Source organism: Pelophylax lessonae (genome assembly GCF_965119305.1).
Source record: "Pelophylax lessonae genome assembly, chromosome: 4".
NCBI classification, from domain to species: domain Eukaryota; kingdom Metazoa; phylum Chordata; class Amphibia; order Anura; family Ranidae; genus Pelophylax; species Pelophylax lessonae.
The window spans coordinates 461,461,262-461,593,355 of record NC_138771.1 but is presented as its reverse complement, the minus strand read 5'-3'; the positions used below and the strand labels follow the sequence as shown (position 1 = coordinate 461,593,355).

The following is a 132,094-nucleotide window of genomic DNA, read 5'->3' as shown; positions in this document are numbered from 1 at the left end:
AGGTAAGGAAAAGATGGGGAAGAGATAGCAGGTATAAAAAATAAAATAAAAAATGCGCTATAAACAAAAAAAGAGCGTAATTTTTGCAAAAATAACAATATTTTTCACTTTTTTTTATATGAAATTCCCCCCCAAAAAATTGTAAAAATCAAAATTTTTTAACTTTTTCGGTCAAATTGTTTTACGCTACATATGTTTGGTAAGAAAAATCGCAAAAAGCGTATTTTGATTGGTTTGTGCAAAAGTTATCGCGTTTACTAACAAAGGGAAAGATTTTTGTCATTTTTGGTGTTTTTTTAACGAGTAATGGCGGCGATCTGCGATTTTTTTTGTGGTACTGCGACATTGCGGCGGACAGATCGGACCCTTGACTGACATTTTTGACACTTTTGGGGGTACCAGTGACATTACTGCAGTAATCAGTGCTATATATATGCACTGTTACTGCAAAAATGACACTGGCAGGGAAGGGGTTAACTTTATTGGACAGGGAGGGGTTAAGTGTGTCCTAGGGGCGTGTTTCTAACTGTGCAGGGACTTGGCTATTGGTGTAAAAGCAAAGATCAACGGTTCTACATAGTAGAACTGTCAGATCTTCATTTTTACACCAGGGAGAATGACGGGCGGCTTGTTTACATAAGCCGCTCTGCCTTTCTCCCTTCACAGGAGCGATCGTAGTGTGACCGGCGGACATCGAGTCCGCCGGACACACGCACTGACTTGTCTGTGAACGAGCCGCGGCGGGCGCGCGCCCGCCCGCAATAGGTTTTGCAAGTCAGTGACAGGCGAGTGACGTATCGATACGTCACTCTGCCTGGCCGGGGCTGACCGCCGCAGTATATAGTCGTGCGGCGGTCGGCAACCGGTTAAAAGTTAGGGGTGGTGTAAAATAAACTTCAAGTGCAATAATATACATTATAATAGTTACAAGAACATATAAAATGAAATGTAACAATCTAAAAAAAAAAAATTCCAAGTGCCATAATGGCGTGAACCTACCAACGAAACATTGTTGCACTTGAAGTTAATTTGTATTGCAAATACACTATATTACCAAAAGAATTGGGACGCCTGCCTTTACACGCACATTAATTTTAATGGAATCCCAGTCTTAGTCCTTAGGGTTCAATATTGAGTTTTCCCACCCCTTGCAGCCTCCTGGGAAGGCTGTCCACAACACAAGGTTTCAGAGTGTGTCTAAGGTAATGTTTGACCATTCTTCCAGAAGCATATTTGTAAGATCAGGCACTGTGAACGAGAAGGCCTGGCTCACAGTCTCCGCTCTAATTTATCCCTTGACTTGAGACTCAGAAAGAACTGAAGCTAGAGGCAACCAGGCAGCTACTATTTTCAGAAGGTCGGCAATGGAAGCCTAAAGAATTTTGTCATTGCAGATTTCTCTTTACCTTACAGCAGGGGTGGGGAACCTTTTTTCTGCCAAAGGCCATTTGGGTATTTATAAAATTATTCGGGGGCCTTACAAAATTATCAACTTAAAAATGTGCCTGTTATATTTGGTCAAACATTTAATTAACTCACCCCTAATGTGATGGCGTCAACTGCTTCTCTTTGGTGAGGTGTGTGATGTTAGCTGGTATTGATGATGTTGCTACTTGCATCTGCTTTTCTATAACTCATGCATTTCGTGGTTCTGTACCCACTTCGTCAGGAGTAAGATGCAATAAAGATATAATAGAAAAATATTAGAAAAAATTCCCTATGCCACAGGGGATGGCAATAGCTCCCTAAAAATTAGGTAAAGAAACAAAAATATTTAGGATAAAATATTTACCTACAGGTCAGCTCAAAAAAGCAACCAGCTCCAGAGAGAAGAATGGGGGCGTCAAGCATATGTCTCATTGAGTTATATGGATGCCTAGATATCATGCTTTTTAATGCCATATCAGATGCCAAAAACACTATGTACCATCAAATATATATTATGTGCGATGCAGGAATGAATTCCCTCACATGTCAGTTCTTGACTTACCTACCTGTTTTAATTGTAATCTGACCTATGTTAAATTATTTTGTATGCCTTGAAATGTATAATCATTATTATTGTTTATTTTTTGTATATTCATTTATCATGAATTTAAGTAAACCTTTTCTACTGGTGTATAATCCAGTTGTTACAATGGGAGGCCAATAATGGTCCATTTTATTAAAATATTAAAATGTTTATTTCATATAATCAAGGATCAGTTTGCCTCATTTAAAGTCCCGCAAACCTATGTAAAGTATTTTTTGTACAATTTTGGGATGGAGGCTTGTTTTTCCAATATGTGGGTGTGTTGCAGAACATAATATTCTCGAATTCAGCTGTTAATCACTCTTCTCCTTCCAAGCTCCCTTCCCCCCTGTCAGCTTGTTCCCCTTCCAGGCCAGGTCACTTGAGTCTTCCTTGTTGGTCACTTTCACTTCATCCATCCGCAGCAAGAGATCGTCTCTTTACCTTCCCTGCACAATAGTAAGTCAGCACCGATTCTTCTGCTCCTCTCTACTGTTCACATTAACCCTTCACCTTCTTCTTACAGCTGTCCCCTTCATAAATCTGTACTGCATGTCCTGCAGTCTCTGCTCTCAGCTCTAGGCATTCCAAGCAGCCATTTAGCTGACCCTGTCTTGTCCCAAAATGCAGCATTAGCTCTTCATTAACACATATTCTTACTACCCAGACCCCCCTGCCCCCACCGTCTATTCACTCTCTTATCCCTAATAACCTGTGCACTGTGGTTTGGTCATAGTGTAATTGTATGTGCGTTTTACCTGGGTTTTAGGTGCACTTCTATTGAATTTCTATTACAAAGTGCGTTTTCATGAAAGCGCATCAAACACCTGCATGCTGCATCTTTGATGCGATTTCAGAAAATGCACTGTGCAATAGAATTCAATAGAAATGCACCTAAAATTCAGGTAAAACGCACATACAATCACACTGTGACCAAACCGCAGTGCACCAGTGTGAGCCCACTATAAGGCTATTCTTCACACCTTTGCATGTCAGTCACAAAATTGTGGCTTTCCTGACACACACACAGAAACACACTGTCCATTAGTAGACGTGCGACAGTGCCATTAATTGTTAATGGCACCCCAAACATCTGCTAACACATGCATTTTCACATGCACCAAACCACATGGTGTCTCAAAAGTGAAACATCAGGGGTCTGTTTAGATATTTTTTGATATTTCATCAAAGCCCCCCAATAGGGCAGTTATAAATATAAAAAGTATATATATATATACTGTGCATATAAATTCTCAAAACTATATAAATAATGTAAAACATTTCGAAAAATAATTAAGGGCTTGTTCACACGTGTTTTGGTCTTTGAAAAAGCAACCAGCATTTAGATTGCTCTTCAGAGAGCATTTGACAGGAGGTGAGGAGCCGTTGTATCGCCTCCTTACTGCCTGCAACAAACCTTACACCATTATTAGCCCTATCTAAGGGTGGGGGTGGGCCCAGCTTGACATGTTCGTCCTGGGCACTGAATGACCTTGTCCCGGCACTAGGGATGCATCGATCCGACTTTTCTAGTCCCGATAACGATGCCTGGCTTTGTTTATCTGTCGATACCGATACTGATCTGGAAGTATTGTTTTGTTATAACAATTGTGCATTCGAAATCTAAAATATTATGGAACTCAAAATTAAAAAGAATAAAATGTAGCCACAACAAAAAAAACAAAAAACAAACAGTTTATTGCTTGAACATACAATAGCAATCAAACAGTAAACAAGTGCAAAATCCTGCAAACAGAAATGCAACATACAACATAGCAGCTGAACCTGAGAAATTCTCAGTGAGAATAAACCAAAAATTTGATCACACACATGCAAATAGCATGTAAATTGAAAACATGTAGTCCTGTGTCACACCGCCATCACCATTAGATGGTGGCCTGTGACATTGACACTGGACTAGCTGTTTACATTACAAATGCAATTTCTTTGTGTGATCAAGTTGAATGGTAACTTAATCAGCAATGGCAAATTCTCTCTCATAAAGACAAGCATTTCTGCTCTCTCTGCTGTAAATCTATTTCTCTTCTCACCCACAATGCTGGACAGAAACGGTGCTGATGAACACTCTCTCACTTCCTACACTAGTGCAGGGGGCACAGAGGTATTTTGTGACAGTGGCAGCAAGACAAGGTAATCTGTATTTGTTGGCTCCCCAAAACTGGTATGGGTTGTCTGAGGCAGCAATGGTTTTCTCTAAAAAATATCCATGCAGTTGGACTTCAGGACTCGAGTTGCTTGCTGCACTGGGATCTAGTTCAAACTCCTCCACAATGTGGTCAAACTCTTGCATAAAGCTGCTCGGTGCTGCTGCTGCTTCCACCCGAGGAACCTTTTCTTGTGGTTCTGTGGCCTGTGATGCTCCAGCTCTGCTGCTCCTCAAGTCTGCCTCTAGTTCCCCTGTCAGTGCATCTTTTGCACGCTTTGCAGATTGTGCACCTGAAAAGTATCTGAAACAGAAATAAAACAGGTTAGGCTAAATATGAAACACTTAATGACTTGATGACACTAAAAAACCTGAGGCTGATTAAAGTTATATTTATATATATATATATATATATATATATATATATATATATATATATATATACTGTATTCATACTGTATATACAGTGCCTTGCGAAAGTATTCGGCCCCCTTGAACTTTGCGACCTTTTGCCACATTTCAGGCTTCAAACATAACGATATAAAACTGTAATTTTTAGTGAAGAATCAACAACAAGTGGGACACAATCATGAAGTGCAATGAAATGTATTGGATATTTCAAACTTTGTTAACAAATAAAAAACTGAAAAATTGGGCGTGCAAAATTATTCAGCCCCTTTACTTTCAGTGCAGCAAACTCTCTCCAGAAGTTCAGTGAGGATCTCTGAATGATCCAATGTTGACCTAAACAACTAATGATGATAAATAGAATCCACCTGTGTGTAATCAAGTCTCCGTATAAATGCACCTACACTGTGATAGTCTCAGAGGTCCGTTTAAAGCGCAGAGAGCATCATGAAGAACAAGGAACACACCAGGCAGGTCCGAGATACTGTTGTGGAGAAGTTTAAAGCCGGATTTGGATACCAAAAGATTTCCCAAGCTTTAAACATCCCAAGGAGTACTGTGCAAGCAATAATATTGAAATGGAAGGAGTATCAGACCACTGCAAATCTACGAAGACCTGGCCGCCCCTCTAAACTTTCAGCTCATACAAGGAGAAGACTGATCAGAGATGCAGCCAAGAGGCCCATGATCACTCAGGATGAACTGCAGAGATCTACAGCTGAGGTGGGAGACTCTGTCCATAGGACAACAATCAGTCGTATACTGCACAAATCTGGCCTTTATGGAAGAGTGGCAAGAAGAAAGACATTTCTTAAATATATCCATAAAAAGTGTCATTTAAAGTTTGCCACAAGCCACCTGGGAGACACACCAAACATGTGGAAGAAGGTGCTCTGGTCAGATGAAACCAAAATCAAACTTTTTGGCAACAATGCAAAACGTTATGTTTGGCGTAAAAGCAACACAGCTCATCACCCTGAACACACCATCCCCACTGTCAAACATGGTGGTGACAGCATCATGGTTTGGGCCTGCTTTTCTTCAGCAGGGACAGGGAAGATGGTTAAAATTGATGGGAAGATGGATGGAGCCAAATACAGGACCATTCTGGAAGAAAACCTGATGGAGTCTGCAAAAGACCTGAGACCAGGGCCTTATTAAGAGCATCATGGGCTTGGTGCTGAGGATTTTGAAGGGCCTTAAGGGCCGTGCCTTGGCATGCACCCAGAGGAGGAAGGGTGCAGCCATGCATGCCTAATTCAACATGGGATGCTGTCTCTGAAGCCCATAAACACATCCATGCATCGGCAACTGTCCCTTCTTGTCCGGCCTTCGTGCTGTGTGGGGAGGTTCTGAGGGAGCTGCCTGGGGAAGCGAGCATAGAAGCCAGACTTCTGTGTTTACAAGTGACAGAAGAGCGGTAACAGTGAATATGGCCAACCCGGGGCCTATATTAAGGTAGGGGTCTGGAGCTGCAGCTCCAATAGCCCCTATGTTAATCTGGCCCTGCCTGAGACTGGGACGGAGATTTGTCTTCCAACAAGACAATGATCCAAAACATAAAGCAAAATCTACAATGGAATGGCTCACAAATAAACCTATCCAGATGTTAGAATGGCCAAGTCAAAGTCCAGACCTGAATCCAATCGAGAATCTGTGGAAAGAACTGAAAACTGCTGTTCACAAACGCTCTCCATCCAACCTCACACTGAGCTCGAGCTGTTTTGCAAGGAGGAATGGGCAAAAATTTCAGTCTCTCGATGTGCAAAACTGATAGAGACATACCCCAAGCGACTTACAGCTGTAATCGCAGCAAAAGTTGGCACTACAAAGTATTAACTTAAGGGGGCTGAATAATTTTGCACGCCCAATTTTTCAGTTTTTTAAAAAAGTTTGAAATATCCAATAAATTTCGTTCCACTTCATGATTATGTCCCACTTGTTGTTGATTCTTCACAAAAAATTACAGTTTTATATCTTTATGTTTGAAGCCTGAAATGTGGCAAAAGGTCGAAAAGTTCAAGGGGGCAGAATACTTTCGCAAGGCACTGTATATATATATATATATATATATATATATATATATATATACACACAGTATACACAGTATATGAATGAATTTGTATAATAATAAAGATGATGAATATAGATGAATGACAATGACATTAATTATTAGGTCTATTATTATAGATAGATTTATTTATTCTCCTCTCCACAATAACAGTGTCTTCGACTGTATTTGATAAGATGCAATGCAGTGTTAATTTAAACATTTAGAATTTTTTTTTTTTTTTTGTTCCAAAAAGTAGAATTTCTAACACTTGATGGGCTAATGTAATAATTAGTTAGGTTAGGTTACGCAATCTTACCTGTCTTTATATCTCGGGACCAGCAGGGTGGCAAGTGCATATAGGGGTTCATCTTCCACAGTGTCGGACTCTAAGCGTTTGTTGACAGCTTGAAGCAGGATTGTTTTCATTGTTTTGATACCAGTATCCACATTGCTTTTTTAGCAAAGATCCGTTTGAGGACGGTGACAGTTGGAATGACGTCAGCGGTGGAGGCAGTCAATGAGCTTACTTTCCTTGTTAGCTCTTCAAATGGTGCTAAAACAATGCTCGTTTTTTCTAGCAAAGCCCACTGGTTAGTGATCAGTGTACTGGGCAGGTCATCATGGTCAGCAATGTAAGCACAGAGGACTCGCTTCTGTTCCAGAAGACTCTGTATCATCAAGTACGTAGAATTCCACCTTGTTTTGATGTCTTGTTGCAGGCGTTTAGGTTGCATTTGCATGTGGAGCTGGATATCTTGCAGCCTTGAATATGCAGGTTGAGAATGTTTAAAATGCCCCACAATTTGTCTACCGATTGCAATGGCATCACTCACACTCCGTTGTGACAGTAGCCCCTCATTGACTACAAGCTGTGAGCAAAGCAGCCTAAGCTCCGTTCACCCATTTGGCCATGTCCTTTTTCATGTTGCTTGCATTGTCTTGGAGTATGACATGCACTTTATTCAAAGGAATGTGCCACTTGTCAAGTATAGCCTTAATTGTAGCCGAATTGGTATCGCTGGTGTGTGAAGTTTGTGAACCATGAAAGTTTTTAGCTTGAAGCATTGCACCGTGTAGTGTACAGCTCGTGTCCAACCAGTGGACTGTTACACTTAAAAGCGACATTGGACACACATCAGAGCTCCATGTATCTGTAGTAAAGCTCATAGCCTTTATATCTTTAATCTCTTCTGAGACATGTTCACAAACTTTTTTTGTACAGTTCTGGCAGTGCAGTCTCTGAAAAATACTTGCGTGATGGAAGAGATTACCTCGGCTCTTATGGGCCATACACACTATAAGATTTTCTGAAGACTTTTTCCTTTAGACTTACCAAAACCATATAATATGAGGTCAAACCTAAACACTTTCAATTTGTATGCAATCTGGCAGGCCCTTGTACTACATAGAAAAGGTAAATCTGAAGGAAATCTAACCACAAAAGTTGGACAGTGTGTATCCAGCTTTAGTGTTCCAGTAGGCGACGGAAGCCCTCATCTTCAACAACTGACATTGGTTGACCATGTAAAACAGTGAATTCCAAAACTTTCTGTGTTATTGCTGATGCTTTCATACTTTCCATCGGAAACTTTTTGTGTCGTTGAAATACATCCTGCAACGTTTCTTGCTGCTGGGCTGTATTGTCCGCTCCTTTTTTGTTTTGTTGAGCTCCAGGAATTCAGCGTGCTCCTTAGCGTGGTGTTTCTGGATGTGCTTGATTAACCACTTGCCGACTGCCTAACGCCGATCTACGTCGGCAGTCAGCCCCTCACAGGCAAAGTGACGTAGGGCTACGTCACTAGCTTGTGAGGGTCTAGGGAGCGAGCGCGCGCCCCCGGAGGCGCTCTCCCGCTCCCGCGTGGTCACGGACCCCCCCGCGCGTGTGACCGGCGGACCCGATGTCCGCCGGCCACTCTGCGATCGGCGGGGGAGAGGGAGAAAGTCAGGTGGCTTGTGTAAACAAGCCACCTGTCATTCTCCTCGGTGTAAAAACACTGATCACACGGATCTACTATGTAGATCCGTTGATCAGTGTCCTTACAGCTCAAGCCACAGCCAATCACAGTAGAAAGCACCCCCCTAGGGACACACACAGCCCCTCCCTCCCAAATAAAGTTAACCCCTTCACTACCAGTGTATTTTTACAGTAACAGTGCATATATATAGCACTGATTACTGTAGAAATGTCACTGGTAACCCCAAAAGTGTCAAAAATGTCAGTCAAGGGTCCGATCTGTCCGCCGCAATGTCGCAGTACCGCAAAAAAAATCGCAGATCGCCGCCATTACGCGTTAAAAAAAAAAACAACAAAAATGACAAAAATCTTTCCCTTTGTTAGTAAACGCGATAACTTTTGCACAAACCAATCAAAATACGCTTTTTGCGATTTTTTTTTACCAAACATAGGTAGCATAAAACAAATTGGCCGAAAATGTTAAAACATTTAGATTTTTACATTTTTTTGGGGGGGGGAATTTCATATAAAAAAATGTGAGAAATATTGCTATTTTTGCAAAATTGACGCTCTTTTTTTGTTTATAGCGCGTGATCAAAAAATCGCACAGGTGATCAAATACCACCAAAAGAAAGCTCTGTTTGTGGGAAAAAAAGGACGCCAAATTTGTTTAGGTACAGCGTCGCACGACCGCGCAATTGTCCGTTAAAGTCACGCAGTGCCGAATCGCAAAATACCCCCTGGTCAGGAAGGGGGTAAAATCTTCCGCGGCTTAAGTGGTTAAATTGGTAGTATTGAACTTTGCAGTTGTACCACCTCCCCTCAAAACATTTACTTTGCAAACAGCTGTGGAACTAGTTGGCGTGGCGAGCTTGTAATATCTCCACACTGCCGACTCTTTGGCGCACTCCATACCCGACACACACGTGAGGCTGATTAATGATGTAGGTTCTGCTGCAATGAAACCCGGGTTGGTCCGTGGATCTGTTAATTTTACTGATCCCAGATCCAGCTATTTTGCCAGTATCGCGGCCGATATCCGATCCTAATATCGGATCGGTGCATCCCTACCCGGCACTGCTGACAGGGTTCCTCTAGAGCAGCTTTTCTGAAGCTTTTAACCCCAGGGAAACCCTTGAAATATACACTATAATGTCAAAAGTATTGGGACACCTGCCTTTACATGCATATAACTTTAATGGCATCCCAGTCTTAGTCTGTAGGGTTCAGTATTGAGTAAGCCCACCATTTGCAGCTATAACAACTTCAACTCTTCTGGGAAAGCTGTCCACAAGGTTTAGGAGTGTGTCTATGGGAATGTTTGACCATTCTTCCAGAAGTGCTTTTGTGAGGTGAGGCACTGATGTTGGACGAGAAGGCCTGGCTTGCAGCCTCCTCTCTAATTCATCCCAAAGGTGTTCTATCGGGTTGAGGTAAGGTCAGGGTGGATAAGCGAGTTTGGGGGTGGAGGAACTTGACTGGCCTGCACAAAGTCCTGACCTCAACCCGACAGAACACCTTTGAGATGAATTAGAGTGGAGACTGTGAGCCAGGCCTTCTCATCCACATCAGTGTAACCCTCTGGGATTATTGGGGACTGCACTTGAGGTTCCCAATAATTTTCAGGTTGACGACTTCTGCTGTATTCTATCAAAATTGAAAAACTGTTTAGGCTATAAATGCACTTTATACAAGTTTCAAGTTCTGCTCAAACTTACTCTAGTCTACTAGCTGCTTGATAAAAGTGACAGGCACCATGTTAATTTAGTTGTGTGTTTAAAACCTAAAAATTGGAGAGAAGGCTGCTTTAAAAAGCTACAAAAAGCTAACAAGGGCTTAGTGAAAGCTTTGAAAAGGCTTTGCATACACTGCTCTAAGTCCCAGTTCACACTGGTGCGATGCGGGAAACCCTGCGATTTAGTGCCGGTTCCTGCTTCACACCTGAATCGCACACTGGTTCACACTGACATTTGCGAACCACTGCTGGTGCCAATGTAAAATTAATGACATCCCCAGATCAGTTCGCAGATCGCAGTGCCAACTGTGAAATTGTTCAGAAATCAGATCACATAGGTGTGAACATCCATGCGATCCAATTCCAGTGCGGACCAAAAAAGGGTCCTGCACCCTTTTATTGTGAATGTGATGCGACTTCAGCCATACAGTTTGTATGACTGAATTTGCATCACACAGACATCGCATGTGATCTGCATAGCAATGCAGTGCGAATTCCATGCGATGCCTGTGCTCGCACAAGAGTGAACCCAGCCTTATACAAGTTGAGGTCTGTACAGTATATGCAAGATCCAGGATGTATTTGCTAACTGCTAAGAACTGCTAAAAAATCCCTATCTGGCTTTTATTTCCCAACACAAATTTATGTCTTGCAGCCCTAATGTTCAGAATACAGTAGGAGGTGACAGTTGCGCAATCATCTTTTTCTCTCTAATATAAAAGACTTGCCTTCCCTCCCTCTACTGTGATTCAACCCAAGACAGGAAAGCTGGCAGGTTGCAGAATCTTGAAAATTCCTTTCACGTACCTAACACGCAGGTAATGGCAATTTATTGGTCTCTATTCTATTCTTTATAGAAAAGCTGAATCTCATTGCATGCTTACATTTTTAGGGTTTTCTCACTCTACATTAGTGTTTCTTAAACTATGGATCAGGACCCAAATTATTTGTGATGGGTCGGCAGTGCGGCACATGACTGTGTAGTAAACTACAGATAGTTTATGCAAGCATTAAATAGGAGGTATGTTCATATTCCGCCATATGAGATTTACCTATAAGCAATCTCTGGAATTCATAAAGAGTTTTGTAGACAGATTCATGTAACTGTCAGTAAAGTGTATATGAATCGGTTTCAGAATAGCCTCAGACAGAATTTGGTCTGGAACTTAATACCATTACTATTTGCCACCAAATGATGGTCCAATTTGGATACACTAAAGCTGGATACACACTATAGAATTGTCTTTAGATTTTTTCCTTTAGATTTGCCAAACCATATAATATGAGGTCAAACCTAAACTCTTTCAATGTGTATGCAATCGGGCAAGCCCATGCACTATATAGTTAAAGGAAATCAAACAACAAAAGTTGTATAGTGTGTATCCAGCTTAAGTAATTTCAGTGATATTTACAGTTTTACTAACACATGGCAAAGCTGCAAAACTGGTTTCAGGCATTAAGATTCGTATTACCTTTGACATTATGAGGTTAATCATTAATTATCTTGGACAGCATTAGATTAAATACACCATTGAATGTTAGGATTGTTTATAGTTGCGGCAAAAAAAAAAAAAAAAATCTTGGTCTCAATGGTTACCTACTCGTTAGAAGAGAGGAAGGGCTACACTAGTTCCACACCACAGGACCTACTAACATTGGTGCCAGAACTTTGCAGGCATTATCACAAAAAAGATCAATTCCACTGCTTGAAGGACCCTAGCAATCTCAAGAGCAGCCTTTCTCGGCCAGGCTTCCTCCTGAGGTTGCAAAGGGTTACCTGAGCAATGGGCAATGGCGAACTGATATCCCACCTATGATTACAATCAATTCTACACTAACCATCAATAGTAGGGAATACTATAAATTTTATTGTCTGCATATGTTTTCTGTTATTATGATTGATTTCTGATATTATTGATTTCATTTTAAATCCTGACTCCAGGCAACATACCAAATTTATTGGCATTTAACACGCACTTTTTCTCTCTGAAAATAGAGAGCAAATCATGTGTGCGTGTTATACGCTGATATTTTACCTGAGCTGCCTCAGAGGGAAAGGGGGGGTCGAGTGGAATACACAGAGCGGCAATCTCCTGTTTACTCGGCGGCCACTGTAATACGAAGTCCCAGCTACTATGATATACGTCACACGTCCCAGCATTGGATCAGTGTTCTGTCTATCATAGGAGCCGGTCTTCGTATTACAGTGGCCACCGAGTAACCAGGAGATCCCCCCTCTGTAATCTGGCATCACTGCATTGATGGGCACTGATCAGGCTGCATTGATGGGCAATGGTGAGGGTGCAGGTGGGCACTGACCAGGCTGCAATAGTGAGGATGCAGATGGGCACTGATCAGGCTGCATTGATGGACAATGGTGAGGCTGCAGATGGGCACTGACCAGGCTGCAATGGTGAGGCTGCAGATGGGCACTGAACAGGCTGCAATAGAGAGGCTGTAGAGTGGCACTGACCAGGCTGCATTGATGGGCAATGGTGAGGGTGCAGGTGGGCACTCACCAAGCTGCAATGATGAGGCTGCAGATGGGCACTGATCAAGCTGCATTGATGGGCAATGGTGAGGATGCAGATGGGCACTAACCAGGCTGCAATGGTGAGGCTGCAGATGGGCACTGATCAAGCTGCATTGATGGGCAATGGTGAAAGTGCTGATGGGAACTGACCAGGCTGCAATGGTGAGGCTGCAGATGGGCACTGATCAAGCTGCATTGATGGGCAATGGTGAGGTTGCATTGACGGGTAATGGTTAGGATTTTTTTCCTGAAACTTGCCTCTTAAAATTAAGGTGCGTGTTTTACAATTGTGCGTGTTATACGCCGATAAATACAGTATTTAAGTCGAAGGGAACTATAAAGGAAGGCGATCTTCCACTCCTCCCCTCTGCTAGACCAGTCTCTGCAGCACCTTCACCTCCACACTCCAGCAGTCTAGGATCCTGGCATCATCAAGACCACAGGAAGGCTGTCCACAAGGTTTAGGAGTGTGTCTATGGGAATGTTTGACCATTCTTCTAGAGGCACATTTGTGAGGTCAGGCACTGATGTGGACGAGAAGGTCTGGCTCGCAGTCTCCCCTCTAATTCATGCCAAATGTGTTCTATTGGGTTGAGGTCAGGATTCTGTGCATGCCAGTCAAGTTCCTCCACCCCAAACTCGCTCATTCATGTCTTTATGGATCCTGCTTTGTGCACTGGTGCACAGTCATGTTGGAATAGGAAGGGGCCATCCCCAAACTGTTCCCCCAATATTTGAAAATGTCCAAAATGTCTTAGTACGTTGACGCCTTAAGAGTTCACTTCGCTGGAACTAAAGGGCCAAGCCCAACCCCTGAAAAAAAAAAAAAAAAACACACCATAATCCCCCTCCACCAAATGATTTTGACCAGTGCAAAAAGTAAGGTCCAAAAAGACATGTTAAAGTGTAAAAAATTCTGCGCTGTGTGTCAAAAATAAAAAAAAAAGTAACAAAGGCAGCTAACACGTAAATAGTAAACAAACTTACATTACAAATCATTTAAAGAGTGTAGTTTCCAAAAACCAAAAAACATAAGTAATCAATTAAAAACAAGTGAAAACGAGATCACATAGACATAAATGTGATGTCTACTGACTGCAAAGATTAGTCCAGAATAATATCAATGAAACTAGTCCATTTAGATTAGAAGCATTCTTTAACTGAAGCCACCATTTCAGTGAGAAAGATGTATAGCTGTGGTGTCTAGGGTTGAGCGGACACCTAGATGTCCGTGTTCGACGGGTTCGGCCGAACTTTAAAAAAAAGTCCGGGTCCGTGTCCCGGACTTTTACCGAACTTTTCCCGGACACCGAACCCCATTGAAGTCAATGGGGACCCGAACTTTAAGGCACTAAAATGGCTCTAAAACACCAAAGGAAAGGGCTAGAGTGCTGCAAATGGCAGCAAAACGTAATTAAGAGCATGGCAAGTGCTCTGCAAACAAATGTGGATAGGGAAATAACTTAAAACAACAAAAAAAAACAGAAAAATAAAACAATGTTCTTCTTCATCTCTGAAGGACGAGGCCCATATGGAGTAGGAGGGAGGTTGAGGTGGTGGTGGATGTGGCGGTGACATAGGCGTGCGCACAGGGTGTGCTGGGTGTGCCTGGGCACACCCTAATCACCTAGGGCACATAGCATTGCCAGTGAGGAGATGGGAAAGATCTCCCTGGGACCTGCTCTGCTCTATTTCTCCTTGCCTACAGGTACATGGCCCCGATACATTACTCTCCCTGCTGGCAAACACATGCATGTGTATTTCAACTTTGGGGTGCACACCTTAATGCAATAGGCTGCGCACACCTATGGGCGGTGTAGGTGGAAGCGGCGGTGGAGGAGGACCAGGGCCGGATTAACAGCATCATGGGCTTGGTGCTGAGGATTTTGAAGGGCCTTAAGGGCCGTGCCTTGCCATGCACCCAGAGGAGGAAGGGTGCAGCCATGCATGCCTAATTCAACATGGGATGCTGTCTCTGAAGCCCATAAACACATCCATGCATCGCCAACTGTCCCTCCTTGTCCGGCCTTCACGCTGTGTGGGGAGGTTCTGAGGGTGCTGCCTGGGGAAGCGAGCATAGAAGCCAGACTTCTGTGTTTACAAGTGACAGAAGAGCGGTAACAGTGAATATGGCCAACCCGGGGCCTATATAAAAGGTAGGGGCCTGGAGCTGCAGCTCCAATAGCCCCTACGTTAATCTGGCCCTGAGGAGGAGGACGAGGTAGCCAACGCTGCTTCTTTTCAAAAATTTTAAATGAGGGTACACCCCAAAAGAGTGAGAAAGAGCAAAAATGGAACAATGGGTGGGTAAGGTCGGTATCCATTGCTATTCTGCATAAGGTACGGAAAAGTCCCGTGGGATCCATGCCTGGTTCATTTTAATGAACGTGAGCTTGTCCACATTGTCTCTGGACAGGCGGCTGCGCTTGTCTGTTATAACGCCCCCAGCCGTGCTAAATACCCGTTCAGATAATACACTGGCTGCAGGGCACGCCAGCACCTCCAAGGCGTAAAGGGCAAGCTCAGGCCATGTGCCCAATTTGGAGACCCAGAAGTTGAAGGGGGCAGACCCGTCATTCACTACATGTAGGCGTGTGCACACATATTGCTCCACCATGTTGGTAAAATGCTGCCTCCTGCTAAGACGTTCCATCTGAGCTGCTGGTGCTGCTGTTTGTTGTGGCGTGCTGACAAAGCTTTTCCACATTTCGGCCATGCTAACCCTGCCTTCTGAGGTGCTGGCGGTGCCCTGGTTGCGTTGGCGACCTCCTCCTCCTCCTCCTCTGCCTTGTGCTTCCACTGTGGCCCCGCTGTCAGATGGGAATGCCAGCAGCATGGCGTCTACCAGCGTGCGCTTGTACTCGCGCATCTTGCGATCGCGCTCCAGTGAGTGAATTAAGGACGGTACGTTGTCCTTGTAACGGGGATCCAGCAGCGTGGCCACCCAGTAATCAGCACAAGTTAGAATGTGGGCAACTCGGCGGTCGTTGTGGAGACACTGCAGCATGTAATCGCTCATGTGTGCCAGGCTGCCCAGAGGCAACGAAAGGCTGTCCTCTGTGGGAGGTGTATGGTCCGTGTCCTCTGTATCCCCCCAGCCACGCACCAGTGATGGCCATGAGCTGGCCTGGGTGCCACCCTGCTGTGAACATGGTTCCATCTCCTCCTCCAGCTCCTCCTCCTCCTCATCCTCCTCATCCTCCAGAACTGTGCCCCTGCTGGACAATTGCGTCCCTGGCGTTTGCGTGTGCAGGAACCCACCCTCGGAGCCCCTTGCGAATGACTGCCCTGAAAGCCTTGGAAATGTTACCTCTTCATCCTCCTCCTCCTCCTCATCCTGTGCCACATCCTCTTCCATCATCGCCCGAATTGTTTTTTCAAGGAGGCATAGAAGTGGGATAGTTAAGCTGAGAACGGCGTCATTGCCACTGGCCATGTTGGTGGAGTACTCAAAACAGCGCAACAAGGCACACAGGTCTCGCATGGAGGCCCAGTTATTGGTGGTGAAGTGGTGCTGTTCCGCAGAGCGACTCACGCGTGCGTGCTGCAGCTGAAACTCCACTATGGCCTGCTGCTGCTCGCACAGTCTTTCCAGCATGTGCAAGGTGGAGTTCCACCTTGTGGGCACGTCACATATGAGGCGGTGAGCGGGAAGGCCGAAGTTACGCTGCAGCGCTGCCAGGCGAGCAGCAGCAGGGTGAGAACGCCGAAAGTGCGCACAAACGGCCCGCACTTTCTGCAGCAGCTCTGACATATCGGGGTAGTTTTTAAGGAACCTCTGCACCACCAAATTCAGCACATGCGCCAGGCAAGGGATGTGCGTCAAACCGGTTAGGCCCAGAGCTGCTATGAGATTTCGCCCGTTATCGCACACCACCAGGCCGGGCTTGAGGCTCGCTGGCAGCAACCACTCATTTGTCTGCTGTTCCATGCTCCTCCACAACTCCTGCGCGGTGTGTGGTTTGTCCCCCAAACAGGCAAGTTGTAAAACTGCCTGCTGTCGTTTACCCCTGGCCGTGCTGAAGTTGGTGGTGAAGGTGTTACGCTGTCCGGATGAGGAGGCGGTAGAGGATGAGGAAGCGGAGTAGGAGGAGTTAGGAACAGGAGACAAACTGAAGCGCCCTGCAATCCTCGGTGGTGGAAGGACATGCGCCAAATTGCTATCCGCCTCAGGCCCATCCGCCACTGCATTTACCCAGTGTGCCGTTAGGGAGATATAACGCCCCTGACCGTGCTTACTGGTCCACGTATCCGTAGTTAGGTGGACCTTGGCACAGATGGCGTTGCGCAGTGCACACCTGATATTTTCCCCCACTTGGTTGTGCAGGGAAGGGATGGCTTGCCTGGAAAAGTAGTGGCGGCTGGGCACGACGTACTGTGGGACAGCCACCGACATAAGGTTTTTAAAACTGTGCGTCTCCACCAGACGGAATGACAGCATTTCAAAGGCCAATAATTTTGAAATGCTGGCATTCAGGGCCAGGGATCGCGGGTGGGTAGGGGGGTACTTCCTCTTCCTCTCAAGTGTTTGGGAGATGGAAAGCTGAACGCTTCCACGGAACATTGTGGAGATGGTTGTTGGTGACCCAGGTGGTGGTGTTGCTGACAGATCGTCTGTTTGCGGGGTGGCAGGTGCCGGTATCACTACAGATGTGGCTGGAGCGGCCGAGACTGCAGCAGAAGAGGAAGCAGGATGAGCCAGAGACGTTTCTTGGTTTTGAAGGTGTGTACTCCACTGCAGCTCGTGCTTTGCACTTAGATGCCTGATCATGCAGGTTGTGCTCAGGTTGAGAAGGTTTATGCCTCGCTTCAAGCTCTGATTGCACAGGGTGCAAACCACTCGTGTCCTGTCATCAGCACATTTTCTAAAGAACTTCCACGCTAGAGAACTCCTTTGAGCTGACTTTGGTGCGCTCGTTCCCTTGCTGCGTTGGGCAGTAGCGGGCGTAGTGTCTAGGGCACGGCCGCTCCGCTTCTGCACCCTGCTCCCTCTTCTGCTGTGCTGGTGGCTCTGTGCGACCACCGCCTCTTCCTCCAAACTACTCAGGTCACCTGCATGACGTTCATTCCATGTGGGGTCGAGGACCTCATCGTCCTCCACATCATCTTCCACCCAGTCTTCACCCCTGCCCTCCTTGTCGGTCTCCACAATGCTGAACGCCGCAGCAGTTGGCACCTGCGTTTCGTCATCATCGGAGACGTGCTGCGATGATCCTTGCATGTACTCATCTTGAGAAATAAGTGGTTGGGCATCGCTGCACTCAATCTCTTCCACTTCTGGGGCAGGGCTAGGTGGATGGCCCTGGGAAACCCTGCTGACAGAGTCCTCAAAAAGAATAAGAGACTGCTGTATGGCTTGGGGCTCAGACTGCTGGCCTGATTTGCAAGGGGGTGAGGTGAAAGACGGTTGGACATTGGCTGCAGGTGCCAACTCTGACCTTTCTGCAGTAGACTGGGTGGGAGACAATGTGAAGGAACTGGAGGCACTGTCAGCAGCAAACCAATCTACTATCGCCTCAACTTGTTCTGGCCTCATCACTTCTAGGGGCGTTTGATGCCCTACCAAATACTGATGCAGGTTCTGTCGCCTACTCACACTTGAGGAAGGTGTTTCACTTGTGCGTGTAGCTGGCACAGATCGACCACGTCCTCTCCTTGCAACAGGAGCTCTACCAGCAGCACCACGACCCAGGCCACGGCCCTTATTTGACGGTCTCCTCATATTTCTGTAATTTAAGATCTTGCCCTAGAAAGGTTTTTATTGAATAGCGGAATAGGAAATATGATCCAAAAAAGTGTATGTATCTCGCACGTACAAAACCACACTAGGCCCCAATTACTATTGTTTCTACCCCTAAAAGGATGGATGAGGAGTAGGAGGAGTATGGAACAGACAGCACCCTCAAATCTTCAGAAGTATGAGATGAACCCCAAAAACTTGGAAAGGTGGATCTCACACGTACCGACACAGACTATCCCGCAATTCAATTGATCCTCAAAGGTTTTTATTGAATAGCGGAATAGGAAATATGATCAAAAAAAGTGTATGTATCTCGCACGTACACAACCACACTAGGCCCCAATTACTATTGTTTGTACCCCTAAAAGGATGGATGAGGAGTAGGAGGAGGAGTATGGAACAGGCAGCACCCTCAAATCTTCAGAAGTATGAGATGAACCCCAAAAACTTGGAAAGGTGGATCTCACACGTACCGACACAGACTATCCCGCAATTCAATTGATCCTCAAAGGTTTTTATTGAATAGCGGAATAGGAAATATGATCAAAAAAAGTGTATGTATCTCGCACGTACACAACCACACTAGGCCCCAATTACTATTGTTTGTACCCCTAAAAGGATGGTTGAGCAGTAGGAGCAGGAGTATGGAACAGGCAGCACCCTCAAATCTTCAGAAGTATGAGATGAACCCCAACAACTTGGAAAGGTGGATCTCACACGTACCGACACAGACTATCTCGCAATTGAATTGATCCCCAAAGGTTTTAATTGAATAGCGGAATAGAAAATATGATCAAAAAGAAAGTGTATGTATCTCGCACGTACACCACCACACTAGGCCCCAACTACTATTGTTTGTACCCCTAAAAGGATGGTTGAGCAGTAGGAGGAGGAGTATGGAACAGGCAGCACCCTCAAATCTTCAGAAGTATGAGATGAACCCCAAAAACTTGGAAAGGTGGATCTCTCTCACACGTACCAACACAGACTATCCCCCAATTTAACTGATCCCCAAAGGTTTTTGATTAAATAGCGGAATAGAAAATATGATCCAAAAAAAGTGTATGTATATCACACGTACACAACCACACTAGGCCCCAATTACTATTGTTTGTACCCCTAAAAGGCTAGATGAGGAGTAGGGGGGGTATGGAACAGGCAGCACCCTCAAACCTTCAGAAGTATGAGATGAACCCCAACAACTTGGAAAGGTGGATCTCTCTCACACGTACCAACACAGACTATCCCCCAATTTAACTGATCCCCAAAGGTTTTTGATTAAATAGCGGAATAGAAAATATGATCCAAAAAAAGTGTATGTATATCACACGTACACAACCACACTAGGCCCCAATTACTATTGTTTGTACCCCTAAAAGGCTAGATGAGGAGTAGGGGGAGTATGGAACAGGCAGCACCCTCAAACCTTCAGAAGTATGAGATGAACCCCAACAACTTGGAAAGGTGGATCTCTCTCACACGTACCAACACAGACTATCCCCCAATTTAACTGATCCCCAAAGGTTTTTGATTAAATAGCGGAATAGAAAATATGATCCAAAAAAAGTGTATGTATATCACACGTACACAACCACACTAGGCCCCAATTACTATTGTTTGTACCCCTAAAAGGCTAGATGAGGAGTAGGGGGAGTATGAAACAGGCAGCACCCTCAAACCTTCAGAAGTATGAGATGAACCCCAACAACTTGGAAAGGTGGATCTCTCTCACACGTACCAACACAGACTATCCCCCAATTTAACTGATCCCCAAAGGTTTTTGATTAAATAGCGGAATAGAAAATATGATCCAAAAAAAGTGTATGTATATCACACGTACACAACCACACTAGGCCCCAATTACTATTGTTTGTACCCCTAAAAGGCTAGATGAGGAGTAGGGGGGGTATGGAACAGGCAGCACCCTCAAACCTTCAGAAGTATGAGATGAACCCCAACAACTTGGAAAGGTGGATCTCTCTCACACGTACCAACACAGACTATCCCCCAATTTAACTGATCCCCAAAGGTTTTTGATTAAATAGCGGAATAGAAAATATGATCCAAAAAAAGTGTATGTATATCACACGTACACAACCACACTAGGCCCCAATTACTATTGTTTGTACCCCTAAAAGGCTAGATGAGGAGTAGGGGGGGTATGGAACAGGCAGCACCCTCAAACCTTCAGAAGTATGAGATGAACCCCAACAACTTGGAAAGGTGGATCTCTCTCACACGTACCAACACAGACTATCCCCCAATTTAACTGATCCCCAAAGGTTTTTGATTAAATAGCGGAATAGAAAATATGATCCAAAAAAAGTGTATGTATATCACACGTACACAACCACACTAGGCCCCAATTACTATTGTTTGTACCCCTAAAAGGCTAGATGAGGAGTAGGGGGAGTATGGAACAGGCAGCACCCTCAAACCTTCAGAAGTATGAGATGAACCCCAACAACTTGGAAAGGTGGATCTCTCTCACACGTACCAACACAGACTATCCCCCAATTTAACTGATCCCCAAAGGTTTTTGATTAAATAGCGGAATAGAAAATATGATCCAAAAAAAGTGTATGTATATCACACGTACACAACCACACTGGGCCCCAATTACTATTGTTTGTACCCCTAAAAGGCTAGATGAGGAGTAGGGGGAGTATGGAACAGGCAGCACCCTCAAACCTTCAGAAGTATGAGATGAACCCCAACAACTTGGAAAGGTGGATCTCTCTCACACGTACCAACACAGACTATCCCCCAATTTAACTGATCCCCAAAGGTTTTTGATTAAATAGCGGAATAGAAAATATGATCCAAAAAAAGTGTATGTATATCACACGTACACAACCACACTAGGCCCCAATTACTATTGTTTGTACCCCTAAAAGGCTAGATGAGGAGTAGGGGGGGTATGGAACAGGCAGCACCCTCAAACCTTCAGAAGTATGAGATGAACCCCAACAACTTGGAAAGGTGGATCTCTCTCACACGTACCAACACAGACTATCCCCCAATTTAACTGATCCCCAAAGGTTTTTGATTAAATAGCGGAATAGAAAATATGATCCAAAAAAAGTGTATGTATATCACACGTACACAACCACACTAGGCCCCAATTACTATTGTTTGTACCCCTAAAAGGCTAGGAGTAGGGGGAGTATGGAACAGGCAGCACCCTCAAACCTTCAGAAGTATGAGATGAACCCCAACAACTTGGAAAGGTGGATCTCTCTCACACGTACCAACACAGACTATCCCCCAATTTAACTGATCCCCAAAGGTTTTTGATTAAATAGCGGAATAGAAAATATGATCCAAAAAAAGTGTATGTATATCACACGTACACAACCACACTAGGCCCCAATTACTATTGTTTGTACCCCTAAAAGGCTAGATGAGGAGTAGGGGGAGTATGGAACAGGCAGCACCCTCAAACCTTCAGAAGTATGAGATGAACCCCAACAACTTGGAAAGGTGGATCTCTCTCACACGTACCAACACAGACTATCCCCCAATTTAACTGATCCCCAAAGGTTTTTGATTAAATAGCGGAATAGAAAATATGATCCAAAAAAAGTGTATGTATATCACACGTACACAACCACACTAGGCCCCAATTACTATTGTTTGTACCCCTAAAAGGCTAGATGAGGAGTAGGGGGGGTATGGAACAGGCAGCATCCTCAAACCTTCAGAAGTATGAGATGAACCCCAACAACTTGGAAAGGTGGATCTCTCTCACACGTACCAACACAGACTATCCCCCAATTTAACTGATCCCCAAAGGTTTTTGATTAAATAGCGGAATAGAAAATATGATCCAAAAAAAGTGTATGTATATCACACGTACACAACCACACTAGGCCCCAATTACTATTGTTTGTACCCCTAAAAGGCTAGATGAGGAGTAGGGGGGGTATGGAACAGGCAGCACCCTCAAACCTTCAGAAGTATGAGATGAACCCCAAAAACTTGGAAAGGTGGATCTCTCTCACACGTACCAACACAGACTATCCCCCAATTTAACTGATCCCCAAAGGTTTTTGATTAAATAGCGGAATAGAAAATATGATCCAAAAAAAGTGTATGTATATCACACGTACACAACCACACTAGGCCCCAATTACTATTGTTTGTACCCCTAAAAGGCTAGGAGTAGGGGGAGTATGGAACAGGCAGCACCCTCAAACCTTCAGAAGTATGAGATGAACCCCAACAACTTGGAAAGGTGGATCTCTCTCACACGTACCAACACAGACTATCCCCCAATTTAACTGATCCCCAAAGGTTTTTGATTAAATAGCGGAATAGAAAATATGATCCAAAAAAAGTGTATGTATATCACACGTACACAACCACACTGGGCCCCAATTACTATTGTTTGTACCCCTAAAAGGCTAGATGAGGAGTAGGGGGAGTATGGAACAGGCAGCACCCTCAAACCTTCAGAAGTATGAGATGAACCCCAACAACTTGGAAAGGTGGATCTCTCTCACACGTACCAACACAGACTATCCCCCAATTTAACTGATCCCCAAAGGTTTTTGATTAAATAGCGGAATAGAAAATATGATCCAAAAAAAGTGTATGTATATCACACGTACACAACCACACTAGGCCCCAATTACTATTGTTTGTACCCCTAAAAGGCTAGATGAGGAGTAGGGGGGGTATGGAACAGGCAGCACCCTCAAACCTTCAGAAGTATGAGATGAACCCCAACAACTTGGAAAGGTGGATCTCTCTCACACGTACCAACACAGACTATCCCCCAATTTAACTGATCCCCAAAGGTTTTTGATTAAATAGCGGAATAGAAAATATGATCCAAAAAAAGTGTATGTATATCACACGTACACAACCACACTGGGCCCCAATTACTATTGTTTGTACCCCTAAAAGGCTAGGAGTAGGGGGAGTATGGAACAGGCAGCACCCTCAAACCTTCAGAAGTATGAGATGAACCCCAACAACTTGGAAAGGTGGATCTCTCTCACACGTACCAACACAGACTATCCCCCAATTTAACTGATCCCCAAAGGTTTTTGATTAAATAGCGGAATAGAAAATATGATCCAAAAAAAGTGTATGTATATCACACGTACACAACCACACTAGGCCCCAATTACTATTGTTTGTACCCCTAAAAGGCTAGATGAGGAGTAGGGGGAGTATGGAACAGGCAGCACCCTCAAACCTTCAGAAGTATGAGATGAACCCCAACAACTTGGAAAGGTGGATCTCTCTCACACGTACCAACACAGACTATTCCCAATTTAACTGATCCCCAAAGGTTTTTGATTAAATAGCGGAATAGAAAATATGATCCAAAAAAAGTGTATGTATATCACACGTACACAACCACACTAGGCCCCAATTACTATTGTTTGTACCCCTAAAAGGCTAGATGAGGAGTAGGGGGGGTATGGAACAGGCAGCACCCTCAAACCTTCAGAAGTATGAGATGAACCCCAACAACTTGGAAAGGTGGATCTCTCTCACACGTACCAACACAGACTATCCCCCAATTTAACTGATCCCCAAAGGTTTTTGATTAAATAGTGGAATAGAAAATATGATCCAAAAAAAGTGTATGTATATCACACGTACACAACCACACTAGGCCCCAATTACTATTGTTTGTACCCCTAAAAGGCTAGATGAGGAGTAGGGGGGGTATGGAACAGGCAGCACCCTCAAATCTTCAGAAGTATGAGATGAACCCCAAAAACTTGGAAAGGTGGATCTCTCTCACACGTACCAACACAGACTATCCCCCAATTTAACTGATCCCCAAAGGTTTTTGATTAAATAGCGGAATAGAAAATATGATCCAAAAAAAGTGTATGTATATCACACGTACACAACCACACTAGGCCCCAATTACTATTGTTTGTACCCCTAAAAGGCTAGATGAGGAGTAGGGGGGGTATGGAACAGGCAGCACCCTCAAACCTTCAGAAGTATGAGATGAACCCCAACAACTTGGAAAGGTGGATCTCTCTCACACGTACCAACACAGACTATCCCCCAATTTAACTGATCCCCAAAGGTTTTTGATTAAATAGCGGAATAGAAAATATGATCCAAAAAAAGTGTATGTATATCACACGTACACAACCACACTAGGCCCCAATTACTATTGTTTGTACCCCTAAAAGGCTAGATGAGGAGTAGGGGGGGTATGGAACAGGCAGCACCCTCAAACCTTCAGAAGTATGAGATGAACCCCAACAACTTGGAAAGGTGGATCTCTCTCACACGTACCAACACAGACTATCCCCCAATTTAACTGATCCCCAAAGGTTTTTGATTAAATAGCGGAATAGAAAATATGATCCAAAAAAAGTGTATGTATATCACACGTACACAACCACACTGGGCCCCAATTACTATTGTTTGTACCCCTAAAAGGCTAGATGAGGAGTAGGGGGAGTATGGAACAGGCAGCACCCTCAAACCTTCAGAAGTATGAGATGAACCCCAACAACTTGGAAAGGTGGATCTCTCTCACACGTACCAACACAGACTATCCCCCAATTTAACTGATCCCCAAAGGTTTTTGATTAAATAGCGGAATAGAAAATATGATCCAAAAAAAGTGTATGTATATCACACGTACACAACCACACTGGGCCCCAATTACTATTGTTTGTACCCCTAAAAGGCTAGATGAGGAGTAGGGGGAGTATGGAACAGGCAGCACCCTCAAACCTTCAGAAGTATGAGATGAACCCCAACAACTTGGAAAGGTGGATCTCTCTCACACGTACCAACACAGACTATCCCCCAATTTAACTGATCCCCAAAGGTTTTTGATTAAATAGCGGAATAGAAAATATGATCCAAAAAAAGTGTATGTATATCACACGTACACAACCACACTAGGCCCCAATTACTATTGTTTGTACCCCTAAAAGGCTAGATGAGGAGTAGGGGGGGTATGGAACAGGCAGCACCCTCAAACCTTCAGAAGTATGAGATGAACCCCAACAACTTGGAAAGGTGGATCTCTCTCACACGTACCAACACAGACTATCCCCCAATTTAACTGATCCCCAAAGGTTTTTGATTAAATAGCGGAATAGAAAATATGATCCAAAAAAAGTGTATGTATATCACACGTACACAACCACACTAGGCCCCAATTACTATTGTTTGTACCCCTAAAAGGCTAGGAGTAGGGGGAGTATGGAACAGGCAGCACCCTCAAACCTTCAGAAGTATGAGATGAACCCCAACAACTTGGAAAGGTGGATCTCTCTCACACGTACCAACACAGACTATCCCCCAATTTAACTGATCCCCAAAGGTTTTTGATTAAATAGCGGAATAGAAAATATGATCCAAAAAAAGTGTATGTATATCACACGTACACAACCACACTAGGCCCCAATTACTATTGTTTGTACCCCTAAAAGGCTAGATGAGGAGTAGGGGGAGTATGGAACAGGCAGCACCCTCAAATCTTCAGAAGTATGAGATTGTGTTCACTGTACCCCACAAAGATTGAGTTCACTGCACCCCACAATGATTGTGTTCACTGCACCCCACAAAGATTGTGTTCACTGCACCTCACAAAGATTGTGTACACTGTACCCCCCAAAGATTGTGTTCACTGCACCCCACAAAGATTCTGTTCACTGTACCCCACAAAGATTGTGTTCACTGCACCCTAAAAGGATGTTGTTCACTGCACCCCACAAAGATTGTGTTCACTGCACCCTAAAAGGATGTTGTTCACTGCACCCCACAAAGATTGTGTTCACTGTACCCCCCCAAAGATTGTGTTCACTGCACCCCACAAAGATTGTGTTCACTGCACCCCAAAAAGATTGTGTTCACTGTACCCCCCAAAGATTGTGTTCACTGCACCCCAAAAAGATTGTGTTCACTGTACCCCCCAAAGATTGTGTTCACTGCACCCCACAAAGATTCTGTTCACTGTACCCCACAAAGATTGTGTTCACTGCACCCCAAAAAGATTGTGTTCACTGTACCCCCCCAAAGATTGTGTTCACTGCACCCCACAAAGATTCTGTTCACTGCACCCCACAAAGGATTTTGTTCACTGCACCCCAAAAAGATTGTGTTCACTGCACCCCAAAAAGGATTTTGATCACTGCACCCCAAAAAGGATGTTGTTCACTGCACCCCAAAAATGATTTTGTTCACTCCACCCCAAAAAGATTGTGTTCACTGCACCCCACAAAGATTGTGTTCACTGCACCCCAAAAAGATTGTGTTCACTGTACCCCCCAAAGATTGTGTTCACTGCACCCCACAAAGATTCTGTTCACTGTACCCCACAAAGATTGTGTTCACTGCACCCCAAAAAGATTGTGTTCACTGCACCCCAAAAAGGATGTTGTTCACTGCACCCCAAAAAGGATGTTGTTCACTCCACCCCAAAAAGATTGTGTTCACTGCACCCCACAAAGATTGTGTTCACTGCACCCCAAAAAGATTGTGTTCACTGCACCCCAAAAATGATTTTGTTCACTGCACCCCAAAAAGGATGTTGTTCACTCCACCCCAAAAAGATTGTGTTCACTGCACCCCAAAAAGATTGTGTTCACTGCACCCCACAAAGGATTTTGTTCACTGCACCCCAAAAAGATTGTGTTCACTGCACCCCAAAAAGGATGTTGTTCACTGCACCCCAAAAAGGATTTTGTTCACTGCACCCCAAAAAGATTGTGTTCACTGCACCCCACAAAGGATTTTGTTCACTGCACCCCACAAAGATTGTGTTCACTGCACACCAAAAAGGATTGTGTTCACTGCACCCCAAAAAGATTTTGTTCACTGCACCCCAAAAAGATTGTGTTCACTGCAGCCCAAAAAGATTGTGTTCACTGCAGCCCAAAAAGATTGTGTTCACTGCAGCCCAAAAAGATTGTGTTCACTGCAGCCCAAAAAGATTGTGTTCACTGCAGCTCACACACAGAAAAATGGATGTGGATCACTGACACCTGCCTATCTCCAATCCCACACCACACAGCAATATCGATTGTAGTTTGTAGAACACAGTTTCCCTAAAATTCAGCAGACTCTGTCCCTAACAGGATTGAGAAGAGATCGTAGATCAGGATTGAGTGCAGATTCACCCCACACAGCAATATCGATTGTAGTTTGTAGAAGACACTGACCCTATAATTCAGCAGACTCTATCCCTAAAATGCCTACAACTCGCCCTGCCTAAACACTCCGACCTGTCCCTCAATTCTATCCGGACACAAATGGTTTTTTCCTGCCTATCTTTCCCTAATCAGCAGCCAGCACATTGATGTGTGCTCTGTCCCTTAGCTAAGCAGCAGAATGACGCTGCTGCGGCGGCTGCCTCGAACTTATAAAGACTTGGTCACATGCTTCAGACGGCCAATCACAGCTACTAAGACATTTGCAGGCATGGCTGGGATGGCTTAAGGCACACCAGTTAAACGATTGTTGATTGGCTGTTGAAAGCCCGCCATGAAAAGAGCGCCAAAGCATGCAAAACCCGGAAATAAAACGACCGAACACGGATTTTTACCCGAACATACAGTAAAGTGTCCGTGTCCGTGTTCGGGTAAAAAAAATCCAATTATTCGGTACGAACACGAATAATACAGTCCGTGTTCGCTCAACACTAGTGGTGTCTGAGTAAACCGCCACCATAAAGTGAAATGCTGACTCACTGGACTTTATGGCTGTCCTTACAGCCACATAGAAGCCTTAAACACATATGGAAATCTACCTCTGGAGGTGTCACAGTGGATCAATCCCACAGATAGCTCTGGCCAGAGTCCAACTGAGAATAAATAAGCTCACCAAGAACCCAGAAGAAATCTCATAGTGTAGTAAATTTATTGTTGCAAATGTAAAAGCTACATGAAAGCAAATAAACAAATATAAAAACTCACATAGGCAGCTGCTGGTGACCCAGAATCGCACAGCAGTGAGATGTCAGTGCCATGTGTCCCACCCCGACACATTTTTTTTTCTTTTCAATAAGTTTTAGATTTTCAACATACAATAACATATTTCGTTAGCATTACAAAGAACAAAATAATACAACATGAGAAAATATAGCTCATATCACAACTTGTACATACATTACACAGAGCTCCTCAGAGTTCTAGCTAATTCCTTAGGGAACCCCAAGTGCATGCCAAGCGATACAGCCGGGGTGCCCCTGAGGGCCCAGGTGAGATACCCAAGGAGCTCGGCACCCCTTCGGGAGCATACTGTGCCCAAGCTCCCCGGTACTCCCACCCCCCCCCCCCCCAGCCAAATCTACATTAAGCGTCTGTGGGTCCCTAGTGCCCCAATCCCATACCTTATATCTCTTCCTCCCGGCTAACCATAAGCATTGGATAGAACGGGCCCCTGAAGACTCTGCTGTGATAGGATACATAACAAGAATGGAGTAGATAACACTCAAAAGTTGAAAACCAGTAGACTATCAACTGGACAGTCCAAACAAACAAAACCTCCTGTATGCAGTAAACAATCAGCAATACCAATTTACAAGCAAGTGAACAGTAATCGTGCTCAATCAGGGTATTTATCTAGCCACCCTCTCCATTGCTGCTGGAATGTTTGGAAATTATTTCCCGAGCTAAAAAAATTTTTTTCATACGAGTGAATTGTTTTCACTCGGGTGATGACTTCATAGACCGTGGGGATTTTGGTAGACCTCCATGCCGCCGCTACATTAATTCTAGCCGCCGTTAGAATATGTGAGAGAATGCACCTATGTTCTTTCGGGACAGACTGTATGCCTAAATTCAGTAGGGCCAATGACGGCGTCATAGGCAGTTTTAGCCCCGTAACCGCGGCCACCAAGGCGTAGATGGCCACCCAGTAGCTCCGTAGTTTCCTACATCCCCAAAATGTATGGAGTACAGTGCCCCTCGCTCCACATTCCCTCCAGCAAGCATCTGAAGAGTCCTCATACATATGGACCAGTCTGGATGGAGTAAGGTAGCTCCTATGCAATAGTTTAAGAGCCCCCTCCCAGTGGTTAGTGCAGTGCGTATATTTAAAATAGGATTGTACAGCTGCCTGCCAATCCCCAATAGAATATTCTGCATCAAGGTCCCTTTCCCATGTTACCATACACTTCAGTTTGGACTGGGCCTTAGGTTGCGTCAATACTCTATAGAACCAAGATAACCCGCCTGCTCTCGGTTTCCCCGAAGTGAGGTACTCCCACACCTCCTGAGGCACCTGTACTCGCAATTTCCGGGAACTTCAGGTGATAATGTCGTAGTTGTGCCAGAAAAAAAAAAACATAGGGGGTGGAGGAGGACAGGACCTGGGAATAGGTAAGGGAGCGTTGGGCACCAGGGTTGGGACACCTCAGCGAGGGAATGAGAAATTCGTAGGAGGCCAGTGTGAGGTCTTTAGGCAAAGTAGGGATTCCAGACACTTGTCGCAGAGCCCCCCAACCATGAACTGTAGCCTGAATGGCCGGAACTCCAGGAAGATGTAGACTCCGCCCAGTTTGAGCCGCTATTAGTAGGGAGGGAAGGTCTCTATTGGCTACCAGGGCCCTCTCAATGATAACCCACAACTTATCGGAGTGGGGGCTGCACCACTCCTTAGCCTGATCCAGGAGAGCCGCTGCCTGGTAACTTCTATGATCCAGCAGTCCCACACCCCCCCAGCTCCTAGGCCCGCGAAGGGTAGAGTAGGAGAGCTTGGGTACTTTCCCGTTCCATAAAAACTTCCTAAACTGCAATTCGTGTCGGGCAATGTGGGACAGATCCTGATGCACTATCCTAGTTAATTCAGAATAATTAATCAAGTAGGTAGAGGCCGTTGGAAATGATAACCGTATTCCCAAATATAATAAGGACTTGGAAGCCCGTTGAAAAGGATGTTCTGTCCTCAACACCTCCAGATCTCTAGAGGGGACATACATCGGGCGGCACTGGGACTTGGTAGTATTCAATTTGTAATACGAGACCTCCCCGAACTCATCCAGCACCCTAGCCAGGTTGCGCAAGGATGAGGGCGGAGAGGTCAGAGTGAGTATGACGTCATCTGCAAATAACCCTATTTTATGTTCCCTGTCTCCCACCCTAACACCCAATATGGATGGGTCACTCCGAATGGCCTCCGCCAGTGGCTCCATAACTAGGGAGAAGATCAGGGGAGACAGAGGACACCCCTGGCGGGTGCCATTAGTGATCTTAAAGGTTTCAGACATAGCTGTGCTAGTAAAGACCCTAGCCGAGGGAGTAGTGTACAAGGCCGAAATGGCCGAGCAGACAGGACCCCGAAGCCCAAATTTCGATAACGTCGCCTTTAGGTACCCCCAGTGAACCCTATCAAACGCTTTATCTGCATCGAGCGTCAGGAACACTGAGGGCACCCTGCGACTTTCCACCACAGACAGGAGATCAAACATCCGTCTAGTTCCATCGGGGGCCTGCCTGCCCGTAACAAATCCAACCTGAAAAAAAAAAAAAAGATCTAGTCATAGCGGCATTAAACACCCGGCCTAAGTATGGCGTTACCACGGAACCGAAGGTCTTAAAATACTCGGCTGAAAAGCCATCCGCCCCCGGTGACTTATTAGGAGGCAGAGAACCAATAGCCATCTCAATTTCCTGTTCCGTAATAGGGGCATTCAAGCTCGCCAACATCTCTTCCGAGACGTTGGGCAGGCTCAATCTTTCCAGGAACCTCTGTATACTCTCCGCCGACGGTTGCGGTGAAGCCGCATCGTCCTTCAGATTATACAGATCAGTATAGTACTTAGCAAAGGCATTAGCTATCTCAGACGGGTGATAGACAGTGCGAGAGGTGTGAGGATCCTTTAAAGAGGATAATTTAGCCTGTTGTTGCCTCTTCCGAAGATAGTTGGCCAACATTTTACCCGCGCGATTTCCAGAAGCATAAAACCGCGCTTTAGAGCGAAACAGCAAAGATTGGTGTTCCTCCAGCAATTTAGTTCTCACCTGCGCTCTACAGTCATTGAGTTCCAGCAGCAATGTAGGTGTAGGGGAGGCCTTATGTCTAGTCTCTAAGTCCTTAAGTCGAGACATGAGAGAGGAAATAACCTTTGCACGTTCCCTTTTGACTCTAGAGGCCAGCTGTAGGAGCAGGCCCCGAACATACGCTTTATGAGCACACCACAAGGTAAAAATATCAGTGTCAGACCTATCGTTATGTTGGAAAAAGTCCTCAATCTGACCCCGCAACCACTCCCCGTGGCCTGGGTCCCAGAGAATAGAGACGTTGTTCCGCCACAAATGTACAGGCACCTCATTGTGCTTCTCCGCGACCACCACAGAGACCGGGGCGTGATCAGACCAGGAAATGGTATGTATAGTGGCGGACTCCACCAGACGCAGCACCGACAGGTCTGCCACAAAGAGATCCAGTCTGGAGTACGACTGATGGGGTGCCGAGAAATACGTGTAGCCCCGCTCAGTAGAATTGACACATCGCCACAGGTCATAGAGATCAGAAGTGTGCAAGAACCTCTGTAGCGTGGTTCATGCATGCCTCTGAGGGAGAGTACAGTCCAAGGATGCATCAGTTATACAATTGAAATCCCCACAATATAGGAGGAGACCCCTCTTGACTCGGTCCACTTTCTTAACCAGTGATCGTAGAAATTTGATTTGGCATTGGTTAGGTGCATATACGTTAACTATAGTATATGTGACATTATTAATGTCACATATGAGTACTAAATAGCGACCTGCGTCATCCACAATCGTGTCATGCAGCTGAAACGCCACAGAGTGAGATACAGCTATTAAAACCCCTTTTCGCTTGGTCTCCTTGGAAGCCGTGAAAATGTGGGGGTATCGTTTATCTGAGCATTTAGGCTGTTTAGATTTCGCAAAATGGGTCTCCTGCACACACAGAACATCCCCCCTAAGACTGCGAGCCTCCCTCCAAAGAGACCGCCGCTTAAAGGGGCTGTTCAATCCATGGGCATTTAAAGTAATACATTTCAGTGGCATGAGAATTCAAAATATAAACGAGCAAGGGTCATCCCAAGGATGAGACTAGTTTCATAAAAGGGAAAATGATCAAAAAAAAAAAAGCAGGGAGTCACTGAGTATACTCTCACCATACCCAGTAAATCCGTCCATCGGAGCAGAGCCATGAAACCTCCCTACTGCGGGAGTGTACTGAGCACATGAGGAAAGTCCAAAGTCCACATTCAAGTCGGTGCTTGTAAGGAGGCTGAAAAAACAAAGGAAAACAAAAACACAAGTCCAAAGAACATCACAAAACATGACACAGGTAGAGCACGGGGTAAACCCCATCATGCGAACTCAATCGCAAGTAGTGGGTAGGGGGGGAACAGCTCTCACCCTCCAGTTCCCTCCTGGACACCAGCCCATAGAGAAAGCGAGGATTATCACCCCCAACCGTGCCACAAACCCCCGGTCGTAGGGGCATTGCAGAATCACTTTACCAAGGTCCACTCCGGGTCCAAATGTGAGGGAGAGTTGGACTCATGCATAGGAGCCTCAGGATCAGGCAATAGTCCCCAAGTCTTAGCCAGACGAAATCCCTCCTCCTCTGTACGGATAACATAAGTGCGGCCTTCTCATACGATAAGCAATTTTGTGGGGTACCCCCACGAGTAAACTACCTTGTTATTCCTGAAAAGTTTCGTCAATGAAATCAGCTTCTTGCGGGCAGCCATCGTGTACTGAGAGAGGTCCGCATACACAGTGATCCCTTGGTATGGGTCAGGGAGAGGGGATGTCTTCCTAGCCATTCTCATGAGGTCATCCTTCACATGAAAGAAATGGATCCTCGCTATGACATCCTCAGGCACTTTTTCAGGCAGATGCTGGGGCTTGGGCAGGTGGTGAGCTCTATCCACAATATCCTCACCAGCTAAGGTGTCAGGCAGCAGGGCCATGATGAAAGCCTGTACATAGGAGCGCAGTTCAGCAGGAGGAACAGTTTCCGCTACTCCCCGCAACTTAACGTTGTTGCGCCGATTTCTGTCCTCCAAGTCGGCCAATTTAGCTTTAAGTGTCTCCACCTCATCCGATGTATCGTTGTGAGCGTCCACCAGCTCATTATGAGCCACCGAGAAATCGGCCATCTTTACCTCCACATGATCCACTCGGTCTCCCAGGCCTGTCACATCGGTTCTGAGATGTGTAACACAGGACATAAGATCTCTATATAGCGATCCGGTGAAGGTTAGGAGCATTTCCTTCATTCTGGTATCGTTGAGAGGCTGCCCCGTGGTAGGAAAGTCTCTGATGTGCTCATAAAATTCCAGAGTGCTGTCCTGGGAAATGTCTCCCGCCCTGCTATCCCCCACATAATGATGGTCGGGAGAGCGCCGTGGAGCCACCTTCTTCGGGCTGTCAGATGGAGAGGGACCCGGGGGAGACCTATGTCCAGAGCCCGGGGATGGCGAGGCCTGGGAAGGAGAGCCCGCCAATCCACCCCCCCGGGACTCTTGAGCCCCGCTGCGCTGCGAGCAGGCCGCGGCACCATTTTGAGAGCGCGGCGTGCTAGTTGAGGCAAAAAAGTCCGTAAGTTTGCGGGGCTTCCCGTGGTTTTTTCGCTTCCTCATGGCCAGCGGGTGTGGAGAGAGGGTTCCGGTGGGTAACCAGGCTGGTGTCGCTTACCCTTGTCGCTTATGCACGCCGGAGAAGAACCGAAGGATACGGAGCTCTACTCTCACGCGGCCATCGTCCTCGGCTGCCGGCCACGCCCCCACATTTTTTTTTCAAAGGGACATTATCAAGCATAAAGATATAGCCTGGCCACAAACCGATAGAACACCTTTGGGATAAATTAGAGCGGAGACTGTGAGCCAGTCCTTCTCATCAGTGCCTGACCTAAACCTTGTGAACAGCCTTCCCAGAAGAGTTAAAGCTGTTATTGCTGCAAAGGGTGGGCCAACTCAATACCGAACCCTACGGACTAAGACTGGGATGCCATTAACCACTTAAGCCCCAGAGGATTTGGCTGCTCAAAGACCAGGGCCTATTTTGCGATTCGGCCCTGCTTGACTTTAACGGACAATTGCGCGGACAAGCGACGCTGTACCCAAATGAAATTGACGTCCTTTTTTCCCACAAACAGGACTTTATTTTGGTGGTATTTGATCACCTGTGCGATTTTTATTTTTTGTGCTATGAACAAAAAAAGAGCATAAATTTTGAAAAAATAACAATATTTTTCACATTTTTTTTATATGAAATTCCCCCAAAAAAACATTTTAGGCCAATTTGTTTTCTGCTACATATTTTTGGTAAAAAAAAATAGCAATAAGCGTATTTTGATTGGTTTGCGCAAAAGTTATTGCGTTTACTAACTACGGGAAAGATTTATGTCATTTTTATTGTTTTTTTTTAACTAGTAATGGCGGCGATCTGCGATTTTTTTCGTCGGGACTGCGACATTGCGGCGGACAGATCGGACCTCTGGCTAACATTTTTGACACTTTTGGGGGTACCAGTGACATTACTACAGTAATCTTACTACAGTAATCAGTGCTATACATATGCACTGTTACTGTAAAAATGACACTGGCAGGAAAGGGGTTAGCTTTATTAGAGATCCAGGGGTTATGTGTGTCCCTAGGGGCGTGCTTCTAACTGTCAAGGGGCGTGGCTTTTGATGTAACCACAGAGACATATGATCCTACATAACAGGATCGTATAGTCTCTGCTGTTACACCAGGGAGAATGACTTTGTTTACATTAGCCGCCTGCCTTTCTCCCTCTCCAGCGGGAGATCGCGAGTGAACGGCGGACATCGGAGCCGCCGGTCACTCGCGCGGGGATGGCCGTGAACGAGCGGGGGCGGGAGCTCGCCCCCTAGAGGCTCCTGTGCGAGCGACGTAGTACTACGTCTCTTTGCCCAGGAGGGGCTGACTGCCGCAGTAAATGTACTTGCGGCGGTCGGCAAGTGGTTAAAGTTAATGTGCATATAAAGGCAGGTGTCCCAATACTTTTGACAAAATACAGTAGTTTATATTTCAAGGGTTTCCCTGGGGTAAAAAGGTTGAGAAAGGCTGCTCTAGAGGAACCCTGTCAGAGAAAGGCTGGTTTAGATTCAGGGTGCCATTGCACGGCAATCAGAGGTCCTGGCAGTGGCGGAGCTAGACTTTTAAAACAGGGGTGGCAAAGAGGTGGCAAGGTATTATTTTGGGGGGTCAATATATAAAGTGTCATTTAGTGTCAGATTTGTCCACCGCAATGTCGCAGTCCCTCTAATAATCGCTGATCGCTGCCATTACTAGTAAAAACAATTAAAAAATAAAACGTTCCATAGTTTGTAGATGTAATAACTTTTTTGCAAACCAATCAAAATACACTTTTACAAAAAATATGTGGCAGAATACATATTAGCCTAAATTTATGAAAATAGGGGGGAGCTGTAAAGCACTGTGGGGAGCTGAAGAGCCCTGGGGGAGGAGGGACTAAAGAGCACTGGTGGGGGGGGGCCTGAAGAGCTCTGGGGGGTACTGGAAAGGGGGGGGGGGGTGTAAAGTATGCATTTATTAGATACAGAGAAGAAAAATACATCAACATCAGCAGTTCTATGGCACATCATTCTTGTCAGTTAAACACTCTGACCTATAAATATCTGTGAACACTTGCAGATTAATATGTGTACATTATTCTAGGTATATTGGGGACAGTGGCGGCTGGTGCTCACAATTTTTGGGGGGGCGCAAACAGAAAAATGTAATAGGGATTGCTTTGCGGCAAAAAATGCTGTAAATAATTGCGTGACTTTGAGGTCGCAAAAGTGTGAAAGGGGCCTTCAGTAATTAAGGTATAGTGTGCCCCCTTTCAATGCAGAGAGACCAGCGTGCCCCCTTTCAATGCAATGACCAGCGTACATGCCCCCTTCAATGCAGTGACCAGTGTACATGCCCCCTTCAATGCAGAGATCAGCGTATATGCCCCCTTCAATGCAATGACCAGCGTACATGCCCCCTTCAATGCAGAGATCAGCGTACATGCCCCCTTCAATGCAGTGACCAGCGTACATGCCCCCTTCAATGCAGTGACCAGCGTGCGTGCCCCCTTCAATGCAGTGACCAGCATACATGCCCCCTTCAATGCAATGACCAGTGTACATGCCCCCTTCAATGCAGAGATCAGCGTATATGCCCCCTTCAATGCAGTGACCAGCGTACATGCCCCCAATGCAGTGACCAGCGTACATGCCCCCAATGCAGTGACCAGTGTACATGCCCCCAATGCAGAGATCAGCGTGCGTGCCCCCTTACCTACCTGGAGCGGCAGCGGGCGGCTTCTTCTCAGTCCCGGTGACCGGCGGCGCTTCTCCACGAGTCCTTCCGCCTCCTCCTCGGCTAATGGCAAGGGGTTTGTCCTCCCTCCCCCCCCTCGGGCACTCGCATTCTTCTTTCCCCCCTCCTCAGGCACTCACATTCTTCTCCCCCCCCTCGGGCACTCACATTCTTCTTCTACCCCCCCCCCTCGGGCAGTGGCACTCGATTCTTCTTCCCCCCCCCTCGGGCACTCACATTCTTCTTCCCCCCCTTGGGCACTCACATTCTTCTCCCCCCCACCTCGGGCTCTCACATTCTTCTTCCACCCCCCCTCGGGCAGTGGCACTCACATTCTTCTTCCCCCCCCCCGGCACTCACATTCTTCTCCCCCCCCTCGGGCACTCACATTCTTCTTACACCCCCCCCCCACCCCTCTGGCACTCACATTCTTCTCCCCCCCCTCGGGCTCTCACATTCTTCTTCCACCCCCCCTCGGGCAGTGGCACTCACATTCTTCTTCCCCCCCCCGGCACTCACATTCTTCTCCCCCCCCTCGGGCACTCACATTCTTCTTCCACCCCCCCACCCCTCGGGCACTCACATTCTTCTCCCCCCCCTCGGGCTCTCACATTCTTCTCCCCCCCCTCGGGCTCTCACATTCTTCTCCCCCCCTCGGGCACTCACATTCTTCTTCCCCCCCCCCCTCGGGCACTCACATTCTTCTTCCTTCGGCTCTCAGCTGCAGCGCTGCAGCCAGAAGAAGACGGAGGGGGGTGGAGGCGGAGCCAATGCTAGGCGGCAAGGAGAGGAATTTGAAATCCTCCTCCGCTCCGAGAACCTCTTCTGCTGTCATGACGAGAGGAGGAGGATTTCAAATTCCTCTCCTTGCCGCCTAGCATTGGCTCCGCCTCCACCCCCCTCCGTCTTCTTCTAGCTGCAGCTGAGAGCCGAAGGAAGGAAGGAGGTTAACGATCCACACGAGACCTGGGGCTTTTTGGGGGCACACTCGGGGCTGAAGCTCCTTTCAGCCACCCCCCCCACCGCCGACACGCAGGAGTCCAGTCTTCCCTGCTCTCCATCCGCCTCCCTCCGCAGCTCCCGCCCGTACCGTACGGCGATCCCCTGTGATTCTCCCGCTGCCCTGCCATGCACCCGGCCACCCGCCCAGGATTGGGGTGGCAACAGGGGTGGCAAGGGCTTCTTCTGGGGTGTCAATTGCCACCCCAGCTAACCCTCTGGCTCCGCCACTGGGTCCTGGTGGCAATTATATAAAAGAAACCTACACTTTTGGGGCAGATCCTATAGTTGGCACTGGCACTGTATGCCAAAAATAGATACTGTAACATGCCTGTAAGGTAAGGAAAAATCTGCAATGACAAAATTCTGTAGGCCATAGGCTACCATCTTCTGAAAATAGTAGCTGCCTGACTTCCTCTGGCATCAGTTCTTTCTGGGTCACAAGTCTGAAAAAAGAATGTTGTTGATAAAGTCAGAGTGAAGTACAGACCACAGCTCTGGGTTAAGAAGAGCCAGTGAATACAAAAGTAAATAAGTTACAGGGCAAGATAATATATTGAGACAACTAGCATTTTCAGCAGAAACATTCTGGATGGAAAACTTGTATATTTCTCTCATGACTGGGTTCCTATAAAAAAGATTAGGATGTTTGTATGCATCCTACTCCCCACCGCTACTTGTAGAAGCTGCTGGGACACAGGGTAGGGTTTTTTATATTCAGCTTTAACCACTTTAGGACCGGAGGATTTTCCTGCTTTACGTCAAGGCCACTTTTTGTAACTTGGCACTGTGTGACTTTAACTGACAATTGCGCGGTCATGCAACGCTGTACCCAAACGAAATTTACCTCCTTTTTTTTCCACAAACAGAGCTTTCTCTTGGTGGTATTTGATCACCTCTTTTCATTTTTTGCAATATTAATAAAAAATAGCAACAATTTTGAAAAAATAACAATATTTTTCTACTTTGACAGTTAAAAAATATCCAATATATTCAATTTTTGTCATATATTTAGGCCAAAATGTATTTAGCTACATGTCTTTGACAAAAAAATTCTCAATGAGCGTATTTTTAACCGCTTTAAGAACGGAAGATTTTACCCCCTTCCTGACCAGGCCATATTTCGCGATTCGGCACTGTGTTATTTTAATGGACAATTGCCCGGTCGTGCCATGCTGTACCCAAATTAAATTTATGTCCTTTTTTCCCCCACAAATAGAGCTTTCTTTTGGTGGCATTTGATCACCTGTGCAGTTTTTACTTTTTGCGCTATAAACAAAAAAAGAGCAAAAATTTTGAAAAAATAACAATATTTTTCACATTTTTTTTATATGAAATTCCCCCCCAAAAAAATGTAAAAATCAACATTTTTTAACATTTTAGGCCAATTTGTTTTCTGCTACATATGTTTGGTAAAAAAAATCGCAATAAGCGTATTTTTATTGGTTTGCCCAAAAGTTATCGCAGCTACTAACATACGGGAAATGTAATCATTTTTATTGTTTTTTTTTTTTTAACTAGATCTGGCGGTGATCTGCGATTTTTTTTGCGGTACTGCAAGATTGCGGCGGACAGATCGGACCCTTGACTGACGTTTTTGACACTTTTGGGGGTACCAGTGACATAAATATGCACTGTTACTGTAATAATGACACTGGCAGGGAAGAGGTCAACTTTATTGGTGATCAAAGGGTTAAATATATGCCTGGTGCTTACTGACATGTGTGGGGGGAGGGGACTGAGTGACACAGGGACAGATCGCAGGTTAAGCTATGCTGAATCCTGTAATCTGTCCCTGCCTGTCACTTAGGAGATCCGCCCGCTTTGTTTACACAAGCGGGCGCATTGCCTCACTCGATCCCCGACGATCGGGGAAGAGCGGCAGTGATCACCGCCTCTCCTCCCCTGGCCCGACTCCCGCTGTGTCTGAATACAGCAGGAGCGAGCCTCCGGCGGCGCGCGCACGCGGCCCACAAGGGGAGGAGTCCAGCGACGTAGGTCTACGGCGCTGGACAATATTGAGCCACTTTGCCGCTGTACACTCCATGTGAGCGGTCGGCAAGTGGTTAAAGCGGAGTTCCAGCCTATTTTGCAACTTTAGTGATTCCTGGAGTGCTCGCTATGCTGATCAACAATTGGTCATTTTCAATTTTTTTCGGGGGTCCCTTACCTTATTTTCAGGGCATTTTTGATTGTACTTCCTCCTTCTCCCTCCTCTGTGGCCACGGCCACCGACATCACTTCCGCCTTTGCATTGCATCCTGGGAGCTGTTTGTCATCACTCCCAGGAGGCTGGAATCAGGAAGAATTCTCATAACACTTCCTGGAATCAGGAAGAAGGACACAGCAGATTACACTGCGGCTTCAGTTGCCCATGTCTAAGATGGCCGCGCCCAGACAGCGTTTTTAAAAGTAAGATTTTGACTAAAATCCAGTACCGTACACCTTGTAAGTATGAGAATAGCGGTTCTGTAAAGGGTGATGGATTAGTATTATAGGGGTATTTTTAGTTAAAAAAGGTATTTGAGGCCGGAACTCCGCTTTAATAACCTCTTAATGCCAACTGTAGGCATACATGTGTTTACAAGCAATTTCCCTTGTTTGTGCTGGGAGAAAAAGTCCTTGGCGTCACCCCAACAGCCAGTGATCATATGATCAGGAATCCCACAGCTACCTAAAGTGATTGTGAACAATCACCTTGTAAAACCACCCATTCAGCTTAAAATAGAAATAAAAGGCAAAACATTTGCATAAACTGTAGATATATGTAGCACCCTTGTTCTAAACAGGGTTGCTAATAAATTTAGCTGTGCTAGGTGGTAGCTAGCCTGGCTAACTTGTAGTCTTTGTGATCATTGGATTTTCCTCCTAAGCCTGGTTTAGCTGTGGTTTCTACCTTTTGTCAATAGGTGGCACTGTTACCTTTGGCATTAGTGTGATGAATTACAGTGAGTCTAGGTTATGAATATGTATACTTTTCTCATCCAATCACACTGGTCGCTGAGCATGCTGGGAAAAGGTATTTATTTGGAGGAAGTCAGGTGGTCTGTGTCCTATTTGGGTTTGTGTGTGAGGAACAGCTGCTGCTGGGTAGGCCTGAAGCCTGCGGCCTAGCCATGTGCTCAGGGCTCTGTAAGGGAGAGCCTGCTCACTATATGGAAGCATGAAGGAAAGGATGGAGACCTAAGATGAAGTAACAGAGGTGACTCTTGCATGGACCGGGGAACCATGGAAAGCCTGGGGAATCATCCAGAGAGTTCCTGCACCTTCCATGAGTTGAATATTGTTGCTAGAGGATGCAGCTTATCCTACTAAGTAAAGATTGCTGGTTCCAGCCTTAAGGCTCTTTTTCTGTACTGCTGTCTACCTATTTTACATTTTTGTCTCAGGAGTCTGCCAATCTGCTGTTTTTGACCGAGGGTGTCCTGTGCCTTACTCCTCTCTCCCACATTTTTTCCTGTTGTGAGAAATAAACTTCACTTTGTTTAAGCATAAAAGTGACTGTACACCACCCACAATGCCTAGTAACCTGCACCATGAGGAGGAATGTCAGCCCTCCCTGTCTCTGGGGGTCACCACCAGGCCTCTGGAGGTTGGGGGGGGGGGCTCTACATATAAAAAAAAATTACACATACCTTTTATTCCTTTTTTTTATAAGTGATCACATTCCCTCTTGTCTCAGCTGCATAAGAGCTGGGGAAGGAGAAGCAACAGCACACTGCTCTTCCCAGTGTAAGGCTGTGCAAGGGAGGCGTGCCAGGACAAGTCTGATCATTGGAGCGGAGTTCCAGCACACTGACTACGGTGTGTTCTCCTGCTTAGTGTGGTCAGTTGTTAATAGGAAAGCAGAGGGACTGGCAGGAAAACCAAGGATTTTACATAAAGGAAGCAATACAATTAGAACTAGGGATGCACCGAAATGAAATTCTTGGCCGAAGCCGAATAATAATGAAATGGTTGGCCGAAGGCCGAATACCGAACGCGGTGTTTCGCATTTTTTCCATTTATTTTGCCAATTTTTTGTCCTCTCTCTTGTCCTCTCCTGTCTCTCTCTCTTGTCCTCTCACTCTCTCTCTTGTCCTCTCATGTCTCTCTCTCTCTCTCTTGTCCTCTCACTCTCTCTCTCTTGTCCTCTCATGTCTCTCTCTCTCTCTCTTGTCCTCTCACTCTCTCTTGTCTTCTCATGTCTCTCTCTCTCTCTTGTCCTCTCATGTCTCTCTCTCTCTCTCTTGTCCTCTCACTCTCTCTCTCTTGTCCTTTCACTCTCTCTCTCTTGTCCTCTCATGTCTCTCTCTCTCTCTTGTCCTCTCATGTCTCTCTCTCTCTCTCTTGTCCTCTCATGTCTCTCTCTCTTGTCCTCTCACTCTCTCTCTCTTGTCCTCTCATGTCTCTCTCTCTCTCTCTTGTCCTCTCACTCTCTCTCTTGTCCTCTCACTCTCTCTCTTGTCCTCTCACTCTCTCTCTTGTCCTCTCGTGTCTCTCTCTCTTGTCCTCTCGTGTCTCTGTCCTCTCATGTCTCTCCTTACCTCCCTCCCTCCCATCTGCAGAGTCAATGTTTGCTGTATGGCTCCTGTGCCCTGTCACAGGCGGAGGCGGAGTACATTTGGTATCACTCCGCCTGTGACAGAAGCCGGCGCTAAGCGGCTATACAGGAAGCATCCGCTCTGCTTCCTGTAGTGCCTCCGGCTATGTTTACAGTGATGCTCCGGGATGGCGGGTCGCCGGTCGGGTGAACAAACGTCATTGTTCGGCACAAATTTATTCGGCCTTTTTACTTATTCGACCGAACACCGAAAGTGCTTTTTTTGCTATATTCGACCTGAATAATTTCGGTTGCCGAACATTCGTGGTGGAATGCCAGGGCCCTGTCGCAAGTGTGACCTTTGCGATCCTGGAAGTTCACCCACTGGTGTCAGTAGTTTTTTTTTTTTATTGGTATTTTAATTGTATTATTTTTATCATTTTATTGAATTTTTTTTACAATGTCACTGACTATGACTCTGTCCATTCAGAAAAGGAAGGAGCTTGTAAATTACATATTTACCGACCCCTTCCTGGTTCTCTATTGTGAAGGGAGCATTCTGAAGGGGGGGGGGGCAGCACAGAAGGGGGGGGGGCAGGGGAGCACACAGGGGCCCAGAGACAGCAGAACACAAGTATACTGGATAAGAGAAGTGGCGGGGGGCAGCGTACAGAGGAACCAATCTCCTCCATTTTCCTCCTGCAGCTACAGAAGGAAAAAAGGAGGACAGTGATTTCTCTACATGCTGCCCCCGCCGCCCCTCCTATTCAGGTGTACAGGGGAGCCACATGGGCCCCCTTGAGCATGGGGCCCGGTTGCAATTGCAACCCCTGCAACCCCTGTAGTTACGCCCCTGCATCCAGAATACTTTCATTTTCTATCGGTGAAGATGTATTGACAATGATTGATGCAATGCACTGTAATACTTTTGATGTTGCTCCGCATCACTTCATGTAGATTTATGGTAATGTCTTCGCTTCTATTGTATGACTTTTTTGGCCAATAAAAAATAATTGAAAAGAAAATGGAAAAATGAAAGGAAGGGTCTGCGCTATACCTGAAACTTCGATGGCATTCTGTCTCAGTCCAATAACCTCTAGGTTCTGTATTGAACATGTTAATTGAACATGTCAACATGTCAAGAAATAAAGCTCATCCGACAATATCCAAACTCATCCCCCCCTGCATACTAGACACGCCGAGGTTGATTTACTAAAGGCAAATAAACTGTACACTTTGCAAAGTACAGTTGTTGTTTTTTTTTATCTTCCTTGCACATGATTGGGTATTTGCCAAATGAAGCTTTACCTCATTTACTAATCTCTGGAGCAAAGTGCATCCCAGTCCCCACTTTTGCCCTAATGAAAATGTATATCTAGGTATAAGAAACATGTGACATTCCCACTGCCCACCCATTGCAGGGATGGCAAATCTCTCAATCCTAGAGCGTGTTATTCCTTCATGGAGTTACATTGTTACTCATCAGGTGGTCATGAGAGATTTTCTGGGATAGATTTTAACCACTTGCCGACCGCCCTTGCAGTTTTACTGCGGCAGGCCGGCTCGGCTGTGCGAAACGACAAAGGGGTATGTCGATCGTGCGAGTGATCCCCACTAGGCAGCAGGGATGCTTATCCATGGGACCGGTGCCCACGGACACCCGCAATCACTCCCCGCTAAGAGAGAAGGACGGTCAGCTGTTGTAAACACAGCCGACCGTTCTTCTCTCTGAAATGATCACAGAGCCCCTGTGATCCTTCTATATAGGAACACAGGTCTCTGCGGTCATTTCACAAGTCCCTCCCCCATACAGTTAGAAAACACTCCCCTAGGCTCATACTTCCCTGCCAATGTCATTATTACAGTAATAGTGCATATTTTTTGCACTGATTACTGTAGTAATGTCACTGGTCCCCCTCAAAAGTGTCAAAAATGTCAGTTAGGGGTCCGATCTGTCTGCTGCAATGTCGCAGTCCCGCTAAAAATCGCAGATCACTGCCATTACTAGTAAAAAAAAAAAAATAAAAACTCCTTTCCCCTAGTTTGTAGACACGATAACTTTTGTGCAAACCAATCAAAATAAGCTTATTGCATTTTTTTTTTTTTTTTAACCAAAAATATGTACAGAATACAAATTGGCCTAAAAGGATGAAAAATTTTGATTTTTAATTTTGGGGGGGGGGGGGGGGGGGAAATGTTATATAGCAGAATGTGAAAAATATTGTTTTTTTTTCTTTTCAGAATTGTCGCTCTTTTTTTGTTTATAGCGCAAAAAATAGAAATCGCACAGGTGATCAAATACCACCAAAAGAAAGCTCTATTTGTGGGGGAAAAAAGGACATCAATTTTATATTGCATGAACCCGCAATTGTCCGTCCATTAAAGTATTGCAGCGCCGAATCGCAGAAAATGGCCTGGTCCTTAAAGCGACAGTATACTCCGCTTTTTAATTTTTACCTACAGGTAAGCCTATAATAAGGCTTACCTGTAGGTAAAATTAATATCTCCTAAGCCTGCACGGTTTAGGAGATATTCACCCTGCATGCAGCCGCTGACACCAGTGGCGCATGCGCTCTGAAGGTCTGGCGTATCTTGCTGGACCTTTAGAGCTCCTTGCCGGCTCCTTCCCTGAAAGTGAATTCCCGCGCGCATGCGCGGGAGTGACATCATCACTGCTCCGGCCACTCAGAGCGCAGGAGCTGCCAAATCCGGAAGAGACGCTGAGGGAAGATGACAGTTCCCTCAGCAGTGTCAGGGCAACCGTGTGGGGGCTTCGTTCCAAGGCAAGTACGTCACAATGTGCTAGTATGCCATTGTCCTGCAGGTGTTTTTTTTTTTTATACACAGGGGACTTAAGGGGATTTTAACCGCTTTAAGGGGGCAAATCCTTATGGTCCAGAACTGGTTAACGTTTATGTAAACTCTAACAAACTTCTATTTTTTCTCTTCGACTAATAAGAACTCTTACATCTCTTTGACAAATTCAAAAAAAGTTTATCCTACCAGAAATTCAGAGCTGTCCTATATCCTGTTCACACTTCCTGTGTTATTTCAAGGAGTCTAATTTGCCTTCCCAGTATTTCTCTTAGGATTAAAAAAGGATTTGTCTTTAATTTGTAGCATTGGGAGAGGAGGTGGGTCTGAAAGGCAAGAGAAAATTTGGCGGGTCTGATGACATTAATTCCATAGCCCAAACAAGAAATTAGGGACTGAGTGCAATTCTGGCAGATGAACAGTATTTTCTGTACTTGTATGGTATTCAAAAGAATAAAACCAGGAAAAGGTTCAAGGTTCCCAAGGTGTAGTGCATATTTTTGTGCATTTGAAGTAATTCTCGGGCCCCTTTCACACAGGCGGTGCACCCGACAGACTCAGTTTTGTTCAGTGGGGATTGTTCCGCCGATCACCGCTGAGCAGCCGGATGACAGTTCCGTCTCGAGATATCCTCGCTGACATCCGCTGTTCCATAGAGGTACATGGAGCATCCTATCAGGTCCGCCTGAATAACAGACAGGCGGACCGAATCGGAAAGCCCGCATGAAAGGGACATAAAGTTTGCTATTTTTTTTATTAATAACAAAAATTGTATTCTTAATGGTTTTGCACAGAGCAGCCCTGGTCCTCTTCTTTTGGGTTCCTCTGCCGGTGGTCCTGGCTCCTCCCTCCTGCTAAGTTCCCCAATAGCAAGCCTCTTGCCAGGGGCGTAACTACAGGGGTTGCAATTGCTACCGGGCCCCATGCTCCAGGGGGCCCGGTAGCAAACCAGTGGGTGAACTTCCAGGATCGCAAAGGTCACACTTGCAACCGGACCCTGGCATTGCACCACTGTGGGGAGGTCCCAAGATTGCAGGAAGGGGGCCCACTGCAGAACTTGTGAAAGAATCCTGCTGCGGGACCGTAATAAAAGGCCATGCAACGAGTGTAAAGAGCCCCAGGATTAGTGGGAAGAGCCCTGGGCTTGAAGGTAAGGGCCCCGGCCAGGGGTCTGGGGGGCCCTTCATGGTTTCTTGCATCAGGGCCCTGAAGGTTCTAGTTAAGCCTCTGCCTCTTGCTATGGTGCACTCCTGAGCCACACTCCTGTGAATGGACATTGTCCATTTACACAGAGCGTGGCTCGGCCCCGCCTCTGCTCTCTCCTCATTGGCTCACTGGCTGCAGGCAATAGCCAATTTTTCCTGCTAATACCAATGATGAGGTACTATTATTCCCACTGTCATCAACAATGGTACATTATTCTTCCTCCTACTGCCCATAGACACTTGGGTTGATTTACTAAAGGCTAATAGACTGTGCACTTTGCAAAGTGCATTTGCACTCTGCAAGGGCAGTTGCTCCAGAGCTTAGTAAATGAGGTAAACCTTCACTTTGCAAAGAGTTCCCAATCACATGCAAGGAAAATTTTCTAAGCTCTGAAGCAAGTGACATTGTCACTTAGGGGTGTACTCACTTTTGTTGCCAGCGGTTTAGACATTAATGGCTGTGTGTTGAGTAATTTTGAGGGGACAGCAAATTTACACTGTTATACAACCTGTACACTCACTACTTTACATTGTAGCAAAGTGTCATTTCTTCAGTGTTGTCACATGAAAAGATAGAATAAAATATTTACAAAAATCTGAGGGGTGTACTCACTTTTGTGAGATACTGTATATAGGTGTAGAATGGCATTTGGGACCTTTTTATGCTGTTTCATGCTGATTTATATTGTCATCTGTGTTCCTATTGGAGTGCTTCCTTCCCAACCACTGTCATTAGTGTGGGGAAGTGAATGGAAATCTTTTTGTAGAGTGGATGCAGACAGCAATAAAAAGTACCACAGGACAGAGGAAAATAGTTCCATGCCAGGGCTGCGATGTAAGCAGTGGCGACTGGTGCTCCATGGGCCAGGGGGGGGGGGGGGCGCCAGACGGACCACACCATACCCCCCCCCCCTGGACCACACCAGCCCGCACACCATACACCCCCCGGTCGCTGGCTCACTCACCCTGGACATGTGGAGGGCAGGCAGGCAGCAACGGTGGCGGCTTTCCCCTCAGTCTCCTGCGTCTCCTCCCTCCTCCTCCTTGGCCAATGGCATGGCTTCTCCTTTCGGCCAATTGGGAAACGGGTCTCAGGACCCACTTCCTGATTGGCCAGGAGGAGGATCCGTGTGACAATAGCGAACATTCATTCGCTCTTGTTACACAGCTGGGTGGGCTCAGGGTGCAGTGCTCTGCGCCCCAAGCCCACCCTTTTTTGAAGCCTATTAGAGCTTCTGGCTGTAATCACGTGCTTAAAAAAAACCCCATTGGAATCCATGCGTCCAGCGCCCTGCATGTAGATTAGGGGGCCGGCCGCACAGATAGGGTGGGGGGATGCCCCTGCGCCCCCCAATGGACGGGCCGCCACTGGATGTAAGAATAAATCTGTTGCCATTATAACAGGTTTTTTTGACCCCCCCACATGGCCCTCATTTGCATTTTCCTTTTTAGGACCGAGCCATCTTTGTTCAGGCATCATCCAGAATCTACTTGTTGGACTGAGCTGCTGCCTCAGAGATGACACAATCATGTGAAGCTCGGTGCCTGTCCAGTTTTTGTTTGGAAAAGTCTGTCACTGATCAGTCCCTGCTGCAGCCACTTACCTTGTGACTTGCTGTAAAGTACAATGTTGCAGTCTGATACCTGTGGAGGAGAGGAGACTGAGGAAATGCTTCCATGTGCAGTCTAGGTATGTCACCTGACCTGACATCTTTCTTCCACAAGGGCCCTTTGACATTGCCCTTTTGAAAAACATGGTAAATACGTATATGCGTTTTTTGATGCGTTGCGCTAAATTTATTCACTCCGTTCCTGTTAAGGAGGGAATGCACTTGGGCTGGGGAAAATACAGACTGTGGGAATATACCTGCTCTCAGCTTTTGGATATAGGCTTATATCTTTTTTGGGTATCTTGAACCAGAGGCCTCTTTTAGTACATTGGGCATTAACCCATCAAAGTGTTTTAGGCAAATATTAAGGACTATGTTTTCCACCTGTGTCCACAGTCCCTTGTGTGTTCCAGTGTGGGCTTCGACATCTTGGCTTTCCCCGTGCAGATCATTTAGTCACAGCCACGTCAGATTTTAAAAGATTTTTTTTCTCTTCTTAGTACTCCATTTCTAATATATGGTTAAAACTTCTGGACAAAATATACTGCCTGAAGAAGACCCTCAGAAGAAACGCGTAGGGGTTTCAGAGTCCATATGTCATGCTGCACATAAGTGTTCTTTTCCGGAATCATTTGTTAATCATTGTTGAATCATTAAAAAAAAAAAAAAAAAGGCATCAAAAACACACCTACCATTGATTTCCATTAAAATCACACCAAAAAAGCATTGGAAACGCAATATGCATTGTGCTAAATTTAGCGCAATGCTTCAAAAACGCATATGTGTATTTACCACGTTTTTTCAACAGGGCAATGTCAAAGGGCCCTTGTGAGGCATTTCCTGGTCCGCAGCTGCACAGACCAAGAAATACCTCACTGCCTATGATTGGCGGTGTGCAGTGTCGGCTTCCTCGCAGGATGGCTCAGGTTGGTTAGGACTATGATCCCGAACACGCCTGAGCCCAGCACTACTCAGTAGTAGTCACCATTCACAAAATGGCACATATTTTTTCAGTGACTACAAGGCTATCTGTAATTGGACAAGGCAGAGAGGTGGGGTGGTAATGTCACAATCCCCACCTTGTCCAATCAGAGAATGATTTTTACTCATTAACTGCTTGCCGGCTGCCCCACGCAAATATACTGTGGCAGAGTGGCTCGGCTGCGCAAAATCGCGTAGTTCTACGTGATTTTTTGCGCGCGTTCTCGGCTGCCGGAGCTGCGCTCCCGCTGTGTTTATACACAGTGGGAGGCGGGCAGCGGGAGGAGCAGTGGCGATTGCCGCCAGCCTCCCACGATCATCACAGAAACTGACAGAAGTCCCGCCTGCTTATGTAAACATAACAGGCAAGTCTTCTGTCACACAGGCAGGGAGAGATCAGGAGTTTCAGCTAAGCCCCTGATCTCTCTGTGCCTGTCACAGAACCCCCCCCCCCACCCCACAGTGAGTAAGCACACCGGCAGGCATACATTAACCCCTTTGATCACCCCCAGTGTTAACCCCTTTCTTGCCAGTGTCATTTATACTGTAACAGTGCATATTATTTAGCACTGATTACTGTATTAATGTCACTGGTCCCCAAAAAGCGTAAAAAATGTCAGTTAAGGGCCCGATCTGTCCACCGCAATGTCGCAGTCCCTGATTGCCGCCATTACTAATAAAAAAAAAAAAAACAAATAAAAAATCCAAAAATCTATCTCGGAATTTGTAAACACTACATCTTTTGTGCAAACCAATTAAAATACGCTCTTTGGGATTTTTTTTTTTTTAACCACTTGCCGACTGCCTAACGCCGATCTACGTCGGCAGTCAGCCCCTCACAGGCAAAGTGACGTAGGGCTACGTCACTAGCTTGTGAGGGTCTAGGGAGCGAGCACGCGCCCCCGCTCCCGCGTGGTCACCGACCCCCCCGCGCGTGTGACCGGTGGACCCCATGTCCGCCGGTCACTCGGCGATCGGCGGGGGAGAGGTAGAAAGTCAGGCGGCTTGTGTAAACAAGCCACCTGTCATTCTCCTTGGTGTAAAAACACTGATCACACAGATCTACTATGTAGATCCGTTAATCAGTGTCCTTACAGCTCAAGCCACAGCCAATCACAGTAGAAAGCACGCCCCTAGGGACACACACAGCCCCTCCCTCTCAAATAAAGTTAACCCCTTCACTACCAGTGTATTTTTACAGTAACAGTGCATATGTATAGCACTGATTACTGTAGAAATGTCACTGGTAACCCCAAAAGTGTCAAAAATGTCAGTCAAGGGTCCGATCTGTCCGCCCCAATGTCGCAGTACCGCAAAAAAATCGCAGATCGCCGCCATTACGCTTTAAAAAAAAACAACAAAAATGACAAAAATCTTTCCCTTTGTTAGTAAACGCGATAACTTTTGCGCAAACCAATCAAAATACACTTTTTGCTATTTTTTTTACCAAACATAGGTAGCATAAAACAAATTGGCCGAAAATGTTAAAAAATTTTGATTTTTACATTTTTTTTGGGGGAATTTCATATAAAAAAAAGGGAAAAATATTGCTATTTTTGCAAAATTGACGCTCTTTTTTTGTTTATAGCGCATGATCAAAAAATCGCACAGGTGATCAACTACCACCAAAAGAAAGCTCTGTTTGTGGGAAATAAAGGACGCCAAATTTGTTTAGGTACAGCGTCGCACGACCGCGCAATTGTCCGTTAAAGTCACGCAGTGCCGAATCGCAAAATACCCCCTGGTCGGAATGGGGGTAAAATCTTCCGGGGCTTAAGTGGTTAACAAAAATATGTAGCAGAATACAAATTGGCCTAAACTGATAAAAAAAATAGATTTTTAAAATTTTTTTATTGGGAATGTTTTACAGCAGAAAGTTAAAATATGGTGTTTTTTTTTCAAAATTGTCGCTCTTTTTTTGTTTATAGCGCAAAATCTAAAAACCGCAGAGGTAATCAAATACCACCAAAAGAAAGCTCTATTTGTGGGGAAAAAGGACATCAATTGTATTTGGGTACAGCGTCGCATGAACACGCAATTTTTTGCTAAAGTAACGCAGTGCCAAATTGCAAAAAAGGGGGTAATTAAGGGGGTAAAACCTTCCGGAGCTGAAGTGGTTAAAGAAAATACAAGGCCAGGGCCGGTTCTACCAGTAAGGCGACCTAGGCGGCTGCCTAGGGCGCAACTTTCCAAGGGGGCGTCATATGTAGGAATCGATCCATCCATTTCTCTTCTGCGGCAGCTGAGAGTCTGCTTCTTCTCCTCCTCCCCCTCCCCCAGGCATCCAGAGGCGGCAGGAGAGAAATGGACGGATCGGTTCCTACTTATGCTGCCCCTCCTATCAACTGGAGGACCTGACCATTTGCTTTCTCCCCTGAGTGCAGTGCAGCTTTTGCCCGTGTAGCCTCCTGTGGCTGGCAGACTTGTCTCCTGATGGTCTCTTTCTCTGAGCCTGGCAGCTTCTCCACTGGCCAACTGAGCTGGTGGGTGGGGCGGGGGTGTGGCTACTTTCACTTAGTTGCACAGGCAGTGGCCCATGCTGAAAATGGTAGAGGATTCTCGGAGGAGGAGCATACATGGTGACGCTAGGAGTCTTCCCCTACAGCCATATGGTAAGTGACTTCTGCAGCAATTTCCTCCATCATCAATTCTTCAGCTCCCCCCCTCCCCCTCGACCCTGTAAACTGCTCCGCTGTATATTGCTCACTGCCCCCCCCCCCCCCCCCACACACACACTGTATACTGCCCACTGCTCTACCCCTGTAAACTACTTACTGTGCCCCTCCCCCCTTCCCTTTTACTGATAACTGCTCCCTCCCGTATACTGCTTGCCACCACCCATATACTTCTAACTGCTCCCCCACTGTATACTGCCCCTATATTCTGCCCACTGCTCTCCCCCTGTAAACTACTTACTGTGCCCCTCCCCCCTTTTACTGATAACTGCTCCCTCCTGTATACTGCTTGCCACCACCCGTATACTGCCAACTGCTCCTCCCCCTGTATACTGCTAACTGCTCAAGGTAAGTGAACTGGTGCCCAGGGGGGATATGGTGTGGACTGGACTCTGGAGTGACTGGGGGGAGGGGGGTCCATGGCCAGGTCCATCTGACGCCGTCCCCCCCCCCCAACCGATGGAGCACCAGCCACCACACTGGTTTTAACCCCTTCAGCAACTTGGGATGGGGGTAGGAGAACATATTGGGGGAGGGGGGGCGGCAATTTTTATTTGCCTGGGGTGGCAAAAATCCTTGCACCGGCCCTGTACAAGGCACTTTGTAAGTGGTGGAAGTGCCATGTGAGCGACCCCCTGTGCTTACTATGCAGAAGGGAAGCTGCTTAGCACAGGACCCGGAAGATTGTGGCGATCATGTAGCGTTGACTACTACAGCCAGGGCCGGTCTTACCATGGGTCCCGCTGGGTCCATCGGACCCAGGCAGCACTTGGTGAGGGGCAGCAAATTGACTCCCAAGATTTTTTTTACAGCAGTTTTGTGTGTCATCAGTTTGCAGCGCGTTACAGGCGTCATTTCCCCATCTGATACTGCCGCCCGTAGTACAAACCAATAAGTATGAGGAGGTGGAGTGTCTACTCTGGAGAACAGCCCTCACATGATCGTGGTGTGCGCAATGACGTCAGACATCAGCGCACTCCATCTCAAGCAGGGCAGGCTGGATCTTCTGGGGCGGTGGGGCAGACACAGGAGTGACTGGAGGACTGAGGACAGACAGCGGGTGTTTGGTGGGCCAGTCCAGGCGTGAGTTTGAAGAAGATAACAGTATACATAATATTTTCTAAATTTTATATTTATATACAATAATGCATGTGGGGGCCTTTTGTTGGGCTTGATCTTTTTTTTTGGGGGGGGGGGGGGGGGCAGGCAGCATTTCTTTTGGACCCAGGCAGCACAATGTCTAGGGCCCGCCCTGACTACAGTGATTGTCACCTTTCACAGAGGCTACTCAGGATTGAGATATGAATACTTACATTGTGACTAATGTAAGATCTTACCTGGAATTCAGATTTAATGAAAAGTACCAAAACAGAGAAAAGTAAAAGAATTTATTTCTGTAATAAAGCAGGCAGATAAGAGAGCTTATCAAAGTACACATCCTTGGTGATTCACAGGAAATAAATGTTTGCTTTACGCTTGTGAGGACAAGACTATTTACGTAAAAGTATATCTTCAGAGTGTAGGAGGCATGAACATGCAAACTCTGTGCACCTAATGTCCTGAACAGGATTCAAATTTACGACCCCAGTGCTGCAATGCTGAAGTTCTAACCTATAAGTCTATATAGATCCCTGTAGAAGAGATAATAACATTGCAGGATAATTTGCATTGATTTTGTCAGTCTGAGCAAGACACGAGACTTGCAAAAGTCAAAGTTCACCAACACTAACTGGAAAGTGTTGGTTGCATATGTAATGATTCAGTATGACTGCCGTCCACTTACATATGCATTTACAGAATACACATATGACCACATTCCCGTGTATGGTTCACGCTGCATCCCAACGCACTGAAAAAAAGTACCATATGAAGTCATTTTTTCAGTTCACTGCATATCAATACCTGCGGGGTGAACTGACACCATACAAAGCAAGGCACCTTGTCTATGTGTTGGGGTTGTGCTGGAAATACAATTGATGCCACACAGCCCCACTGCATATGGTGTGTACAGGCCCTTAATTTATTTTTGAAATGCAACTAGTTTTTGTAAATTCCCCAATTTGATTAACTACCTCCAGACCGCCCACCGCAGATTTACGTCGGTACTTTGACGTTAAAGCGGAGTTCCGGGCACAGAAATCATTTTTCAACAAACATACCCCCGGGACAGTCAGGGCTAGTACATTCCACAATGGCTAGCCTCTGATCTGTCCCGGTTCGCACTTACCTTTTAGAAGAAATACTCACTTATAAAATTTCTTCCACAGCGTTTCCATCTCTCTTGTGGGCAGCTGAAGCCGGCGCGGTCCTCTTCGGCGTCTTCTTCCGCGTCTTCTTCTCCCAGAATGCGCCTGCACTGGCCCCTCTCGTCACTTCCGGTGCGGCGCCGCATTCCTCCACAGATTCTGGGCATGCCCAGAAGCTGTTTAGCAGGGGAATGCGGCGTCGCCCGGAAGTGACGAGCGGGGCCGGTGCCGTCGCATTGATTCCTGGGAGCGATGATGTTCAGCTCCCAGGAATCAGTGCAAGCCCGGAAGTGACGACGGAGCCGCGGCACAGAGGGAGGAAGTGAAGACTAGGTGAGTATCTTCGATCTTCAATTACAAGGTGAGTAAATAAAAAAAAAAAAAAAACCTAACTATCCAATTCCTTTTCAGGTGAAGGTGTAGAAGCGGACGGGCACAAAAAAAAAAAATCAATTTTGTGCCCGGATAGCTGCCATAACCCCTGTATTTTTTTTTAAACTGTCGGCGGTCCTCTTTCACATAAGGGTGGTCCCAGCTGCAAATTTGCCACAGGATCACCCTTACGATTCCCCTCCCCAGCAGCGGGGAAAACGATCCGGTCCGCGCCACGCTCCTCACAGGCAGGAAGTCGAGTGAGGGCAAGATTATGGTCTTGGAGGACTGGAGCGATGTCAAACATTGTCTCCTAGCAATGCATTAAAATTACAGTAAAGAAAAGTCAGATTATCAACCTGGCTGTGTGGTAGAATTTAGGTAAATTGTAGAATAGAATCGTATGGATACAAGTACAAAACTTTTGGCAGGTAAAACAGCTCCTATATATGTATTATAACTGAGTGTTTAGCTTATGGCCTGGAATTCAGCATTAGGCTGTCATCACACCTGAGTGTGCACTTCAATACTTTACACTAGGTTCAATGGTACCTGCAGCAGATCGCATGGATGCTGTGGGATTGCAATGCGGTGTGGGAAACGCACAGGATTCACTGCATTTCCAGCATTCAGGGCCAGGATAAGGGATGGCAGGAGGGGCGGTTGCCCTGGGCGCAATGTTTTTTTTGTAGGGATGGGGGGGTGCCTTGACCCTAACCCTAAGGGAAGGGGGGGCGCAGTTTAGCATCCTTGCCCTGGGCGCTGGATGACCTTGTCCCGGCACTGCCCGCATTGCATAAGTGTGAACCAGGGTTAAAGCTGAACATACGCTAGTACATTTTTAAACAAACATTCATACTAATATTTGATAACTCGATGATTGTCCTTCCAAAGTACTTCAAAAAACAATTTCAACAATCTATTTTGGAGTGAATGGAGTTTCCTGATTGAAAACCCCATTCCAAAAAAAACATATCCATCCTGGACTTTTGAATTTTCTCATCACTGTCACTGTCGCTATGTAAGCTACTGTATATATAAACTGCGGTTCCTGTGATAAAAAATGTAAGGAACCTACCTAACAAAAAAAATGGATGGAAACATTTGTGTCACCTGAGCACAAGGACAAGGGCCAGCTACGACCATAGTGGAAATTTATGTCAAGCAAAAAAATGTTTTTTTTTTTTTGTGTTTTTTTTTTTTTTAGTTTTGGATAAAATGCTGAAGTATTTGAACCCTGTCAGGTTTTTACTGCCATCCATGGCTCAATTAGAAAGATTTACTCAGAATTTCTATACTAATAGCAATGGTTTAACCAGTGAGTAGAAATCTGCAATAGGCACAAAGACGGAAGGGCTCATTCACACCAGCCCCTATTGTGCTGTATTGGGAAACAATGAAAAGACAAGGCAATTTACCTTACATTCTGTCAGCTCAGTATGCATTACACCACATCACAAAGCACTGCCATGAATGAAGATGAATGAAATAACATTTGGTGACATTTCAATAAAGTTGAACAAAAAATAAAAAAAAAGGTGCAAAGCCTGATCACAACACATTGACACCGTTAATTCCACAGCAGTGGTTGCCATATGACACAGTCACTAATGTAAACGAGCCCTTGCAGGGCTTCCCCTATTATACTAAGAGTATTACTGTACATATTTAAAGCGGAGTTCCGGCCACGAAAATGTTTTTTTTAATAAAAATACCCACTGGACAGTCAGGACTAGTACATTCCACAATGGATAGCCTCTGTACTGTCCCGGGTTGCACTTACCTTTTAGAAGATATACTTACCTTGAAAATTAATTCTCCAGCGCTGCCATCTCAGGTGTGGGTGGCTGAAGCCAGCGCGTCCTCTTCTGCGTCCTCTTCTGTCTTCTCCGGTCCCACAATGCACTGCACCGGCCCCACCGTCACATACGGGGCAGGAACGTCATCTCTGCACTGCTTCTGGGCATGCCCAGAAGCTGTTTAGCGGGGAATGACGCGTCTGCACCGGAACTGACGAGCGGGGCCGGTGCAGGCGCATTGATTCCTGGGAGCGGATGAGCCAGTAAGAGGAACTACCGGGTACAGCAGGGGAGCATGCATGCGCACACCCGGAAATGCAGAATACCTGCAGCTCCTGGGGAGATATTGAAGAAACGGATGACAGAGCCTCTTTAATTACCTAACTAACTATGAATTGAATGTATATCACAGTACTTTAACATTTCATGCTTTGGAAATTAGATTCTTTATCCTAATTATCATATTTTGTCAGGTGTGTCCCCGAACTGTGACACAAAACAATCCCAAAATGCCTGGTGAGAACAGAGACAACTGCAAGCCACAAACTGGAATATTAAAATGTAAGTAAAATATTTATTTTTTAAGAATTTCAGGACACCACGGCACAGACCACGAAGCTAAAATATACAGTAATGTGTGATGGGAAACCTAGAAAATTCTTGATTTCAGTTTTTAGGTCTCCTGATGATGCTTTTATTGCTGTCTCTGCCTTTCTATCCCATCCCCCTATTTCTTCTACGTGTGTCACAGAAAGAGAAAATCTCCTCAATCGGGACAGAAATACAAACCTTACAGAAACTGTCACTCATGTTACACTGTACCCACATTACATTCTTATAATTTTTTTCACACAAATAGAGCTTTCTTTTGGTGGTATTTATTCACGACTGGGTTTTTTATCTTTTTGCTAAATGAACAAAAAAAAGACCGAAAATTAAAAAAAAACAGTTTTTATAGTTTGTTATTACATTTTGCAAACAGGTAATTTTTCTCCATGTGTGCTGATGAGGCTGCACTGATGGGCACTGATGAGCACTGATAGGCTGCACTGATAGGCACTGATGGACACTGACAGGTGGCACTGATGAGGCGGCACTTGTGGGCACTGATCAGGAGGCACTGATAGGTGGCACTGATAGGCAGCACTGAGGGGCACTGATAGGCGACACTGAAGGGCACTGATAGGTGGCACTGGTAGGTGGCACTGATGATGAGGCACTGGTAGGTAGCATTGGTAGGCATTGATAGGTGGCACTGGTGGGCACTACTAGGTGGCACTGGTGGGCACTGCTTAGCGGGTATCCATGAATGGGACCGATGCCCCATTTACACAAGCGCTTTTTTTTTTTCTACAGCGTGAGGAAAAAAAGCTGATTACCGGCTTCTGTTTACATCACGTGATCAGCTGTCTTTGGTTGACAGCTATCCACGTGGTAAAGGGCCGGGATTGACCCCTTACTCCGATCTGTGATCAGTTGAGTCTCATGGACTCGGCATGGGAGGACATACATGGCAATTTAGGCCTGCTATGTAGCTGTCGTTTAGCTATAGCGCGGGTGGGAAGAGGTTAAAGTGTTTGTAAAAGCTTGATTTTTTCTTTCGAAAATAACAAACATGTTACACAGCACTTACCTGCTCTGGGCAATGGTTTTGCACAGAGCGGACCTGAACCTCCTCTTCTGCCCCCCCTGGTACTGTCCTTGTCTCCTCTTCTGTGTCATGCCCCCATAGCAAACCACTTTCTATGGGGCAAATGTGCTGGCCCACTCCTGAGCCAGGCTGTGTAAATCCATTGAAACACACAGTGCAGCTCAGCCTCACCCCCAGCTCCCTCTTCACTGGATTTGATTGACAGCAGCAGGAGCCAATGGTTCCTGCTGCTACCACTGTTGCCTGTGGGGAGAGAAACAGAGACCAGCTCCACTGCAGATGGGCACAGCGCTGGATTGAGTGAGAACTCAGATAAATATATAGGGGGGTGAGGGGGCAATACTAGTACTGGGACATTTTTTACCCTAATGCAGAGAATGCATTAGGTAAAAAATGTTCTGCCTTTAGGACCACTTTAAGGCTGAGTGAAATCTTGCAGTGATATATAAAAACACACTTTCTTTATAAATGCCTCTAAGGTGCACTGGAATCAAAATTGCAAAACAAAGCTTGAGACTCTTACAAAAAAATGTGTCCTACCTGCTCAGTACATCACTTTTACATCCAGACATTACCTTATTGTACCAGTCTCCATAGTATGATACATTTGGGAATTTTAGCAACTGTTGATTGAGTTCAAGTTAAAAGTAAGCATTATTTTAAATCAAATCACAAGGTACACTTAAAGGGTAACTCCACTTTCGTGGGGAAAAAAAATAGCAAATAAAGAAAAAACAATATAGCAAATATAATTGCGACACAAATCATATTGTAATTGAATGTTATTAAAAATTACCTTTCCTTTTCAATCTGTAGCTGTAATTCTCTGAAAATGCAATGCAATATGGCTACCTGGAGCTGTTCTGTACACAGAATGTTTACTGACCACACCCCAGAAACATCATTTCCTGCTTGTGTGATTGGCTCATAGATTTTCCCAGAAGTCTGCCTAAGATACAAGTCAGATTTCTGGCATCCCCTGCATCAGAAATGTCATTTTTGGTGAGATACTCCCAATAGGAACACGTCTAAAGGGATGCAGGCCCAGCAGCTTTTCTCATTAGAGCCCTGCAGCTGCCACAGCTGATTGATAATTATGAAACCACTCCCATTAGACCCACACCCACAGACCCACACCCACAGAGAAGCAAAGAGGGATTTCTTCAGAATAACAAAAGGTAGGAATCTGTAACAAAGTTTGTTAAAATCCTTGCAATGTATAGAGATCACCCAGAGGGGAATGTTTTTTTTCTCAACAAAAGTGGAGTTGCGCTTTAAAGTGTTACTAAATCCAAGACCCTGCATTCACTATATCTGGTCTCCCACAGTACACAGACCATGAACATGCAATAGTTTTAGTAAACACAAACTGCTAAATATTTTTTCTCATCAGCAGTATATGGCAGTCTAGGGACTTCTATTAGTGTCTGCTTAAAGCTTGTAGGAGGAGTTTTCATACTGTACTGGCTGCCATATCAGAATGAAAGATCTCTGACCCTCTGTCTGGATAGTGCTTATTGGCCCTGTGCTGATCACATGCACTCTCCCAAGAAAAAAAAAAAAAAAACTCTCTAGCAATACACACCAAACTGAGCATGTGCAGCCTGCCTCAAGTAACTGTCTTATCCGGACATGTTATGGGGACAATGCAAGAAGAGGAGGATCTGTGCATACAGGATCAAACAGCCTTTTTACACAATGCATAGGATTAACCCCTTGGCTCCATACTGAGTATAACAAGCATGCTTTACTGCATATACAGACTGATTTTACTGTTGTGGGTTTGGTAACACTCCACTTTTGTTGAGAAAAGAACATTTCCCTCTGGGTGAGCTCTGTACATTACAAGGATTTTAACAAACTTTTTTGCAGATTCCAACCTTTTGGTATTCTGAAGAAACCATTGTTTGTTCATCTGTGCCTCTGTGCTGAGTGGGTCAAATATTTATTGCAGGGGATGCCAGAAATCTGATTAGTATCTTAAGCAGACTTCTGGGAAAATTAGTGAGCCAATCACACAAGCAGGAAATTATGTTTCTGGGGTGTGGTCAGTATACATTCTGTGTACAGAACAGCTCCAGGTAGCCATATTGCATTGCAATTTCAAAAAATACAACAGCTGCAGATTGAAAAGGAAAGGTCATTTTTAATAACATTTAATTACAATATGATTTGTGTCGCAATTGTATACGCTATATTGTTTTTTCTTTATTTTCTATTCCCCCCCCCCCCCCCCCACGAAAGTGAAGTTACCCTTTAAGCCTGGTACACACCACTAGTTATTTTTTTCTTTCAACCTAGCAGGTTGAAGGAAAAAAACTGACAGCTCAGGTCGGAGCCCTTGTACTAACAATGCAATGTGGCCATTGGCTCAGAGCGCTAACTGGGAGCCAGTCGGCAGACCTTTCACGGTCATCAGCCTTCGACAGAAGCCAGCCGGCAACTGTCGGACCGGCTGCCATACACAAGGCTGAATGTCAGTTGGTTTCTATTTAACCGGCTGATGCCAGCCAACATTTAGCCGAATGTATTAGGCTTAAAGGGGTTGAAAAGTCAGAAGGTTTTTTTTTTTTTAAATCTTAACGCATTCTATGCATGTGTGCAGCAGCCCCCCTCAGCCCCCCTCTATCCAGCAATATCCACGAATGCCTCAGCCGTCCCGGACTCTCTCTCCTGATTGGCTGAGACACAGTAGTAGCGTGATTGGCTCCAGCTGCTGTCAATCAAACTCAGTTAGCCAATCAGGAGAGAGGAGGGCGGGGTCGAACAGCAGCTCCGTGCCTGAATGGACACACAGAGCTGCAGCTCGGCTCGGGTTTACCCCATAGAAAGCTGGTTGCTGTGGGGACATTCAACAGGAGGTAGCGGCCACTAGCTCCAGCCAGGGACCCGAGAAGGGGAGGATCCGGGCTGCCCTGTGCAAAACCACTGCACAGAGGAGGTAAGTATGACATGTTTATTATCGTACTAGAAAAAAAACAAAAGTTTACAATCACTTTAAGAATAGGCAAGAAAAACAACGGGATATATATTTTATGTATGACCCTGGACAAAGTAGGTGTATCGACTTTACAATTCTCTAAATTTATATATTATAATATTTGTCAGAGATTAAGTCAGACATGAAATCAGCCTTTTCCAGAACATAACAAGTTAATCATTTCAAGGGTGTAGCGACCTTCAAAATATGTTCTCTGATAATGCTTCCCCACAACATCCGTAGGAAGGCTTTCTCACAGGAATTTTTACTAGCACAGCAACAATGATAAAAAAACAAAAAGGACAATAATAAGAAAAAAGCATCTATTGAACAAAATCTTTACTTCCACATCCATAACCAATGTTTAATAAAAAAACAGAAATGTACCATATACTTTCTTACACCACAATAAACACATCACACATACAAAAGAGTACAAAATGACCACTAATAAATTTTTAGCTTTTCAATAAATAAGAAAGTAACTAGATTAAAAAGAATTAGTGTCGGTTCTCACTGCAGCGGCACGACTTCGGGGGGTGACCTGTGAAGTCACGTGCACCGCGACTTCGGCGACTTGCACGGACTTCATAAAATGAATGTCTATGCAAGTCGCTCCAGGTCGCCCCGAAGTAGTACAGGACCCTTTTTCTAAGTCAGAGCGACTTGTGTCGCTCCTATTAGAACGGTTTCTGTACCGAACAATGGGAGCGCGACGGACCGCGACTTGTCAGGCTGACAAGTTGCGCTCCAAGTCGGATCAGTGTGAATGGGCTCTAAGCGCATACTCAAACAATTTTCTATAATTAAAGTGTAGCCAAATGTTTTTTTGTAGTTTTGGATAGAGTAGGTATACATTAACTGCTTCCTGACTGCCCGCCGCAGTTATACGGCGGAAGGCAGCCACTCTTGGGCGAATCGCGGTAGCTGTACGTCGCTCGCTCTCAGGAGTCTAGGGGGCGAGCGCACGGCGCCGGCGGCACACTCCCATCAGCGGTGAAGCTGATGCAGCGGGCAGGCGTCTCCAATTGCCGCCTGACACCCGCGATCGTTCCCCGCTGAGAGAGAAGAACGGTCAGCTGTTGTAAACACAGCTGACCGTTCTTCTCCCTGGAATGATCATAGAGCCCATGTTATCCATCTATATAGGATCACATGTCTCTATGGTCATTTCAGAAGCCATGTCCCCCCACAGTTAGAATCACTCCCTTAGGCTCACATTTAACCCCCTTGATCACCCATAATGTTAACCCCTACCCTGCCAGTGTCATTAATACAGTAACAGTGCATATTTTTGGCACTGATTACTGTAGTAATGTCACTGGTCCCCCCAAAAGTGTCAAAAAATGTCAGTCAGGGGTCCGATCTGTACGCCGCAATGTTGCAGTCCCGCAAAAAAAAAAATCACAGATTGCCGCCATTAGTATTAAAAAAACAAAACAAAACAAAACACAATAAAAATGACATAAATCTTTTCCGTAGTTAGCAGACGCGATAACATTTGCGCAAACCAATCAAAATACGCTTATTGCGATTTGTTTTACCAAAAATATGTAGCAGAAAACAAATTGGCCTAAAATGTTCAAAAATTTAGATTTTTAAAGAAATTTTTGTGAATGTCATATAGCAGAATGTGAAAAATATTGTTTTTTTTTTTTTTTTTTTTCAAAATTGTCGCTCTTTTTTTGTTTATAGCGCAAAAACTTAAAATTGCACAGGTGATCAAATACCACCAAAAGAAAGCTCAATTTGTGGGAAAAAAAGGACATCAGTTTTATTTGGGTACACGACTGTGCAATTGTCCGTTAAAGTAATGCAGTGCCGAATCACAAATGAGGGCCTGGTCAGGAAGGGGGCAAATCCTTCTGGTCTTAAAGTGGTTAAACAAAAAATGCCTACATAGCACTAGAGTCCAATGAGTCTGTAAGAGCAAAGTAAAACCCCAACAAAATGAGTTGATCCTAAACTATCAAAATTGTGCTTAACCAAATCTTAAAACATTCATCAAGGAGGGAGTTAACTCGGTGTGGAGTATGATGTGCCGTGCTGCTCCATCCACCAGCGGGATAACTGATAACTGCAAAACATAAATAGAAAAGACAGAGCGCATCGGCTCCTAATGCAACACCGCTTTTTTATTTAGAATTAAAAGATAACAAAGTAACACTAAACACTCACATTGAGTTCAGAGAACAAGTGTGCCTTTGTGAAACTGTAGTGACTCTCCCATGTGTAGGGCTCCAGGCTGGATCCAGGGTAAGCTGACAGCCAAAGTTCTCAGTGTAAGGACACTTCTTAAGGGCCTCCTTGAGAACATTGAGCAGACCTGAAGAAGGAGGCCTAGCCCTCTGAAACGCGTTGTGAAAGCAACCTTAGAGTCAGATACCAGCTGGCATTGCTCGAGGATTACTTGGATGTGTATCTGGATCGAGTCCCCCAGTGATTGGAGGATCCTCATTGTGTGCGGGCCGCTTACACTGAGAACTTTGGCTGTCAGCTTACCCTGGATCTAGCCTGGAGCCCTACACATGGGGGAGCCACTACAGTTTCACATAGAAGCGCTTGTTCTCTGAACGCAATGTGAGTGTTTAGTTTTAGTTGGTTATCTTTTCATTTTAAAAAATTAATGGTGTTGCACTATGAGCCGGTGCACTCTGCACTCTGTCTTTTCAATTTATGTTTTTGGATAGAGTAGGGAATGTTTTTTCTTTCTTTCCCAGAAACGCAGCAGGAAGTTAGAATGAATGTCCCAAGTTATTTGGAATTCCCCTCTTACTCCAATATAGAGAAGTGAATCTCCCGGGGGTGGGGGGGAAGGGTGAAGACACACAGAATGCAATAAAAGCTATTTCTTTGCCATCCAATATTAAAAAAAAAAGGTTTTAGAGAATCCTAGCGAAACACTTTAAACTGGAAGTAGGCTCATTTAGTCCGCTTACAGTATTATTACTAGTAATATTTCTCACACATTAAGGGGCACAGAAAGTTATTAACCTTAAATTTATACTGCCACCTACAGGAGGATTAGATACTAGTAAACATAAAAATCGTAGGCAAACCCAGAAAAATCCTTCCTACTACCAGCATGGGTCATTTTTATGCAAGTGTCCAAGGATAATGGTTGCCTTTTCATCATCTTCATTTTGTTAGTATATGATTTTCTATCACCTTTTTTTTTTTTCAATCAAGACTCTTGTCTAAATTGCTGCTGGGGATTTGTCTCTTCAATTGCAGTTACCTGGTATGTTTCTCAGCCTGGCTTTTGTAATACTGTGTCTGAACCCTGCTGAACTGGATGTTATGGAGATAGCCTGGAAGTTACCCTCAGGCACTGTAAACAAAGCAGGCGGTTCTTCTCAGTGACAGATAGGGAGAGATCACAGGATTCAGCATAGATGAACCTGCGATCTCTGTGTCTCTCACAGAACCCCCTCCCAGTGGTGGGATTCAAAAATTTTAGTAACCAGTTCCGACTTTCCCAGCAGAATGACAGGCGTGCCCCCTTTCAATGCACAGTGACCAGCGTGCCCCCTTTCAATGCACAGTGACCAGCGTGCCCCCCTTTCAATGCACAGTGACCAGTGTGCCCCCTTTCAATGCACAGTGACCAGTGTGCCCCCTTTCAATGCACAGTGACCAGCGTGCCCCCTTTCAATGCACAGTGACCAGCGTGCCCCCCTTTCAATGCACAGTGACCAGCGCTGCGTGCCCCCCTTTCAATGCACAGTGACCAGCGTGCCCCCCTTTCAATGCAGAGAGACCAGCGTGCCCCCTTTCAATGCACAGTGGCCACAGCATTGCCCCCAATCATTGCAGAGTGCCACAGCATTGCCCCCAATCATTTCAGAGTGCCAGCCACAGCATTGCCCCCAATCATTGCAGAGTGCCAGCCACAGCATTGCCCCTAATGATTGCAGAGTGCCAGCCACAGCATTGCCCTCAATGATTGCAGAGTGCCAGCCACAGCATTTCCCCCAATGATTGCAGAGTGCCAGCCACAGCATTGCCCCTAATGATTGCAGAGTGCCAGCCACAGCATTGACCCCCAATGATTGCAGAGTGCCAGCCACAGCATTGCCCCCAATCATTGCAGAGTGCCAGTCACAGCATTGCCCCCAATTGCAGAGTGCCAGCCACAGCATTGCCCCAAATTGCAGAGTGCCAGCCACAGCATTGCCCCCAATTGCAGAGTGCCAGCCACAACATTGCCCCAAATTGCAGAGTGTCAGCCACAGCATTGCCCCCAATTGCAGAGTGCCAGCCACAGCATTGCCCCCAATTGCAGAGTGCCAACCACAGCATTGCCCCCAATTGCAGAGTGCCAGCGATCCCCCGCGAGACCCATGCACTTACCTCACGGACGGTCTCGCAGTCGCAGCTTCTCTTCAGTCCCCGACTCCCCGCGTCTCCGAGTCCTCAGTCCTCCCGCGGCGCCTCCTCCTCGTCCAATGGCACGGTGTTTGCCTTTTGGCCAATCAGGAAGCGGGAGGACCCGTTCCCTGATTGGCCAGGAGGAGGATCCGTGTGACAATAGCGAATTCTCATTCGCTATTGTCACAGAATGGGTGGGTCAGGCACACTGCTCCGCCCCCCGGCCGCCACGTCTGCCCGAGCGCGGGACATTCAATTGTACTGCGCGTCTAAGCGCAGAGGGATTCAGCCGGTTCTGCGAACTTGCAGAAAGTTAGCAACCGGTTCTATGGAACCGGTGCGAACCGGCTGAATCCCACCACTGCCCCCTCCCCCCACACGTCAGTAAGCATGAGGCACAAATTTAACCCCTTGATCACCAACAGTGTTAACCCCCTTCCCTGCAAGTGTCATTATTACAGTAGCAGTGCATATTTATAGCACTGATTACTGTAGTAATGTCACTGGTCCCCCCAAAAGTGTCAAAAATGTCAGTTAGGGGTCTGATCTGTCGCAGTCCGGCAAAAAATCGCAGATCGCCACCATTACTAGTAAAAAAAAAAAAAACAATAAAAATGACAAATCTTTCCTGTAGTTAGTAAACACGATAACTTGCACAAACCAATCAAAATACGCTTATTGCGATTTTTTTTTTTACCAAAAATATGTAGCAGAAAACAAATTGGCCTAAAATGTTAAAACATTTTGGTTTTCAAATTTTTGGGGCGGGGGGGGGGGGGGATATTATATAGCAGAAAGTGAAAAATATTGTTTTTTTTTTTTCAGAATTGTCGCTCTTTTTTTTGTTTATAGCGCAAAAATTAAAAATCGTACAGGTGATCAAATACCACCAAAAGAAAGCTCTATTTGTGGGGAACTGGGTACAGCATCGTATGACTGCGCAATTGTCCGTTAAAGTAACGCAGTGCCTGGTTTAGGAAGGGGGTAAAATCTTCAGGGGCTAAAGTGGTTAACTCAGGCATGCTGGTAGTAGGAGGGGTTATCTTAGCCTGGCCTACATGTGTTTATTTGCCAGTGTCCAATCTTCCTGTAAGCATTAAAAGGATAGGGCACTGTTCAAGGTTTCCTGTGTCCCTCAATGGATTTAAAGAAAAGGGTTTTACAGTGAGTACAAAAATCCTGTTGTTTTTACGATTTTTTTCCTTTTGAAGATATAGAAGCAATTGCTGCAAGAGCCAAGTTCAACCAAAAACGCAAACAGAAAGGAGGAGATTGCCAAAACAGAGACAAACCAGATGGACCCAGGGCCTGATGGACAAGTTAAATACCAACTGAGTGGGCTTCAAAAGTGGTACGCTAGTACTTGGCATTGGCATTTCTTGCATGAACATGAACAGGCATACAACCTGCCATTCTTCTTATTGCTCCTATAATGCATAGGGGTTGATTTACTAAAGGCAAATAGACTGTGCACTTTGCAAAGTGCAGTTGCTTCAGGACTTTGTAAATGAGGTAAAGCTTCCCTTTGAAAGGAATACCCAATCAAGTGTAAGAAAAAAAATAGCTTGGATGATGGAAGTCAGCAGAGCTTCTGCTCATTTACTAAGCTCAGGAGCAACTGCACTTTGCAAAGTGCACAGTCTATTTGCCTTTAGTAAATCAACCCCTGTTTCTCCCACAATGCAGGGCTGAATTCCTGGGCATGCTTACCTTATCAGTTGTACTTGATGTAGATTATTATATTGAACAATGGTCATATTAGGTAATGATGGGTTATAAAGGGAACATTTTAGTGAATTATTAGTAGGCATATATTTGAGTTATTATTGTGGTGTTTATCTAAATTAATTTTTTTTTTTTTTTTACTTTCAAAGTTTTTACTTAGCTCTTCCATATTGTGTTTGCTTGGTAATTTAGCAACTAGAGGGAGCTCTCAGCTTGTGAGTGCAATTGTCTTGCTTTTTGGGCCTGTTCACACCACAATTTTGCGATCCAGATGCATTTCTGCATGTGCATTTTTTTATGCATTTGTGCATTTTGTATGTGTTTACAATGTGTTTGCATTTTTTCCTCTCTTTTTTGCCAAAGTTTCCTGTTCTTTTTTTTTTTCTTTAATGCATTCCGGTGTGTTTTTGATAAATTTTTCCACGTTCCAGATGCATTCCATGCAGAAAAGGAAGGTGCAGCATGTTCTACTGCACTGCACTGATGTGAACTATGCCATTGGAATCCATGGTAACTACTGTCCATGTGATTTTGATGCAGATTAAAAATGCACTGGACTGCATGTGGTGTGAACTGGCCCTTAGACAGCTGTCAGCACAACACCAGCTACATACATATGGTGTGCATTGCTTTCAGTGATTTAGCCGAATCATAGACTTGGTTAGTGAGAAGGAGCAATAAAGTGCAACATACAGTGATTAAATCATGTTGCCATTGTGGTATAAATAATTGCAATGCATTCACATAAACAAGGTTTTGAAACATTAAAACATATTGATAAGCATATTTGTAAAAAAAAAACCAAAAAAAACAAAACTGTATATTCCCTTTTAATTTAAATGTATAGCCTATCAAGCTATTATTTTGCTATCTGTATCCTGCTGGGGAAATTTTCCCTCACTCCCTGTCTTGCAGATGTAACTGGAAGTGGGAATACAAAGAAATGGCCACTGCTCCCACCTATACCTGGCCTTTGCAGCAAGGAGCACATGGAAGGGCGATGCAGGTCAAACAAAACCAACTTACTGACCAGCCTGCAACCAACCAAGTTAACCTGTCTAACAGTATGAGTTAAAAGAAGAGACAAAGGAGAGACGAGGAGTGCCTCTAAGTGCAGTATTATTTATTGGACGTTTAAACTTGAAGGCTCATCAGATGGGAAAAGGCCCAATGGTGGGCATAGAGGGGTGTATCCGGGATCCAGGATGTCGTGGTTGAGATGGTGGCTGGAGACAAGGCGAGTGTCAGGACTCAATGTCTTACGGATCGGCTGACTGTAGGACCAGCTTGGACCGCAGCGTAGAAGGCGCGTGACGTCACCAAAGGGCGGAAAAGCTGCCGTGTACCATTGTTGCATGTCATGTCTTTGGCCATTTAATGTCACTGTTATCTTCTTGCCTTGTGAATATGAGCTGTTACCGCTTTAAGGTTAATTTTCATCCAATTTATTGCCCCCTAATTGGTTGTTCACACGCCCATCCAACAGCACATAACATCTTGGCTTCCCCATTGCCCTGTACACTTCAAAAAGGAGCGTGCATGCCCAGTGGGGCCGTCGCGCTTACTCTGAAATGCGTTGTGTGCCCCTTCCGCCCTTTGGTGATGTCATGTGTCTTCTACGCTGCGGTCCAAGCTGGTCCTAAGTCATCCGATCTGAGAAGACATTGAGTGCCGGCACTCTCCTCGTCTCCAGCCACCATCTCGTCCACGACATCCTGGATCCCAGATACACTGCGCTACGCCCACCATCGGGCCTTTTCCCATCTGATGAGCCTTGTTTTTATCAATCTATGTGAGTGTGCATCTGTCAATATGTCCAATAAATAATTTTGCACATAGAGGCGCTTTTCTTGTCTCTCCTTTTACTTTAACCTACAGAGTTGACTTCACTCTACTGAAGAGCTTGCCCTTGCTGCAAACTACCTACCAGTCTATTTGGAGTATACTCATCCCCTCTCTATGGACTTTTTTATGGAACAAGTTTACCTATTGATGTTTTTTATTGCTGCCTTCCCCTGTCTTCTACCTTGAGTGCCAAATTTAACCCTGTGTTAACAATATGAGTTAAAAAGAGGGGTTTAGTTTGCACACATTTGCAAATACATACATAAGCTGCAGAGCCAGAGTATTATCTTCAGTCCTAACTCATTATAATGGATAGGCAGAAGGCAGTTGAGCCTGGAGGGAGCCCACCTCTCCTTGAAGGCACAGAGGTTCACTGGACACCAAGCATATAGCACAACGGCAGCAAAGGAGTCCAGTGCACTCCTCAGTAGTATTCCAACAGTACAAACAAATGGCTACGGCTCACTTATAACTGGCCTTCAGCAAGAAGCACATGGAAGGGTGATGTATGTCAAACCAAAAAATAATTCCCAGCTCCATGTTATGGGCCATACACACTATAAGATATTCTGAAGACTTTTTCCTTTAGACTTACCAAAACCATATAATATGAGGTCAACCCTAAACACTTTCAATTTGTATGCAATCTGGCAGGCCCTTGCACTACATAGAAAAGGTAAATCTGAAGGAAATCTAACCACAAAAGTTGGATAGTGTGTATCCAGCTTAAGGGTTCATTTCAGTCAGGATCCACTCACTCTCCCATCCAACCTAGAGGCGGGTACGCAGGAACAGATCTGAAACACACACCTAATTTTTCCAAATGTATTCAAAGTTTTTTATTTCTGGTATACAAACTTATATGTGAAAGCAAGTGGGCAGCTATAATATGGCGCTTTAACCAATAGAAATAATACACGTTGACAAAAGGAGCATACATTATAGCATATTTGTAAGTCATAAAAAATCTTGTAAAACACAAATTGTTCTAACTTTCCTGTGAAAAATTCCCATCCTACTATGTTCAGCTTTATCATCTTAGTTACATTGTTCAAGGACACAAGCACAAGCAGACCACAAAGAGATGCTTGAGAAACAGAGAGACTCTGAACAGACAGAGAGAAACAAAGAAACTAAAAGAGTAACTCTACCAGGGACTAAAGAACAAACATAGAAGTATAAAGGGTAACGCTATCCGAACCAACCGAATTATCCTGTCTAATTTGCACACATTTGCAAATACATATGTAAGCTACAGAACCAAGTCACGGCACCCCAGTATTATCTGCAGTCCTAACTCTAAATTTTGAGAGCCTCCATAGTAGACACGCATGCATTATGATGGAAAGGCAGAGGGCAGTTGAGCCTGGAGGGAGCCCATTCCTCCTTTAAAGGCACAGGGGCACACTGGACACACAATATAGAACAATTGCAGCAAAGGTGTCCAGTGCATCCCCTTACCAGCATTCCAGCAGTACAAACAAATGGCCACTGCCCCACCTATAACTTTCCTTTGCAGCAAGAAGCTCATTTAAGGCGATGCATGTCAAACAAAAACCACAGAAAACTCACAGTTCAACTTACTGACCAGCCTGCATTCAACCAAATTATCCTGTCTAACAGTATGTGTTAAAAACAGGGCTTTCATTTGCTCAAATTTCTTTTTGTGATTTTCTCTTGCAAAAAATATTTTTTTAATGCAATCCTTAGGCCACTTTCACACAAGTGGACCGATTGGGCTCGCCTGCCAGTTTTTCAGACAGACTCGATCAAACCCTTCATTGTCCTCTATGGAGCAGTGGGTGTAAACATAAATGTGTCTGTTTACACCTGCCTACATCAAATCTGATCAGATCTGCTAAAAACAGATGATTAGGGATCCATTTGGATCAGACAGGAGTTGGGTGTAGATGGACAGGCGGTTTGTTTACATCTGACCGCCCATAGAAGAAAGCAGGCCGTGTCTGTGTCTGCTCTGCATAAGTGGAGCAGACATAGACCAACCAACCGCCTGCTCAGTGGGGATCAGCCGACAGATCCCCAGCTGAGCAAGTGGATTCCTGGTGGAGTCCGCCCCATGAAAGGGGCCTTAGGCAAAAAAATAAAACTAAAAACGCCTAAAAATAAGCACTTTTTTCTTCTTTAATCAAAGTTCATTATAAAAAAAAAAAATAATAATCTTACTGTAGATGAAAGCATACATGCTTTGTTCTGCTTAAGAAATATACAAATAAAATAAGGACCTTTTTTTTCAATTTTGCGCTTTTTTTTCAAAAAACTATAAATAAGTTAAAGTATGTATGTATGTATGTATATATATATATATATATATATATATATATATATATATATATATATATATATGTAAAGGGCACTGGGGGGCAAACTAATGTGAATTTATTTTATTTTGAATTGTATCAGTGTGTTTGGTGTGTTTTACATTTGAATTTGCCACCGGTTCCACCCCCCCTGCGAACGTCACGTCGCAGGAGACGGAAGCCGGGGCACACAGAGGATAGGGAGGAAGCTCCGCCACCACACACCGCCGGGATACATCGCTGGATCCCGGTGACAAGGTAAGTAACCCCTCTACCAGGATCCAGCGATCTTCCTAGCGGTACCCCGAGTGTGGCTCGGGGTTACCGCTTTTGGCACTGAAATTTAACCCCGAGCCACACTCGGGAATACTGCTAGGAAGGTTAATGGTTAATAATATATAAAACAGCAGGAAAATTAAGGGGAAGAAGGAGTTAATTAGGGATGTTTATGGTAAACTAAGGGTTGACAAGGGGTAAATAGACACATTTTATTTAACTTTTAGTTTGTTTTTTTACTCATTATGTCATCTCATCCCTTTGAGCTGCAGATGAATGACACAAAAGCCACATAGTGATTTTGTATCTCTCTATTTTCTTTTACAAAAGATTTTATTACGATTCAAGCCAACAGATTAGGCCAACAATGAGATAGTTACATTGCATGTGAGGCAAACAAAAAATCAGATGCCATGAAACATATAAATCAACAAAAATTTGTGAATATTTTCCAGATTCAGTACTACGTTTTAACAATATTACATACATAAGACTCTAATTTTAAAATGATTGTAAAGTCTCATTTTTTTTCTTTTAACAAACATGTTATACTTACCTGCTCTGTGCAGTTGGTTTTAAACAGAGTGGCCAAGGTTCTCCTCTTCTCCGGTTCCTTCTTCTGTGCTCCTGGCCCCTAATTGGAATGTTAATACGTTATGCTCTTCTGTATATGATCCAGGCTAATGATCTTTGTATCTTTCTTTTTAGGAAAGACCGACTAATGCTGCAAATTTGACACCGGATATATTAAGGCACGACATTATGTATTTTCTTTTTTCCAGATAGAACAAACATTCTGACCATGTAACAATTCTACATCCATTTTCTATTACACACACATATAGTATATGTGCTCCTGTTGTAGATTATATGTTGTCTGTTGGAACACAAAAATTTGCATTAACAAAATGCTGAAGGATTTTCATCACAGTGGAGCCTAAAGACATCCAATGCTTTCTGGTCTATTAAGAAGTGTTTGTGTATTTAAAAAGTGCAGTTGCCATCGTTAATTGCTGAAATTTTGTCCACTTTTTTTAGGTGGTGCAGTTCCTCAATCATGTGACTTCTGTCATTGTCTTTCACAGCAGTCATATGATAGGGAGCCCCTCCCGCTGGCTCCCGACAGCTTGGCCAGTGTGCTGAGAGCATGCTCTCTGCAGACAATCTCAGGCTTCTATGGATGATGTATGTAATAAAGCCCTCTTTTCTTGCCACAGCAAATATGCATTTCACTATTAGCAAGAGAATAATTGGAATAGGTGGTAATTTTGGTTAGTACTTCTTTTCATGTCAAAAGGGAACTGAACTCTGGAAGACATGAAAGCAGAGGAGTACTCATTCTTTTCCCTTTGGTCTCCCTGCAGCTGATCTTATCACATTACCCACAGGGCCATCTTTAATATCGATTGGACCCTGAGGAAACTTTGTCTTGCCCCTTCTCCATGCAAATTAATTCTCACATTACACAGGACCCCCTCGCCAATACTACCTCCTTCATTACACAAGACCCCCTCCCCAAAACTACCCTCATCATTACACAGTACCACCCTCCTACATACTACCCCTATCATTATACAGGACCCCTCCCCTCTCTCCACAGACCCCTGCATGCCCCCCCCCCCACAAAGGTCTTACCTTGATAGCATCCAGAGGATGTCAGACAAACACCCTGGCAAACCTTCCGGAAAAGAAGTTCCTCAGTGGGCTGATGGTCTGCAGCTTGTTGGACATACTACCCCAATCATTACATAGGACCCCTCCCCATACTAACCCATCATTAAATAAGACCTCCTCCCCCGTACTACCCCCATCATTACATAGGACCCCTTCCCCTATACTAGAGGATGTCTGGCAAAGAAGTTCTTCAGTGGGCTGATGGTCTGCAGCTTGTTGGACATGGTGAGGAGGAGGGGTCACTGTGCCAGGACTGACAGGTGCTCTCCTTGGACAATGTTACCCTTACCAAGCTGTCCAATCACTGCACAGGCTGAAGACATAACACCCAACCTATCACCAGACCCCCCAACATTCAATTCCGCCCTCATCTCCTAAGTAAAAGCCAAATCCACTTATCAATTGTTTGCAGGCAGTGGCACAGCACAGGCTCAGGCGGTGGATCAACTGCTTTGACCTCCTCAGCAATGGCTGGGCAACTTCTCCTTTTGCCCAACATTAAAGACGGCCCTGATTACTCCCTTTCCATGCCTCATTTTTCACTGTCTGTGTGGAGGTGCTTATTTTGGTAGAAGCAGAACTTTGCTTCCTCATGTCAGAACCTCCAGCAAGCAGAACAGTGAGCAGCACGGTAGAAAAATCAGCAGATCTCACTCCAAATCTCCTGATACCAGCAGTAAGAGGCAGCAGTGTCTTAGATCTCATACTGAAGATATGCAGCCATGAAGCTGTAGACATAGGAGGACTTAGGCACCCCACATACCAGAAGGTATTCTGCTGCTTTTAAGGAGGAATTCAGCAAAAAGATACATTTTTCAGGGTACAGCTTCGGCACACTTTCTAATTGTTCCTATAACAAGGCAAATCTTCCCTTTTGAGTTCAGGTCCATTTTAAATGCTAGTCTCAGAAACATTGACCGTATATGGGAAAGAATCAACCCTATTCACAAGGACATATTCTAAAAGTTCAGAAAGCATCCCTGTGAGATAAATGCATCAGGTAGTTGGAAATGTTATCTTCCTTTTGAAGAAAAGAGACAGCTAGGTAGCTGAGAGAGTTGCTTGGAAACAAAAGCATTTTTTGCAGCTCTCACGCTGTATATAGCCATTTTTATATAATCCAGTATTTGGACAAGTCTTGTCCTAAATTCATATTCACCACAAGTTCAATTTACATTTGCCAAACATACACATTCCCGTAGTGCGCATGCGCCTATCAGTAAAACTGCTTTCTGAGGTGTGACACGGACATCCCAGGAGACAGTGATGGGGGCCTTACTTTATTCTCACCTAGACGAGAAAGTAGAAAGTGCTGAACTGCAGCACTAATAAGGTTAAAAGCTTTACAAAATATAAGGAAAGATTTCTCAATTCTGAAAAGGAGGAGGAGACAGGTGCAAAAAAAAAAAAATGTAATGGGTGAAGGTCTGCTTTTATTTGTTTTTCCTGTGATTTACCTTCTTCATCATTCTTTAGCTAGCTTTATATGTACTCTTGTAGCCAGGGAACTAGTCTCCAAATCATCATAATCACCAGTCCTAATCTGTACAAGTATGACTCCAAACTGTGTCTATAGCTTGTTTCATTTTACATATGGATTGCAAGGAACAGAATAACCGAAAGAATCTCAAGAATTCGATTTTTTTTTAAAAAATGGAAAGTCGCAAATTGCCAAGCTTTTTTTTGTGCAATCAAAACATGGAATCCGAGATATAGTTATTGCCAATGTTACTCCTTGACACAGTAAGTGGATTTCCTTAATTAGATTTCAGATTCCAATGATGCAAGGAATCCGGTTTCATGTTTTTAATTAATCAGATAATCAGTTCCATACCTCTATTATTTTGTTCCCATATCACCAAGGGGAATGGATATCCATAGTTAAGAACCCATACCATTAAAGTTAATTTTTCAGGGAAAAAATGCTTGTTATTTGTAGGTAAAAATGTACTCACTGAAATGTAAATGCATGATTCAGACCAATAAAATCAAAGATTATGCTCAGAAAAAGTGCAGCCCTAGTGGAGAGTCAATGCAGAAGAATCGATCATCCAGGGACTTCCAATGCTCCCAACCTATGCTTCATGCATTGCTTTGACTTAGTGACTAACACTTCTGCTTCACAATACTAGGATACCCCAACCAGGACACTGCTTGCATGAAGTTTGCATGTTCTCCCCGTGTTAGCCTGAGCTTCCTCTAGGTACTCTGGTTTCCTGCTACACTCCAAACACATGCTGGCAGGTTAGTTGTCTAAGTTGGCCCTAATATGTGTTTGTATGCATGTAAGGTAGGGAATGTAGATTGTAAGCTCCTTGAGGTCAGTAACTAATGAGAATGCTCAATAATAATAAAATGCTGCATTTAAAAATAGTTGTAAGGAAATATTAAGGAAATATTCTGAAAAGCTTGTGCAGACACGACCAGTAGACTGAGGACTTGTGGCATTGGGATATGAACAATCCCTGGAGGCTGTATGCATCTGATTGTCTGAAAGTGCACTTATTCTTTAATGTATGTGTTTTCTTTTTACCTTAGAAGTATGAAGGAATGCATTGTTGGTTAAGCTTTTGTCATTTATTTTACATATATACAGTATATATACGTATATAATTTTATGTTTTATCTATGTGGGTTTTTTTTTTAGTAAAAAGGCTGTAGGGTAATTAATGTATTAATAAAATCACATGTTAAAAAGCATTTATTACAATCTTTTTATTGTTTGTCTATGTTAACTTGTAGTGCTCATAGGCTTACGTGGTGGGGGGCGGGGGTGCCAGGTATGCCTGGGCACACCCTAATTACCTTGTGCAGTGCTGATTCCCCCAGGTGCCCCATGTCGAGCCCTGTGTCCCACCCCTACCCCCTTGCAGCATTGTGGGCTTCCTTTCTCTCGTCTCCCGCTGGCTGCTGTGGATGGAGAGTGAGGGCTGGTAAATATGTAATTTACTAGCCCCTTCATTTTCTGAATGATTGTAATGTTTGTAAAGGAACAGAAAGCTGCTTAGCACAGAGCACTCCGCATTCATTTGGTGTCCAGTGCAGCTGAGGCTGCAGACAAAGGGACTAGGGAATCTTTATCCTCAGTCCTTTTCTCTGTCTCAAAAGTGGGACATCGGGGATCTGTTTAGACCCTTGATACACAGCTCAAAAAAATTATAGGAACACTTTGAAAACACATCAGATCTCAATGGGGAAAAAAATCATGCTGGATATCCATATTGATATGGACTGGGTAATGTGTTAGGAATGAAAGGATGCCACATTGTTCAATGGAAATAAAAATTATCAACATATAGAGGGCTGAATTCAAAGACACCCCGAAAATCAAAGTGAAAAAAACGATGCATCAGGCTAGTCGATTTTGCTGAAATTTTATTGCAGCAACTCAAAATGGTGCTCAGTAGTTTGTATGACTCCCATGTGCTTGTATGCATGCCCCTTTTGAGACGACAGATGGTGTCCTGGGGTATTTCCTCCCAGATCTGGACAGGGCATCACCGAGCTCCTGAACAGACTGAGGAGTAACCTGGTGGCGTCAGATGGACCAAAACATAATGTCCCAGAGGTGTTCTATTGGATTTAGGTCAGGCGAGTGTGGGGGGCCATTCAATGGTATCAATTCCTTAATCCTCCAGGAACTGGCTGCATTCTCTCGCCACATGAGGCTGGACATTGTCGTGCACCAGGAGGAACCCAGGACCCACTACACCAGCATAGGGTCTGACAATGGGTCCAAAGATTTCCTCCCAATACTCAATGGCAGTCAGGTTGCCATTGTCTAGTTTGTAGAGGTCTATGCGTCCCTCCATTGGTATGCCTCCCCAGACCATCACTGACCCACCACCAAAGCGGTCAGGCTGAACGATGTTACAGGCAGCATAACATTCTCCACAGGTTCTCCGGACCCTTTCACATCTGTCACATGTGCTAAAGGTTAACCTGCTCTCCTCTGTGAATAGCACAGGGCAGCAGTGGTGGACCTACCAATTCTGGTGTTAAGTGACAAATGCTAATCGAGCTCATGGTGCCGGACAGTAAGAACAGGGCCCACTCGAGGAAGTAGAGTATCTTTTATGTGTGTATCTTTTGGTGGAACCCCATGCTCTTTTCTTTTTATTTTGTGTGAGGGTTCCCCATTATCATCTACACCAGACCTTCATATAGAAAAAAAAGTGTACCTTGCCATGTTGATGAGGAAAAAAGCCTCTCCCCCCGCAACCCTGGCCTGGTGGTTATAAGTGTCTGTAGGTGGTGGGAGCTTATTGGAATGTGGAAACCGCCTTTAACAGTAAGAGGACCCCCAAATACCACCCCCCATGTGAATGAACAAGGTCCTTTAATAAAAAATTGTAAAAAATTTAAAAAGTCCCACAATTTAAATCCATCATCAATCATGTCTTCCAGTGATGTAGATCTACTCAAATCACAATGACTAACATCTACTGAAAAAAAAAATCCTACTATGCCCTGATACTAAAGTGATCCCCACTAACTTCTGCATCCCGTGCCGGGCAAGTGTCATCCTGTGTTTTATAAGCAGCAGGACAGCTGCTCGGCACAGGACCCAAAAGCTATTGGGGATCATTGTAGTACTGGTGCCATAACAGTGATTTCTGGCTTCCTTGGGCATCCTACGAGTATATCCAGTGATGTCCACGAATGCCTCGGCCATCCAGGGGTTTTAGTTTTCGGTATTTATTGTGGAACTTGGATGGGAGAAGGGAATAGTGGGATACTCCAACATTAAATATTTACAGTTGATAAGGACAACTCTCACTTGGCCTCACCAGGTTGCTTGTGGAAGAAGTCACACTGCTTTAACCATACTGCCACGGGTATAGTCAGGGTTAAGTCTTCTTGCTTTCTATCCAGCAACACACTTGATGAACTACATTATCTTCAGGACACTCTCTAGCATCCCCTTAACAGGCACCCATCCACTGACTCTTCTAGCTGAAGGGATGGCCCCCCTCAGGACATGCCCCTTGACACAGATCTGTACTCATTGTATGTAGAATCAGACCCTTTTCAGTGTCTCCCTTCCAGTCAGCTCTGCAGAACCCCTGGGTTTAGTTCCTCACTACTCTTTAGGCCAGGGATCCTCAAACTATGGCCCTCCAGCTGTTGCGGAACTACACATCCCACGAGGCATTGTAAAACTCTGACATTCACAGACATGACTAGGCATGATGGGAATTGTAGTTCCTGAACAGCTGGAGGGCCATAGTTTGAAGACCCTTGCTTTAGGCCCTCAGGTCGACCACCAGAGGCCGCATGATGACCTCTACAGAGGAGGAGGCAGCCCCTCCTCCCTCCGGGACTCAGTTTTCCCTATTGGACCAGTGTAAAACACTTCAGACAAACTGAGCTGCACCTGAGCACAATGAGCAGGCTTCACTAGCAGATTCTGCTCTCTGGTTGGCAGAGAACAATATAGATTTACCTGGCAATCATTCTTGTAAGCAAAAAGATAAAACTATACTCTCTCTCTAGCCCCTACCTAAGAGGGTGCTACAATCACCCCCACCCAAACTGAGCCATGTCCTCACTGGCTCTGGGCATTTTTCCCTACAAAAATACCTGTACAAAAATGTACACGGAGTATCCCACAAACCTGGAAAGAGGGAAAAGGGAAATAACATATGTACAGGGCCATGGGGCATGCCCCATATATGACCAGTAGATACAATAAATTATGTGAAAATATAAATCTCTGCTGTACAATATTTACAAAAGTTTACACATAGGACTTTACCAGGTGCATTTAGACCAATGTACCACCCCGCGAAACATAAAATCTGTCTGACAGGAAAAGGCTGAATATCCTAACTAACTATGCTACAAATAACATTTGTGCATATATACATGGAATGAACAGTGAATGATCTTTCAAAGGCTCAAGGATCCTCCACAAACCTGCAAAGGAATGGGTGAGCACATAGTAACTGTAAATCCTACATAGTCACAGTGAGACTGCCCTCTACGTAGAGTTGACCTTCTCACCGGCAGAATCTCTAACTATAACATTCCCGTAGAGACTTCCGATGCATCCGGCCCCCTAATGGCACGCTTGACTCATTGTTCTGTTGTGCACCTGTAATAGACAAAAACAGAACAATCCTGCCAATCTAACTGATTAACACATCTGTACTGGTTCCATCTGGGAACCGTATAACAAGCAATAGGCACAGTCCCTCTCAGTTACCAGGGCACTGACTCTTTCCTATCCTAGTCAGACCCACAAATTAGGATGAAGAAGTGCGGAGTCCACCTGACTGGTGTTTACAGTGTCCTTCTCGCTGTAACACCAAGACAACACATCTTCTCCTGGTGGCAGGCTATTATTGCTGAAGCCTGAGCAAAAATTGCCTTACTTGTGAGTGTCTGTAAGAACTCTTCAAGGGATCCTTCACTCTGGCATCTCTCTCTCTGAAAAAGCAATGAGCCACTACCCTTCTCTCACAGGGTAGCAACTCGAACAAAGTTTCTCCCAACATTACTCTGGTCCACTGGCCCAAAAAGGATCTTTGCAAAGTGTCCTTTTCTCTGTACTTAATTACCCTGGCCCACTGGCCCAAAAAATCTTCACAAAGTGTCCTCTAAACAAAGTATCTTCGCAAAGTGTCCTTTCTCAGTACTCCTCTTTAGCAACAGTAGTGACCCAAGGCCAAAAAGATCTTCACAAAGTGTCCTTTAAACAAAGTATCTTCGCAAAGTGTCCTTTCTCAGTACTCCTCTTTAGCAACAGTAGTGGCCAAAGGCCAAAAAGATCTTCACAAAGTGTCCTATAGCAGGGTGTCTCTGTGAACTAGGGGTTTACCACCTCCAGGCAGCAGCCCCTGGCTACTCTCGGGAATCCCAGTCCTCTCCCTAAACGGATAGCCACTATAGGTGTCAGCAGTTCTGAAGTGGTTCCTACTTCCCAGTTCACATACAATCTTCTGGGTTGGCAATCACTTTTTTTCTAGTTTCAGCAGCATGTCACTGCAGTGCCTACACTGGCTCCACACTAGCAGCCACATGGACACATTCAGGCATCTGCTACATACAGTGGTGTATTTAGGTTTTGTGCTGCCCTAGGCCTGACTAAACTCACCCCCTAATTTAAATTTAAATATGATCTAGCCCTTTCTGCCAAGGCCACACCCCTTCCTGTTTAAGACCTCCCCATCATCTGCAAGCCACACCCCTTCCTCTTTAGGCTTCACCAACACAGCGGCTGGTGTGAATGGACCCCAAGTTGTGTTGAGAGGCTTTTGCTTATTTCAAGTAGGTTTTCCATACCTATGCAAGTCTATTAGAATGCAAAATCTGCATTAAGCACAGGTAAATGCAGGTCAGAAGGAGGTCAAGTGCACCGGTCAATGAATTCTGAATGATCACTGACATCTCAACTGACATCAGAACAAATGGTGGAAGTGCTCATATTCTCCTTCTAAAATATCCCTAAATTACATCACATTGGGGCAGCAGATAGAGTTGGGCTAAATCCATATTTGTGGATTATTGGACATACAATGCTAATCTGACAACACAGGTACCACTCTTGGCTGTCAGTGCCACTTATCCTGGGAGGAACACTGGGGATGGGGACCTGCCCAACTACAGTTCCATTTGAAGGTGGTCATGTGACATTCACAAACCAGTTTAATAGTCAAAGCAGTGCTACACTTACTAGTATTGGCGGCCGCCAGTTGCATTAAGTGCTGCCACCGGTCTGTCCTAACGTCAGGCCAATCATCGGCCACTGGCCAGTATGTTTATACTGGCAGCAGTGCGGCCGCTTTATTGGGGCGCCAGACCGATTTTTCTCCTAGGTCCTGCCACCCAGCCCAACAGACTGGCGCTACACTCAAAGTGTAGCACAAGCAGTGGGGACTCTTTTCATGCAGGAGCTGGGAGGAGGCTGTTTTTTTCATGCGGAGGCAGCTTTTTTGTCGCCCCCCTGCAAAGTGCCACCCTAGGCCTGGGCCTTGTTGGCCTAGGCTAAGATACAGCGTTGGCTATATACCAGTCCAAGATGCTCTGTGTCCTCTCCCCTGCACAAGGCCAGACTTCCCTTGGACATTAATCAGACCCCTGTGTCCAACAGGGTTGTATTCTACGATTCAGTCTGCTCTACAGGTTTTCTGCCAACACGTGGAACAGCCCTTGCACTCCGACTCACTCTGGCATCCACCATCTTGCTCTTCCACACGTGTCTGCTCCTCAGCTACACCCGACAGCGGACGTGACGTCTCAGCTCCCTTTCTCCATTTGGATTGGCAATCCGCGGTTGGCGACTCCAGACTAGCTGACTCTTCAGCGGTGGCTCCTCCGGCAAGGCAGATCTCTTTGGCGCTCTCTCTCCTGCGTGGTGCAATAACGCTTTTGCTGCTGCCATAATGCTGCCCAGCCTGCACAAATGGTACTGCAATGCAGATTGTGTTCCCTGCCACAGATACACATACATCTGCCACTTCTGTCTGTACTTGAGCTCCAGTTGCACTTCTCCAGCCACAAGCCAACCAAACTCACTGCTGTTAGAAATTGTCCTGCTTTTACTGGCTGCACAGCAGACATTTTCTTACACAGCACATGTACTGACAAAACCCCTGACGCGCGGAAATCCCACGTCCCGGGTCACTGTTTTCTTAACCATAACTTAAAAGAACACTTGCACAGGTTACTGTAAAGCAGACAAGATTTTCTCCTACAATGCAGCACATCCTTTCTCAATCGACACTCTAGCACTTTACTTGAGAAGCATAGCATTACTTGGGCAAATACTCGGCCGTTGATGGTAGCAACCAGTGCTGTAACTCAAAGGAAATCCCGGACGACTGCCCCAAATGTAGCACTGTCCCTGTAGGGCTTGCTGTGTGATGACTTCTTGGGCCTCCTCTGATTACCTGCAGTCACTTAGGGACAGTTCACACATTCATCCTTACTCCTGATGGCTTGTTACTAAATGAACATTCCAGGGTTTTTGGTATTTATTGTGGAACTTGGATGGGAGACCCTCAACCTAATTGACTCCTTGACTAATTGAGTCAAACCTAAACACTTTCAATGTGTATGCTATGCATTTTGGCAGACCCTTGTACTACATAGTTAACCGCTTGCCGACCGCCGCACGACTATTTACTGCGGCGGTCAGCCCCTCACAGGCAAAGCGACTTAGGGCTACGTCGCTAGCCTGTGAGGCTCTAGGGAGCGAGCGCACGCCGCCGGAGGCGCGCTCCCGCGCGGTCACGGACCCCCCCACGCATGTGCCTGGTGGACCCAATATCCGCCGGGCACTCGTGATCTTCCTTTACACCGGAAAAAAGGCAGGCGGCTAATGTAAACAAAGCCGCCTGTCATTCTTCCCTGTGTTAGAATGGAGATCAGACGGTTCTACTATGTAGGACCGTTGATCTCTGTTCTTACACTAGTAGCCACAGCCAATCACAGTTAGAAACACGCCCCTAGGACACACTTAACCCCTCCCTCTCCAATACAGTTAACTCCTTCACTGCCAATTAAAATATGCTTTTTGCGATTTTTTTTTACCAAACATATGTAGCATAAAACAAATTGGCCGAAAATGTTAAAAAATTTTGATTTTTAAAGTTTTTTTTGAGAATTTCATATAAAAAAAATGTGAAAAATATTGTTATTTTTGCAAAATTGACGCTCTTTTTTTGTTTATAGCGCATGATCAAAAAATCGCACAGGTGATCAAATACCACCAAAAGAAAGCTCTGTTTGTGGGAAAAAAAGGACGTCAAATTCGTTTATGTACAGCGTTGCACGACCGCGCAATTGTCTGTTAAAGTCACGCAGTGCCGAATCGCAAAATAGGCCCTGGTCAGGAAGGGGGTAAAATCTTCCGGGGCTTAAGTGGTTAAAGGTAAATCTAAAAGAAATTAAATAGGAAAATTGTTTAATGTATGGCCAACTTAAATAAGGTATTTTTTTTACTTCCTTTTAATTTAGTGGCACATTACAGAACTGTATATTGTACTGCATTTTACTGTACTGAAAGTAATTATATTTGACCTCAGATAACAAAAATACAAATAATCCTTTCTATTTAATAAACCATTACACAGTCTTAAAAGTTTAAATACAATGTGGTGAAGATCGCCACCTGTTGCCTTATCTAGGTATAGCACAAATCTAATGCAGCTGAGATATATAGGAAAGCCAAACACAAGTCACATTACTAGTAAAGTCATACCTTCAAACTTTTTGGGATGGAAATGAGAGATTTACTGTAGAGTTGCCCCTTCATCCCTTGAAAACCGAACACAGTTATTACAAAGGTTCTGTGGCTGATTAAGGTGGTAATTAAAATCACAGTTAGAAGCACGCCCCTAGGGACACACTTAACCCCTCCTTCTCAAATAAAGTTAACCCCTTCACTGCCAGAGTCATTTTAACAGGAACAGTGCATATGTATAGCACTGATTACTGTAGTAATGTCACTGGTACCCCCAAAAGTGTCAAAAATGTCAGTCAAGGGTCCGATCTGTCCGCCGCAATGTCGCAGTCCCGCAAAAAAAAAAAAAATCGCAGATCGCCGCCATTACTCGTTAAAAAAAAAAAGCAATAAAAATGACAAAAATCTTTCCCTTAGTTAGTAAACGCAATAACTTTTGCGCAAACCAATCAAAATACGCTTTTTGCGATTTTTTTTACCAAACATATGGTAAAAAAAGAAAATTGGCCTAAAATGTTAAAAAAAATTATTTTTACATTTTTTTGGGGGGAATTTCATAAAAAAAATGTGAAAAATATTGTTATTTTTGCAAAATTGTCGCTCTTTTTTTGTTTATAGTGCATGATCAAAAAATCGCACAGGTGATCAAATACCACCAAAAGAAAGTTCTGTTTGTGGGAAAAAAAGGACGTCAATTTCATTTGGGTACAGTGTCGCACGACCGCGCAATTGTCTGTTAAATTCACGCAGTGCCGAATCGCAAAATAGCCCCTGGTCAGGAAGGAGGTAAAATCTTCCGGGGCTTAAGTGGTTAAACTCCTATGTGGGTTTAGAGGGATGTGTACAGTGCATTCGCAAAGTGTTCACAGCGCTTCACTTTTTCCACATTTTGTTATGTTACAGCCTTATTCCAAAAATGATTACCGTATATTCATTATTTTCCTAAAAATTCCACAAACAATACCCCATAATGAAAATATAACACAAAGTGCAGCGCTAAATGATAACAAATACAACAAACAATACCTCATAATGACAACAAACAATACCTCATAATGACAACATAAAAAGAAGTTTGTTTGAAATCTTTGTAAATTAAAAAAAACACACAATGAAAAAAAAAAAAATCTTACATGTACATAAGTATTCACGGCCTTTGCCATGACACTCAAAATTAAGCTCAGGCGCATACTGTTTCCACTGATCATCCTTGGATTGTTTCTACAACTTGATTGGAGTCAGACTGTGGTAAATCCAGTTGATTGGACATGATTTGGAAAGGCACACACACCTGTCTATATAAGGTCCACAGTTAATAGTGCATGTCAGAGCACAAACCAAGCTATGAATTTCAAGAAATTCTACGTAGACCTCCGAGACAGGATTGTATTGAGGCACAGATCTGGGGAAGGGTACTGAAAAGTTTTTGCAGGTCCCAATGAGCACAGTGGCTTCCATCCATAAATGGAAAAGTTTTGGAACCACCGGGACTCTTCCTAGAGCAGTCCGCCCGGCCAAACTGAGTGATCGGGGGAGAAGAGCCTAAAGGCCCATACACACGATAAGAAAATCTGAAGAGAACATTCGTCCGACGACCAATCTGCCGATTTTCGACAACCAACTCCGACTTTTCGGCTGACAAAATCCTGATGTGCAGGCTATATAATTGTTGTTGTTCGTAAAACAACGTCCGATTTTCGTCTCATTAGTACAGATTTTGACGGGAAAAAATCTTAAGAGCAAGACTAGGCATGCTCAGAGACGAAAGAACACATACAAAGCAATCCAACACATGACATCACTTCTGAAGTAGAATTCTGTCGTATGGGAAAATTTGTATGAAAATAACCTCTTCACGTTCCACATCAGACTAGCATGCCACAAAAAACGGACGACACATCGTTCGATAATCTGATCGTGTGTACGGGGCTTTAGTCAGGGAGGTGACCAACAACCCGATGGTCACTCTGACAGAGCTCCAGCATTTCTCTGTGGAGAGAGGAGAACCTTGCAGAAGAACAACGATCTCTGCAGAACCCCACCAATCAGGCCTGCATGGTAAAGTGGCCAGGCGGAAGCTACTCCTCAGTAAAGAGCACATGACAGCCCACCTGGAGTTTGATGAAACGATGATTGAACTCTTTGGCCTGATCAGCAAGTGTCATGTCTGGAGGAAACCAGGCACCGCTAATCACCTGGCCAACACCATCCCTACAGCATGGTGGTGGCAGCATCATGCTGTGGGGATGTTTTTCAGCGGCAGGAACTGGGAGACTAGTCAGGATCAAGAGACACTTTTAATGAAAACCTGCTCCAGAGCGCTCTGGACCTCAAACTGGGGTGAAGTTCATCTTCCAACAGGACGATGACTCTAAGCACACAGCCAAGATAACAAAGGCGTGGCTATGGGACAACTCTTTAAATGTCCTTGAGTGGCTCAGACTTGAACCTGATTGAACATCTCTGGCAAGATCTGAAAATGGCTGTGCACCGACACTCTCATTCCAACCTGATGGAGCTTGAGAAGTCCTGCAAAGAAGAATGGGAGGAACTGCCCAAAAATAGGTGTGCCAAGCTTGTAGCATCATACTCAAAAAGATTTTGGGTTGTAATTGGTGCCAGAGGTGCTTCAACAAAGTATTGAGCAAAGGCTGTGAATACTAATGTACATGGGATTTGTTTTTATTTTTTATTTTTAATAAATTTGCAAAGAATTCAAACAAACTTCTTTCACGTTGCCATTTTGGGGCATTGTTTGTAGAATTTTGAGGAAAATAATGAATTTCATCCATTCTGGACTAGGATTGTAACATAACAAAATGTGGAAAGAGTGAAACACTATGAATACTTTCCGGCTGCACTGTATTAGAAAAGTATATAGGCATAGGACACACCCCATGCAAGGTTCGGTACTGGGAAATACTTTTTGAAAGATAAAAAGTGCATTTTAATACAACTATATAGCTCAGACCAAAATGAGGAGCAAATGAGGAAAGAGGGACAGAGGGACTTTGTTCCAAATCAGGGACAGTCCCTCAAAATCAGGGACAGTTGGGAGCTATGGGTAAATTGTGTGCTTTACTAAATGTAGTGGTACCCTGTAAGGGCCGCCGGTGAATGTGGTCGTCTCCCACACTGCACAGCCAGGCACAGGAAGCACAGGAAGCAGTCCTTGCAGCTTTTTTTAATTTTTTTATTTAGGGGAATTGAACTTGGATTGGGAAGGGTGCATATGGGATGCCCACTTGATTGAAGGAAAGGGACTTAACTATATACACTCTAGTATATACAATCGTTCCTCCTCAACCCCCACCACATACACTTTCTTGCAGACTATTACTCCCAGGACCAGCTAGCACTGATATAAGGATCTGACACTGGCTCTGTCAGGCCCAAAGAAAATTCCCTTTGCAGGCAGGGACCACGGACCCCTATGGTGTAGCAAATATGTAAGTCTTTGTAGTGCTAACTGTCCTAAATGTGGCTACTGCTTCCAGTACCACCTCTTAAGGCACTGCCAGCCCTCCTGGCTGTAGCTGCCCCTTTTCACTGCCTTTGCCACCACAGTCATCCTGACTAGCTCTGCACTCATTCCAGACTGCTTCATCCCAGTCCTCCCAGGTGTGCCTCCCAGTTTTCCTGACTGTGTGTCACTCACCAGCCCTCTTGGCTGTTCCTTGTTCCTCCTGGAGATTTTCCTGGAAGTGTTCTCCCGCTGTCCTCTCCTTGCTCCCGTGCCTCCTGGCCAGTACACCCCTGTGTGTCTTTAGGTGGTCCCGTCTGCACCCGGGCCCAGGCCCAAGGTCACCCCCCCCCAGACTGGGGAGCACCCTCCAAGGCCACGACAGCCTAACACTCCATCTCCAGCTTCAACTAAAAACTACTCCGCCCCAGTTGGGCTGACCCAGAGTAATTGACGGGGCCTGCCCCCTGCCAACCCAAGTTTGGGATTGGACAGGGTACCTCAGGATCCTCCAGACAGCGCCACCTTACTGTCCCTTCTATTTTTCTAAAAGGTTTCAGCACATTCTACAAAATTGGGTGGAGAGGTCTCAGTGATGCTACCTGTGAGTCATCCAGCTCTCCCCGGATTTCTGTCCAACCCAGGAAACAAACACAGACAGGCTTGGCTGCCGGCCAAGCCTGAATAAATGTTCCCACACTATAGCAAAACCTATCTACACTTCTAGTACTAGAGGGTTCCACACTAACACCCCCACCCCTCCCCAATGTCCAGCCAATTACCTGGCTGGGGAAAATATGGAAAAATGGCTCCTGGGCACAGGAGCAAGGGCATCCCATAAAAATACATGTTGAGAGAGGGGAAAGGGAACAAACTGGGACAGGGCTATTTTACAAATAAATATCAGTAAATATAGGCATTTGTTTTGCATAGCCATATCTATGCATCACTCTATATACATCTTGACTACAGGTCCCTGTAGCTTAAGCGAGCAAAATCAACACTGTACACAAAGAACCAGAGCACCTCCCCCTCAAGGAAAGCCCTCTGCCCGCAGGAATTCTTGACTGTCTCGAGCAGGATACACAGATGTCCATGCTAAAAAAAAAAAAAAAACCTGCAATGAAAGACATACATATAGCAGGTTTTCCAGGCATTGGGCCTGATGTGGGTCTACCATGGTTACCGGTGACACCTTCAGCCCATTTAAGCTGAATACCCAAGTGTGAGATTTTGAGACAATGAACATTCCGGCATCTTTGGTTTGTTTTGTTTATTTGATATTGGGGATGGGAGAAGGGAATGAGTGGGATACTCCTCTGGCTCAACTAGGTACAAATGGGACACTTTGTGAAAAAATGCCTTTCAGCGATGTCTTGACGCCGGCTGGGTGCCGACCAACGCCTGCTGGCACTTTTAAAACACTGACTTGGTGAACTGTACTTGAACTTCACTTCTGACACTCTGATCAGCTCAAAAGTCCTGGACGGTGCTTAGACTTGACTCCTGACGTTCTGGTTAGCTCAAAAGTCCTGCATCCAGCTTCCTCCATTCCTTCCTGACTGAGGTAGCTCCTGTAACTGCTTGTGCTGCTGCAACTATCAACACTGTACACTGCACACTGCACGCTGTACACTTTAACACTTCAGGGCCCAACGGCTGGCGCCCCATTTACACTTCAGGGTCCTCTCACTAGGCACATTAGCGATGCCCGCACTGGATTTAGGCACTAACAACCGGCATTCAAGACACAGCAGGCCCAGTCGATTCATCCCCTCGATCATCCCAAGAGCAAATCTCCCACGAGGCTCCAACCGAACACCGGTGTCCACCAGTGTCCGCTCCTGCAGATCAGGCTACCAGGTCAGCGCTGGAAACACACGAGCACCCTCCGCCATCTTGCTCTTCTCTCTCTCTCTGTTAGCAGGGAATGCTGGGTCTCCTCTAGGGCATGGCTCCGCCCCCTTGCTTCCAGACAGGCTGGCATCTGCAAAGCTGATATGCAGGCCTTTTCCCGCATGCACTGCTGTAACCCCTTGTTGGCTGTACTGGAGCTTACAGGTACACTGATGCTAGCAGTATTTGTTCGGACATGCCACTCGGCACCGACTGTGCCTAAGTAACTAGGAGCAGATGGCCACTGACTGTCACGGTGGTTGCCGGTAGCAACAATAAAGTTTTTAGCCCATGTCTCACTGAAGGGAACACAACCAGAACAGTCCCGCCTGCAGGCACCCGCCAGCTTACCATAATCACCCCAGGCAATGGTAGACATCTCCAGGCACACTTTATTGTATGAAGCAGAAGTTTGAAGCATAAAGTCACGATGCCAGTATTAGCAGACAGCTGGACATATTTGTAATCAATGGGCACAGTCGCCTGCGGTGGTTGCCACGGGTGACAGCACATGGTACATTTTACTATATTTAGCAGGTTTGAGCACAAGTGTTCATCCCAGCCGCAGTTGGGGCAACTGGGTAAGAACCGCAATCACTTGGCAGGCAGCTCCCGCTGGTTGCTATGGACAATGGCACTTGGGTTTTGCAACGACAGTCACAAACAGGCACAGCACATAAGTCCTTCCCTGGTTCAGTCCCTCTGTGGTCTTTCAGAACAAAATACAGTCAGTCCCTGGCTCGGTTGCTAGGGGCGATGGCTGGCAGGTTATCCATGGGCAGACGTCCTGGAACGAGCCCCCAAATGTGGTCGTCTCCCACTCTGCGCAGCCAGGCACAGGAATTTCCAGTCACTCAGAGACAATAAACAGTCCTTGCAGCTTTGTTTGTTTTTTTTTTTATTGAGGGGAATTGAACTTGGATGGGGAAGGGTGCATATGGGATGCCCACTTAATTGAAGGAAATTGGTAGGGACTTAACTATATACACTCCAGTATATACAATCTTTTCTACTCAACCTCCGTACACAGTACACTTGCTTGCAGACTATCACTCCCAGGACCAGCTAGCACTGATATGAGGATCTGACACTGGCTCTGTAAGGCCAAAAGCAAAAATGTCCTTTGCAGGCAGGGACTGCGGGCCCCTATGGTGTAGCAAAAATGTAAGTCTTTTTAGTGCTAGCTGTCCTAAATATGGCTACGACTCCCAGTACTACCTTTTCAGGCACTGCCAGCGCTCCTGTCTAAAACTGCCCCTTTCCACTGCCCATGCCACCACAGTCCTCCTGACTGACTGTGCACCCATCCCAGACTGCTCCATCCCAGTCCTCTCATGTGTTCCTCCCAGTCCTCCTGACTGTGTGTCACTCACCAGCCCTCTTGGCTGTCCTTGTTCCTCCGGAGATTTGCCTAACAGTGTTCTTCCACTGTCCTCTCCTTGCACCTGTGCCTCCTGGTCAGGACACCTCCATGTGTCTTTAACGGGTCCTGTCCGCACCCAAGCCCAGGCCCTCTCCGACTGGGGAGCTTCCTCCAAGGCCACGACAACCTCAGAATAGTCCAGGCAGCTCCACCTTGCTTTCTTTCCCATTTTTATAGAAGGTTCCAGCACATTCTAGAAATTGGGGGGAGGTCTCAGTAATGCTGCCTGTGAGTCATCTGCCTCTCCCTGAATTTCTGCCCAACCCAGGAAACAAACACAGGCAGGCTTGGCTGCCAGGCAAGCCTGCATAAATGTACCTACACTACAACAAAACCTATCTACGCTTCTAGCACTAGAGGGTGCTACACTAATAATACAGACATTTTAAATAGCAAACAGCTTGGTTTGTGCTGCAAGTTAGATATTATATTAGTGTAACAGGAAGTCAGCTAAATCTGGGAATGTAGTCACAGGAAGGAGATACATTTCCACCTGATTTAGAAAGTCCATTAATTAATTTAGGGTGTTGGCTACAGAGCTAGCCAGCAGGAAGTTGAAAGGCCTTCACCTGTTCAGAATGAGGGAGTTAAGGCTCTATAATTTGTTCAGAGAAATTCCTATTGTTTGCTGCCTCCAGAAGCTGTGTCCTGAAGCCATGTGGGCTGGGAGCAGGAGGACAGTCAGCGTGTGCCTCCCGACAGGATGTGTGGGCCTGGGAGAAGACCCCCCGGAGTGATGTGTGCCCGGGACGGTAACCAAGGGTGAATACGTCTCAAAGGTGAGAAGACGAACTGTTGATGTGAAAGAAACAAAGGACTGTGTTGCCCTGTGAAGCTATTATAAAAGGACTATTGAGTGTCCGCTGTAGGACAAGGAAGTCTGCCCGACGGTAGGTTGGAGACAGACACTTAGGCAGGTTCCAGTTGTGAGAAGGTAGCCGCCCACAGAGGCAAGGATTTATTTTCTGTTTTATTTTATTTTGGATGTTTTGCTGCATACAGCCTGGTGAAGAAAACACCATTTAATAAACCACACTGTTTGTTTGCAAGCACTTGTCGGCTACCTCTCTGGGAAAACGCACCCCCCAAGGGGTCATCCACACCCGCCACCGAGCTAATCCCTTACATATGGTGGAGGTATGCAGTGGGCATAAGCAGAGATCCCTGCAAGGAAGTGCAAATGTTTGATGAACTTTGTCTGGTGCATGAGATTGCACAATCTATGTGTGCAGGAGAGAAGATCCTGACAGAAAAAAAAAAAAAAAAAAAAACGTGTTTTAAAGAGACAGGGGTCTCAAAAATTTTTGATGAACTTTGTTGTGTCTGGTGCAAGTGACTGCACAAACTGTGTGCGCAGGAAAAGAGATCTTGCAAGAGAGAGAAAAACTACATGTGTTAAAGAGACAGTGGTCTGAAATTTTTTTTTGCTGGACTGTGAAAAATTTGTGGAGTTATTGAAAATGGGGCGATCCAAACGCCTGAAAAATGCAAAGATAGATGAAATGAGAGACCGGATTCTATGGATGGAGGGGATGCTACCGTCTGAACCAGCCCCATCCATGCCTAAAGAGAGTCTACTAAAGAGGAAGGTTGTTGTCCCTAGCAACACTGATGAAACTGCTATGGAGACGCAGTGTGCTCAGATGAAAAGTAAACTCAAAATGGAGGAGATGTTGAAACATCTGATTATATCAAATGCAGCTCAACAGCAAGCAAATGCAGCTCAACAGCAGGCAAATGCGGATTTTCAGCAGAGCTTTGCAGCTCAACAAAAGGCTCATCAAGAGAGCATGGCAGGCTGGAAACAGAGACGCCAGCAGCCAATGGAGGCCATCGGTTTGGAGGAAACCGAGTATGTGTGCAGGGCTGAGTTGGATGCCTTGCAACGGAAAATGGAAGAAAAGGAACAAGCCTTGGAATTGCTTAAAATGGAGCATAGAAACTTGCAGGAAACAAATGAACTACTCAAGTCTCATGTGTCACAGTGGGAAGAATCCACTGCTCTTCTTTTGGTCGAGTTGCAAAAACGCAGAGAGACTATAATGGAGAAAGATACCATCCTCATGGAAAAGGAAAGTGAAATTCAGACTTTGCAGAAGCAAAGTATGGCTGATATGTTGGAGTTGCGTAATCAGCTGGAAAAAAGTCTTCAGTCTTTGGGAGCTACAAAAATAGACCTGCAGGAGTCGCAGGAACAGAATGTTGCTCTGAAAGCGACATTGTCTCTCAGCGACAAAGAGAAAAGTGAAAGAGAGGCTAAATTACTGAGTACTGTGTATGAGCTCACTACTTTGAGCAATGTGGTAGATGAATGGCGTGCGGACTGTGAAAGTTGGAAAGGGTAAGCCCAACGTGTCCAGCAGCAGTTAAAGGAGAAAGAAGCCTGTGTGGCAGAATTACGGTCTCATTCCCAGAAGCTAGCCAATGAGGTGAAAGCTCTTATGCAGGGAAAAGGAGATTGTGAACATAAGAGGGAAAAAGTAGAGGCACAGCTTCTGGAATCGCAAGTCAAGGTGTCAGAAGGTGACCGATTGTGTGCTAAGCTGTCAGAGAAGGCAAACCGACTGCAGGTTGAGCTGGACAATGTTACAAATCAGCTTTCTCAAGCAGACAGCAAATCTAGAGAAATTGCGGAAGATTTTTCTATCTTGGAATCGCAGCTGCAAGACACGCAGGAACTCTTACAGGAAGAGAGGTGTCAAAGGCTGAGTTTTAGCACAAAGCTCAAACAAATGGAAGATGAGAAAAATGGCTTACTGGAACAATTAAAAGAGGAGGCGGAAGCAAAGAAAAACCTATCAGAGCAAGTCGCAACATTGCAAGCTCAGATAGCGGATATGAAAAAACGCATGGAAGAAAGCGTTGGTTCATTACAGTGTGTTGAAGATGTGAAAAAGAAGTTTGATCAGATGCTTGGTGAAGAGAAGAATGTGTCTGCAAAATATGCAGAAGAACGCGCACGTGCAGAAACGGAGGTGCGTGATAACGAGAGCAAAGCCCTGTTCTTGGCTCGCTCTTTGGAGGAAGCTCTAGAGTGTAAGGCTGAACTAGAAAGTGTTAAACAGCTGCGTACAGAAATGGAAGAATTGGTCAGCTCCAAGGATGATGTTGTGAAAAGCGTTCAGGAGCTAGAAAAGTCTAAGCGAGCCTTAGAACAGCAAGTAGAAGAGATGAAGATTCCGTTGCAGGAACTGGAAGAGGAATTCCAGGCAACAGAGGATCTGTCCCAAAGAGGGGATAGTGTGCCTGATGCAGTTTTTAAAAGGATCAGTGTTTTGGGGTCTGTCCTGAGTGAGCCTCAGAAATGTGACGACATGTGGCTTGAATCACCCCTTTGGAATAAACCGTTCCTTCAAAAACTTCAAGCATTGGAAAATGTATCATTAGAGCTTCAGCAAACAAAGGAGCTGAGTAAGAAATGTGGTGATTTCTCAGTTCAGGCTGAAAACCTAGTGGAGAAAACTAAGGCTGTTGGTGAAAACGTGAAGCAAATGAATAAGTGCCTTTCAGGGAGTGTTTCCAAAATGGAACTGGTGAAAGACGGGTGGCAGAAGTTTGATCGTGATCTTGAGATGCATTCCATGTGGAATTCAGATAGAGAAAAAGAACTAGGTGACCTTGAGCGGTCAAATAGTTCAGCAGAAAGTGCATTGAAGAAACCTGTAAAAGAATGTGTTGCAGTTCCATGCTTCTTCACTGATGCAGAGAGGAGGTCTATAATGGATACCACCCAGATCGCTGGGTTCAACTGTGTTGTTGCCTTTGACCCCTATGTTGGTGGAAGGAAAGTTGATGATGTTCTGGTTGGCTACTTCTGTGAAGAGTTTGGCAAGAAATATAAACTGAATATCAAATCAAATAGTAGGCCTTTACTGCGACTCGCTCAGGAGGGCGAAAAGTTTAAGAAGTTGATGAGTGCAAATGCTTCAGATCTGCCTATGAATATGAAATGTTTGAATGATATTGATATCTCTGGGAAAAGGAACAGGGGTCACTTTGAAGAAATGTGTGACAGCCTGTTGTCTCAATTGGAAAATCCTCTGCACAGCATCTTAGAGCAAGCAAAGCTCAAGAAGGAAGATCATTCCCTTTTACAACAAAAAGTCAATGATTGTGTACAGCTGTATGGAGAGGCAACTCAAGTCACAGAGGGATGTCAAGAGTCCCTACTTGGAACAAAGCTTAGTGAAGCAAAGGTTCTCAAAGTTTTGTGGAAAACATTTATGGATTGCAGAGAGAGGCATCTTAAGAATGTTGAAGACATTAAGACTAGCCCAATTGAGTTGCCTATGGATCACGGTCCTCCGTGGTGGATTGGACAGACGGTTATGAGGGACAAGCTGTCTGACATTTATGAGAAAGCTGTCAATGAAGATGACAGAAACGAGAAGGAGCGAAATGATGCCAAAAATGCAGTTGAAGAATGTGTATATGAGATGAGAGACAAACTGTGTGGCATTTATGAGAAATCCGTCAATGAAGATGACAAAACAGTTTCATCCGGAAGCTTGAGGATAATAGGAGGCTTATCAGTGAGTCAGCAGTGCTTGACACATGCGTGCCTGGAAATCTGTGTCCCAACCCTAGGGTTGAAACAAGAGGGGGGGGTATGTAACAGGAAGTCAGCTAAATCTGGGAATGTAGTCACAGGAAGGAGATACATTTCCACCTGATTTAGAAAGTCCATTAATTAATTTAGGGTGTTGGCTACAGAGCTAGCCAGCAGGAAGTTGAAAGGCCTTCACCTGTTCAGAATGAGGGAGTTAAGGCTCTATAATTTGTTCAGAGAAATTCCTATTGTTTGCTGCCTCCAGAAGCTGTGTCCTGAAGCCATGTGGGCTGGGAGCAGGAGGACAGTCAGCGTGTGCCTCCCGACAGGATGTGTGGGCCTGGGAGAAGACCCCCCGGAGTGATGTGTGCCCGGGACGGTAACCAAGGGTGAATACGTCTCAAAGGTGAGAAGACGAACTGTTGATGTGAAAGAAACAAAGGACTGTGTTGCCCTGTGAAGCTATTATAAAAGGACTATTGAGTGTCCGCTGTAGGACAAGGAAGTCTGCCCGACGGTAGGTTGGAGACAGACACTTAGGCAGGTTCCAGTTGTGAGAAGGTAGCCGCCCACAGAGGCAAGGATTTATTTTCTGTTTTATTTTATTTTGGATGTTTTGCTGCATACAGCCTGGTGAAGAAAACACCATTTAATAAACCACACTGTTTGTTTGCAAGCACTTGTCGGCTACCTCTCTGGGAAAACGCACCCCCCAAGGGGTCATCCACACCCGCCACCGAGCTAATCCCTTACATTAGGAATAAACAATACATCTAAACTGATCACAAAATCCTAAGGGCCAATTTACATATAATTTGTCTAAAATTAATGTGCAATTGTTCTGTATAATGAAGATAGCGTCTGTTCCCATCTCAGCACTGCAGTGCAATGCATTTTCAAAAATACACATCTGTATTTTCCAAATATAGCCATGTGGCAATATTAGATCAATAATGTCATTAGCATCCCCATCCCTTTGTTACCTGTAGCTGCACAGTGGAGATTTTCCACAGCCACAGCTGACTTGAATGGTTGCAGGCTGTCATGTCAGTTTGGGCCAAAGTCAGTTTGGGCTGAAACTTGGCTCATCCCTACTCCTTAGCATGGCATAGTGTCAGCAATGCCAGGACAAGGGGTAAGGCAGGAGGGGAAGCTGCCCTTGACGCAGTGTGTTCATGATTGGGGGAAGCACCATGTGGCAAGCTGAACCCTCCCATGATCTCCACTTCTTGCCTGGTGTCTTGTGAGGAACTAGAGCCAGGCCAGATGCTGAGGTGCTTATGCAGAGGAAGGCATGTGGAAGATGGTGGAGCTTTGAAAAGGAGGTGTAATGATGTGGGCAGTGGAGGGGGTGAGTATGCAGAGGTGAGGGCTGTGGGGTGTTAGGGCGTGCAGAGGTGAGAGCTGAGGAGGGGTAGAGAGGAAATATGTTGTAGATGGAGGATACAGAGGTAAGGAGCTGTGGGGAAGAGGGTTGCAGAGCTTACCTGTTGAGGACTTTTGGAGGAATAGGGGTCGCTTAGCTAAGTTGTAGAAATGGGGTGCAGAGTGAGCAACATGGATAGCTATGGACACTGTTTAGAGGTGAGCATTGGACAGAGGGTGGAAAGGTGAGTTGGCGACAGGGGATTCAGAAGTGAGCTGCAGCCGGGTGCAAAGGTGAATTGTGGATGGTGGCATGCAGAGGTGAACTGTGGACAAGAGGGGCAAGGGTGGGCTATTGATGGGAGGTGCAGGGGTGAGTTGTGAATGAGGGTTACAAAGATGAGCTGTGGACAGGGGGATCAGAGGGGAATAATTAATGTTCCAATTTTTTTTTTTTTTTTTTGGGGGGGGGGACTTTTTACTGCACAAGATTTTAACATGTTCATGACCTCCATTCTCAGTCTGTAGGATATGTCACATACCCCTTGAACATTACATACTAATGGTTGTTGACTTAACTAGTGAGTGCTGCACAATGGAGTGTACATTGCATATTCCTGAGCCCTGCCCTCTGTACACTGGGCTGCACAATCCCTGCATACTCCTCCTGATCACTGCACTCTGCATATTATATACTCTTGACCCCTGCACTCTACATGCTATATTGTAATCACATACTTATAACCAAACTTTATATTGTCTCAAAGCTGGTTTCAACTTGCTATAAAGTCCCCACCTATTTTAATAAAGTGCTTATTTTTTTAGTAGACCTAGAAAAACTTTTAGCTCTATGTCTATAGTCTGTAAGAAAAAAAGCATATGTAATTGAAGGCTTTATTAAACTATGCCCATTTGAGCCCCCTCGTCCCCCACACCCCCACTGTTAGCACAGTTTCACCACATGCGGTTTTATTCTCTCTGGAGTTCCTGGGAGTGTTCCAAGTCTTTCACAATCCCACTAACACCCCTGTCTCACAACACTGGACACGTCGGGTTCCACATGAAACCAAATTGTCAGACCCAAAGCTGTGCAGTGATGCTGAGAAGCATTATGGCAGTTTGGAGCAGAATCCTAGCTCCAGAGGGCAATTGGTTGCACTCTGGCAATGACATGTATTAGGCTATAATGCTGGTACACTCCAGAATGTCCAAGACTACACTGAATGAAGGGTGCGGTCCCTTACGTGCCTTATGTCATAGGTATTATAACTTATTTTATATAAAATATAATCTGAACTGTACATGTACATAAAGGGACGGTGTATTTATTAGTTGGCCAGCAATGTACTAATGATTATTACATACTTATTAACTTATTATTATTATTTTTGCGACTTTTAACTACAGGTAAGCCTATAATAAGGCTTACCTGTAGGTACAATTAATATCTCCTAAACCTGCACGGTTTAGGAGATATTTGCACTGCATGCAGCCGCTCACGCGAGCGGCTCATGCGCTCTGAAGGTCCGGCGGACCTTCAGTGTTCCTTGCCGGGAACCTGCCGAAAAATTACTCCCGCGCGCATGCCAAACCCGGAAGAGATGCCGAGGGATTATGTCAGCTCCCACAGCGGTGTCGGGGGTCCATGTCGGGGCTTTGTTCTAAGGTAAGTATTTCATAATATGCTAGTATGCGATGCATACTAGCTCATTATGCCTTTGTCTTGCAGGGTTTTTTTTTTTTTAAAGCGGAGTTCCGGGCACAAAATCGGTATTTTTTTTTTGTGCCCCTCCGCTAGCTACACATAACCTGAAAAGGAATTGGATAGTTATTTTTTTTTTTTTTGTACACTCACCTTGTAATCGAAGATCGTAAATACTCACCTCAGGGTACTTCCTCCTCCAGCGCCGCGGCTCACCCCGTCACTTCCTGCCTCGCGATGATTCCTGGGAGCTGAACGTCATCGCTCCCAGGAATCAATGCGATGGCACCGGCCCCGCACGTCACTTCCGGGCGACGCCGCATTCCCCTGCTAAACAGCTTCTGGGCATGCCCAGAAGCTGTTTAGGAATGCGGCGCCGCACCGGAAGTGACGAGAGGGGCCGGTGCGGCGCATTCTGGGAGAAGAAGATGCGGAAGAAGACACCGAAGAGGACCGCGCCGACTTCAGCTGCCCACAAGAGAGATGGAAACGCTGTGGAAGAAATTTTCAAAGTAAGTATTTCTTCTTGCAGGTAAGTGCGAACCGGGACAGATCAGAGGCTAGCCATTGTGGAATGTGCTAGCCCTGACTGTCCCGGGGGTATGTTCATCAAAAAATGAGATCTGTGCCCTGAACTCCGCTTTAAGTATACAACCGCTTTAAAGCGAGAGCAGAAAAGGTGCAAAATTCCCCTTCTATACAATTCAGGGATTTAGTAGCTACAAATCTCAACTTACTGTTCCTGCTGACCAGATCTAAAGGGTGCAAAAACACAATCTCTTTAACTTCTATTCAGAGCCACGAACAGATGTCTGTGTGTATATACTGCTTGTCAAGTATTTCTTGGGCGTTGTGAGAATCGCTCTCACCTGACTCATAAAGGCTATACTGGTCACTGAAAACCTGCCTTATTCAAGCTCTCTCTCTTTCAAACTCTCCTGTCAGGTCTATCTCATATGATGTGGCCTGTGTGTCCAAATGGCCACGCCCTGCACACTTGGCTGGCTAATCTTGCTCCTAAAGCTTCCTAACATACTAGCACTATCCAAATGAAATGGCTAGCTAGCAACTAAACTGATATGACAGATTCCCTGCCTATTGAATTCTGAAGGCTTAAATAGCTACTCAGGCCTGCCTCATTAAAACGCTAAGGCCCTGAGCACTTCTCCCAAACTAGCACTATCCAAAAATGGCTGACTAGCAGCTACACTGACATAACAAATTGTCCTGCCTAATGAATTTCAAAGGCTAGAAAGGTACTCAGGCCTGCCTCATGAAAATGCCTTGAATACTAACATTGCCTACCAACCCTCCAAAAACACCATCCCCCCAAATCATAAAGGTGCTCCCAAAAACTCTACACGTTTCGCTTAATAAATAGGCTTCGCCAGGAGTGAAAAATAAAAACACCAAAACAAAAGTAACAAAGAAATTAAAAAAGAATAAAAATTTGTAGAGGGGACCAACATATCCCCACATGGTTAGAATCAAGATGGCGGCTTCCGCCTTCCTTCCCTCTATTTATAGGGTTTTCCCATTCCGTGGGGAATATCACCATCTAGTGGGGAATATCCAGAAAGTAGGTTCCAAATCAGGGAAAGAGTAAAAAAGTCTATCCAAATCCCCCGGGGTACCTCTTAAAGGGTACCATGTAAGAAGGTGTAGAGATAATGGATTATCCCAAATCCATCTATAAATCACCCTTACTGCTTTACCCAATCTTTTCTGACCATTTTAAACAGTCCAGATCATTCTAAGTTAAATTTAGTTTCATTTAAAGGGGAACTCAGAATACACACTGCAGAGCCTGATTGTTTCTTAATGAAGGGCAAATAAGTAAAACTTTCATTGAAGCCAGATGGTGCGTGCAAATTTAGCCGAAGATCCACCAGGCCTCTGTTTTTAATAGGCATTGATCCAAATTCAATAACCCAAAACCTAAGTTGGTATGGTTCCTTATTATGTGCCTGTTGCATATGTCTAGCCATAGTTGTCTAAATTGAGCCCTGGCTGGGCATCCCTTTTAATCAATCACTAAAAGGGTTGCCAAGGGTCAATTCATACAACTATGAATGATCTGGACTGTTTAAGATTTTTTCAGAAAAGATTGGGTAAAGCAGGAAGGGTGATTTATAGATGGATATGGGATAATCCATTATCTCTACACCTTCGTACATGGTAGCCTTTAAGAGGTTCCCCAGGGATTTGGATAGACTTTTTTACTCTTTCCCTGATTTGGAACCTGCTTTCTGTTTATTCCCCACTAAATGGTGATATTCCCCACCCAATAGGAAAACCCTATAATAAATAGAGGGAAGGAAGGGGGGAAGTCACCATTTTGATTCTAACCATGTGGGGATAGGTTGGTCCTCTCCACAAACCTTTTTTCTTTTTTTTAAAAATTTCTTTGACACTTTTATTTTGGTGTACTTATTTTTCACTCCTGACTAAGCTTATTTATTAAGTGAAACATGTAGAGTTTATAGTTTTTGGGAGCACCTTTATGATTTGGGGTTATGCGTAGTTTGTGGGAGGGTGTTTTTGGAGGGTTGGAAGGCAATGTTAGTACTCAGGGATTTAGCATTTTCATGAGGCAGGCCTGCGTACCTTTCTAGCCTTTAGAATTCATTAGGCAGGACAATTTGTTATGTCAGTGTAGCCATTTCATTTGGATAGTGCTAGTATGTTAGGAGGCTTTAAGAGCAAGATTAGCCAGCCAAGTGTGCAGGGTGTGGCCATTTAGAAACACAGGCCACATCATTTGAGATAGGCTTGACAGGAGAGTTTGCAAGAGAGAGCTTGAATAAGGCAGGTTTTCAGTGACCAGTATAGCCTTTTTGACTCAGGTGAGATAGGTTCTCACACCGCCCAAGAAATACTTGGCAAGCAGTATCTACACACAGATATCAGTTACTGGTGGACAATCGGTGTAGAGAGGACACTTTGAATAGACGTTAGGCCCCTTTCACACAAGGGAGTCCGTCGGCAGACTCCGTTTATTTCAGTGGGGGATCGATCCGCTGAGCAGGCGGACGGCAGCTCAGGCTCCGCGCTGTGTGCGTAGACAGAGCTGTCAGGTCCCCGCTGTTCTCTATGGGGGAATTGGATGGGAACGGACCGCCTGTCCTTTCTCATCTGATCCCATCCGATCCGCTGGACGGATGGAAAATAGGGTTTCCATCCGTCCAGATTTGACGGACAGGATCGGATCGGATGTCAGTGGACATGTCTCAGCTGACATCCGATGCCCCATAGAAATGCATGGGGCATCCGTTCAGATCCGCCTGAAAAACTGCCAGGCGGATCTGAACGGTCCGCTAGTGTGAAAGGGCCCTTAGAGAGATTGTGTTTTTTGCAGCCTTTAGATCCTGTCAGCAGGAACAGTAAGTCTTGGGAGGGGCACTGGCAGAAAATAAGGTGTTGCTTACAGAACTGTATTAAACGTATTATACGGTCCTAACCTAACCTTGTTTAAACAGTGACACGTTTATCGTTCCAGATTCGATTATTACATTACAAACAGACAGGATACGTTTAACCACATATAACTTTATTATTATAAAGGTCATAAGCAGTTTGCATACTTATAACAGAATATTCCCAGACAAAATATTCACAAACAATATAAAATTAGCTGAAAAAAACAAACAAAACATGAACAAAACATGTAGCAGAACCAAAACATTATCACTCTCCATCGTCTCGAAACACAGATAACATTTCACAGAAAATAATTTCACATTTTACATAAAAACAAAATCACAGAATTAGCTCAAGTCTTCGTTTTCCTTTTTTGGCAAACAGTTCAATAACTTATGCCTCGTACACACTCAACGATTATCGGCCGACCGATCGGCCGTCTTTTGTCCAGTGTTATTGTGTTGGTTGAAATGTGCTCTAGACTGCACACAAATTTTCTCGGCCAACAAAAACCAACTTCAGAAGTGATGTCATGTGCTGGTTTACTTTCCGTGTGTTTTTTCTTCTCTGAGCATGCCCAGTCTTGCTCATCAGATTTTTGTCTGCCGAAATCTGTACTGACTGACGGAAAATCGGCTGTTATGTTGACGGCCAACAAAAATTTTATAGCCTGCACACCAGATTTTGTTCGGCCGAAAAGTCGGAGTCGGTTGTCGAAAGCATCATACTAACAAGCCGAAAATCGGCCGATCGGACGTTGGCCGAAAATTCACGGCCAACTATTGATGCGTGTGTACGAGGCATTAGTCAGTATTCACAGGAATATCTCTAGGAATGTGAAGTAAACACAGGCCATTTAACCGGTCCTCCACCATTCGTGACTGAAGCCATGTTTTAACATGTTGGATGCTTTAGAAAGATCTCTCTGCTGAGGCCACACTTATAGGGAGAGTTTTTAAGATCAGAAGAAAACTTCTGATGGTTGGGAAGAGGTCCTGGTCACACAAGTCCAACACTTCAAGAACTGATTGTGGAATTTTCTTCTGTTTCCCTTTTGTAAGCCAGAGACTTAAGCTGATCATACACTAGCCGAAAAATTGTTCGAACTCATTTTCGGAAAACGAAAAATCGGCCCTGAGAGCAGACAATCTTGCCATCATGTAATGATCGAATTTCAAACGATAAATCATTCAATGGACGTTTTTTGTTCAGTTTGTCACATATACCTAATGCAAACAGTTCGGCTGAGAAACATATTAACCTTTCAATTTATCGCTCGTTCTACAGAATTTCCCAAACTGTTCCTTCGATTTTTCGGCTCTGAAAAGTTAAAAATGATTTTCTATTTGTGCCCATTAACTGGACGAAAAACAAACGATCGGACCGATGACAGATTTTCGAACAATTTTTTAGCTAGTGTATGGCCAGCATAAGTTCTCCTTGCAGTAATGTCTCCATTATCTTCTGCTTACCATCAGCTACAAGAGGGTGGAAATGCTTTGATAATGATTGCACAGCAACAGGAACCATAGTTTCCATTTTTTTTTTCCAATAAGAACTGCTAGCATCAAGATTTGAATCTGGAAACACTGCATCAAATTTTCTGGAAAACAAGCTTTTAAATCATTATGTTGTCCAGCAAGGGAATTTACATTTTCCTGTAGTATTCTTCTGTTGATCTTACATTGCAATTGAACCAGTGCACTTGTCTGCTTACAAGACATGGCAATTTTAGTTCCACTCCAAGCTCTGATGCCAATTCTGTACCCTCCATTTGCAAAGTGGAAAAAGTGCCATCAGCATTACATCGCATATTCTCCAGGGTTGCCATGGTATCAGTCAAAAATTTAGATGTGCTTGTTAAATCAGTTATTGGGGATTAAAGGAAGCAACTCAGAGGAAGGGTTAATTCAGAACATTGATGAGTGAAACCAAGGAAAACATAAATTCTGCACTGCACAGCGAATGGATGAGAGTAGATGTTGTTGAGCTAGTGCTTGAGCATTTCCATTGAGATATTGCTGAGTGCACTCACCACTTTTGCAAGTCCATCTCGAAATCTTATAAGAGAATCATGGCGCTCTACCCATCTAGTTTCACAAAGACTGGTAAGTTGAGAGCCTAACTCCTGCTTTTAAAAAAAATGACGCTTTACTGATTAGTTAAAGGATGAAATGGTTGATTTGACCACTGCTACTGCATTCCAAACTGTATGGACTTTGAAATTGAATTGTTCAGAGAATGATTGTAGCAAGGACATCTGCAAATGTTGGGTGCTACATGAAGAATCTCTGATACAGCACCAGCCTTGGTTCTGAACCTAAACTATCAATTCCTGATTCCTTTTGGGTTGCAAATTCATAAGTATCTACAATTTGTATTAAATCTTCATGAATAGATCCATTGTAGACATATCTACAAGTTAAGTTATGGGAAATGTCTGTAATTTCATCAAAGATTACACTAAAATAGCAAGCCTCTTTAATTCTAGCTACAATTACTTTGCTGATTTCATCATCACCACAACACCTGATCAAATAATTTTGTGTGGATTTGGAAATGTAGGTATCATGAGAAGATGCAGTAAGGAGGTGCTTCTCTAATATTTTGTCTCCAGATGCAACTCGGTATCACAGCAATTCCTGAAAGTTGCCCCCATTCACCTCTGGAGTGGAGTCATCCATTAAAGTACCATCATCTCGGTGGCCACGCAGAGGTCTATTTTGTCTACCCAAAAATATAACAGACTCAACGATAGGACGAATTCGCTCTTGGTTCTCTTTCACTTTCTGAAGACGATGGGAGTTATTTTGATTGACAATTTCATTGTCCGGTGAATGGTAGCTTTTTGAAAATGCATTCCTTCAATTACACTCTCCTGGTGATAAACAAGCCTTGCATGGACTTCCAAATCTCCATCCTTGCCCTTAAGCTTTTTAAAATTAGTAAAGGGCCCCATTACCAATTTTCCATGGGCCATGCCTTTGTTATGACCACCTTTCCGATGCTGTGCAAACAATGCACAGTACTTGCAAAACAAACCCTTTTTGGCAGGTGAATACACTAGCCAAGGAAAACTGTCAATATGTTCTTTTGGCAGGTATCGTTTTATTTTCTGAGTTTCTCCATTCTTGGAAGTCCTGTTCTGAACAGAGAACGGTAGTTCATATCCAGGAGGGGGTTGGCATGGATTTCCCAATAGAAAGCATTTGGTGTAGTCATTTGAACTAGTACTGAAGAAGGAATTTTTTAGTCCTGCAGTTTACTCTTTCTGGCTCATTTTGCTGTTTCTGTAATTAAAGCACAAAAGTGCACACCACATAAAGTAATTGCTTTTTAGAACAGCTGTAAGAAGAGGTTTGCTATTCACATGCAAAAACATGCTCCTGTTAAAACCCGCAGAGACTTGGCAATAGCGGATGAGCGTGTGCATACGCGAACACGCGCAGCTGCGAACTCACGTTGGCGAGCACATGACGTGTGATAGATGCTGGCGCCAAATGGGCTATTTAAACCCAGCCTTTGCTCAGCTCCAGCGCTGCTTTTTCTTCAGCCTTGGTTGACCTGTTACCTGCAAACCTGTATCCTGTTTCCAAGTTCCAGACCCTGCTTGTCCTGACCATCCTTTGTTCTCCGCCTGCACCGACCCCGGCTAGTCCTTTGACCTCCGCTCCTGTCTGCTGCTACTGGCTCCTGCACTACCGATTGGCTTCTGACCCGGCTTGTCTCACCATGCTCCTGTCTTCTCCAAGTCTGATCACCCTGTCTGTGAGGGTCCAGTCAGCCTACCCTGCTATCCTGACTTCTGCCTCCAGCACCTGTTGCCTGCACATCTACTTACTTACCGGATTTACCTGACTATCCCTGTCTGTGGTGTTTCCAGCTACCTTCAGGCACTCGTGCTACTCTACACTCCGGCATCTCCTGTCTGCACTATCAGGGGCCCCGAGTCAGAGGCGTAAGAGAGGTCTTCCTCACCATTTCAGGCTCACCTTCAGGTACGTGATAGTACAAAGCAGCCAGATGTCTGAGCCTGAACGAGGAACCTCTCCAATGGACGAATTATGTCATCACCTGGCAGCGCTTACACAGTCTTTCAAGGACTTGCAAGAGGGCTATAACCGACTTGAGGAACGTGTCCAGTCATTAACCTTGTCAGCTCCTGCATCCCCCGCTCCTGGAGGATCTTCTGCCACACCGGCTGTAATGTTTTTGCCACCAGAACCTCGTGTACCAACCCTGGAAAGGTTCTCAGGTGATCGCAGCAAATTCAGGTCCTTCCATAACGCCTGTGAACTATACTTTGCCTTACAGCCCCGTACCTTCTCACTGGAAGCTACCAAAGTGGGCTATGTCATTTCCCTTTTGCAAGGAGAACCCCAGTCCTGGGCCCACCGCTTGCTTGAACATAAGGATCTTTGCCTATCAAGTTTGAACTCATTCTTTGGAGCCAAGGCCCAGTTGTATGAGGATCCTCAGAAAACCACTTCTGCTGAGGCGGCTCTTCATACCCTTCAGCAAGGCCTCAGAATGGCAGAAGATTATGTGTCAGACTTCAGATGCTGGAGTGCTGACACTAACTGGAATGATGCCACCCTCCGCTACCAATTCTGGTTGGGACTTTCTGACTCATTAACCCATGTAGGGCACACCATTGGCCGTAGATACAGCCAAAATGTTCATTAAAGAAATTGTGAGGCTGCATGGAGTTCCTGCCAACATAGTATCTGACCGTGGGGTTCAATTTACCTCTAAGTTTTGGAAGTCCCTTTGTGAAAAGTTGAAGCTTGAACTGTCCTTTTCTTCAGCATACCACATGTGATATCAATAACCAAATAAAAGCAGGTAACACAGTTTTCTGGTAAAAACAATGTCAACAATAAAAAATAAATAAATGCAGCGCTTTAAACGTGAGTAAGGTCTATCACATTAGGAGATGAAAAGTTGATAGATAGGGATCCAGTGACTGTGGTTCCACACGACAGGTGCTAGTGAAACTCTGCCACTGATAGAGGGGACACACACTGACCCTTACCCCAAATGTTGGACTACTCAATCAAAAGTAGTCAATAAAGCATTTATGTATTGAACTTCAAGCTGTCGTACTCATGTGGTCTTTTGGTAACCGTATCCAATCAAACGATAACGCACTCCTTCCAGGGCAACACCGTATTCTTTTTTGGCAAGAATCTGAAGAGCAAGGCACAAGCTGAGGAGTATAGAGAATTGAGAGCCTTTGTTTTTAAATTTTTACCAAAAAATAATACGGTATTGTTCTGGAAGGATGCGTTATAGTTTGGGCACAGTTACCAAAAGACCCCAGGAGTACGACAGCTTGAAGTTCATTACATAAACGCTTTATTGACTACTTTTGATTGAGTAGTCCAACATTTGGGGTAAGGGTCAGTGTGTGTCCCCTCTATCAGTGGCGGCTTTTCACTAGCACCTGTCGTGTAAAACCACAGTCACTGGATCCCTATCTATAAACTTTTCATCTCCTAATGTTATGGACTTTACTCACGTTTAAAGCGCTGCATTTATTTTTTATAATAAACAACAATTCCCTGCTCATCCCGAAACTAAAAAACAAAAATAGGCATTGCATTCACTAACATGTAGATTATATTTTGTGCCATGTCAGCATTAATTCTAGCACAAGACCGTCTTTGTAACCTGTTGAAAAAAATAACTTTTTTTTTTTTTGCTTTTAAGTGTAGATGTGAGATTTGAGGTTTTTTGACCCCAGATCTCACATTAAAGAGGACCTGCTTATTCCTATTACAAGGTATGTTTACATTTCTTGTAATAGGAATAAAAGTGATCAAAATTTTTTATTTTTTTTTAAAGGGACAATGTAAGAATGAAAAATAAAAGGTAAAATAAATAAGAAAAAAAAAAAAAAATGTAAAGCGCCCCGTCACTCTGAGCTTATGCGTGCCAGTGACCGCATATACAAGTTGCGCCCACATATGTAAACAGTGTTCAAACCACACATGTGAGTTATCCTCGCGATCATTAGAGCAAGAGCAATAATTCTAGCCCTAGACCTCCTCTGTAACTCTAAACTAGTAACCTGTAGCAATTTTTTAAAGCGTTGCCTATAGAGATTTTTAAGTACCAATGTTTGTTGCCATTCCACGAGCGTGCACAATTTTGAAGCAGGACATGTTGGGTATCAATTTACTCGGCGTAACATCTTTCTCATTATAGAAAAAAATTGGGCTAACGTTACTGTTTTCTTATTTTGTAATTCAAAAAAGTGTATTTATTCCCAAAAAATTGCGTTTGTAAGACTGCTGCGCAAATACCGTGTGACATAAAGTATTTCAACAATCTCCATTTTATTTTCTAGGGTCTCTGCTAATATATATATATATATTAAGGATAGACCGATTATCGGCAAGGACGATATGCACTTTCCCAGATATATCGGGGAAACTGGCCGATATTGCCGATCTTTTTGTGACATCATTCTGCCTTCTTAGGCCACCTCCCTCACCTTGGACAGCCTCATTTGGAGTTGGTACTAGTCTCGCGGGAGTGTATCACAGCCATACACCCACCCACAGCAGCCTGATGCCAGCCCGCCACCCACATCCACAGGCCCTGTACCAGCCAGCCACAGGCACTGTATCAGCGAGCCAGCCAGCCACCCACAGGCTCTGTACCAGCCAGCCACCCACAGGCCCTGTACCAGCCACCCACAGGCCCTGTACAAGCCAGCAACAGGCACGGTAACAGCCAGCAGCCCACAGGACCTGTACCAGCCACCCACCTACCACAGGGTGCCAGCCAGCCACCCACCCACCACAATGTGCCACAGCCAGCCAGCCACCCACCACAATGTGCCAGACAGCCAGCCATCCAACACAGGGTGCCAGCCAGCCACCCACCACAGGGTGCCAGCCAGCCAGCCAGCCACCCACCCACCACAGGGTGGCAACCAGCCATCCACCCACCACAGGGGGCCAGTAAGCCAGCCACCTACCACAGGGAGCCAGCCAGACACCCACCACAGGGTGCCAGCCAGCCACCCACCCACCCACCACAGGGTGCCAGCAAGCCATTAAGCATTAAACAAAAATTAACATGTTCAGTACCAGATTTGTGTCAAAAATTGTCTTTATTTTTCAAAACTTTGAATGTACAAAATATCGGGCCCATATCTGCCGATACCGATATGTTGTGACCAAAATATCGGTATTGGCCCGGAAAAAAAATATCGGTCTATCCCTAATATATATAATGTTTGGGGGTTCTAAGTAATTTTCTAGCAAAAAATACTCATTTTAACTTGTAAAAAAACAAGTGTCAGAAATAGGTCCGGTCCTTAAGTGGTTATTGAAATGTTTATTAAGTGAAGTTAAAATATAAAAAATAATTTGTCTATTTAAAATGAATAAATAGTTTTCCTATGAAAAAGAAATATTAGGTCTGTGTAACCCATAATTAGTTATAAGCTGTATGCCCTGGCATTTTTAAAATGTGTTTTTAGTGTAGAGTACCAAGTACTGGTCTTTTAGATGTACAGTACTGTCATTTTTCCCTCCTTCACTGAAGCTAAAGTATTTATGTACAGCATCTGGTTAACACGACATCGATTGCAAGTGACTAACCAGAAAGCCCTCTCACAAACGCTGTTCCATTATTTGGGCTGTCATCATGCATCAGTTTAGACTTGGTCTCAGGAGTCTTCATCTCATTTATCTCTTTTTTACATGACAGCTGCTCCCAGGTAAGACAGTTGTATCTAGCCTGCAGCGAAATTGATACACGGGCAATATAAAACTTGGCTTAATCGTCAACATGAGCTGCATAAACGACCTTGTTTGTATTAGAGCATTCATCTGCTCAACCAGGCTGGCACATACCAAGCTGCGCTGAGATGCTGGAACTAGCGAACACACAAGCCTGTCAACGGTCTAAGGGCCTTTTGGAATGTGATGGTACAGAAAAGATTTAGCTAGCAGGATATCTTGGTAAAAATGATCAAAAGAACAATTAACCACTTCTGGACCGGAAGGATTTGCCCCCTTAATGACCAGGCCATATTTTGAAATTCGGAACTGTGTTACTTTAATGAACGATTGTGCGGTCGTGCGACGCTGTACATAAATAAAATTTCTTTTGGTGGTATTTGATCAGAGCGACAATTCTGAAAAAAAAAACAATACTTTTCACATTCTGCTATATAACATTCCCCAAAAAAAAAAAATGTAAAGATCAACATTTTTTAACATTTTAGGCCAATTTGTTTTCTGCTACATATTTTTGGTAAAAAAAAAAATCGCAATAAACATATTTTGATTGGTTTGTGCAAAAGTTATCGTGTTTACTAACGGGAAAGATTTATGTCATTTTTATTGTTTTTTTAATAGTAATGGCGGCCATCTGCAATTTTTTGTGAGACTGCGACATTGCGGCGGACAGATTGGACCCCTGACTAACATTTTTGACACTTTTGGGGGGACCAGTGATATTACTACAGTAATCAGTGCTAAAAATATGCACTGTTACTGTAATAATGAGACTGGCAGGGAAGGAGTTAACAGTGTGGGTGATCAAGGGGTTAAATGTGTACCTAGGGGCGTGGCTTGTGAAATGATCATAGAGACCTGTGATCCTATATAGAAGGATCAAAGGGGCTCTATGATCATTCCAGGGAGAAGAACGGTCAGCTATGTTTACAACAGCTGACCGTTCTTCTCTCTCAGCGAGGAACGATCGTGGGTGTCAGGTGGCAATTGGAGCCGTCTTTTACCTGCGCATCGGCTTCTCGCTGACGAGCGGGGGCGGGAGTGCGGCGCACGCTCGCCCCTATCTCCCTGCGCGAGACCGACTTATACCTACAGCGGTTTGCGCAGGAGAGGCTGCATGCCGCAGTATAACTGCGGCAGGCAGTCGTGAAGTGGTTAAAGTTAAAATTAAAGAAGTATGGCCAAAGCTTTTTTGGCCCTACTTGTCATATTAAAGGAGTGCAGTTAGTTCTGCACTCCGGTGCCCTTTTTTCGGTCAACAGCGGACTTTCGAAGGGGCTTCCTTCTGGGATGACAGCCATGCACACCAATTTGATGCAGTGTGCGGTGTATGATCTGAGCACTGACAGGCTGACCCTCCATCCCTTCAACCTCTGCAGCAATTCTGGCAGCACTCATTCGTCTATTTCCCAAAGACAACCTCTGGATATGACGCTGAGCACGTGCACTCAACTTCTTTGGTCGACCATGGCGAGGCCTGTACTGAGTGGAACCTGTCCTGTTAAACCGCTGTATGGTCTTGGCTATCATGCTGCAGCTAAGTTTCAGGGTCTTGGCAATCTTTTTATAGCCTAGGCCATCTTTATGTAGAGCAACAATTCTTTTTTCAGATCCTCAGAGAGTTCTTTGCCATGAGGTGCCATGTTGAACTTCCAGTGACCAGTATGAGAGAGTGAGAGCGATAACACCAAATTTAACACACCTACTCCCCATTCACACATGAGACGTAACACTAATGAGTCACATGACACCAGGGAGGGAAAATGGCTAATTGGGCCCAATTTGGACATTGACACTTGGGGGTGTACTTAGCGGTTTAGACAATAATAGCTGTGTGTTGAGTTATTTTGAGGGTACAGCAAATTTACACTGTTATACAAGCTGTACACTTACTGCTTCACATTGTAGCAAAGTGTCATTTCTTCAGTGTTGTCACATGAAAAAATATAATAAAATATTTACAAAAATGTGAGGGGTGTACTCACTTTTGTGAGATACTGTATAATCTAATACAAAACTGACAGTAACAATAAATGCTGCATTATAGTATATAAAATGAAAAAAACACTCGCGCCAAACAAGTAACGTGTAAAAAAAAAAAAAAAAACACAAAAAAGGGGGAATTGCTGCTGCTTCAAGACCCTAAGGCCCCTTTCACACAAGGGAGTCCGTCCGCAGAGCAGGCGGATGGCAGCTCTGTCTCCGCGCCGTGTGCGGTGACAGAGCCGTCAGGTCCCCGCTGTTTTCTATGGGGGAATCGGATGGAAACGGACCGCCTGTCTGTTCTCTTCCGATCCCATCCGATCCGATCCAATCCACTGGACGGATGGAAAATAGGGTTTCCATCCGTCCAGATTTGACGGACCGGATCACAACGGATGTCAGCAGACATCTCTCTGCTGACATCCGATGCCCCTTAGAGATGCATTGGGCATCCGTTAAGATCCGCCTGAAAAACTGACAGGCGGATCTGAACGGTCTGCTAGTGTGAAAAGGGCCTTAGGGTAATAGACCATGTAAATATAAAATCGCAGAATGCAATTTAGGCAGGCCAAATTCCACAAAGTTTAAATATCACTATGTTCTAAAAGTGCCCCCGTGCAATAAATAATCACAATAAATGAACAGAAAATAGTGAATGTGGTCACTTCTATAATAAATGAGCATAAATGAAAATAGCAATCTAAATAGAATTGTTAATAAATAAACCATATAATCAGTCCATTAAAGTGCAATGTGCAAATAAATGTGCTAAATTTCAATAATAGTCCAAAGAAAAATCAGCCCATGTGCAGTGTAGGTTCCAATTGGAATTTCAACCATGTGATTGTACTTTTCAATCGTGCAAAATACAACTGGCCCAAAAAATAGTGATGATGGCACCCTCCAAACACCGCCAGAAATAGAAGAAATACAAACTCACCAAATGTAGTTGAGCTCTGTTACCATATGACAACGAGAGATCAAAATGCACTTAATAGATCTCTGTGATCTGAGTTCAGCGATCCGTGCACCCTTGTGGAGGAAGTTCCTGTATGTGGATCTCAGGGGACACAAATCAGTATGTATTCCTCTGGGACTGGTTCAGCTTCTCACCACCTATTATCCAGCTCTGGCTCCCCAATCTCCCGCACACTTCTCCGATCTCTCCTCTCTGCTCCTCAGACTGCCTGGCCCCACCCCTTTGTACTTTAATGGACTGATTATATGGTTTATTTATTAACAATTCTATTTAGATTGCTATTTACATTTATACTCATTTATTATAGGAGTGACCACATTCACTATTTTTTGTTCATTTATTATAGCATATAAAAAGAGCATAGTAGCATAATATTCTACAGAAAGTGATTATTGCTACACAGAATATTTTACCAAAATTTGTTCTATGCAATATAATACCAAGTCTGAACCATGCATATAGTGTGGTATTAGAGTGGAAGGAAACAACAATAGATGTCAAGGTTAGTAAATAGGAAGAGAGAGGAAAGGGGAAAGGGACAATTGTCATGACACAGAGGGAGGAAAATATCGTCAGAGGTATCAGCTCACAGCTAAGCCTCTGGTGGGCCAATAATAGGGTCATTGCAAAAAAGTATAATAGTTAAATCAGGAAGAAGGTTGTCTGTTAACAATACTTATAGATCTCTTTCATAGCTTCCTGAGGTAAAGCCCTAGAGAAAGGGCTTAAAGTTGAAAGCCTCATTAAGACCAGGGGCATTGGTAGCATTAAGGGTAAAGATCCACTTCAGCTCACATGCCTTCTCAGAGGGAGGTCAGGGTTGGCCTGTTTCATGCTCAGGGCGTGGTGGTATATACGCTGGCAAAGCCTTTGGATGGTCTACGTACGTGGAAACAGCCACAATCACAGAGCATAAGGTATACCACCAGTGGTGGCTGGTGCATTGAGGGCGCAGGGGCGCTGCCCCCCCCTATCTTTCCCTCCGGCCCCCTAATCTATATGCAGGACGCCGGACGCATGGAGGTCAATGTTTTTTTTTTTTTTCTGAAGCACGTGATTAGAGCCAGAGGCTCTAATAGGCTTCAGAAAAGGGTGGGCTCTGCGCCCCAAGCCCACCCATTTGTGTGACAATAATGAATGAATATTCGCTATTGTCACACAAATCCTCCTCCTGGCCAATCAGGAAGCGGGTCCGAGACCCCTTTCCCGTTTGGCTGAAAGGCAAACGCATGCCATTGGCCATGGAGGAGGAGGGAGGACTCAAGGAGACGCAGGGGACTGAGGAGAAGCCGCCGCTGCATGACTCTGATCTTACGAAGGTACAAAGGGCGCTGTGTATGGTCTCTTGCAGGTGGCAATGCTAGTGTGTGCGGGATGGTGTGGTTCGGGGGGGGGATGTATGGTGCGGTCCGTCTAACACCCCCCCCCCCCGGCCCATGGAGCACCAGCCGCCACTGTATACCACCCCCATTTTCTGTCAGTTAGCAAAATGTCTAGGACGGAACAGCCAACCAGGGCCGGACTGGTAATAAAATTCAGCCCTGGAAAAAATGTCATACCAGCCCCATAGCATTATTATACCGGCCGAACAGCATAACGCCATTATTTTCTTGTTCATAAAAGGGAAAACCATGCATTTTAAAGCAAATTTGAAGAGTGTACTATCATAGATAAGATAGATATGAAAGCATATAGGGCTTTATATATAAAAGAGCAAATTCTAGTTAAAAGTGGTAAAAGTGCGGACATGGTAAAGGAGATGTCATAGGCTGTGCGGACATGGTACAGGACATGTCAGGGGCTGTTTGGACATGATACAGGAGATGTCATAGGCTGTGGACATGGTACAGGAGATGTCAGAGGCTGTGTGGACATGGTACAGGAGATGGTCATAGGCTGTGGACATGGTACAGGAGAGGTCAGAGGCTGTGCAGATATGGTACAGGAGAGGTCAGAGGCTGTGCGGACATGGTACAGGACATGTCAGAGGCTGTGTGGACATAGTACAGGACATGTCAGGGGCTGTGTGGACATGATACAGGAGATGTCATAGGCTATGGACATGGTACAGGAGATGTCAGAGGCCGTGTGGACATGGTACAGGAGATGGTCATAGGCTGTGGACATGGTACAGGAGATGTCAGAGGCTGTGCGGATATGGTACAGGAGAGGTCAGAGGCTGTGCGGACATGGTACAGGAGAGGTCAGAGGCAGTGCGGACATGGTACAGGAGAGGTCAGAGGCTGTGCGGACATGGCACAGGAGATGTCAGTGGCTGTGCGGATATGGTACAGGTGATGTCAGAGGCTGTGCGGACATGGTACAGGACATGTCAGAGGCTGTGTGGACATGGTACAGGAGATGTCAGAGGCTGTGCGGATATGGTACAGGAGAGGTCAGAGGCTGTGCAGACATGGTACAGGAGAGGTCAGAGGCTTTGTGGACATGGTACAGGAGAGGTCAGAGGCTGTGCGGACATGGTACAGGAGATGTCATAGGCTGTGCGGACATGGTACAGGAGATGTCATAGGCTGTGCGGACATGGTACAGGAGATGTCAGAGGCTGTGCGGATATGGTACAGGAGAGGTCAGAGGCTGTGCAGACATGGTACAGGAGAGGTCAGAGGCTTTGTGGACATGGTACAGGAGAGGTCAGAGGCTGTGCAGACATGGTACAGGAGATGTCAGGGGCTGTGCGGACATGGTACAGGAGATGTCAGGGGCTGTGCGGACATGGTACAGGACATGTCAGAGGCCGTGTGGACATGGTACAGGAGATGTCAAAGGCCGTGTGGACATGGTACAGGAGATGTCAGGGGCTGTGCAGACATGGTACAGGAGAGGTCAGAGGCTGTGCAGATATGGTACAGGAGAGGTCAGAGGCTGTGCGGACATGGTACAGGAGAGGTCAGAGGCTGTGCGGACATGATACAGGAGATGTCAAAGGCTGTGTGGATATGGTACAGGAGAGGTCAGAGGCCGTGTGGACATGGTACAGGAGATGTCAGGGGCTGTGAGGACATGGTACAGGAGAGGTCAGAGGCTGTGCAGACATGGTACAGGAGAGGTCAGAGGCTGTGCGGACATGGTACAGGAGAGGTCAGAGGCTGTGCGAACATGGTACAGGAGAGGTCAGAGGCTGTGCGGACATGATACAGGAGATGTCAGAGGCTGTGCGGATATGGTACAGGAGAGGTCAGAGGCTGTGCGGACATGGTACAGGAGAGGTCAGAGGCTGTGCGGACATGGTACAGGAGAGGTCAGAGGCTGTGCGGACATGGTACAGGAGATGTCATAGGCTGTGTTGTTGCAGAGGTGGAAATGCTCCCAGATTGAATCATTGAAATTGCAGCCGCATCTGAAAAATGAAATCTCTGCCGTACAGTGCGATTTGCAGGCTACAATTTCCCATGACTCACAGCCTATTTGCTTTATTTGAAAGAGAGAAAAGTGTTCAGTAGGTTATGCAGAGATTGGGTCACCTGCTGAAAATACTAGTTGCATACTTGCATAGTTATTTAATTTGGACCAGAATTTAGGACTTACGGTTATGGAGACCGGACTGCTGTCTCACTCACTCAGACACTCTCAGTGACTCTGTGACCTCAGGCTCACCTGCGATCACATCACATGCTGCTGCTGGCACGTGACGTCTTGTCGTCTGTGTGGGAGACTGGGAGGGATCATCGGCATTGGCGCCATGACAGACAGTCTGCAGCCGCCAGCCACAGCCAGTCAGCTCGCCTCAGTTGATGCACCAGCACTGCTGCAGCTCACAACGGCTGACGTAGAAGAGACGGACGGTCACGGACCATCAGTCTGGAGCGCAGCGGGGGCTGGGGGCGGGGCAGTGCAGCCTGCAGCGGCCATCATCAGCGGCGAGTGGCCCCAATCAATGCAGCGGCCGGCAATGCTTAAAGCGGCACTGCGGGCGGCCCTATCTTAAAGCAGCCCCAGGGCCGGTGGCCCACCGGGAAATTTCCCGGTATCCCGGTAGGCCAGTCTGGCCCTGCAGCCAACCATTCGGTAGAAGTGATTCACTTCTCCTGTCAATGTATTTGCAATGCAAGCAAGGCCGTTCTGTCATTCTGCTTGACAATCATGGGAGGCCGGCCACGATTGCGGCCTCCAGTCCCGTGGACTGGCTCCTGCTGTGTCTAAATCACAGCGGGAGCGCGGCTCCGGTGGTGCATGTGTCCCTAGAGCCTTAAAGCAAAATCACATACATGTACAATCGCCGAGTGACGTAATCGCCTATAGGCGGCCGGACCCGGAAGTGTGGATGAATAAAGAAGAAAAAAAGGTATTTCCTTGCAAAAAAAAAAAAAAATTGTTTCCATTGGTAAAAGTATTTTTAAAGGGGATTACGTAAATCTAAACTTATTAAAATGGGTGGAACTCCACTTTAAAGTGTTACTAAACCTAGGATTCCTGCATTCACTATATCTGGTCTCCCACAGTAGACAGAACATGGACATGCAATAGTTTTAGTAAATATAAACTGCTAAACACCTTTTCTAATCAGCAGTATATAGCAGTCTTGTGACTTTAATCAGTGTCTGGTTAAACCTTGTAGGAGGAGTTTTCTGTTTCAATATTTTTATTGAAATTTCAAAAGTCATAACAAGCCATGGTTTGCCCACGCAAGGGCAATATCGAATAGGTATGTAAAGAAACAGCATGTGAACGCATAAGTAACATATTAATAAACAGTCACAGCACCATAGAGGACCAGGTTAAAAATTAGGCATATATCATAGACTATATCACTCTGTACCCTGCAGTAAAGCAGTCTCCATTGCTAGACTTCATATCAGGAAGGAAGAGAAGAGAGGGAGGAAACAGAGAAAGGAGAGAAAAAGAGGAAGAAGAAAAATGAAGAGAAGAGGGGCCCCAAGAGAGGGTAAGTACCACAGACGCGGGACCTGTACAAACAAGGTTTAAAGCCGACCATAACTAGTCGGGGGCAGGGATGGGAAGGAGTAATTTATCCACGGTTTTCAAGAATTTTGTAAGCGAATGCTTGAGTATACTGGACACCTGCTCATCATCATGGTGCTTTTCACTCCCTGGAAAGCAATAGATGGAGTCTTCCAAGCCTGGGTAATGGCTCTCTTGACGGAGATAAAAAGGTATGTGGCCAATTTCTGCTGGGTTGCCAAGAGGCCCAGTATAGGGCAATGTAGGGGAGCCAGCCTGGCATCCTTGCAGACCATCATATGAAATAATATCTGCAATAGGCCAAAGACTCTGGACCAGAAGCCGATCAAGCGTGGGCAAGACCACAATATATGTAGAACATCCCCACGTTGACTACAATTCTGAAAACATCTGTCACTGCTGCCAGGATAAGCATGAGCATGCCTAGCTGGTACCCAGTACCACTGCAGGAGCGCTTTATAAGCGGCCTCTAGTGTGATAGTGTAGAGATAAGACCAGGCGACCCCGGGGAATGTAGACAAGTATACTCAAAAGACGTCTTGCTAAAAGGAAAGGTGGAAGTACGACAAAGAGACAAAAATCCAATTGCACAATTGCAAATAGTGGAAGTGCTCCTGCCCGGGAATCTCGTAATCTCCTGAAGGGCCTCCCATAATGGATGCGCAGTTAAAAGGTGATGCATCCGGTGAAGCCATGGGAGACCCACCAGGAGAAGGAGCTAGGTTGTTCCAATCCCGATACAAAAAGAGGATTATTAACAATTGGTAAAAGAGGCAACAAAGGGGACATCAAATTTTCTGAATATCTAATAGAATCCCACAGCTTCAGTCTATGAAGCATTAGAGGGCTTAGCGTTATGGGATGTAATCTAGGGAGCCAGAGCAAGGCTTCTAAAGAAATCGGGGCACAATTAGGTCATTCCAAAAGCACCCAAAATGGGACATCAGAGGTGGCACGTAGAACGGAAATTTGAGAAATCTGAGCTGCCAAATAATACTTGAACATATTAGGAGCTCCCAAGCTGTCGTGTAATCTATGAGTGTAGAGCGTTGACCTGGGAACTCTGGGGTGTTTGTGAGCCCAGATAAACTGATGGATTCTGTTCTGTCAAAGATGTTGAAATAAGGAGGGGACGTGAATGGGCAAGGTCTGAAAGAAATAGGGCTTTTGGGCAGGATCGTCATTTTAACAGCATGGATCCGGCCTATCCAAGAGAGGGAAGGAAATTGCCAGGAGTGGAGTAGAGAGGTCAGTGAGCGCAGCAGAGGATAGTAGTTGGTTGGAGTTTTCATACTGCTCTCACTGTCTTATAAGACTGCAGGACCACTGACCCTTTTTTGGACAGTGCTGATTGGTTCGGTGCTGATCACATGCACTTTGCCAAGAAAAAAGCAATACACACGAAACTAAGCATGTGCAGCCTGTCCCCTGGCCTCTATAATATCTAGAGATGAGTTGAAGACGCTGGAAAAAGGTGAGAATCAGAAGAGACAGGATCAAACAGGATTTTTACACAATGCAGAAGATTAACCCCTTAGGTTCAACAGTGAGTATAACAAGCATACTTTACTGCATATTCAGAGTGATTTTCCTGTTGTGGGTTTAGTAACACTTTAAGTATTGTCAGAGAAATCCTAAAACAGTGTTAGGATGCTGGTCTGCGAGCCCTGACAAAGATTTTGTCAGGGCTCACAGCATACTTTATGTAGTCAGAATTCACAGCATACTTTATATTGGAACAAGAGTGATGTAATGTCAACTGCCAAACTGACACCTACTGTGCCATCCTTGTAAACAACTCCAAATGAAGTCAACAAACATACGGCAACTTTATACTGTCTGGAACCGGTGATCCTGCCTCTTACTAGAACCTATTTTCCTTCAGTGATTTTATAGCAAATGCTGAATGCAGAGCGGCAAAACATTGAGCACTTAGTTATCCATCATTGTCACAATCCCTGTCACTGTCCCAAAAACAATCAAGATTAACTGATCATCTAATGTTCTGTCTGGAGATCAGACGGGGATTTCTGCCAAGCCTGCTGGCTGAGGACATTGAAACATATTGAGCGCTTTATTGGCGAGTGTCTGCAGCACAGGTATTAGATTAGCACTTGTCATTTTCACAAACAATATATGATCACTGGGAGAATATAAAGTTTGTAGACTTCAGCTTCTAGATTTAAAAAGATCTGGTTGTGCTCTTTATTATAGCATCTCCTAATATAGTATTTAACAAATTAGATCATTTAGTAGCCTGAGGAAGTGTGGATAGACAACAAAGGCATAAGGGGCTGTTGTGATAGGCTTTGCTCACTTCAAGTTGATTTTGCATTCCCATAAAAGTCTACAGAAATGAAATCCCTGCTTGAAGCACGTAAGATGATGTCAATTGCAGGTCACATACACCTGTCAATGAATCCCTAATGATCTCAGAATTATCTCAAATTGATTTCAAACTGGTGCCATTGACACAAGCCCAAAGCCCAGAGACACAGGTCTTAAAGTTGTAAGAATGGGGCCTAATCATCCATTATTTACATCAGGGGTCTCCAAACCTCAGCCCGAAGACCACATCTGACCCACGACAAGTTTTTACCCAGGCAGCAGCAACTTTGTCTGGTATTGTGCTATGCGTTTCCATATTGCAATTGGCCTGGGGGACCACCCCACGCCGGGAATCCACACCTCATTCAGCCCCGCTGTATCTGAGGCTGTAAGCAGCAGGCGAGCCCTGGATGACCCTGCTTGCTCCAGGGACTCCACTACCTCAACAAGAAGCCCTGCCAAGTCTAGACCCCGCAGGGATTAAGATGCCTCAGAGGGGGGGGGGGAACCATATAGGGAGGTGGGTGCACAGCCAGTTATGCCATTAGTAGGTCCACCTGCAGAAGACCCTATACTGTCTTTGCCCACATCAGACTAGCCCATGTCAGATACTACAATGAAAAGTATGCTAATCTCCCTGAGAACCTCCTCAAAAGCTGACCTGTTTTCCTATGTTCACAAAATCTCTGCTGAAGTTCAAGATTTAGGTTATAGAATAGACCACGTTGAAGATAAAATGGAGGAACTTACCACTATGTTTAACACACTGATGCCCATGAGGACTAAAAAACACCCCACTTCAATATGTGGTATTGGGGGGCCACAGGTTTATTACAACAGTTCTACAAATAATTGGCCAGTAACTGTTGTCACTGTGTGTAGCACAGTTTACACAGCAAGAGGCCAAATTGTTGGAGGACTAAAATACACTCTTAGAAAATGATACTGTTAAATAACACCCCATTTCAATATGTGGTATTGGGGGGCCCAGTGGTCTATCACACCAGTTGTTCAAAAAATTGGCCAGTGAGTTTGGCACTGTGTGTGTATCAGACTTAACTCAGCAAAAGAGGCAATATTGTTGCAGGACACAAATACACTTGTAAAATTATACTCAGATAACACCCCACTTCAATATGTGGTATTGGGGGGGCCATTGGTCTATCACACCAGTTATAATACATTATAAGTGCTTTTGTCACTGTAGTATTGCTGCAGCAACGCTCAGTCACCACACCTGTCACAATGCTGCACAATGCACAATAATACTACTAATTCACTATAATATGCTTTCTACAAAGTATATTATACTGTGGATTACCCCCCCCCCCCTTTTTAGTGCACTGCACAGCAATACCAAAAAATGTTCAGCCCTTTAAATGACTTTTGTGTGACTGCTGCCGATCTCTAACTGCCCCTAAAGCACATACTGGATACCTGCCCCTAACCTGAAAAGAGACTGGACCTATACCAAAAATTGCAGCCCTTTAAATTACTTTTGTGGACATTAACAGAGCAATTTGTGTGACTGCAGCCGATCTCTTTAACTGCCCCTAAAGCACTGACTGGATACCTGTCCCTAACCTGAAAAGAGACTGGACCTATACTGAAATACCAGTCCTGAAAAGGACTTTTGTGGACATTAACAGAGCGATTTGTATGACTGCTGCCGATCTCTAACTGCCCCTAAAGCACCGACTGGATACCTGCCCCTAACCTGAAAAGATACTAGTAGACCTATACCGAAATACCATCCCTGAAAAGGACTTTTGTGGATCTTTACAGAGCTATTTGTGTCTGGCAATCTCTCCCTCGTGAACACAGCAGACCTCTCCCTATGCTGGCAAAAAGCAGAATGTGAAATGGCCGACAGCTCACGTCTATTTATAGGGTAGGGGGCATGTCCATGTGCTGAAATGTTTTAATTGGCTGTCCCATTCCACGTGATGGCTGTGTCATGGGTCAAAGTTCTCCCCAATGTAAACAAATATGGCCGCCGCGAACAACGCCATGTGTTCGCAAATTTGGCGGGTAGCGAACAAGCAAAATTTGCCGCAAACCGATCGCCGGGCAAACCGCAAGGCCATCTCTACTGACAAATGACTTCTTCAGCAAGTATCCTCTTCCACCATTTCAGATATCACCTGGTCTGACCACACCGCTATCTCTATCTCTCTGCTGTAAAGGAATACATGCCCTCTGATTAGGATATGGAGATGCAATAATTAAATCCTTCAAGACCCCAGCAACAATGCACTGCTCTCTCAGCATCTCAGGGATTATTTCACTAGAAATGGCACTACCGAAGTGAATGGTTTTACCTTATGCAATGCCCATAAGGCTTTCATGAGGGGTATTATATTGCAGCTCTGTGTCCACGCCAAACGAGATCTCAGTTCGCGTTATACCCATATAATAAAGTCCATACATGAACTAAAAATAAAAATAAATCTAAACCTACCAGAATTCAGAGAGTAGTAGTTAATGATTGTTACTCTGAATGGTCTAAGGTTACCAGTGGTGTACCCCAAGGTTCAGTGTTGGGACCCTTACTTTTTAATATTTTTATAAACGATATAGGGTCTCAGATTTAAAATTACCATTTCAGTCTTTGCAGATGACACCAAGCTATGCAATGAAATAACGTCCTTACAGGATGTCTCCAACCTTAATGCACTGTTTCATTGGGCAAATATGTGGCAAATGAGGTTTAATGTTGATAAATGTAAAGTTATGCACTTGGGGGCTAAGAATATGCATGCATCATACATACTAGGGGGGAGTACAACTGGGGGAATCCAAAGTCGAGAAGGATCTGGGTGTTCTGGTAGATCCTAAGCTTAATAGCAGCATGCAATGCCAAGCTACGGTTTCCAAAGCAAGCAAAGTCCTTTCTTGTATTGAGAAGCACAGACTGCTGAGAGCGAGATATCATTTTGTCCCTGTACAAATCATTAGTAAGACCTCATCTGGAATACGCCTTTCCATTTTGGGCACCAGTTCTCAAAAAAGATATCTGGGAACTGGAGAAATTGCAGAGAAGTGCAACCAAACTGATAAGAGGCATGGAGAAGCTCAGCTATAAGGAAAGATTAGAGGAACTGAATTTATTCTCTCTTGAGAAGAGGAGATTAAGGGGGGATGATCAACATGTATAAATACATAAGGGGTCCATATACAGTAAAACCTTGGTTTGAGAGTAACTTGGTTTAAGAGCGCTTTGCAAGACAAGCAAAATTTTCAAATAAATTTTGACTTGATATACAAGCAATGTCTTGATATACAAGTAGCCTCAAGTCACAGCTGAGTATAAAAGAGAAGAGAGGCGCCTCGAAGTGTAGCAATATGGTTAAATTTAATGAAGGTACAACATTTAGCAACTCACATGGTTGATGATTGGAAAAGGCACATCTAAGGATGCAGGCATCCAAGCTAAAGCTGTCCACATAGGACCATCCTCCGCACCGTCATCTACGTCATCCTTTCCATGCTGCCCCTCGCTTTCAGAACGCTTTACTGCAGGGTGGTCTTCCCGGTCAGGATCACAGACTAGCAGCCGGCTGTGCAGAAGATAGTCTATGTGGACAGCTTTACCCTGGATGTCTGCATACTTAGATGTGCCTGTTTTATTCATCAACCATGTGAGTTGCTAAATGTTGTACCTTCATTAAATGGAACCATATTGCTACCCTGTAGCTCCTGCTGGATTTTGCTTCCAATCCCCTTGTGGAAGCGGCTATTTGTGGATGGACATTTTATGGTTACACAACCTATCGCAATGCTATAATCTTTTTATATGGACTATAAACTGAAGGACTTATGAATAAATGGTTGTGGAACGAATCATCTGAGTTTCCATTATTTCTTATGGGGAAATTCGCTTTGATATATGAGTGCTTTGGATTACAAGCATGCTTCCGGAACGAATTATGCTCGCAATCCAAGGTTTTACTGTAGTGAACTTGGTGTTGAGTTATTCACTTTAGGGTAATCACAGAGGACAAGGGGGTACTCTTTACATCTAGAGCAGTGGTTCTTAACCTTGTTGGAGGTACTGAACCCCACCAGTTTCATATGCGCATTCACCGAACCCTTCTTAATTGGAAAAATAAAATCAAATCAATGAATCAAATTCAAAACATAGGTATATATTTAGGACGGTATATATTTATACATAGGTGCACAAAATGCAACACTGACCGCTGACCATTTTCATTAACACTGACTGCTGACCATTTGCATTAATACTGACTGAGCACTGACCATTTGCATTAATACTGAGCACTGACTATTTGCATTAATACTGAGCACTGATCATTTGCATTAATACTGAGCACTGACCGTTTGCATTAATACTGAGCACTGATCATTTGCATTAATACTGAGCACTGACTGTTTGCATTAATACTGAGCACTGATCATTTGCATTAATACTGAGCACTGACTGTTTGCATTAATACTGAGCACTGACCATTTGCATTAATACTGAGCACTGACCATTTGCATTAATACTGAGCACTGACCATTTGCATTAATACTGAGCACTGACCGTTTGCATTAATACTGAGCACTGATCATTTGCATTAATACTGAGCACTGACTGTTTGCATTAATACTGAGCACTGACCATTTGCATTAATACTGAGCACTGACCATTTGCATTAATACTGAGCACTGACCGTTTGCATTACCAACCAACTAACCAAAAAAGAAAAAAGGCTCTCCTAACTTAAAAAAAAATGCCATACTAATCCTGCACACTCACTCACTGTGTATAACTGTTATACAAGTGGGTGGGCGCCTTTTTAGTAAAACACTTCTCTGCAGAGAACACCACACCACCACATCTACCTACCTTAGTCCTCCTGATTCTGGGCTGGCTGCTGCCCTGGCCTAGTAGTGCGTGGCCTGTGGGCAGCCTGCTCTGGCCTGGGTCTGGTGCCAGACTGGTGTCAGACTCACTCGGTGAGTCACTTGAGTGAGCCACCACTCACTAAGCCTCCTCCTAGGCCTAAGAGTTGGACCTCTCTCCCCTCTAGTCTCCGAGTCCCCGCTCTCACTCCGCTCAGTCTGTCCTTGTCCTAGCCGTCAGTGCACTGACTCACAGTGTGTCAGTGTCACATGACACGTGAATCACTCCGCCAGGTCCGGGCTCTGTACTGTGGGGATGTTGTGTGTTTCCATGACGATGGAGCGGGAGCGGAAGGACACTCCCAAAATTGGAGAAATAGTCCCTGATAGCGAAGTGGTACTAGCGGAAGGTGTGCGTGTCATCACGAATCATATGAATCCTCCACATCCGCGAGACTGATTCACCAAACCCCTGGGGTTCGATCGAACCCAGGTTAAGAACCACTGGTCTAGAGGAAAAGAGATTTTGTATCTTAACATGGAAAGATTTCTTCACAATATGAACTGTTAAAATGTGGAATTGACTCCCTCAAGGTGGTTCTGGCCACCTCAGTTGATTGCTTTTAAAAAAGGCCTGGATTCTTTCCTAAGTGTACATAATATTTATAGGTAAAGTTGAAAATCGAATTGCCTCCCGGGGGATCAGGAAGGAGTTTTTTCCCCTGCTGTAGCAAATTGGATCATGCTTTGCTGGGGGTTTTCGCCTTATGGATCAACTGTGGGTATAGGATTGTGTATATGGGATTTTATGGGTGTGTTTTCTTTTTTGTTTTTTATTGGTTGAGCTAGATCGACTTGTGCCTTTTTTCAACCTGACTAACTATGTAACTATACCACAGATGTCCCCGATTCGCTTCTTAAGCTGCGCTCAGAACTTCGTGAGATATTACAACTCCAACACGACAAATGTATGAGATTCTTGAAACTACGATTTTTTTGCCCACAACAAGAAGGCTTGTAAATTCTTAGCAAATATGTTGAAAGCCCAACGTATCAAAAGCAAAATTTCCCAAATCAATGACCCAGTCACTAACCAGACATTGCAAAACTCCCAACTCATAGCTGATGCTTTTGATGATTTCTACAGTTCCCTCTATAACCTAAAAGATGATCCCTCCACGCCTTAATCATTAGATTCAGATATCACAGCCTTCTTGGCCTGCCTAAATCAACCCTCGCTAAACCCTACCCAGCTGGAGTCTCTTAATGCCCCCTTTACCCCAGAGGAAATCATCAGCATGATAAAATCCCTGCCCTCAAATAAATCCCCAGGACCAGACGGTCTAACAAACGAATATTATAAACTATTCAGCGATATCCTGGCTCCGTAAAGGTCTAGAACATGCGGCACAGCTCAATCCCAGTGAATATAAAGGGGACCTAAAGGCGGATAAGTACTAACATCGGCTGAGCCGGGATGAGAGACCCGTGCAACCCCCATGGGGTTGAGGGGGGGTCGCATGGGTCTCACGGGGTTGCACGGGTCGCTCATCCCGGCTCAGCCGATGTGAGTACTTATCCGCCTTTAGGTCCATTTTAAAATAACATTTTATGATTACTGCATTGTATTTTGATACTATGTTGTATGATATTTATAGACCAAATATGCATCTGCTCTTGAAGAAGTGAGTCGAATCTCAAAAAATGCATTGAGCCTCGAGATGTGTATGTACCAATATGCAATTTATACTGTTATGGACCTATATGTATACTTTTTTGTATTTTTACTGTTTGATCCTGTCTACTGTGTATTGTATGACAAAATAAAATGCAGTATTTATGGCCTACGGTACCCCCCTCATTTAAAATCCCATGGGCGTTTTTATTTTCTTTTTATCTACATAGGCTGGTATCTGATCTCTCATTTCCTGCACTCTCCAAATGAACAGATCTATGCATGATGAATTTTTAAAAAAAGTCTGTGTATTTAGTGAGACCAGTGATCACTGATTAATTGTATTAGAAATAGTCACAAAAAAATGCAGCGCTCTCCAAAAATAAAGTGCATTCTAATTATAGTGCATAGATAAATATCTGAAAACAGTGTAAATAATCATCTATATATAATAAACTTACTTGAGTCCATCTTTTCTTATAAATATATACTGTATACAGTCCATCAATAAATTATTTAATGTCCCCTACAGCCTGACCCTTTGAAATTTCCCATTGGGCGCTACGCGTGAGGTGGGTGGTGACGTAATCACGCTGGGACTAGGCGGAGCTGTATAATCAGAATTGATGACCCCCTATATAACCCCTCCCACACAGGAAGTACCTCAGTTTTCTTGCAAGAGTCTAAGAGGCGAAGGTCGCTCTGGAGAGGTGCTCCACATGTTTGTTATGTTTCAGAGAAGAAGAAAGAAGATTATGCTATCATACCTCAAAGATCACTGGATCTAAGGGGTTCGCTATTGGATCCATCTAAAACAGTCAATGGACTAAAAAGATGGTACCCGAGCCTCAGGAAGCAGATACAAGGTTTTGCCTGTAACGCTGTACTTTTTAGGCACTGGACACTGGGATCTGGACCCTTGCAATACCAAACCCCAATGGTGCTCCGTGCAGGGAGTTCTACAGGTTCAAGGCCGTGGCCCCTCTTATATAGGGGACCCAGTCCTTTAAGGTCTCTAAGACAATGCTCACCGTGAAGGGTGAAGATTGGATTCTTGTTTATAGCAGTTTCCTGCGGCAGGACTGATGAGTGCATTTTAAATATTTACACAGCAAACAAAACCCTTAAAGGTTAAAAATTGCAAAATTGTAAATATTTTATGCACTGTTTACTTTAATAAGATTACAGAGACTTGTGCCAAGTGTATTTCTGCTTGCATTTACAGTGTAGCAGGTTTATGCAAAGTATGTTTAACCACTTCAATACAGGGCACTTTCACCCCCTTCCTGCCCAGGCCAATTATCAGCTTTTAGCACTGTTGCATTTTGAATGACAATTGCGCAGTCATGCAACACTGTACCTAAACCAAATTTATGTCATTTTCCCCCACAAATAGAGCTTTCTTTTGGTGGTATTTGATCACCACAAGGTTTTTTGCTAAACAAATAAAAAAAAGACAGAAAAGTTTGAAAAAAAATTTTTTTTTGTTTATGCTATACAATTTTGTAAATAAATACGTTTTTTCCTGCACCGATGAGCACTGATGAGGCTGCAATGACAGGCACTGATGGGGTGGCACTGATGGGGTGGCACTGATATGTGGCACTGATAGGCGGCACTGATAGGTGGAACTGATGGGCACTGATATATGGCACTGATATGTGGCACTGATAGGTAGCACTGATATGCAGCATTGGTGGGCACTGATAGGCGGCACTGCTGGGCACTGATAAGCGGCATTGATGGCATTGATGGGCACTGATAGGTGGCAATGATGGGCACTGATAGGTGGCACTAATGGGCACTGATAGGCGGCACTGGTGGGCACTGATAGGCAGCACTGATTGGCACTGACGCGTGGCACTGATGGGCACTAATGGGCACTGATAGGCGGCACTGGTGGGCAATAATGGGCACTGGTGGGCGGCACTGAATAGATGGCAATGATGGGCACTGGCGGGCAGCACTGATGGGGAGGGCACTGGCGGGCAGCACTGATGGGCTCCCTGAGCCCTGATTGCCATCCCTGGTGGCCATAGTGGGCATCCCTGGGGTCATGGGTGGGCATCCCTGGGTTCATGGGTGGGCATCCCTGGTGGTTCTAGTGGCACCCCCCCGAGGGTCTGCACTGGTCAATAATCTGATTACCAGTGCAGACCCCTCCCTGTCAGGGGAGCCGCAGATCGGCGCTCCTTTACTCGTGCCTGTCAGGCACGTACTGAGGAAAGCCAATCAACGGCTCTTCCTGTGTACTATGTGACCAGCCATGATTGGACACGGCTGGTCACATGGTAAAGAGCCTACATCAGTAGGCTCTTTACCGAGATCGGAGATGCGGGGAGTCAGACTGACATGCTGCATCACCGATCGCCGCTCTGCGCGCCCCCCGTCCTTCCTTTAAGATCCCCAGCACTTATAATACCAGTGCTTCCAATTCCAGGCAGTGGCGACAGCCTCAACTGTCTGCATCCAGACCCAAACCTTTGGGGCAAGGTCAGAAAAAGCCCTGGGCCTAGAGATCAGCCAAGTCTTCCTTTAAGCCCTCTCAGTGAAGGGGCGCCCCCACTCGCCTGGGTGGGGGGAAGGCTCCTGCAGTTCTCAGGGGCATGAGTGGAGTTAATTCAAGACAACTGGGTTGTCTCCACCATTTCACAGGGATACAAACTGGAATTTTGGGTTTGTGAGGTCAGGTATACCAACAGACAGAGTTGTATAAAGTACTCGAAACCCATACTTGAGTAAAAGTACAAGTGCTTGATCAAAAAGTGACTTGAGTAGAAGTGGAAGTGCTTGATCAAAAAGTTACTTGAGTAGAAGTACTAAAGTATTCAACGTTTTTTGTACTTAAGTATTGCAAGTAGTTTTTTTTTTTAATTTTGCTACTCAAGTACTGAAAGTAAAAGTACCAGTAGTTTTGAAAAAAAAATTGCTACTCAAGTACTGAAAGTAAAAGTACAAGTACTGTGTTATGTAGTTATTAAAGAAAGAAGTCAAAAGTTTGAACATCATATTGTTTTTTATTATTTCAAATGCAGCTTTTATTTATACATACAGTAGCATTTATTTTCGTATGCGCTGATAATACACATGTTTTGAGCTTCATGAAACCTGCCATCTACTGTTCTGGCAGTGGTAATTTTTATAATTGTAACGAGTAACTATGCAGCACAAAAAAAAATATTGGAGTAGAAGTATTGAAATCATCGAAAAAATGTAGTGAAGTAAAAGTGGAAGTAGGAGAAAAAAATTCTACTCCAGGAATGTACAGATACCGCCTTTCGGTACTTAAGTACAGTAGTGAAGTAGTTCTACTTAGTTACTATACATCTCTGCCAACAGATCCCCTAAAAGAAAGATCTCTCTTTCAGGCATTGGACCAACTGAGACCTCAAAGGGTGATAACCGAGGTTCCAGAAAATGAAAGGTTCAAGGGTTTTTACTCAAACCTATTCATAATCCCCAGACCAAACGGGGATGTGAGACCTATTTTGGATCTCAAGGCACTGAATCAGTTTCTGAACGTTCGTTCTTTCCGCAAGGAATCAATTTGTTCAGTCGTAATCTCCTTGCAGGTAGAGGAATTTCTAGGATCCATAGACATCAAGGATACGTATCTTCATGTGCCTATATTCCACACCCATCAAAGGTTCCTTCGTTTTGCAATTGGAAACCATCATTTCCAGTTTGTGGCCCTGCCCTACGGGTTGGCCACAGCTCCTAGAGTATTCACAAAGATCTTAGCTCCAGTATTGGCTGTTATAATTTCCCAGAGGGATATCTGTAACCGGATATCTGGACGATCTATTACTAATAGATCGATTGGCGTTGGCTCTAAGCCGAAATATCATTCAGATGGTAAATTTTTTGGAATGTCTGGGTTGGATACTGAACTCAGCAAAGTTAGCATTACAGCCAGTCCAGCATCTGGAAAACCGGGGCTTCTTGTCGACACGGTGCAGGCAAAGATATTCTTGCCAGCAAGAAGGGTCTCAGACCTGAAGGGTCTGCTTCGGTCTATAGTAAGACTGAGATATCTGTCTATACGTCTTTGCATGATGTTACTGGGGAAGATGGTGTCCACATTTGAGGCAATTTCCTATGCTCAATTCAATGCCAGACCCTTGCAGAACAGAAAAATTCAGTCCTCGGATCGGTCCATATTTTTGCTACCAAGAGTACGTCAGAGTCTGAATTGGTGGTTGTTGACCAGAAATTTGGAGAAGGGGAAATCCTTTCTTCCAGTGACCAGGAAGGTAGTGACTACAGATGCCAGTCTCTCTGGCTGGGGAGCGGTTCTGGAGGAAGTCACTGTCCAGAGGAAATGGGCTTGTCACTCCCTTTTGTTTATAGCGCAAAAAATAAAAATTGCACAGGTGATCAAATACTGCCAAAAGAAAGCTCTATTTTTGGGGAAAAAAAACGGCATCAATTTTATTAGGGTAGAGCCGGAATAAGAACATCATGGGCCCTGTGCTGAGGATTTTGATGGGCCTTTTAATGGAAGTAAATAAAATGAAAATGCAAACAATTTTTTGTTAAAGCAAACTAAATATTTTATGTTTCAATATTTTTTATTTTGAAGTTACAAAGTGAATAATTAACAAAATCGGTTACATATATTTCATAAATTGCATAAAGTATGGCGGTAACCACATAAGTGCTGTAAATGTTCGACAGACACCGCTTAACAAGTATTTAGATAACACAGTCATCTAATCTATATCATGATACAATAATTATATTCTATGCATGCGTCTACATTATCTGCCATTTTCAGTTAATATGTGTTTAATATTATAGCCTACAAGATAATAACCCGTAATGTAACCAAACAACCAAAAGAAAGACAAAAACAAGGGTAGACAGGGGAGGGATAAGGGATTGTTAGCTGAAGTGGTTATGTACTGTACATTCAAATCTGTCAGCCATGCGAATATATGGGCTTAGTCCAGAATATTGGGTCATCTGATTATACAAAGTAGCATTTGGAGGTTAGCAGGAGCTCCTAGAGCCCCTTATCATTTAGGAACTTGTGGATCCAGAAAAACCATTATCAGTGAAAGGAACGCAGAGAGTTGTAATTGCAAGCTACTGCTCTTTCATATAGGCAACAAAGGCTTACCCTATGGACAAACTCTGATATCTCAGGTGCATAGTTGGTCTTCCATTTTTTGGTGATTACCAGTCTAGAGGCTATCAATACTTATGACACAACAGTTCTAAATTGGTGAGGAAATTTAGAGATGTGAAGGTTTAGTAGTGCCAAGCCTGGTGTGGGCTTGGTCAGGACACCCGTGAGCTGTGATAGTAGTGTAAACACCGCCCTCCAGAAGCTGTGTACGTTAGGGCACTCCCAGAGGCTATGAATAAGATTACCGATGTTCCCACAGTGGCAACAGCAAAGGGGTGAGAAGTCTGGATAGATTTTTGACAATTTACATGGTGTAAAATAACCCCTATGCAGAATCTTTAGGAAATTATCCCAATGTTCTGTGCATCTAGTGGCGCAAAAGTTTTGTCTAATCGCAGACTTCCAGTTTTGAATAGAGAAAGAATAATTTAATAAAGTCTCCCAAAGAAGAAAGATAGAGGGTTTCTGTTTCAAGTCTGGGTATTGAAATGCATTATTGAACTATGAAATTCCTTCTTTTGGCAGTTGTTTAGTACTTAGGTAGTTCTATATTATAGGGTCCAGTGTCACAAATTTAGTCAGAATTTTGGTATGGAAATAGTGAATTTGAATCTTTGCAAAAGAGTTTTCCCAAAGATTCTCAGGTAAGTCTCGGAACCCTAGGTTTAACCACTGGGTTACTGTCACGAACCGGCAGGACTGGTAGTGGATCCTCTGGACCAGAGAGACGATGGCGCGGGTTGTACTAGAGGACCGGTTCTAAGCAGTTACTGGTCTTCACCAGAGCCCGCCGCAAGGCGGGATGGATTTGCTGCGGCGGTAACTACCAGGTCGTGTCCCCTAGTAACAACTCGATCTCTCTGGCAGCTGATATGGCGTGGTACACAGGGAGTAGGCAAGAGCGTAGTCGGACGTAGCAGAGGTCAGGGCAGGCGGCAGAGGTTCAAAGGCGAGATGTCGGTAGCAAGGATTCGGCAACAGGCAAAGCAAACAAACACAGAAGGGAACGCTTTCACAGAGGCACAAGGCACAAAGATCTGACAGGAAGCTGTGTGAGGAGAAGGTATTAATGAGCAGTGCACAGGTGAAGCCTAATTAAGTCAGCACTGCCTTTCACAAACCTTAACCCTTAATAACCAGTCTGGGCCAGGTACCAATCACCTGTGCACTGGTCCTTTAGATCTAAGAGTCCCGGTGCGCTGTGAGCGCTTCAAGGCCAGCAGGGGGCCCGAAGCGCTGAGCGTAACAGTACCCCCCCCCTTTGGTCTCCCCCTCTTTTTGGAACCCAAGAACTTGCGGATGAGGCTGCGGTCCAGGATGTTCTCCTCCGGCTCCCAAGATCTCTCCTCAGGGCCGCAGCCCTCCCAATCGACCAAAAAAAATCTTTTCCCCCGGATGACTTTGGTCGCTAGGACTTCTTTGACCGAAAAAATATCAGAGGTACCAGCGACAGGGGTGGGAGAAAGAAGTTTAGGAGAGAAGCGGCTAAAGATAGCAGGTTTGAGAAGGGAGACAT

The 132,094-nt window shown here is 44.9% G+C and overlaps 1 long non-coding RNA gene across 1 annotated transcript; it reads left to right on the top strand.

Annotated features, from left to right (window-relative positions):
- The first annotated feature begins 11,067 nt into the window (after nucleotides 1–11,067).
- On the top strand, nucleotides 11,068–66,434 carry LOC309554050. The gene is made up of 3 exons (XR_014225206.1): nucleotides 11,068–11,143; nucleotides 56,560–56,647; nucleotides 66,300–66,434. It is a non-coding gene; the product is annotated as an uncharacterized lncRNA (long non-coding RNA).
- Nucleotides 66,435–132,094: the final 65,660 nt, after the last annotated feature.